The following is a 121,896-nucleotide window of genomic DNA, read 5'->3' on the forward strand; positions in this document are numbered from 1 at the left end:
ACCATAATCCATTAACCACTGGATTCCAGAAGCCCAGAGAAGCAGTGCATTTGCTTTATTGCTTAAGACCAAGACTTGAAAGTTTGCTGATGCTAGAGGGTTATTCAAGATACCAAGGATAACAGGAAACTGTGGGGAATAACACAAGACCGCTATGAGACTAACTGGTCAATAAAAACAGCAAATAAAATTAAATATGGGTAAACACAAAGCAATCTATCTCTTGGGGAAAAGCAACCCCGGCTTCATATATAAATGTGCTCTCAACTCACCAATATTGCTCAGCAAGACTTCAGTGTTTTGATTCACAGCTTCATTAAACTATGAGTGCCGTGTCTGGAATAAGGCAAAAAAAAAAAAAAAAAAAAAAAAAAAAAGCAAAGCAATTCCAGGAATTACTAAAGAAAGAAACAGAGAATAAACCATAAAACACAAATATTGCACTCAACAAATCCATTTTTTGCCCATCTATCCACACTTTAATTTGTATGTGCAGTTCTGGTGTCTCAACCTCAAAAAGATTTCTTACAGACCTCAAAAAGGTTCAGCAAGGGGCAAAAATAAGATCAAGGGTATACAATAGCTCCCATGAGACATCTCACAGGGAACACGATAAAAGCCTATCAAATCTTGAATGGCATCTAGAATGTAGACTGGGCCTGGCTGTTAATCATCTCTTCCAGTACTAAAACTAGGGATCAACAAATGAAATTAGAGCAAGGTGCAAAATAAGAAAAATAAGACGTATTTTTAATGCAGATTGAAAGAATGCTGTGGCTGGACGAACCACGAGTGAAAGGAGAAGCTGGACATGCACAAGGCAGAGAAATTCCGTAATGGATGCTAAATAGCTGAGCACAAAGGGCTCAGAAAACCCTTTGAGCCAAAAATAATTGCAAGGTGGGAAAGCAGTCAGGGTAGGAGGGAAGACTTTGGTTTTGGGTCTTTTTTTCCCTGGGGCATCTGCTCACAGCTGCAGCTGGACCCAGAGCACCAGGTGGGATGGATCCCTGCACCAGGCAGGGCGGTGTCTGCTACGTTCTTATGCCATGAGGAAAATATACAGATGTCAATGATTTATGGGTGCTGCAATTTTGGAACAACTGCTGCAGGTAGTTATTTAGAGAGGAAAGACTTTCCTATTACTTTCTATCTAAAAAATTCAAAAGGGCCTTTACAGTTTTCCATTACAAGTTGTGGAATTACAAAAAAAGGAATTCTACCTTTAAGTTGTCTTATCCATCCACTGTTTTCAAGCCACATTTGCTATTGCTACTTCTCTTTTAAACAGAAGGGAGGAAAGACCAGAGCTTTGGGCAAGAATTGGCTGTTATAACACCTAAATTTCTCTACTCCTTCTTTGGAGAAAACTTCAGAGCTGTAACTGCTGTGAGCAATGTGTAACCGTTGCAATACTTAACATTCCAGACAAGTGACAGGAACATTTACAGAACTCCTAAACTTACGAACTGTGCTCTAAAAGCCTTTTCATAACAAAATTAAATAATGTAGTCTTGTTTTCGAGCTCCTACTTTAAACAGCCACAATGTCAAAACACTGCTGAGGAAAGAAAAAGCAACTGTTCATCAACTAAATCCAACCGATTTTTCCTACCATGGGGAATCTGTTCAACAAGGAAGGGGAGCACTGTCCAAAATTCGGTCTCAGCAGCAGCAGCTTCTACGTTGACTGCACCTTCAGAAGCTTTTTTTTCTTTCTTTTTTTTTTTTTTTTTTTGAATTGCAGTTTTGGAAACCAGAACAAAAGACCAGGTAAACCTATACCTTACTGATACCCATCCTAGAGCTGATTAAAAAACATTCTCAGTGGGCTAAGTACCCCATAGACACCCATTAACTATGGCTGCTCATGTTAGAGATGAGAGCACCATCCACACTACTATTACAAAGGTTTTGTTTCATTGATTTTAAAAATACACATAATGAAAAACATCCTTATATCTGAAGGCAGTCTGTACTCCCCTCGCAGTGCAAGCTGAGAGAAACCTCAAGCAGCAGAACATGATAAAGGAAACAGAAGAGGGAATTTAATACATAGAATATTAGTAAGATAAACATGGAGGGACACTAAAATCTGGTTTTGGCTGTGGTGTCATTTTTCACTCCTTTTGGTAAGTTTCACACTTGCATCCAAATTTCAAGCCTAACATACAACGTAATATATACCTATTTCCAGGATGGTAATTACTCCTCTATGTCAGATTTTAAAGACTTCAACAAACTTAGCAGGAATATTAACCTTCTCTGTAAAACCCTTAGGTTTATATTCCAATAAAATACCACCAATTTTTATTTTGGCACTGTAGGTTTTCTGGGCAAAACCCATCTGAACACAATAAATTTCCCAGCCAAAGGACTGGCCAGCTTCAACTATAAAAGCAGCTAGTCTAAAAAGTGATACTTGGTCAGTTAACCAGGTTAACTGAAAGCGTTGTTATCTATCACCATTCCAAGCATGTTCTGAAGTGTTATTTCAAAAATCAATAACCCTCCAGTTACAAAGGTCTCTTTAGTGTCCATAACCCTAAGTATATACTGTATTCCTTAACCAACAATCAGATTCCCCTGCATGCATGGAAATTTTACTTGCACTGCCAGGGAAGTACTTTAAAAACCAGCAACGTACAATTTTTTTTACAATTTGGCCTAATAGCACATCAAAAGGTGCACAACTAACACAATGGCTTCCTTCTGTTTCAGACTGACTAACTAGCTCAGTAGATAACATTTCATTGCAATGTACTCTGTCTCTAGCACCGCTGTTCCTGAAAGTGCCAGCTGGAGTAGGTGACCGGTGGTGACCTTTTTCCTTTTCTCCATTCATAACGTTATCAGATGAACTCTTATGTCACCATCTGCAGCAAAGGCTTCTGCAGCATGAAGTTCACAGGGAAAAGAAAGGCAGGCAGGAGCCTGGCTGCCATCAGAGAAAGGGGGACAGAGAAGGATGTGCAACATGGTGTTTTTCAGGAGCTAGACCAGTGGTTCCCAGCATGTTACAGGTAAAACCCGTAAGATAAGTGAGTAACTTCGACCAGGTCCCATGTTCATCCAAAACACTCCATCAGACCTTCAATTCCTACAAAATCCTGAAACCCCAAATCCTGTTTCCAGCATGGTTATGATGACAAATCTGTTTTTACCAGCTGTTGACTAATGTACTCTCAACTTGAGGACTTTCTGTTGCCTGGATTTCTGAAACTGGGAGGTGACTGGGTGCTCACTATGTCCACTTCACCACCAGCCTGGTCTGGCAACATTCCTGAAGGCATTGCACCAAAAAAAATTAGAGAACAGGAGAAGCATACAGAGATATATCCCCCAAGGACCTTCCCAGCCCCCAGGTGCTTACAGCTCTGGGACGCCCAGCCCCAGAAGGACTCTCCTGGTCTCAGCTGGACCAAGGGAATGGCCCATCCACAAGCCAGACTTGCTAAGCCTAGGGCAGGGAAGTGCCTGCTGGGGATTGCTTAAGCTAGTCATGAAAATCATTTAATTGTACCCTGCCACCAAAAGAGGCAGTCCCACCCCTTCCTCAGTCCTCTCCCTTCTTTCAGTTCTAGAGATCATAGCTCATTTTTTGATGAGTTGGTTTTTCAGTCAGATCAGGACTGATCTGACTCACCTTGTAATTGCTAGATACTATGCAAAGGAAGCAGCGGGACTGGGAACTGGGAACAAGAAGAAAGGCTCACTCTTTCCGAGACGGTGCTGCCCCAAGTTTGTTTTAATTCAGTCTCAGGCTATTGGACACTCAGCAACAGCCCTGATTTAAATGAACCTCTTATTGCTGCCCAACCACTTTCCAAGCCACCCTGTTCTGTGGAGCCACATGGTAAGACAGATAAGGCAACAGATGAACTGTGTTATTTTTAAGCAATCAACACAAGACAATAAAGGGCACTGATCATCACAGGGGGTCTGAAGATTGGCTATCTATGGGTTTGAATTCTGCGCTCCGATCCACTTCTTCCTTCACCTCCAAGACCTGTCAGCAGCACAGTCATTGTTTAGTTTAAAATCCTTCAGGCTTGGCAGACAGTGAAGAGACAGGACTGCATGCAAATCCTTCCTAAATATCCTGGTATCACTAGGGAAGGAGCATTTACCTACCCCAGTGTGGAAGCCCAAGGACATACATTTGAGTTACATAGGAGAAAAAGTCTTTGGGACAGGATGGAGCGGCTCTCATCTGTTGCCGCTATTTTTTTTTTTCCTCCCCCAGGAAAAAGGACAAGACACTGTTTCACTTCCACATTTTTATTCTAAGCCTTCCAGAAAAGAGTGAATCACTAACCAGTTTATGGAGTCCCTGCTTTCTTGGACAGGCTGGTTGTTGCAGCAATGCAGGACTCTACGTGGGGACAGAGCCTGGGAAAGCACTAAAAGCCAAGGACGAGTGTGAGATCCCTAACTGATGTGACTGCTGATGTGCTGATACCACCACGGAATGCCAAGTGCCTAACACTTCGGCACTTTCCATTGTGAAACACTTTTACGGAATTTCTTTGAGAAGCTCCTATACCTCCAGGTTTCTTGACAAGCCTTTGATGTTCAGCTTAAGGCCTCGGAATAGTTTTCCCATTCCCTCCAGAAAAATGTAGTCTTTCTACTAAAAAAGGCTGTACTGAAGTATTTATAGTTATTCTTTTCCTCCAGGTATCCTTTACTTGCAAGACTAATGTCCATAAGTTACAGACTTAATGGAATTTTCTTCTGTAGATAGATACTATTTCTTTTTTACAGGTATATATCAGAAACATTTTCAGAAAACTGCCAAGAAGTTCTTATAAAGTATATTTGTATAATTTTATGCTTTTAATATAGAAAATTTACTTCTGAACTTGAAATGCAAGTACACTGAAATCTCAAGTGCACACTTGGAACTATCATCTTTAAGATGTTTTTAATATTTTTCCTGAGTGAGCTTTCCTAAACAGAATTTATACGGTTTACTATGAATTTGAAAGTGTTGGGTATCTTTCAATCAGACACAGACAGTTAAAATGCCAAAAGAAACAGGTACAAAGCCTAGAATATCAACATAAAGAAGAACAAACCTCGAAAGCAAAATGCAGACTTTAGAAGCACATGGTATAAACAGCAGTTTTGGTTTCTTTGTGACAAGTGATGCATAAATACAACAAATCAATTCCTGCCATTAACGACAAGCTTTTAGGGCTGAAAACACACATAACTTCATAAGCAGGAGACAAAAGGAAGTTCGGAGAGTCACCCAAGATATATGATAAGCTAGTGGTCCAGAGACACGGGACCAGCTGCCCCGTATTTTGAGTCGACAGGAACGAAGGGCTGGCAGCACCATGGAACTGCACAAGCCACGGGAACCTCTGGCAACTTCACTCTCCATTAGATTCAGTGTCTTACCTACACTACTAACTGCATCCGGAAGAAGAAGATGACCAATGATAACAGCACTGAAGAAAGAGGGATAAGGCCATCCTTGAAAATCCATAATGCTCACTTAATAATTAAGCAGATTTCAATAGGTAAAGGATGATAACTATGAAACAAGGACACTTCGCTATTAAATCAGGATTCTGGGTTCTATTCCTACATCTGCCCATTTTCCCTATGGCTTTGAGACAATCAGCTCCCTGTGCCTGAGCTTGGTTGTAAGTCACAGTAATATCTATCACAGCAAGCTATCAAAACCTTTAGAGATTGGCATGACAGCACCCTTAAACTTTGACAAAGTCATAGGGATGCCAATACTTACAGGTTGAGGAAACCCTCTCCTGTAGTTTCATGTAAAGTTAGAATGAATAGCAATAGTTTGGGGCAAAAAAAAAAGATATATATTTATGTTAGAAAGTGTTCATTCTAACATCTTAATTTTTGATGAGAAATTCTCAGTTACAGTCAAACCTGGTGATATTGCCATATTCAAGGATGTAACTCGCATTTACAAGTTATAAATCAAGAAAAATCTGATGACAAGAACTTCAAACAACTGTGCCTATTTAAGAACATCATTTCCAGAAGACATGTAATTGTCCATTTGATATAAGTGAGTGCAGATAAAAAGCCGCCTTACATGATTCTGTCATTGCAAGGAAAGAAACTTTATTTTTTTATCACAGAAAAAAAAAATAAAAGCAAAACTAGAACTTCAAGTGAACAGAGTAATTCAATCAGATTTGTGGTAGCAATCATGTCTATAAAGAATAGTTCTAATTTTTTTTCTTTTCCTCCAGGAAAGACCTTCAGGGACTTGAAGGAAATATTCACCATTAACTATTTATAATGCTGATTACCTCTTAAGGAAAAGCAAATTGAAACAGTGAAGACCATTTTTTGCAAAGAAAGATAGATTTTTAACTGCATTAAAAAAAAAAAAAATAAAAAAAATTTAAAAATTTTAAAATTCTATGGCTAAACAGGGAAAGTCAAGCTCTAATAGATCACTTTTGATCACTTGTCTGCGTCAGTTAAGACTTGTCAATATGAAGACTGCCAACATTTTAGCAATGAACAGTGAAATATGTCGAAGGCGCCTCTCCAGCATCAACCCTCACAGAGCAATGGAATTCTGTAGCCGAAGTTTCAAGAAGGCTCCATCTGCCAAAACCACTGTGTGCTCTTAATTAAGAACATATATAGAAATGTAAGAAGAACACAGAAAGTTTCAAGGAGCGTCAAGAATGCCAGCCTCTTGGTCAAGCTTTCCACCCACCCCCTCAAATGTATATCCCATCGGAAATCATCATTCACCGCATGTACCTGTGCAGAACATGTATCCTACTCTGGCTAAATGACCAAAGTCAAGGAAATATTTTTAGCATCAGAAAAACACTAATACCTTCAGGCTGATGTCATCAAATACATCACTCAAGTACTTCAATACTACCTTTATTCTTTTTAAATGCTATTTAAATACTAGATATTAGAAGCTCTGTTTACTTTCCTGACTAAAACTGCATATATACCAGTTAGTTGCTGGCAATCATTAGCTTGGCTTCATTCTGGCAAACAGTACTGGAAAATAAAATTAACTGAAGTCTTATCTTTTGCAAATGTCAAACCAAGTCCTGAAGTAAGTAAAAATGAGTTATTTTCCCTCTTGACATTTTGCCTAAGTGCCTTTACAACCTTTAATATGTAACAAATGGCTAGTTCTAAATTATGATTTTTTTTTTTTTTTTTGGTACTGAAACCTTGCAGATTGATCCCTTTTAAAAAGTCTCCTTTTACCTAACTTCACAATTCATTCTTGTATTACTCTTCTTTTCTGTAATTTGGGAAGCTACTAGTTCTGCCACTTATTTGGAACACAGTGTCAGTTCTTTGCAAAATTAAGGTATCCTGAGACATTTACTTACAAAGACGAAGATCAAAAGTTGTAGTACCTTTACAGTAAACAAAATGTCCTCTTTCCCAAAGAAAATCATGCATGTGTGAAAACTCTAATGATGAATTATTTATATGTTAAAAGATAGCATCCTATGATTACTTGCAGGGTGCATTAAACTGTTAAGTGCTCCAAATGGTGGCTTCTCTGATCATTTCAGTTGGAATAAGCTCAAAAGAAACAAGTAATGTGTTCCTTGTGACTAGTCATTTAAGGTCACGATTAAGTATATAACTCAATTTCTAATGGCCATTTTTTTCTCCCTTTTTCAGTATAAAGACTAAAAGTAAGATCAAATAGGGTGATTTTTGAAGCCAGAAAGTACAAGCATAACATTTCTTATCCTGCTTTTCCCACTGCACAGTAGAGAATCAGTCACATTAATAGCTTTATACACTTCTAGAACTGGATCCTAGTTGGCAAGACAGGCTCCAACGTCGCAAGATCAAGGCAAGAAAAAAAGAACTTCTGAAGTATGTTAGTGAAAGATCTCTTAAGGAGTTTCCATCACATGCCTCTACCTTCTGAGAATGTGAATTCCATCACATGCCTCTACCTTTCCTTTTTCATACTAACAGTAAAGCAAAAATAGCACAAACTTATTTCCATTCACCATGTTACTTGTAAGTATTATATTATCCATACCGAAAATGTTAACTGCACATCACCTCATCTATTCTGTAAAACAGCATCTTTGCAGCATAAAAATAACTACTCCAACATGCACTTTAAAAGAAACTTCTAAAACTCACTGGCTACACCTTACACAAGTAACTAACACAAGCCAGAGATCATTCTCTAGTCGGGAGGCAAACGTGCGCTGTTTGGTTTGTGACTACACAGCCAAAACAGCTTTCCCCTCTCCCCAGTCCAGAAAAGGGGGGCCATGTCCCATGTCTGTTTAGAGAAGTCCTGGCATTTGCCACCCCTGAATGTTGCCCAGGTATGGCAAAGGAAAATGCTAGGTGGCCTAGCTAAGCCATGCTAGTGACCATGCTGACAATTGACTAGCGTGAATGATCACATGCCAGACCTCACCCTAACATCCAAGTTTTCTTTTATTTGCTACTACGGACACACTCTCCATTAAGGGAAACCTTCGCTCAAGCCTGATGCAGAAGATACCTCTGGTAGCATGCCTGGAAGGCCACAGAGATCACACTGCCTTAGAACATGGAAGGAAAGGGAAAATACCACAGAGCTGGTAAGCTGCAAAACAAAATAAAAAGTACAGTCCATGAGAACTGGAAATCCCTGCACAGAGGTTTGCCCACTGTGACATTCCAACATCATCAAATTTTAATAAAGCGGTCCTTTATACTACTAAAGAGAGAGCACAGATCTTTATTAATGATCACACCAAAATTCATGTCAACAAACAGCTCTTCAACTTGAGCAGATAAAAGAACTGAAGCACTGACTGCAGTGTTTATCTAGATGGCATTGTATTTGACAGAAATGGTACAATAATTTAAAAAGATTTAAGGTGTTTCGCTCCCCACAATTCTGTATTGTATTCAATAAAGAAAGAAAAATAGACATTGGTTTCAGACATACAAAAACATCTGAAAAATCAAGTCGTCTTTTCTCTTATTCCACCAGCCTAGAATCTGATTTTTCCATTAACCGAAAATTAAGTGGCAGTGTTACAAGAAACAAAAGACTACTCGCGTCTCTGTTTCTCAATTTTAATCTCAGACCGTTTACAATGACCCGCTCTTTTCATTTTTGCTAGCTACTACCTAACAACAATCAACTAGCTGGAGGGGGGAGGAGAAATTGTACTTCTGAGCTACTGCAGAACTAGATTATGATCCACAAAGTGTTAAAAGCAGTCAGTGGCTTTAGTTTGCCTCCATTTCAGCAGTCAAAGTCCATACCATTAATTAAGCAGGAAGCAGCAACAGAAGGTATATGTTTGCTTTTGGGGCGAGCAGAGCCTGCACAGACTACGTCCTTTGACAGAACCTAAGCCTCTTCGGAACAATTTTCACCCATTGGAACCATTTAAAAGACAAATTTTCTGCTACAAGAGAGCTATGTTTTTCAGATCCTAGTGCAGACAGACACTTCATGCAACCCCAGACGGTGAGATGCTGTTGTGGAGAGCTGTGTGCAGTTTGCTGAGCATCAGCACCACATTGTTTTTCTCTCTGAGGACAGAGAGCATAGAAGATGCTTAGAACAGACTGGTGTCTCTGATTCTGGCCCAGCGACAGGAACCTGCATTCCTCCATCCCTGGCACTACCAGGTCACGTAAGGCTTGCAAGAAGGAATACCGCGAAGCACAGGAAAGCCAATAGCAAGCACGAAAGTGGAACCTGGGGGATCTTTCAGCTATAAATATGCAGAAAAACCAGTACTCTAGACATGGGTGAGACCACAATCCGGACAAAGGTCCTCCCTGCCACGCCAAAACCCAGTTACAGAGGTGCCACAGTGCGGGCACTCTACCTTTCTCCTCAGAAAGCTCCCACCCGCCACACGCACCGCCACCGTCCCTCTCTGCAGAAACAAATGAATTCGCCGTGGGATGCAAACCCGAGGTCGCCCCGCTAGCCGGGGACCGCGGAGCCCTCCGTTACCTCACCGCAGCGGGCCTCCCCCGGGGCGGCTCCCGCCGGCAGCGCCGCGAAGGGACAGTCACAAAATGGGTGACAGGGACGACGCGGGGCGCTGGGTCAGCGAGGGGAGGGGTGGAGGACGCCGCCGCCGGGCGGGAGGGCGGCCCCTGAGGCTGCTGTCACCGCCACGGCTGGCTGAGAGGGGCGAGCGCCGCGGCGGGGGTGACAGCGCGGCCGGCGGCCCCTCGGGGCACTGAGTGAGGGCGCCGGCGAGGAGGAGACCGAGCCCGGGGGCGGGAAGGGGTTCCCCACGGCGGTGAGGCGCTGTGGCCGGCGGCAGCCAGGCGAGCGGCGGGAACCCGGGATATAGGCCCTGCCGGGGCCTGCGCGGCGGCGGACGACCCCCCGGCGGGCGGGAGGGTGGGGGTCGGGGCTGGGCTGGGCTGTTCTCGCCGGCGCTCGGCGCTTACCGGGCAGCCGCCTCCTTCCCGCTTCTTCGCGGCGCGGCCCAACTCTGAGGGGACGGGACCGGGCCGGGCCGGGCCGCGCGCGCCGCCGGCGGGAGGGGGAGGGGGGCGCGGAGGGGCGCGCGGGGACGACAGGGACCCCTCCAGCTCCGCCCCGCCCCTCGCGGGCGGCGCCGCCGCACTGCGCAGGCGCCAACAGCTCCCCTTCCCCGCCCAGAGGAGGGTGCGCGGCCGCCGGGCGGCGCGTGCGCCGTCGCCCCCATCCCGCCGCCGCGGGGGGCGCCTCGCGCAGCGCCTCACCTGAGGGCGAGAGGGCGGTGGCGGGTCCCGGTGTGGGTCCGGAGCCCCGCGGGGACGGGACGGTAACCGGCTGGGGCTCTCCCGGCGCTGCCTGCGGGGGTGACGGCCGGGAAGCCGGAGGCGCGGGAGCTCTGCCCTCCCTAGTGGCGGCGGCTGAGGGGGCCGCGCTGCCCCTCGGCTGAGGCGGGTCTACGGGGTTGACACCGGCCCCTGCCCAAGGCCTGGGTCTTGCTCTGGTAAAAAAGCATTTAATTTTATTATTTTTTCTGGGATAAACCCGTAGATTTCAAGCTTCAGAGAAGCGTGCAGCAAAGCGGTGGCGGCCTCACCTCGCCGCTACAGCCCAAACTGGAACCGCTTTCTCCAGAGCTCGCACAGAGCAGCCCAGCTGAGGGTTTCCTAAACCTGTGCCTTACAGTACAGTATTAGGTTAATTACAGCATCTCATTCAAATAAAGACGGTTTAAATGTGGAGAATAGGTTTGTCTTAGGTTACAAGAACTGCCTGTGAACACAAGATTTCAGACTTTTTGCTCCTTTTAATAGACTATGCAAAGCTAAGTTTTGTTATGCAGGATGTATGACTGTTGTCATGAATAACAAGCAACTGCAGTTAATAAACCCAAATTACAGTGTTGGTGCTTTAGTGGGAGGTATAGCAGAGCCTGTATTTACAGGCATTGGCTGGAAAGTGCTATGAACACGGTAACTAAGAAAATGTGCTGATTTGACATATCCCTGTGAAAGTTTCCCCATCAGGGTTTCTGTTTAGCTCAGGACATGGATTAAAGCCTCCCACCCAACAGCAATTCCGCTCTTTTATCAGAAGAAATGCTTCCGTGTAAGATTGTATTGCAGCTTCTCCCTTGAGGTACATGCCTTCCTAGAATTAATAGGGCTGCAGATTGGTGAAGGCAAGTATGATTTACAGTCCCCTTGTTATCTTGGGTACAATTTAATTTTTAATATTGTAAATCAAAGTAAATTACATCTATATTTCATCAGAGTTCCCTTTAAAACTGAGAGGATGTATGCTTCCAGATGTTACAACATAGTTTGATTTACATTGTGGGAAAAATTTGCTACTTACATGTCTTACTAAGTCAGTAATTTTATTTAGATGTCCTTTCCAATCGGTTTCTCTTTCAGTCTGGCTGTTCTTTTAGCTGGTGGGGATTCCCCTGGAAGGCTGCTGCAGAGACACAGTGTGCTTGTTTGGCACTGAAAGGCTCCTTTATACTTAAGGAATATTTCTGATGTTTGTTACCTAACAATATGACCAATGTCACTCCACTAGGTTTTCTGATCCATGGTTTGTTCAACAAAAGGTTGTTCAGTGTTTCTACCTTTGGATTGATTTTTAAGTTATTTATCAGTTAAAAATTAGCATTTCAGTGACAATCAGCAGCATTCCTTTTGTATTAGGGATGTGAAATATGTCTGCATTTGATTTGTACAATGTGTTTCTCGCAGTAGCCCACAAAGGGGCTCTGCTTTCTGTTTTCTAGCAGGAAACAGAACGTGGTTCATTCAGCTCAGCAAATTAATGAACAAGCCGACAGTGCATGCAGCTGGTATCCTAGTTCAGGAACTTGAAAGGTCACTGAAAAAAACTGCATAATATTGCAGCGTTATATCCTGTAATGTGTGCAAGAATGGTTCAGCTGTCTCCTAGGAAAACTTTCTCATTGTGGTTATATTCTAGATGAGATTGCCCAAGAGGATTACAGAATCTCCATAATTGGAGGCTTCTAACAAAGAGCAGACAAATGTCTTGGGAGAGGGGCAGGTACAGCCGTTCCTGTCTCAGACTGATAGCTGTACCCTGCAGGGCAGCTGCCTCGCGGCAGCCTGTCCCAGCCTCAGGAAGCAGCTCGAGGGCTGCCTGGAAAATGAAAAGACACCTGTTCAGGAGGGGACTGTGTAGCAATTTGCACAGAACATCCATGGTTATTATGCACTCCTGTTCTTTCTCATCCTGCTCCAGCCCTAAGTTCTGTTTGTTCTTTCTCGTTACAGGGAAGTAGTGTAAGTGTGCAGTTGCTGAATTTGCACAAGCTTGTGCTCTGCGATTCATCTCAAGCCAGTGGCAGCATTCAGTGTTGCTCGCCCAGGGTCTTCAAGTGGGGGAAAGCAGCTCGGAGAAGCAGCTGAGAAGCCCCAGCCTAGTAGTTGGTGAAGAGCTTGACATGGTAGGAGCTTGGCTGTGTGAGCAGAGCTCCTGGCAGGAGCCAGCACCGGGGGTAGGACATGACACCTTCCAGGCTCACTCAGGGGCAGCCTAATACCGTTCGGTGTGGTTGCACTACAAAGGTTTGCTTTCTAATTGAGTGAGAGCCATTTTTGCAGAAAAATTCCATGTTGAAGCTATCTGAAAACTATTTTGAAACTATTTTATATTGTCCAGATACTTCCTACCAGTGGTGTATTAACAGTAGTTAGGAGCTTCCTATTCTTTTCCCTCTTCAGAGGTAAGCATGACATTTTTTCTTGACCTGCATCTCATTTCAGTGTAGTTTTGAACACTTGTACAGTCAGCTACGTTTTCCTCTACTTTGGATATTGCCATTGAGATGTGTCATGTTTGTGATCCACACTGAACGAAAATCAGTTAGACAGCTTTCAAGAAGGTATCTTTTTATTATAGAGGTTTATATTCTATGTTAAATTTTGACTATAGTAAGACAAATGTACTTTAATGACATTATTAATTTAAATATTTGATTTAAATAAAACGCCAAGAGAACTTGATTCAAATACCTGATTTAGTTTCCACATCGATTCCTACAAAACCCACTGATTTCATGCAGCGTTTGAAGGACTAGAGGTCAGAGCTGATTTCTTAGCTAATATATAACTACAGCTAAAGTGCTCTGTACACAAATGTAAAGGTTGTGATGTCTTGAGACTGGCTGCATTCTGAAGCAAAAGGCATAATACTGATCTGAAAAATGGACTGTTTTGCCCAGCTACTTCTCTACCTTACACGTAAACTATTTCCACACATTAGTTTAATTCAGCAATAACCCTCTACTAACCTCTAGATTTTAGGTGATACAGCTTCTATCTTGTAAAAAATGAAATGCTGGTGCTAAATTCCATACCTCTAGCAAACTCAATTGAACGCAATTCGCACATTCAGTTTAATGTAGACCCAGTTTTTAGTTAAATAAGACCAAGCGAACCTGACAAACATAGATACAGGAGATTTTATTTAACATTGTGTACAAAGAAAGGCTACAAATGCCTTTTTTTTTTTTCCCAAATACAGTTTTTGGATCCCTTTTTCATACCACTTTTCTCAGAAAATTAAAAAAAAAAATAATTCAGAATTACATTCCCCCCTTTTTTTCCCTTTCCTTTTCTCTTCTCTTTGGGCCTAAACTGAGAGATGTTTAGCAGTACAGTTTCAACCCCTTTCAGTATTAAACTATTAGGATTAGGTTTTCTTTTCCAAAACCAGAGCGCAATGAGATACCGAAGCACTAAGCAACAGCAGTATAAAATGTCAAAAACTGACTCCCTAACATGGTAGCGTTAAAACAATGCCAACAACGTTAACTCTGATGAAACCCCAAATTAGCCAGACAATAACAAGTTGTCTTCTACACCTGATAATTTAGCACTGATTATATAATTTAATTGTATTTATATTTAAATAAATAGTCTTAAATCCTTTTCTTGGAATTCTTCATGGATTATAGATACTTGCAATACTAGAGATAAGAACAAACTACATAACTTACATACACAAGAGAAGGCTTAGTTTTATTATTTATTTTTTTTGCTGGACAGACACAGGAAGGACAACATTTCACAGTATCCTGCTGGAAGATCATCTTTAAATTCAGTTTCACTGTGGTGCTTCTCAGCCATCCAAGACAACAATTCCTTATTCTCTTTTTGCTGCCTTGTACTTTCAGTACTGATAACCTGACTCTTGAAACATCTGTCCCTGTGTAGCTAAATTTTACCCAGGATTCCACAATTTTCGTATGTAAGTGTGAAGCCCAAACCAAGATTTCTCTTAGGCTGTGAGAAGCAGTGCAGGAGGGATTAGAAGAGGGTGTTGTGAAGAAGGGTCCTTTTGCTATGGCAGCTTTTACATTATCACCTACTATATTTGAAATATTTTTTAGATATGGATCAGTTTTCAGCTCACTATTTGTGTAATCCCTAGAGTTAGTGTAGTCCCTATTTCTCCCAAAATGGGACTCAAATGGAGCTGCTTTATGGAGATTGGCATTTGATCATTCAGTTGGGCACAAAAAGAAAGAACTGGAATCTCTTCCCATAACTGCCTTCTGGACCTCACTCAAGCAGTCCCAGGGGAGATGCGAGCATCTAAGGACCGAGGCCATCTGCGCACTGGTGGGCTCTCCTCGTTGTGATCCTTGTTTGGGGTCATCTGCAGAACGCGGCTGCATTCTCCTCCCAGGCAGGAAGCTGTTTTGTACACAAGCCTGCCCTTCCATACATCCACAGGGATATAACATGACCTTGTCATATAAATCATTCTGCTGATTAGAGAAATGGTTCATCTGTAGAATGTCGTGGGTTCTCAGAACATCTTACCACGGGGGAAAAAGACCGATCGTCTTTTTCATGAAGCTTTTCAAAAAGCATGATCCTCCTCGTCTTCTGTTATTAAAAGTCCCCATCTTCTTGAATTAAAGTAAAAAGAGTAGGGTTTTTTCTTGAAACATTTGTTACTAAAATTTCCATAATGAGAATGCCACATAGTTACACAAAGAAAAACTCTAGTGGAAAATTAAAAAAAAAAAAGTTTTCTCCACTCTGATGAACCATTTTTGATGAGAGGATTTGAACATGACTGCAATTAAGACAAAGCAGTAGAGCAAACGCTCCCGCTAGGCCTGGGGACTCTGTAATCATATTGATTCCCAAAGATGCTGGAACAGGTGTAAAAAAAAGAATCTTAACTCACAAACCAGGCCTACACAAGCCCAGAGCTTTAGCAGACCCTGGTCCGTTCTGCACCAGAAAGACTGGAAATATAATAGTTATGTCCACGGAGAGCTCTGCTACAAACTGAACCTCCCCGTGGGGTAGTTCCTACAGTGCAGAATGACGTGAAGGGGTTTCTGCTGGAAAAGGAGAGGTCTTTCTTACTGCAAGGTGAAACACGACTGTAGGGAATAAATGACTTGGAAAAGACTCGCGTGGTTCACCTACATGTATTTACAATGGTCTCCAGCAATTACCCTATATGATGGTAACACAATCGACAGTGGAGGCAAACTAGGTCATTTAATAATTTTCTAATTCCTGGCAATAGCATTTATGTATTTGCTTGACCTGAAAGGCCTAAATCTAGTGATAGGGTTATGGAAGGAGGAGAATCAAGACAACACGTACACTCAGGTTTGCTTCGGTCCTACTGTTTCAGCCACTTCATCGTTACAGCACGTTGTGGCGTTTTATCCTTGCAGCTGAGAAACAGACTTTTAGCTTAAACAATAGTGTAACTTCTTCCTTCTTTGCGGTGGTGTTTCACCTACAGTAATACACAGACTGTATTATTGCTCCTCCCTATCTGTTGCCCCAGTGGGAATCAAAAGGTAGAGAGCAAGCGATGAGCTTTGCTTCCTTAGCACTGAACTGTGAATTTTCAGTGACAAGAAAGAGGGGTTGCAGCACATCAGCACTGGGAGGCTGCAGTAGCTAAATTCCTGGCGTTCCTATATTCATGTTTATTTACTGGCAAGACAGTCTTTGCTCACAGTTATCTAGGGCATAAGCCTTCCACTGTAACTTGTAATGAGAACTTCTTCCTGGTTCCAGACGATGTGATCTCAGTGACTCCTAATTATGCTTCTCTCTTCCATTTGTGTTACTTTTATTCTCTAGAACCTTGTAAAGCAATAATCATTAACTGTAAACACTTTCTTTAGAGCTTCTGTTGATTTTAAGGGCAATCACATATTTAATTCTATTAAATGAGAAAATTCATAGAATAGATAAGAACATTCATTTCATTGCTAATACTAATCTAAGGCTCCAGTATCTCAGCTGCACGTACCCTGTGTTACAGGAAGTGAATGGTATCAGATTTATTTTTCTGATAACAATACTATGACAGTGTGAGCAAAGTTTAAAAAGAAAAACATACCTGGACTACAAATTTAATATGGCATAAGCAAGTGACTTGCTAACTACACCAAGAATTTGATCCTATCTACTTAGGAATTGCCCTTTCAGACTTTTCTTCTTCAGGGAACAGAAACAAATCCCTTTAGTCTAGCACGATCGTCCTTGTCTTCTATTATTAAAAGTTCCCATCTTCTTGAATTAAAGTAAAAAAGAGAGAGAGTAGGGTTTTTTCTTGAAACCTTTCTTACTAAAATTTCCATAATAAGAATGCCACATCTGATGTTATCCCAGTAGATGACCAAGCACCGAAACAAAAAGATTAACCAGCGAGCAAGCAAAGAGGGTCGGGTTTTTGCCATCAGATTTTAAACATTTTTAAAAGCCATATTGGTCAATTTACATTTCATACATACTTGAAAGAATGGCATGTTAAGATAAATGAACACATTGTGATGCCTTCCAGTGTTACAAGGGCAACAAACAAATTTTGAGATCCACATATGCTTTAAAGAACAGTACATTTGTTTAAATAAATTCATAGAAAACTAACATAAACAACCATAAAACAGATTTTTAAACAGGTAAAATGAATAAACTGTAAAAATACTGCATCTCCCATAAACACACTCTGTGGTTCCACCACCTTGTGGCCAACAAAAAAAGCTGCAGTTTTGCTTCCTAGGGTGCAGGCTGATTGCCTTGTGTTAGCGGCTGAAGGTCAGACCCGAGGCGGGCAGCGGGCACCAGCAAAGAGAGTCACCACACTGCTGTCTTTTGCCCTTAGCTGATACATTGAAAAAATAGCAGCATTAAAATACAGCCTGAAATAGCTTAGCTACTACCTCAACTTGTTAAAATTGTGCAAGAATAAAGAACACCAGCAGCATTTTAATGAATGTGTTTCAATTTGGTTTCAGACGCTCCCCTCCTATACAAAGCACACACAAACACAAAGCTGAAACTGATCTCCTAACTCTTATTACTTGTCCGTCCTTGAAAACTTTTCCCATAGTTTGCTTTACTTAACTCTTTAAAGTTTCACTTAAAAACCTATTCTGTGTTTAAAAAAAAAACAAAAAACAAAACAACCATGAGAATTTTAAAACAGTTTCTAATTGCCAGGAAACTGGTGCTTATTCCTCTCCTTAAACTGGCGACACACAGACTGTCCTAATCACCTGAATTTCCTTAGTTTTAATATTTCAGATTCCTGTTACTGAAACCTACATTTTTAGAAAGGTCTCTCCAATACACAAGAAACTGAAAGAGCATAAACTCCCAGTGCACATGTAAAGGGTAATTTTTTGCTAGTTTGCTCTTTTTTTGTTTATATTGTACCTTTTAATATAGAAAATGAAAGAGTTAGGTTTTCTGACCCAACTCGCAAGGAAATATATGAGTAGAAATCAGAAGGCCTTCTCTAAAGCCAAGTTTTGCAAGTCCCTTTTTGCTTAAGTATGATAAGGCTTATTAAAAAAATAACAAAGTAAAAAAAAAAAAAACAAACCAAAAAAACCACCAAAACAAACCCAACCAACATCCCTGGGAAAAGAACATAAAAGCCTTTTAGAAATACTTAATTTCTGAAAACGTAAGACTATTTGAAAAAACTTAATTGCAAAATTAAAGGAAATTCAAGAAATCAATTCTCGTATTTCAAATCAGTCCATGATTTCATCATCAGCAATAAGATGCGCTATCTTTTCCAGCCCAAAATTACCAGCTTTGGGGAAAAACATATTCATACTTAACAGAAATAATTAACGGGTTAAGTTAAATTAACTTTTTTTTTTTCCCTGATCCACATGCCTGCATGTTAGACAACCTCACATTAAAACTGAGCATTGTAATGAAAGACTAAAAGCAACAACCTGTAACAGTAACCGAAGCAAAAGCAATTTTCTCATGGTTACATACTATAGATCAGTAACTTAATATTAAAATTAACTTCCTGTATAAATAAAAATAAAAAACTTGGGCAAAAGTAAATTGGCACAGTCATTATGGTATTGCTTTCCAGTTTCAACACTGCAAAGAGCAGCCACAGATTCCAAACACCGAAAGGAAAAGGCCATCACCCAACTGGCGTAGTTTGGTTGGGTTTTTTCCTTTCCCATGAAGCTGTGAGCAGGTGCTGCTGCCTGCGACGCACCACACACCGGCCTGGAACGGGCGGGTGCGCAGTCAAAGGATTGCTATAGAACTGCCAAGTAAAAATGAGAACAAATACAGAAAAACAAAACCATAGAGTGTGGTTTACTGGTCTATGTGACTTTTCTTAAGTCAATGTTTTTCAGGATTGTGACACATTTTTGCCTTCAAAAAGGCAAAAAAATACAATAAAATAAAAAAAAATGAAAATCGTAAGCCTTCAAGTTTCCTTGCCTTCATTCCCTCCCTCCCCCCAAAAAGCACCTCCTACTATAAACACTTTTTCTGTTTTACGGGTTCAGAAGTTGGAATGTAGTGGAAATACATACAAGAAAGAAGGAATTTCTAGTTGTACATTACATTACAAAGAGGTTTGCTCCCAGACCTAAGGAGGGAGGGATACTAAGCAATATTAAATTCCTATAAGAATCCTTACAAAGCATGCAAAATATTGATATACTCACAAAATTGAAATTTATATTGGTTCCTTTTTGAATTTGCAACTTCACAGTACAATAATTTCTAGTATTATGCAGCAGTCAGAATTACAGTGACTACAAAGTAATTTCCCTTTAATTTTTTCATTCCATTTGTTTGAAGGACTCCTTCGTTATTTTTATGTTTTAATTGAGAGGTTGCAGATCACTCATCAGAAAATGTGCAATTCAGCATAACAGGGGTTGCTTTCTTTGTCATATTTCCCCTCAAATGATGTTGACAACCCAACTCCACCAATGTTTCTGAATCTGTCCCTCCCTCCCCTTCCCAGGCCGGTTCCTTCCCTTCTCTTCAAGCGGTACTTCTCTTCTTGCTGGGATGATGATGGACGGATGCCACTCGGATGCTGCAGCACTGGGCAGGAAGCGAAGGGGGCTGGGGTGGTTTGTGAAAGTGGAATCACCCCTGTCCCCCCCCCAACGTTTGGCACAACTGCTTCACAGCCAGAACGCTTGGCTCTGGATACCAGCAACGGGATCCTGCGGTCAGATCCCCAGGCAAACACTGCTGCCCTTTACGCCCAAGTCACCCCTGGGGCTTGAGCTGATGCAGGCAGGGAAACACAAAGGCAGAATTTGGCTGGACTGTTTGCACTGCTGTATGTAGTTCCACAGAAGTTCCGTCACTGCTCTTATTTAAAAGAGGGTTGGAATTTCTGGGGAGCACACAATGCATGCTACTCCTAGATTGTCCATAAAGCACATTCTGACACATTTTATGAAAGTATTTCTATCAATCAGAAAAAGACTCGTGTAGAAGCAATGTACAAAGCCTCCAAAAATTCAAGTATCAAAAAAAAAATGTTCTGATAAAAGTTTGGAGTAAGCAGAGAGCCAAACTGATAGCCACTCGTTATTTTTTTGTGTGTCCACAAATGCTTCAATTAGATGGTAACAAAAGATGATTAAGGTCTTTTCTTTGGAGTGTTGGGAATTAACAGCCTTCCCAATTAATTTTCATTAAGTTTGGTGGGGTCTAAGCAATTTAGCAGTCCTGCCTGGATAATATTGTCCTGCTTTTATATGCAAACAAACAACAGAGTCACTGACTCCAATCCTCCCTGCCTCTCTTTAACTTGCTATATTTATTAAAAGCAGAACATCACTGGGTCTGGCTCCCTTAACCCAAAGAAAACCATCAGAAGTGCAACAGGCAAGAGCAGGGCATCTCCTTCCCCGGAGCTGTATAAACATTTGCAAGGGAAGGGGTGGGTGAGACAAAAAAAAACCCAAACAAAACAACCCCCAACAAACCAACAGTTGTAGTTGTATGCAAAACTGTTTCATTTCTTCAGAACCCTGTTCAAATCAAGACTTGAATTTCTGAGGAGGGAATCTCAGATCCCAGACCCTTCCCCTTCTCCTCTCGCAAAGCAACGCTATTTTTGTGGCCTAGAACAGTACTTTAAAAACAGCAGTTATTAAAGACACAGTTGTGATAATATCTTTTAATTCCCCCTCACCCAAAAGGGGGTATCCTATCAAGTGGTCCAGTAGAAATCTTGAAGTTTCTTTATGATAAATTAAATCCATAAAACGAGGAATACCTTCTGTCACATTCCCACCAAGAATAAACGCCACACTCTGTGGTGCATTTGTCCAAGTGTCTATTGCTCCTTCTAGTGGAGATTCCGCACAGCTCCATCTCCAGCTCAGTTCTGCTCCTACCAATCAAAAGCAGAAATTCTTCTCCTTTCCCTTCAGCCTGTGCCTGGTTCACAAACAGCAGAAGCGCTGAGGGCCGTAGTTCCCCAGGACAGGAACAGGCCGGCAATGTCTGAAGAAACACCAGTCGTCTTTTTCTCAGGTGTGGCAGGTTTAGGCCAAGAGCAGTTTTTTGCATCCTGTTGGTACCACAGGCACCTACACCTCTGTGGAAAAGAGAATGCTTTGCCTCTTGCTGTCCGGGGTAGGGATAGTCTCTAGCTGCAGGAAGTACAGAAGAACTTGAACCTGGAAAGAGAAAGAAAGAGGTGATGACAAAGCTCGTTAACTCATTCTCATCCTGGCTATTCGAGCATTGGCAGACACGCCTACAGCTCTCTCCACAGGGACATCTTGCAGTTATGTATTGGTTTTAATACAGTGTATAACAGCAGGGATATTAAAACTTGCAGTGCTTCAGAGACGCCTCTTTTCAGCTTCCAGGGTATAAAAATGGTGCTGGTGTTCACCTGCCCTCACTCAACCAAGAGAGTACAAACCAGCCTGACCAGCTGACACAGCCTCTACGCTCAAATTCTCTGCATCACCTTCAAAAGGCAGCAGCGGCCAAAGAAATCCAAATTTAGGAAAAAATTTTGTTGTGCATCAGTGAAGGTGGTTTAAGTGTCGAGGAGCATAATGGGAAAACACTGATGGTCCTTTCACCCCAGGCCAGCAATACGGCGCTCTGAGATGGCCCTCAAAAACCTTACTATGCACAAACACAAAACACACAGGATCGCGTGCACAGTGACAGGTTTTCATGACAAGCTGTATTAGTACAGCTGTATTAGCAAACAGAACTGCCCAAAGAAACTTGGTTCTACAAACAGTCTAAAGTGTCTGTGTGAGGGTGAAAGTTGTTTATGTTTCTCAAAAAAACCTGCCATGAAAGCACAGCAGGATGGCTGAGCCAGGCCTGCTGGAGGACTGCAGTTTCAGCCCTCACAAGATTCAACGGCACCCTTAGGATTTACCTGGGACATGACTTCTAGTGACCAACTGTCCGTCATTGTGATCGGCTGGGTTGGGTTCGCAGGGATTTTACTGTCCTTCTCTGAAGGCCTGAGCAGCGTTGGTCCAAAGACAGTTGCAAGATTATGCAGGGACATCTTGTTAACGCTCTCTCGCTCAGCAACCCTGGGAGAAGAAACAACGAACAAGGCAGGTCTTCATAAACATCTGAGTTTGGAAGTGTCCGGAAGTAAGAAACCATATTTATTGCTTTTGTAAAAAGTTATAGATACATTCAATGAACCACTCTCTCCATATGTGCCTCAATGAACTTTAGATATAAGCAATACTTTAATCTGACACAACCACTGTCTCCAGGCACTCAACAGACACGGCTCAAACCCAGGAAAGGGACTGCTGCTGACTGTCCAGACAGCAATAAAGGAAAGTTTTCATCCCAGTTTCATAAACAACAAACTGAGACACATGGGTTAAAAATTTTACCCAAGGGCAGAAAAGTCTGCAGCAGAAACAAGTAAAACCCAGATTTCCTGGATTTTAATCCAGAACCTCAGTCACAAGATTACCTTTCATCTCTCCAGTGACAGTCTCTGGTGTGTACAAAATACATATGTAAATTAACACATTGTGCATGTATTAAGCTTATTGCATTAATATCAAACACATGGAAATACTTTTTCATGGTTACAACCGTGTTTACAAAGCCATAGACGAGATCAGAAAGACTAGTTTAGGCATGGAACTGACAACTCCAGTTAGCAGAAGTGCAAAGCTGAAATTTTTAAAAATATTAGATTGCAGACGCCTTTTGAGATAGGGCTCACAAGTCCTTAAACACAGCCAAAGCGTCACAATTTATACTAAAACCTTTCTTGATCTTTGTATCCAGATGCAGGTGCAGTTTTGCAGCGATATCGCAGCAGGAATTTGCATTTGCATTAGATAAGCCCCAAAACTTTTGTTACCCCTTTCCTTCAGTTCTAATCCTTTCAGTACGAGTGAGAATGGAATTCAGGATTTAGTGCCTCACTAAGTGAGTCTGAGACAATAGTTATCCGATGAGCATTCACAACAAATCAGCAAATGCTTCTTCATTTGTGTGATTCAGCACGAATTCAAGGAAAAGGCTCCTCTTTTCAAAGCAATGATGCTTTACACAGTAAATACGTGTCTAGAGGACTCCCATATTACCTTTTTAAATGGTCCAAAAGGAAAAGGAATGTCACAAGGTTGGGTTCTGGAAGCGATAACAACAGATTCAACATACAGCTTTCCTTTGCAACAGGGTCTGAAAGTGCTACAAGACAGAAAATAACAAAACATCACCACAGGCAGTGATAGCAATTTGACTGCCTGCCTCATTTCCCACACCACCAAGTATGGCTGGTCCCAAATGGACTGTAATTACATTGAAGGTGGGAAGGTCGGAGTCGCACATCAATGCCCCACAGGATCTCTTTCGTTTATTTCATAGATATGTAAAGATTCCTTTACTCTCAAGCAGTTCAAGTCCTTTCAGACTTTAAACCGTTATGATTCTCTTCCCCTGCATGAAGATAAGACAGTGTATATCCCCCTGCTCCCCAAAGAGTTCCCTGGGAGACTGAATGGGGCAAACAGCAAGCAGTGGGCTATCATTCTATCCTTAACCTATCCTTCAGAACCTGGGCATTTTCCACTTCCAAAAAGACATGGCAACTGCCCATATTCAAGCTCATCGGAAGAATATGTCATTCTAATGCTCATATCTGAGCTCCATTTCACTTCTCTCACAGCTTGTTCCAGGCTTCTGTCCAACACTATAAATATGGGTCTGTATTGCTTGAGGAGCAGCCTCCTACAGAACAGTGTCTTTAGCACAGACCCCGTTACCAAGGGTTATTTCTGCCACTACCTACCAATGCCCTCAGCAAAGTTGGGGTACAGCTCATCCGTAAAGAGGGGTTCAGGCAGCTCCCGGAAGTAGAGTTTCAGGGTGCCCGCAATGGCATTGACATCCATCTCGCTCATCATCACCGACACGTCTTTGTTATCTGAAAGAAGGAGGAGGGGACACAGGGTAAAGAAGCTGCTGGCCTTGCATTCAGCCTTTTTCTTGCTTTGAGTCTCTTTGTTTATCCTTTGTCTTTGCCCAAAGAGCTGAAAGTTTTCCTGTTTATGTTTCCCCAGATTAAATGAGCTGTTTTCTGACAAGTAAAAAGTGCTGCACAAATAACTGCAAACAGTTTATAGCTTTAAATCAAGTAGACGGAACCTCACACTACCCAGGGTTAGTTACGCTGTGCCAGCGACCTCAGCCTGATCTGGAACAAGCCCTGCTTGACTGTATTTATATGCATTTCAACTTTTGTTAGTGACAACAATTGCTATTCCAATCCCCTGCCTCTAACAGCTTCAAATAAGGGGCTCTGAGGCTGTCTAACTCCCCACCCAGCGTAGCTAAAGCGCACAGGCAATTCAGGGCTCACATTTCAGTTTTATTACTATTAAGAACAACAAAACCACCCTCTTTCCCTAAAACAAACAGGCCAACCAGCAGAGCCAGTGCTGGTTTCACGAAGCGCAGTGTAAAATAGCATTTAATATAAATGAAAAATGTTGGTTTTCAAAATGTGAAACACCTTTACTTGTACTAGTGAAGACTGATAAACCAATGTGTGTGGTAGCTTAGGGGGACTGAAAAGAAAATATAAGGAGGAAGAAATTTCACAAAATAAGTGAAGAAAAAGTGCAGGGAGGGTGAATTTGGGCACCTGGCAGCAGCCTCATGACTCCTTGCATCAAAAGAGAGCTCGAGTGTGGCTCGGACCATCACGTGGCAGCTGGAAGTAGGGCAGAATTTCACTTTTTGTACCTCAGAAACTTGGAGGTGTTTCATCTGCCTGATCTTGGATGCCTTTTGGGACACACAAGCCATGCTTTTAAACACTTTACAAAGGGTGGTCAAAATTATCTAATTTTACAATGTGCGCACATCAATCTGGACACAATGTTAAGAGGAGAACTCGGGAGCCCTGCCCACCCAACTTCAGTTTCATGAACACCCTTCCTAGTCAACTTTAGAAATTTTTTTTTTCTCACTGGCTTCCTTTCACAAAACATTCTCAATTTCAAGGACTTCCATTAATTTGGAGACCTCACAATAGTGAGGAAATTACGGCTTCTGATCGCTGCCACTTCCCCTGAGGAAGGCGTCTGCCATTTACAAAGATTTGGCAAGGCAGGCAAGCCCCCATTTCACCTCTGCTGGGAAGAATAACAAACGGATTATTTGGTACAAGGATCCATCCCGTTGTATGTCTTAGGTTATATCTGTAGCTGAAGAATATTAATAAAACATGCAGCCAGGGTTAAAATGGTTCTCCTTGTGCAAGAATCTCTACCTCTTAATGCTTCTCAGGGAACATAAGATTAAAAATAGCACAGCCACCTGACAGGGGGCTCACGCAGGTTCTCAGAGCGCAAAGGCAAACATCAGGCACAATTTACTTACTGACATCAAAGGCAGCTTTCAGAGCTTGGATATCGGTTGCAACCCCAGAGACACGGTAGATGCCCACCTCCTCCATCCCACGTCGCTCGATCTCCTCCACACACTGGCGCACTATGTAAGGCACCTTCGACCTCTCTCTCCTTAAGCAAAGCCAGAGAGGAGGGTCAGTACAGCCCGGACCCCCAGTGCCTGTTACCCCCAGCCAGGCTGCCTACAATCACCACATCGCTTCCCTGTGCAAACCTCTTCTGGAAAATGGGGTGGGAGAAAGTCTGAGCAGGAAAACAAGACTGAGCTGAAAAACTCCTTTTAGGACCAGAGAGGGTTTTCCGAGGGTCTCAGCCTGGCTTTGGCTGTTCTGCAGCTGCCCCGAGCACTGGGGCTTCTGGCCAGGTCCCAGTGCCCCCAGAGTCTGCGACTTGCGCAGGTGATCGGAGGATTCCCAAACAGACCTTGGGTACATAGCAACACTCTTGCTTTCCAATTAATGCAATTCCATAGGGAGGAAATACCACACTTCCCAAACTATATAACAGAACAAACAGGTTTCTTCTGGCAAATGATTCACGACAAAAGATCAGGGGTTAAAATAATACAACAGGATCCAAAGAACTTGAACATTTCCGATTATGGAAAGGAAACATCACTGTTCAGTGGCTCTGGAAATTTGTGACCTAGTCAGCCAACTACAGCGGAAAGGGGCAAGGGGTACTTCTGGAACTGAGAAGAGCGATATGCTGTAAGTAAACACCCTGGGTTTCAAAGCCTGTATGAATGCTGGCTTTTCCCTTGCAAAAAATGAAGCCCAGAGGATGTATAGCATCTCCTTTCTGCAGCCACAGCCACCTACACCGTTACCCACGTGGAGAGACTGGACTGACAGACCCCTCAGTGGGGTAGAGACAGACACAACCCACTGGCCAGTTGGCTCTTTGAAAAACAATGGGGAGAAACGTGACCCATCAGCTCACTTGGTGACAATAGCGATCTTGACCCCAAACACCCCAGTCTGTTTTCGGGACGGCATCCTTTTCAGGCTAAACTCCCGACTGGTAAACTTCACCGACAGCTTCACTTCCACCTGAATAAAAGAGAACTGCTGTTACTTTTCAAACAATTTATTTTATTTTTTTCTCCAATGAAAAGCAGAGAAATAAAGCACATAAGAGGTACAGAAGCAGTGCTAACTTCTGTTTTCCGTACTTACTCCATTCATTGAGATGACTGTGCGTTGCCAGTCTTTGTCCTGCAGTGCCTGTGGGTCCAGCTGAAAAACATGGAAGTTACCCATGAGCTAGGAACAGAGTTCAGAGAAATCAGCCAACCTGAAAGGCTTCTGTAAGCGAGCAGAGCACTACCACTCTCAGTATGTTAATTCTTTTCCATAGGAAAACAAACATTCCAAGGTTTCCCCGGTTGCAGGTAACGGGACACTTGGATATTGTGCAGTTCTCTAAGCAGGGCTGATGAGGACTCACACACACAGAAAATCCAGCAACAGGCATGCAATGTCTGCTCAACAACAGAGACAAGCTCTGCGGGCAAAATCAATGTTTGAAAACCAATAACCTCAGCTTTCATAGAGAGAGAGACTGCACTCATTGCTGTAGCACAACAGGCACATTAACAGACAAATCTGTCCCATCCCACACAGGGCTAGGAGTCAGAAAATGGGAGGAGGGATTTCTGAAATAACTCTGATCTGAAAGAGAGGAAACTGTCTCCCTCTGCAGTTTTCTAGGGACAGGTGAGGTTGGATGAGTGCGAAATTACTGCACTGAAATAAAAAGCCAGGCCGAAGAACTTCAGAGCTCTTGGCTGTGAGGCTGATAGCTTCCAAGAAGGACTCTGTTCCACTGAATTCAAAAGACATAATGACCCTAACAGTAAGATCAAGGAAGAGAAATATGAAGTAATCTGTACATAAACAAGTAACAAACTAAACCTCTGTCAGAATCTGACAGGAGAAATGGAGAAAATTGGCCCAGAAATCATGGAAAGCTGTCCTCCTTCAACCTGTCTGTTCCTTTTCATTTCTATTCGAGCACAGAGGCAGGAAGAACTCCTGGACCTGCTATTGCAAGAATTCATTAAACAGAAACCAGTTCAGACACAAAGCCCCGATCACCCATTTTCAGCTTTGCTTGATCTCTTTGGAGTGGACAGTTGTGAGGGTGGGGAGTAGCTGACTCAAAAACTCGATCATCACCCAGCCATTCCAGTACTGCCTGGGAGAGTCCAAACACATCTGAACACCTGAAGAGCAGCACTCAGCTCAAGCTAGGCTGGCAAAAGAGAGAACAGACCTGTCTGCAAGGGGACTTCTATCAGCAATCAATCAGAACCAGCCAAAGCTCCTCCTGAGATGGCTTTGTAACACTTGGCTTTTGAACAATAAGACACAGGAAAATCGGGAGGCAACTGCAGTTGACCATGTTTTGAATTTACTGTCATCAGCAAACAAAAAGACACTCAGTAAAACTAGAGCTACTTCTGCAGCACAGCTCCTCCCTCTCACAGAGCCCTGTGCAAAAACAGAGCTCCCCGATAGGCAGAGGTAAGTGTTGAAGCAATGGCAGCTGCGGTATATTCTGGGAGATCTTAGATGCCATCATGCTCATTCAGATCATCAACAAACCAGCACGATGCTTCTGACAGCTACAGAGACAAGTCCCCCCATGCCCTTCCCCACTCCCCAAAAAAGACAACCAGCAGAGAGGAGTTTCTCCCTCCTTGCTCATACTGCAGAGACCCCAAGAAGCAACAGACAAGCAAGTCAGGCCAACCTTATCCCTGCGCACTTTGTTACGGACGTGGGCCCACAGAGGGATGCTGCCAGCACACACATGCTTTCCTGTCGAATTGGACCGGTTCCTGTAGGTGCAACTCTGGCAGAAATTCCTGAAGACTCCTTGTAAGGAATAGTCAGTAACCAGTAGCTCCCACATTTTGGGACTGCACAAAGGTCTGGGAGGCCTAATGGGCAGCAATGCTTAGCTCCAGCGCTTCAGCAAACCCAAATAACAGACTGCTTGCCAAGAGGGTTTGCTTATAACTCTGGCGGAACGGATCCGCCCCCGCCTGCACGGCTCGCCAAGGTCCCTACAAGTTGGCCAGAATCTGGGCTGTTCTTCCCTCAATTTCCGTGCTGGAAGTTTGGTGTCTTTCAACAACTGTGCTCTTTCCCAGAATCAAGAGGAAACCATTTCTGAAGTGTCTGGTTTCCTATGAGGAGCAACCATGCTCGTTATTCCTGAAAGCTTGATCTCCAGCTGCCTAAACAGTCATCTCGTTAAGCTGCCACAATGGCCCTGGTGATAGACACACTCACAGCCAATCCTCCAGCTCGGAAGCAGTTTTCCATATGCTTTTAGAATGGAGCCACCGAGAGTGTATTATTTATAGCAGGGACAGACTGCTTAAGACTGAAGGAGAAAGAGGGTTTTGAGTATTTGCCAAAAACGTTAAAGGAAGAGTCCAGCAGGGCCCAGTTAGAGTTTGTTTAAGCAAACAGGTATTACTGGTTATGTCTCAGTGATGACCAGGGAACTCCTAGCACTGTGCAAAACGAAAGCACGTAAAGAGCTCTTAAAAAGTACAAGCCAAAGGAAGTTCTACACTATCTCAAGAGTGAATACCATATGGCTGCAAAGGACTAGCAAAAGCAGTTGCTGGAGCTGAGAGCTCACACAGGCTTTTCCTTGCAGGATAACTACTGGAGCTGAGCAAGGACCGAGAGCGTACCTGCTGCTACCTCCTGCTCCCTTGTCCCTGAACTCCGTGTCAGGGCTGGCAGGACCCCCACTCCCCACCTGCTGGAGAACAGCTTGTATGGAATGGAGACAGCTCAGGAGAACAACCACCAGGGAGCGAGTCTGGCTGACCTGAGCCAACCCTGCATAAATCACTGGCCATAACAACAGCAATTAAAAACAAAAAAATCCCTCCCAAGGAGCTTTTTAAATAACAAAGTGAAATAATGAAAGCTAATAAAAGAGCAAAGCCTCAATAAGCTCTCAGCAACACTGAGCGAGACAGGAAGATCAGGTCTAGCAGTCTGATAAAGTCACAGTAGGATATAACAGAGTCAATAGGAAACCAGGAACGTCATTTAGACTTTGCGAAAGTTTTCAGTCCTGGACCCTACAGACGACTGACCTTCTAAGGCCAGCGAGAGCGACACAGGGAAGAGGCAGCTGGAGCAGACAGGTTACAAAGCAGACTGAGGACAAAGCGAGTCAGTAAGCGTGATGCTCTAGCACAGAGAGGGCCTGTGACAAATGGGGTCATGCTGTCTTCTGGCCTGATTTGGAGATCAATGACCTGGAAGAAGGAACACCAAGTAGAAGAATGCAACCGACAGTGTGCCAAAAGCTGGCTGCTCCAAGCGAGCAAGCACACAGCCCTCGCTTCGCCAGCGCAAGCAGGGGAAGGCACTGTGAAATGGCTGCTTCTGCATTAATTTGACAGCAAAATTTACTGCACCTCTAAACGTTTCCTTCAAACAGTTGCTTGGTTTGAGTGACAAAAGGACCTGTCCCATCTCCACCGAAGCTGTGAAAAACTGTGTTGTTTCCATGACCAATGCAAATAGGACAGACCTGCTAAAACTGTCAGAGGCTGTATCTCACAGGCTTGTTTGTACAGTTCCCACCAGAAGTGCACGCTGCACAGGAAAAATACAAACAAACCAGTTTGTCTTTACTCCTCCAGCACCTCCAGTCCCCTTGTGACCTGTTCTTTGGCATTTGCAGCGGCAAGCCCCAAATTCACTAATGAATCAAGGAAACGCTTCTCTGTATCCTGCACAAAACACAGTAGAAACAAAGCAGCTCAGCACCACAGGGATTTCTGAGTGCAAGTCTCTGGCCCTCGTAGCAGCTTAGCTCTGAATTAAGACAATTAGCGCACAGAAGTCAGTAGAGGCTGAGTGTGCAGAACACAGAGTGCTGAGGACCTGGGAAAAAGGCAAACTGAGGATGCTGGTCAATGGCAAATGCAAGGCAGACACTAAGAGGAAGGGTGTCTGTGTGCTCTGCCTTAGGAAACCACCACAGAGAGTTTGATGATTTTTATGCCCGATCCCAGAAGAGAAAAGAAAACATACAGAAACAGGAAAAAATGAAGAAGCATCAGTGGAAATGAAATGCCTGGGAGCAAGGACTGAGGCAACCTTAAGGTTAGTGTGGTTTATGCTATTTATTCACATTACTTCCTCCTTTTATTAAATCTCCCTGGCAACTTTACACTCCATCAATTTTTAATCGTAACTAATGTCACATACATGTTGTCAGAGTCTCACTGCTGCTGGAAACTCCCAGTCCAGCCATAACCCCATTCTTCTCAAAGCTCCCCACTGACATGTTAATCTTTCCCGCCATCACCCTTTAGACATGACCCATTGCCTTCTTCATTTCCACCCTATTTTCACTGCTGGGATACTCTTCTGCATGAGCAAACTGTTTAAATGAACTCGAGTGTGTAAGAGGTTTTCTCAGTTGACACTTGGGAGGTGCAGCATGTGACAATCTATTTTACATGAAAAACAACGTAGATGTCTGTAATAGCCATGTGCACTGTTATGAGACATCCCAGATAATTAAGTAGATAAGAGTGATTGTTTTGCGTGGCAACAGAGGAACGGTGTTGTGCTGCTACCACAGAATGACTGATCTGAGGTCATATCCTCTCTCATTTTCCAGCACTCCTCTGAGGGAGAAGGAAATGGTTTGCCTGAGCTGATCACGCAGAAAAAAAAAAACAACCAAAGGAAACAGCATTTCTAGGAGGCACCAACTGGAGGAGACGGATCACAGGATGAAGTGTCACTTTACTCATACAAGCTGTTCCCAAGGCAGAGGCCAGTTTTGCTGACTTATGTGCCCGCTTAGATGCAGAGTCTCAGGATCAAACTAAAGGCTGCTACACTCATAACACATAGACCTGCCTGCCACGTGAAGTGCAAAATTCAAAGAGCGAAAGGGGCAGCTTCCCAAGTACCGAGGATGGATTGCAAGGTGACAACAGAGAGAAAAAGAAAATAAAATAGAGAGTTCAAAATGAGAGGAGCTGATGATTACAACTGAGCTAAGCCTCACGTTTCCGCCTGTAAGATGATGCCCATTTCTTCCTCACCCAAGTTCCCCAATAATTTCAGTTTCGCAGAGTACCCAGGAATGGCACCTTCTCCCTGTATTTCTCATGCCTGAGATGTAACAGAAGCCGCCAACCACGCGTGCCAGCTAGTTAAATGCTGCACATCCAGTGCTGCCGTTCCCAGAAGGTCCAATGAGGACTTCACTTTGACATTTACACGAGGTTCTCCCATATTAAACCTTGTGGTTTTGTTTTTCAGGGATAAAACTTGCAGGTTGGCAAGCAATGAAGCTCTTGCATGTGGCTATAAAAACAGATAAATAAAATATTCCTTACGAAAAGAAAATATGAGCAATGGGAGCTATTAGAATTGCCCATTCCTGGAAGCTTCTGACCACATGGACCAATTTCTAGTCTTCCTTCCTCCAGTGCCATTATGTAATGGAGAGATTTAATAAACATTTCACAGCAAAAACAGTCCTCGTCCCCTTGATGCATTGTCCTCATCACTGCAGCTCAGAGAATTTGGTGAGTCAGAAATCCCAGTAATGGGAAGTTACAGATTTACAATAATACACGGCTTAACAATACATTGCGATTTAGCCAACACAGAAATTTCCCTGTTTTTATCAGCAGGAGGATGCAGACACGACTCTTGATGTTTATAGAGTTTTTAATTAAAGGGAATTCAGGGAGAAAAAAAAACCTCATCCAACTTCACAGACCTTTACACAAGACACAGTTTGGCTCAATAGTGACAACACAACAACAACAACAACAAACCAGAAAGCCCTAGATACACTAGCAACTCTAAAGTAAACAAAATCTAATGTAAAAGCACTGGGGAAAATCCTGAAAGAAAATGACTATAAAACCAGTGATTGGAAAAGATGCCGACAGCATTAATACAGCTAACCTTCAGCCACGGGTTGTAATTTGATTTTGTTGTTGCATTATTATGATTTCTTAATAGAGAAATTGTATTTGCTTTAGAAACAAAACTAAAGCTAAATAGAAGCCTTTAATAATTCTTATCAACCCAACATCTTACCAGACTCCCTTATGACTTCTCTTTGCAATTATTCAATAGTGTCGAGAAGTTGTGTGATGGGAGAGAAATCGGAGAACTAAGACAATGTTCTGAGAGTTCACTAAATTTCTTTATAAATTGCAAGGGGGATTTACTGAAAGCCAGGGAACTTTTGCATTTGCCTTTTACAATACAACAGAACGCAACTTTTGCACATTAATCAAAAACTGTTTTTATTGATTTTTTCTTTGGGTTTTTTTACTTTCAGATGTTCAGGTTTCTCTAAAAGAATCAAGATGCAATAAATATTCAAGTGCCACAAAAGAGTATTTTTACCTATTAACTTAAGTATGAAATGTTTTTACAGAATATAGAAGTGCTGTGCATAAAAATGTGCAGTCCTGTGAAAAAAAACTTAAAAATTTAAAAGATTTTATTCATTTTTTAATCATTCTATGTAAAATATATGAAGAATTTAGAGGGTCAGTGATTTCAGGGTTCTCCATTATGAGCACACAAATCTCCAGGGCATTTCTGGGCTGAAAACTTGCTCCTTTGTAGTTGTTCAGCTCCATGCAAAATAAGCTTTTGTTAGCAGAAGGCACATACAGATTTCTCTTTTGCTTGAGACACGTACATAGGAGGCACCCACCCTTTAACCAGCATTTATTGATTTGTACGCGAGGTTTCTTTCAATCACCCACCACGTTTGGCAACAAAAGCTGTCCCTGAAAAGGGCACGGCAGCCTCAGGGCTGCAAGGAGGGAGAGAAAGGAACAGGCCTAATGAAACTCATTCAGACAACGAACCCTTCTGGAGTAAAGGTGAGATACGATCCTTCAGGCTGCCCTCAATCAGAGCTGCTTCTGAAATCCCGCAAATGGCCTTGGCCTGCGTGACCATCACTCAAATGTTGGAGAGAGCTGTCATCCATGGAGTGATGAAGAGTCAAAGGTAAATGGAGGAGAACTGGTGCTATTTTTCAGCGTGCCAGAGAGAAAAATATATCTGGGCAGGGTCTCTGCTCTGTACAGCTGCCAGTCCCACACAAAGAATGGGTCCACAGAGCAAGTATTTTAACACCCTCCTAGAGCTGTGGCCAGACAGTGCAACAAACTGGAAGAAGAGAGGGAACACATGTTCTCCATGTCATCCTCCACCGATGGCCTGATTTCTCCTGCATGGAGCTTTAGTAGTTTATCACACAGCAGCTCCCCGAGAGCAGAATCCATTTACAATCATCTCATCACCTCCCCTATTGTATTACAAATTTGCCATGAACACAAGGTGTTTCTCAGTGGTGGAAATCTCTCTCGGATGCAGCCCGCTGTCATGGACACTATCCCCTGGACATGGCAGCTATCAGGACAATAAGCCTGTCCTCCAAGGTCTTGCTATCACATCAATCAACTTCCAGCACATACAGAACATAGCATTTCTTCCATGAGATTTACAGAGGGGATAGTATAGTCATTTCTTCCTCTTTTGTCACAAATGGAGCACCCTGAACAGCGACCAGGGCTCAGTGACAGTGCAGTTCCTATATATTGTGCTGGAAGTTTTGAAGTTAACAGGAAAATCAGAGATCAAAAGTGTAAATTTTAATGAAAAAGCATCTATTCCATAAGGGTACTGAGGTAGGCATAGGGGACAAGGCATGTGGGAAAAAGCTGCTGACTTCCCACCTCTGAATCACACCATATACTTCACCATCTGGAGAAAAATCTCCGATGCTGAGACAATCAGGCAGAAAAAACCTCCCGGGTGCACTCCAGAATTCAAAGGTTCCATTACGTTTTGCAGTAAGGGTAGCAGGAATGAGTTAAGCTCAGTCTTACCTGAATCTGTCCTTTCCCCATTATGCGATCCGTGCTCTCTCCGTCCTCTTTGGTGAGCTTGGTTTTGTTGTAGCACTTTTCATAGCACAGAATCCGCAGAGTTTGTGAACCTTCCAGTTCAATCTCAAACTCCTGCAGGGCACCAAGAAAGGAAAGAGCAATGAATACCCCACAGCAGGACACTGGTCTCTTAGCGATCAATCTAGTCTCCTTAAATTCATCAGGAGGAAGCACTTAAGGACTGACCAAAACCTCCTCCCTAATTGAGTTGGTCTAGAAATAAACTGAATTTGTATTTTGTATATATAAGGTGGTCAAATCAGAGGCCAAGGGGTCAACCATCCTAGTCAGGTTTCACTGAGTTTCAGCAAAGCATCATTCAAAGAAACAAACTCCTTGTATTTAATTTTGCTCCCCAGCAGGTTTGAGTTGGCTGTAAACAGGCAAAGTGTCTATAGCTAATTCTTCCCCCTCACAACAAATAAACAAAACCACCTCCTCCTTCAACATATTCTCGCTTATGTCTTTCAAAAATATAATCAAACATGCATCTGTTTAAATGATGAAATGCTGGACAAGACTCCTTTGTACTGAAATGTTTGTTTAACTGCAGCTAATCCAAGAGAAAATCTTCTGCGAGCCCTGACAGCCAAATGAGCCTGGCATCGAAGTGTTTTCTGAACGGCAGCATATGCAGCACAAGTGCTAAGCATGCAGCACGTTCTTCCATTTGTGGGTTTTCTGCAGACGTGCGTTGATGTTTGGCACACGGAACAAGTCACATTAAGAAAAATCCAACCTACCTCATTCCAGTTGGGCTCCGTGGTGTCTCTGTAAACTCTAGTTTTAGCCTTGTTCACGAAATACCCAAAAGAATCCACCTCTAACGTGCAGTACAAATCTGAGGAGGGGAGACAGCGACAGAAACCTTTTTAAAATTTCTAGAATCTCCGAACTTGTGTTTATCACTTTCAGGGTGTGTCTTCATTTGCGTGTTCTTTGTATTAGTATCGGTAACACTATCCAGCACAAATCTCATCACCTGGACTGGCAGAGTTGCCTTTATGAAGCTGAAGTACCAGCACAGCCATATAAATGACCTCAGCACAGACATATAAATGACCTCAGCACAGCCATATAAATGACCTCAGCACAGACAAGCCCTTCACCTCTATCAAGAATCAGGTGTTTGCTGTTATCCAGTATTTCCCAAATCAATCCACAATGAGCAAAAGGTGTAGAGCAATGAGAAATGAAACTTCCTCAGGTAGATATTGGACCCCATCAACACATCAGAACCAATTTCCCTAAGAACATCAGTGTAACATCTCTCAGAGAGCAGGTGAGGGACCAACCCTCAAAAACTCATTATCTTTGTAAAGCGGTTAATTATGTGGTACCTGGTGTTTTTGAAGAACTACTAATGAGCTGTAGACATCATTGCCCCTGTTTGTAAGTTGTGTTGTAAGGGATGTTAGCCAGCATCAGGGAAGCCAGTGGTTCAGCAGGAGGTTGGCTAGCAGAAAGCAGGTACATCCAGTACATTTCCTCCTGAGACTGCACAGGCAGCTTAGATAAAAGCAGGATCCCCAGCCACACGGTCAGCGAAGCTTTGCAGCTTTGCCTGGATTACCCTCATCAGTGGCTGAGAAGTACGTTTATTTCTACAGGTGTCCTCTTCACACTATTTTTTCACCTGTTTTGATCCTTCTGTCAAATCACTCGCCTGAATTTTAACAACCCTTTCTTTACACCAAAAATTCTGGATGTCAGAGAATGCTTTCCATTCTTTCATCACACAACAAAACACAACTGAAACAATTCAGGATAAGGGCTGACTTGTATCTAAAACTGCTGGGTAATTAGCAAACACCGCTTAAAAAAAAAAAAACAACCAACAGTCTAGGCCTAAAAAATAATGCTGCATGCTTGATCCTGATCTTTCTGAGAGTTAAAAAATTGCATTCCCCTACATTTACACCCATGCCCCAATTTCCCTTCCAGTTCCCCAGATCACTTCTCCTCATCTCTCATCATCTCCTCTCCATTAGGATGCTGCAATCCTAACCCAGGCAACGCCCAGCTGTCACAGCACCCGAATTACTAACCCCTATCAGTACCTCTGTGTATTACAGACTGCAACTCACTTGAACTTTGCTTGAATCCTGTGGCAGAGTGGACAATGACATTCAGGAATCCATAGAGACCTGGGGATTCATCATCTGTATAAAAGACCCAAGGAATTTTGTTATGTTCACAGAGGAGCCAAGAGCGAAAGACAGAGTGATGAGACTGGTATTACACAAGTTAATGAGCAGAGGGTAAACTGTCCCTAAAACTGGTGGCAGGAGCATGTAATCTAACCATTTCAGCAAGAGGAGACTGTTCCAGGTTCAGTGTTGGTTTCACCTGTAACGCCTTCTGGCAATGTGTGGCTTTTACAATGACATTTTTAGGGTCAGCATGACAGCATGGAAGAAATTCAAATGAGAAAAAATAAAATATAGAGGCTAAGTCTATGCTAGCAGATTAAACAGTAATTTAGGATGGTCTCTGACACAATTGTGGCCAACTAGTGTTCTTCCAAAGGATTCCCAGGCATAGTTCAAAGTTGTCCCAGACTAGGACTTCCAACAGGCACTCTTAATTCCTGGTGTGATGGCTGCATGTAAAGACCATTTAATAGTCAATGAATACATATTGGAGGATGTCCAGGAATATTTTACTAATTTATATGTAGCCATATCATTTGGAGCTTGTATTTTTATTGTTGCAGCAAGTAACATTGGGATGACAGATTGTTCTTGTTCCTGCTGCTCTCTTTTTGTACGCTATCATCTCCTTCAACTAAACTACACAAGTTGGGTACATATGGTCTCAGCTTTTTTTTTTTTTTTTTTTTACAGGAACTCTCAGTTTGTAACTCATCACCAGGTTGAAGCCTGTAGCAAAATGAAACAATAAGAGCAGTTCTAGGGAGAATGCACAAAGACAGGCAGAGGTAGATTTTCACTGCAGCTGTACCATGTAAAAGCGTAAACCAAAGGTCTCACCTTCCTTATTGATAGTGAGGGGAATGTTGTGGACTGTCTGAAGTTTCACGCAGGAGTTTGTCAGCATCTGGAGCTCTACGGATGTGAGTGAGAAGCTTTTAAAGCCTGCCAAAGAGATTCAAAGAGGGAGGAATTAAAATTCAAAGCAAAGGCTGGATGCATGCTCCCTCATTCTGGGCATACATGGGAGAGCTGCTCCCTGGGCAATACTGGGCTCAGCAGCAGTACTGTGGTGCTCAGGACCATACTGCTGCTGCAGCCCAGCTCTACTCAGGACGTATTTAGAAACTCTTTGGAGTAAAAACTCTCTGGAACCAAGGGGGGCTCTTATTTTCTTGCAAAGCCAAGAAACACCCCTGCCAAAAATTTCTTTGGACTGGAGGCAGGGAAAAGGGGGCCGCTGTTCCCTCTACCTGGAACTTAACAGAGCTCTGGGTTAAATGGGACAATCTCTCCACATGCTTACTAAGGGCTCTCCCTACACATTCTGTACATGTTGCTGCAAGCAAAAGTCCCCCAGACAGGCTCAGATGTGCAGAGACAGAAGACATCGTTTCCACATGCTGTGGATTTCAATGCACATCTCTCTTTACAGGGAACCCTGCCCCCCTTCATCCTCTGGACTCCTGCTCTCTAATAAGATCACATTGTACCAATGACCAGTTGAGAGACACTCACATTTCTTCTGCTGCTCCCGGATGTTCTCCCTCCACTCTGCCCTTTCATAGTCTGATGAAATGAGGAATGTGTAACTCTATCCAGAAAAACAGAAGAAAACAGGGTATGCATTAGTCTGAGCGACCACTGAGAGCAGGTCTGCCTGCCTCCCCCGCTCTTCCAGTGGAAGTTGTTGGATATACTGTCCTTCTAGTGCTCCTGCCAGTTGCCCAACGTCACAGCTTTGTCAGTGACAAGCAGGACTCTGGCAATGTGCCTTCTCAGCAGTGTGCCAGCAGCACCAACGCGGACTCCTGCAGTTAGAGCTTTCACAGCGTTCCACCCTGCTAACAGCAGCTGCGTTCCTGGCAGCATGAGGTCCCACGGCAGCTCTCTGCTCATCCTCACGACAGTTGCACCAGGAAACCCAAAAGCCTCAGGCACAGGCCTAGACACTGATGCAAACTGAGGAAGCAGTGACCAGCTTGTGGATTTCCACTGAGTAGCAACAGGGCCTTGTGAGAATCCTTTGCTACGTGCATGGGAAGGCCACAGTGACAGGTTACAGCACTGCCAGGGCAGGGGATACCTCTGGCACGCCGAGCACCGCACAGTGCTAAAGAAGGCTGTTCACAACCTTTCAGCACCCCTGGTGCCAAGCACAGCCTGCAGTCCTGAGAAGACAGCCCTGAACGCGCCAAGCCTTGAACATGAAGGGGAGTCTAGAAGGCAGCTGCTTTACCTGCTGCAGGGCTTTGTCTTGGGTGAAGAGAGCTGTTCCTACCGCTCTGATCAGGCAGGTGCTGAGGTAGAGGATTCATTTCTAACACTATTTTTTAAATGCCGATGTTGCATACAAATTAGTGATAGCCATACAAGATGTCATCATAGCCTCTGGTGTAGCAAGCGTTAGGTGTCTGCTGTCGGAAAGTGCTTTCAGTACACAGAAGAGGGCACAAAGACCTCCCTGTACAACAGCGTGTACAAACATGCAAACACCCCATTTGACCTCTGTCTTGTACACTGAGGGAGACCAGAAGAGCCACTCACCTTGCCATTGCGATTGTGTACCCGGAAGGCCATGTTGGGAGACATCAGCAGTAGGAGAGATTCCTGCTCTGAGAGTTTCTTTTTCAACCTCTCAATGACCTTGCTGCCTTTATTGGCCCTCTGAAAAGTGGGGGAGAGAGGGAGACAGAGGACACACGTCATTCTCCAATGTTTGCCCCCATTTGCGCTGAGACATTTTTAGATCCACAGTCCCTTCCCTCTGTGAGAAGCCAAATGGCCCCAGGCAGGAGAAATGACTTCAACAGGATCCACGAGGCTCCCAGCCGCTCAGGAAGATGTTACCTGCAGTATCTCTACACTCAGACTTGGCTCTGTTCCCCATTCCATCTGGCCCAGATGAAGGTGCAGAGGCATGTGGCCACTGTCCCAGCTATACCCTGTACTTTGTTCCAGAGACTGCAGCATCATGTCACTGCCATAGCACTGCCAGGTCCTCCACAAGCATCCTTAACTAAGGACACTGTAAGGAACTTCTCTAGAAACTGCCCAGAATTCTGTTGCTGAAATTCTCTCCCACCCACCTATCCATTTTCAACAGAGGTCAGCTAAAAACAAGGGTTTTTTTGGATAAAACCCAGTTCTAAACCCAACCTTGTGTACTGTTTGGCACTGATGCACTGAAGTGTGTATCTTAGACACCTGCACCTTGTGAGTAAGAGGCTTCCACATGGTGTTCCTCCTAATATCTCACTTTTTCCAGGAAGCCCTTTCTGAAAACCAGCCAGGGCAGAGAGGCAGAATCATGTTCTTTGGAAGAGCAGGGAACACTTTTCTCACGGTACAAGCAGTGTTATTTATATCCTGTTCTACACACCAGCAGGCTTCCAGTTTTCAAACTTTTATTTCTCTTTTGGGTTCCAGGAGGGTTTGGAGTCCAACACCTCTGAGAAAACATGTCTTGCAAGCAAAGAGAAGCCTGGGCCAGAGACACTGTATCTGTGCCAGACTGTCCAGTCAGTATAATTGGTGTTCTCTATATATTTGCTGATGCTCTGACACTGGTGAAGTCAGAAAAAGCATCAAAATCGTAACTGAGCCTACAAAAATTCAGGAGTACATGGCTTCTGACCAAAATCACTCGCAAGATCTTACTTTAACAGCCAGAAACTGGCATGTGACACTCCCAGTCGTTGTGTCCACAGCATAAGAGCCCTGCCCTCCACATGGATGCTCAGGGACAGCAGTCACAGGCAGTTCCATGCAAGTGGAGGAGCTACTGGGAACAGCTACAGGGTCTTTTTGTTTCTCACAGGACACCATCATTCAAACCACGCACTAGAACAAGCAACGATGGGCTGCAGAGCATCTGCAAGCCCCACAAGCCTCTGTTGAACAGTCTGTTTCAGCATGACTCCCCACGCTGCGCAGCTCTGGGAATGCTGCTTCTATCAGCACCTCATCTCAGGAGAGACACTGAGTCTGTGCTTGGCATGGAGTACTCGACCCCTTTTACCTTTTCACGCTGGATGTCATTCTTGATCTGGGATATCTTGATCTTCATGGCATCCAGTTCCTCATCAGGTACCAGTGGGATATTGGGCACCGCTTCAGACTCATCCACCATTTGGAAACTCAGGTCAGTGAGTGGGATGTACCATTTGCAGTCATATTGCTGGCTTTTTCTGAAAGACAGAAGCTCCAAACGTTTTACTATTACTGGTGTTTGGCAACACCCACTCCCCCTTCCCACAAGTCCTTCCCCACTATAGTGCATAAGATACAAAAACAGGCACAACTTCACTGTGACTCCCATGTGGAAAATGTCTGGTAAAGGCCTGCTTTCCAGCAAGAAAGCCTGGAAGGGCCGATAGCCAGTACAAGACATAAGGAGGCAACTTGTTTTGTTATCTAGTTCTTTCATCCTAAGGAACCACAATGACTTTTTGCAAACCCTTTCAGTCCCGCATGCTCTCCCTTTGAAGCCCCCATAGAGGCAAAGTTCAAAAGCCACACCACGCCTCTGACCTGGCTGCTACCTGAGATCTAAACCCAGGTCTCTCCTGCCTGAGCCAGGAGGGCCAAGAGGGGCAGGTCAGCCAATATGGATAAGCCTCTTTGTAATCCAACCAGAAGAGAGAAACAACAGCTCGTAACTGCCATTCTCCAGTGATTTCACCAGGATAACCAGTTCACTTTTTCTATGTTTCAACCCTCTCCACCTCTGCTGTCCAGAACATCCGATTCTTGGGAATGTCCCACTCTTGAAGGTTCGTTCCTCACAAGAATGTGCTTCAAAATGGGCAGCGACAACTTTTTGCTTGAGGAGGGCAAGAAGATGAGAGGGGTCTTCCCCAAGCAGGGGAATGAAGAGAAGCCCTGTTTGAGGCAATGTGTTAGTAAGGGTTCCTCCACCCTCATTTGCGAAAAATGGCAACAAAACTGTTTGTATAGCTGCACTTCAGGGTTGACACATAGTCTGTTTATTGTACCTTTTCCATTTTTCTATAAAACTATTAACTGGCTGTAGCTGCAAGGCCAAAATTAATAACCTTAGTAGCAAAAGAAATTGAAGAATGTCACCTATTAAAGGAAAGGAGAAGCAGAAAAATTAATGGCATTTTTCCAGAATACCAGCAGCTACAGAAGATCCTATTTTCCTAGCAAGGCTTGGAGTAGGAAAGGAAGGAATTAACCTTTCCTGAGGAATCAGGACTTGGCCAAGATCTCATAAAATAGACACTACTACCTTGTTGATCATTTCTTGTCAAACTACATCTCATTATATAGGATTACGGTTACCCAGGTCTGATACTCATATTCAACTAAAATTGCTGGCTAAACCCAGGATTCTCCTGAAGCAGAGGTGCAAAGGACATAGTCCAGAAGGAAAACCTCACCCTCCAATCTGCTTCTTCAACTTGGCACACAGGAACAGGTCCGTAAAAAGAAAAACATGACGCAGCTTGCGAGCCCCCTCAACCAGCTCCACCATGAAACTGTCCTTCAGCAGCTGCCGGTGCTGGTGAAAAAAACAGAAAAAATGTTTTAGTGCAGTATAAGCCCCGGATATAGCACTGGGGCAACACATTCCTTAGACATGACTCCTACTAGAGCCAATTCAGTAAATCGGTCTAATTCAGAAAAAAGAAAAAGGCTATTAAATGTTCCTTCCTGTAAGCTCTGCTCCCTGCTGCTGCCCTCTCTTCCTATGGGCAGAAATGGCCATGCAACTCCTTTATTATCTGGTTCTGGGTCAGACTTCAGGCTTCTCTTCATCACCTGTTCCTGTACCCAAGTGTAATTTATTGTGAGTCATCGCCCAGCTTCTGTGTACCCAAGGGCCAGAATCACTGACAGCACATCATTCCCTCACAAACCAGCAGAGAGCAGCAAACACCACTTTTCTCAGAAGTCACCCAGCCACTGAATTCCACTTAAACTACCCCACCAGAGAGAAAGGGGAGCAACACCTCCACCAACACCTACGCTCCCCATTCACAACAGTGTTGATGTTAACAGCTGAATGCCATTGCTGCTTCTTTATTACAAGTGCTGTTAGGGGATAATTCCTGAACAAAATGTGCATCTAGCAAACTTCCCAGTAGTCCCTTCTCAGCCTGTGTTTAAATAGGACCATCTGGATATGCCCCAACCTCATGCCTATTTAAATCTCTTTTATATATCATACAAATATTCTCCAAACCTAGAAGATGCAAAGAAGCTGCACAACCCTGATGCCTTTATTCCAGTTTCTAATTCCAGGGAGCTTCACGATCTCCTAAATAAGGGGCCCACCTAGGTAGGCAGAAGCATCACTTTCCTAATTCCCTTATGGGGACTCCATAGTTGAAAGACAAACAGGCTGGAGCACTGGCACGGAGATAGATGGCTGTTGTGCTGTTAAAAGTTGCAAGCCCTGCTCTAGGTTCAGGCCTTTTGTTCTGATGTCAAGATAAACAGAACTTTGAGTGCACATCTGGAATAGGTATCTCCCACTGTTTTTCAAACTTCCGTTTCAAACTACCCGTTGGGGGTATTCAACTTTGGGCACATTTTATTTCTACCAATATGTGTAATTGTCAGTGTTGCCTTGCTTCACAGCCAGTATGAGCAGGAACCACCAGCTTCTCTGCACAGGTATGCTAAGGTAGCTTTCCTGACCCGTACTATTTCCTTGCTATTCCAGCTGAGAGGATGCTTCCCTGACACAAACGAGCGACATGTTACACATATGATATATGCCTAGATGGCACAGTGGCTGGGGATAGGAGAGATCTGCTAACACTGTCCAGCACTAACCAACACCCCCCCTGCTGTCTTGCTGTCAGCCTTCTCCAGACCCACGTTCGGGACTCGGTACAACTCACTCCCGACCTGCTGTATCTCTGCGATCCCCACGCTGGGACACACACCTCAAAACTGTCCATTTCCCAGAGGCAGCTGTGCTCAGCTATGCGGGGGCATGCAACAGGGAAGCAGTTAACCTGAGCAAGGTCAGGACATCCAAACCAGAACTGATGCTTCAGTTTCTCAGGTTATGCCCCATGGGTTTTGTTTGCTGCGTGACTTAACAAGCCCTGCACACATTTGCTGCAGAGGCTGTGGGAGTGCAAACCCCTACGCTGCCTCTCCTTCCGCCTACTGTTCTTCCCATCTTGGCTCTCCAAAATGAATGCAAACCACATCAGTCCTGGGCCCAGCAGGCATCATGGCAAGGAACGCAAGGCAGAGAAATGCCCTTGCAGACATAATTCTTGTTTCCACACTCAGTCTATGTCAGGAAGTTTAGGGTGCTGTAGGACAAACAGGCTGCATTTTCCTGTCCGCAGCTGCACCAGCACCACAGCTAGCTGTTAAAGCACACACAGCAGTGTCAGCATCTCATCTTGGTGCTTCCATTACACAAAGGTCCTGGAAATCTGTGAGCAGCAGCTAAACCTGTACCTTTCCCATAGCACCAGGAAGCAAGGTTGCTAGCTAGCATCTCTGGGCAGGGGTCTGTGGAGATCTGGTATCCAGCAGTGATTCAGGCTCAGAAAGGCCCGTACATATGTTAATGTTTATTTTTAGGTGGGCGTGATCCTCCTGGCTTCTCTTCAGTGGTTTTGAAGAGAACGCCTGCCTGCATTAATGTCTCTGCTGCTGATGCGCACTTGTGCACGCCTCCCCCTCCTGCCTGGCAAACAAACCCCAGGTAGGAAACTAGAAATATTGAGCTTTAAAAATAAATAAATAAAAAGGAGGAGGTATGTTGTCAGTAGCAAAAACACTCTCCAGCTTCAAAGAATTTCATTTGGGAGCAATAATGAAACAGGGAAAGATATTTTCTGAGCAAACCAAAACCCTGATTTCAGGTTTCTTTATCTGATGCATATTAATTACGCTGCAAATCTGCTCAGCTCCTCCGGGGCCATGAGAATAGCTGCTTGTTGCCAGCTCAACCTCTGCTCATTGTTTGTAGGTGTAAAGATGTTCTCACAGCTCACTCATCCCTGCTACCCACCAGGATATGGCACTGTCCCTTCCCTACTGACAGAGACATGGCCAGCAATGTGTTTCTTCACAGGCAGTGGAGGGCACAGGCCCATGAGAGGTGTTGGAGGACTGTGCAGGACTACTGCTCAGCCCTAGATCAGCCCCCTGGTTGTGGCAATATTCCAGTACCATCAGCTAGGCCAGAGCATTTTTAAGACAAGCGTGTCCTCATGTGAAGGGGAAGCTCATACAGAGGCACCAGTGACCGGAAACCTTTGTGTCAGGCCTCCACAAAGTAAGAAAAGAACAGCCCATCAGTATTCCCTGCAGCAAGGCTACAGACCTCCCCGGTCCAACCAGGCCACCCCTTCTCCTGCCTTCTGAAGTTGCACCTAACCTGTCGCTACACAGTCCTTGGCTGTCACCATCCAAGCAGCCATGCTCTCTGTCCCACATCTCCCCAAAACCCAAGCAGAAAGCTCAGCCATATGATGCCAAAACAGGGGTGTCATTCAACAGCCTTCATACTTCCCATCTGGGACTGATGTACCACTCATTCGCACGGAGTTTATTTTGACTAGCGCTCCTGGGTACAAAACACCCTGCCTGACATGAGACACAGTGCTACCGGGAGGCAGCAAAAAGTCTTTGGCAGCAGGATATCCCAGAAAGAGAGCTGGGTGGGAAGACGAGAAGGCTGTATTTCCTAAGCTTGACTGGAACAGAAGTAAAGAGGTGAAAGGGAGGTACTCCAGTCAGCCACTCAGAGGAAAACACTGAGCTTCCCAGACCTTTCATTCTTCGTATCTTCTCACTCATGGGCTAGTTGGGAAGGTCTCCCTTCAGCAAGCAGCAGGGGTAAACTGTCACAAAAGGAACCAAGTATCTGGGGAGGAGAGGACAGGAGAAAACATTTGTGGATCAAATCAGGAAATCTCCCCTCACAGGGGTGTGGAGCTTGATATTAGTTATAACTACCAGTTTCTCTTGGAAAACAGGACTTTCGTTAGGGTTGGGCAAAACAGGCATGCCCCAGGCTGCTCAGCATCAGTGGAGCAGAGGAGGAGCGTTTCCAGCAAAGGGTCACATCCTTTGTTCCAAGTGATTCATCTTGCTGGGAGGGTTCAGCAGGTCAGAGGGAAACAATAAAAGGATTTCCCAACTGGCTTACCAGATCCCTGCCAAACCCCACAGTGAGGGAGCGTGGGGCACCTTCCCGGACCTCCTGACATGAGTCAGCCCCTCCTACCCCACCCTGGGGGAACCAGCAGTCCCCCTCAGACAAGACTTGTGCCAGTCAGATGCCCCTGCCACCTCAGCTCCACAGGCCTTCTCTAGCAGTTTGGGAGCTAAAGCCCACTTTGGTCAACTCCTCCCACTCAGGGCCAGCAACAATTATTCCTTTGGTGGCTTCCTGTTAAACATGAGGTCTTCTGGCTGGGTGATCCTACTGTTCCTGACATACAACAGCTTGCGTGGGGGAAACCATCTCTCTACTTTGTTTCCAAAGTTACCCTGTTTGCTAAGGCTACCAACGGTGCTAAAGGTTTCCTAAAATACCCTGAAATGACACACAGACTACAGAAATGCCAAATAAACATCCAAGAAAACATAAGCTTAGGATCAGAGTGACTGCACAGCGGCAGAGTGACCCCCTCTCCTCCACAGACACCCCTAAGACTGTCAGGTGTCCAGCACAGGAGCTCAGCTCAGCTATAGAAAGATGTTCCATGAGGCCTGGGGGAAAATCTCATATCATAATAGAATGAATTAGGATCATCTTTAATCGCTCAAACAGGGCCTGGGCTGACCGTTACCTTCAGTGACTCTTGCAAAGCTCCTGTATTGGTGCAATGTAAGTCCAAGGCTCCTTTCTAGGCCCTGTTTCCTTTATATTTTTTCACCTGCTGCTTCTCCCACCCACCTCAGTGCTCTGGACAAAAGAGCTCTCCCTGCACACCTTTCCATACTTGGATATCCTCCTTGGATTGCCTGTTGCTGTCCTCCTCCTCCTCTTACCTCTGTCAGTGAGCATCTCCCCCTCCTCCGCTACCAAACTCACGACTACCCGTGTGCTCATCTATTCATCCTACAGTGTTTTAGTGCCGTTTGCATATGATAAATCCTGCTGCTGTCACGCACTGTTTAACTCCAGGAAGCGCGGCAGTTTGTCTGAGACACGTTACAAAAAGTGGAATTTAAAAATCTCATCCAGAACCACAGCTGTACAAAAGGCCGTCTCCTCACTTGTGCGCCGAGGAAAGAGCTCATCCGATGTGGTGACAGCAGAGACCCGCAGCGTGTGTGGGTGGGAGCACCGGGAAGGACTGGAACATGTGTGATGCAGGAGGAGGAAGGTAAAAGCAGGAGATGGGTATTGGCATATGTCAGTGAGGATGAGGTGGTTTGGCTTTCTGCAGAGCGTAGGAAGAAAATGATTCCTCGTGTGTGAGTGTGCGTGTTGCAAGACCAGCATTGCAGAATAAAGGGATGCTCTGCCTAGGGAGCTAAACTGGCTGCTCTTTGAGCATTTTAATAGCCTTTCTTTTTTCTTTCCAAAGCTTCTGTCACCAGGAGCTCTCTGACTGCAGCTGTAAGACAGAGTGTGAAACATCCAAGATCATTTTTGATTGCTCTATTGCCAACATCTGCCCAAGGCCGCCAGAAGCAGTAGGCACCAGGCCTCAAGCTGTGCATGACTGCCTGTGTCTAAGCTTAGCTCCCAGCTTCTCAAAGGCTTTAGTCTGCACTTCTGCTCCCTTGCAAACATCCTTTGTCCTTTCCCTTCCCCAGCACACTTGGTCTCTACCAAGTTAAACGGGAGCCTAAGGCAATGATACCCAGGGTCCCCTGACTGCAGTTTAAAACCACATTTAGAAACGTGGTAGATCAGCTTGCCAAGCAGCCTCTTCTCTCCAGGGTGAGGGAAAAGGTGCACAGCAGCATAAGCTGATCCAACATGTGACCTAGTGGGCTTGATCCCAGAAGAAACTGTCTGTCAGCCCTCTTTTGTCTGGACTGGTGCTGATGAGACCAGATACTAAGCCACTCAGCCAGCAGAGTGACTCAACAAGGCTGCATTTTTAGGCAGCTCCATTCCTCCATGCCAGTGTGGGATCACACAAATACCAGTGTGAACACTTCAGGGAAGGTGGGACTGCATGGCCAGGGGAAGGCAGAATGGCAGCCACCACTGCTCAGGTTGGTCTGAACTGCCCTGAAACAACATCCTGTGAAGAGCATTAGATTAGCAGCAGTCAAGAAGGGAACTGCCATCTCCCAAATGGACTCTGCAGTTTTTTGCAGTTTCGTTAATTCCTGTTTTATAAGAATGGGCTGAATTAGCTGGAAACACAAGCCTTTACTTCCAGCAGGGAAAGATGACACAAGCTCCACAGTCATTTGCATCCAGGCTTAGCTGAGAAAAAAAACATGCAGTCCATATAACTGCTCTGTTAATAAGACTAGAAAGGTTATTACTCCCGTCCTTCTGGCACGTAACAGTGGCACATCCTTCACCTCAAAGCACTCATTTTCCTACTTTCCCAAGGGACCATCCCCCATAGAACCTTAAACAGGTTCCCTACTTAAGCCAAGAGGATAGTGGTGAAGAAGGGTCAGCAGTGATCAACTAAGATGCCCTGCTCCATGGTCCTAAGGGGTGGAAGATTCTCCACCACTCGCATTCTGAGTCAGAAGGGACAGTGCTACTCAGACCCCCTTTCCCTCTATGCATTTGTTCGGCTATTTAGAGGGTTGGCAAAGTGGACACCTGCAGATAATCCACCAAAAAAGTAAAAAAATAAAGCCACAGAAATAGAAAGATGGGAAAAGGAGGGAGCAAGAGAATGTAGCAGATCAGGTTGAATGGAAACAGACCCAAGAGCCCAGATAAGCCCTCCTGGCTCCCTCGTGTTGCCAGGCTGGGGCTGGGGCTCTCTGGCTCATCTGTACCGCAGTCCAGAAAAAAACCAGAAGAAACCAGAAAGCAGAGAAGAGTAGCTACAGTCAGCCCGGCAGCAGCAAGGACAAAACTATGTGTTCATAGGCTTAACCCACCAATACTGCCTTACCTGTTGTAGCCCTTTCTGTCCCTCTGATGAATGGTTTTACTCCCTCCCATCTCCTTGCACTACCCGAAATACTCACTGAGCCCAGCAAAATAAACCAGGTCCGCATGTCACAGAAAACTTTCAGTTTATATGCATAAGTCTAGAATTAGAAAAAAGCCTACTGGGCCAAGCAGAACCAGGGGGCTGGTGTGCAGGAAGGACACCTGACATCAGGAAGAAAGACAGCAGGCAGGTCAGACTGAGTCAATGCTCCTGGAGCAGGGAATCACCTTTTGCAAAAGGGAGGAATACTGTGCTGATGAGCCTGTACTCTCTCCTGACCTGCACTCCTCTCCTCAGCAGCCTGTCACTAGGGAGATTAACAACTGGCTGCTTTCCTCAGTTCAAAGCAATCCTGAAAAAAAGAGCTGGAGCAAGAGGCTGGCAAAGGAGATTTAACTCCTCCCCACGATGCACTCAAAGGGGAAAAATATTCCACATAAAAGGCAAGGACTGGGAAAAAAGATAACTGAGATCAGCACCTTAGCAATACATGAGGGGAAAGGGCTGTTTTCCCTCCTTCCTTTCCACCAAGGAAATTTCAATGGGAGGAAGACAAATAATGAAAAAAGCCATCAAAGCAAGCTGGTGATTCATTAAAATAAAAAAATGCATTATGCATTGAGAGCAGTCAATTAGGAGATGCAAACTGCACACTGTCCTGTCACCCTAGGGGAAGCACAAGCAAGGCTAGTGGGAGGAAAGGATAAGTAGAAAAGGAAAGATTTACAGGCATAAACAAAACCCAGCTATGACCCCAAGCTGAGTAGCTTATAGGAAGGAGCAGCCATCACTAACCCACATGGAATAGCTGGGAGTAGACTTGTGTCTCTGGATTACTATGCAGACAGTGAACATACCTTCTCTCCAGACACAGAGTGGTGTCAACTGGGGCGTTACCACTTGGAAAATAGTGGGATATTGGTGCCCAATGACTAAAGGAAGGATCAACCATCAGATTCCCAGAGTGGAAGTCAAACCATGGGAAGCATCAGAAGCAAGTCCTTTTCTTGCCTGGGCTCAGTGCAAGCTATGTGCAGTGAGGGAGAGCAAAAATGGCTCCCAGTCCCCTCTAGCACACACACAACCCTCTCCTTGGGTATGTCCCCGTCTTTCTCTCCCCACATCATACATGGAGTCATTGCAGGACCAGTGAGAGTGTGAACAAGCCTGCCGAGCTCAATCCTGACAAGCCTGCCCTTTCTGCTTTCTAAGATCTGACAAATACACCACTGCAAAAAGAGATCATCAGGACCATCCTCCTGAGCCTGCCCCTCTGCCTGGGCTCTGGCACCTCATTAGGATTCCACATGACACTTTTCAAAGCCTGCATCCCTCATTGAGATGCTGACAGACAACCGGAGAACACAAAATGCTCCCTCCCCTGTGAGGGGGCATTCTAGCCTGCGATTTCTGCTACGACTCAATCAGCATCCACTTTAACGAGGCCATCTACTATTGCTGAGGCCCTGGTGACTGATGTCTGAGCTTCTACCTCAGCCTCCAATTGCTCAGCCCCTCCTTTTCTCAGCTGCAGACTTCCTCAGTTGACAACATGAGACAATAAGCAAGACTTGCAGGATAAAGTGCACCAAATTCCCAGTACTGCAGCTTCCAGCAAATCCTTGTCAGCTGAAAAACAGTTTAACAGATAAAAGTAAGCACGTTTAGCTGACAGGATTTGGGAATACATCATGAAGGTTCATGGTATCTTAAAAATCTCCTGGGCTTTGTAAGAGATGTTTTTGTACAGGGTAATTTGGGTCACTTTTGATCAGCCAGTGTTTCTGGCACACTGCCACAATTCCCCTTACACATATACTATCTGAACTGCACCTCTCCTTTGTCCAATCTCCTACATCCTTCTCTCTCTTAATACTTGTGTCAGTCCTGGCCTTTCCTCATCAAGAAGAACTAAATTGCTTTCTACCGAAATTCCGAGGCAGATGAATCAAGCCCATTGAGGAATGCAGGACTTTACCGTTGTGTAGCTCTATGCCCTCCTTGCACAACGTTGCATGCAGGTAAAGAAACCGCACACCTTAGAACTTCCTGGGTGTAGTCCAGCTCCTAGCAGAGCTCAGAACACCTTTAGGAGTCAGTCACCTCCCTTAGCTTTCCCAACCCTTTCCACTTGTTTTGCTTCCTAGTCCCATTTACAACATTCTTCTTTAGAAATGAGGACACAAAAAATGAGTTTTATGGCAAGAATGAAGATTCTGGAAAAGAGCTTTTTCTGTCTTTTATGATTTCTGATGCTTCCTCACCTTTTTCTCCTTCCAGGCTTCCTGTTTGGTTTCAGTTTGCAGGAAAATACAAATCCATTTAGTGCATAGCAATATGCATCATACAAATTATGTATGACAAATGATTTTAACAGTGCTAAGGACAAAACTGTAATCATACTTTTCCTCTGGGTTTCCAAACTGTTTTCTGAGAAGAAAACAGAGGAGCTGTACCACATCCTTTAGAGAACAAGGACACTGTATAAACTGTATCTTAGCAACAACCGAATTAATAGCGTAACTTCCTAGTCCGCTCGACAGAAAAGGCACAACCAGTATTTAGGAACTGAGAAAATAACGAAAGCAGGAAGACTCACCTCTCCCTTCTTTACAGTCATGGACTGCCGACGAGGAGTGATCTCTTCATTGATGCTGGAGAGGAAGTTCTGCGAGATCCGCAGAGCATCCTGAAGGAGTGGATGATCAGGGTGGCTCACTGGAGTGTGCTTGAGCAAATCCTGACACCAGGAACACAAAGAACATAACCATGAGCAGCACTGGAAAGCAGAAGGGTCTGAGGACCCCTAACTAGAGCTTTAAGACAAGATGCTCCAGCTTCCTCTTGCAGATTAGAGCAAGGCTTTATCTCTAGAGGAAGAGGATAATACTCTGCACTTCTTGGAAACCCCACTGAGGAGACAGCAGGGTCCTACCTAGGGACTCCCTCCCTTTAGTGTGAAGGGAAGAGGCTCTTATGCAGCATGACAGGTTTATTTCTGCAGTCCTGCAGCTCCATGGAAAATTTGAAGGGCAAAGAAAATAATAAAGGGGCCTAAAGTTTGAAAACTACCTTTCAGATACTTACATGCAGGACAAGTGTGCTGCGAGTCACTCGATCCACTGGCTTGTATAATAGAGCTGTGAAAAAAAAGCAGCAGGAACATAAGGGAGAAGTACCTAAATACAGCCCCTACAAAGCAACTTGTCCAATGCAACTGAACGCAGAGGCACAGGTTTATTAACCAATGAGCTACCGGAAAATTCCCTTCTCTAAAGTCAATGTGCTGAACCGCCAATAAGCCACACATGAACACACAGAGGAAATAAACATGCTCCACAGCATGCCCACTTGTGAGCACGCCCTGCAGACACCGGATGAGGAGCACATGAGATAGTACAGAACAAGTGCACGCAGCACAGCACACTTTGGACAATTCCCTGGCAACCTGCCTGGTCCCACAGGTCAGAATTGGGCCTTGCACTCTTAAAGTTGCCAAGGAGGTCCCTGAAAGGCTGGCAGTGCATCCCTCCTTCTAGAGTTCAGCATGATATGTTGAGTGCTTCCAAATCCTAGTAATAGGCCAAAACAGGAAAGGGATTGGCTTTTATGTTAGTGAGTATGGAAGCTTGTTGTAACATGGGTTGTCTTCTACTTATGTGCACAGAGACAAGCACTATAGAACTTGATCTTGATCAAGCTCTCTAGATGCTACCATAGGCCAAAAATCACATAACAATAACTGCTAGGATGGCGTTGATGCTATCACTGGATAGCAGATGTTCTCTTAAAATCACAGCAGTCCTTTGGTTCGCCTGGTGTTGCCCAAAGGGACGGACGATGTTTTAAGCTGGGCAGGGGCTTCCCCATGCATGCATGCAGCTTACTAGGCATGAGTTCTGCTACTTAGCAAAAGGGAACTGATTTCCCAGGTAGAGCCAGCAGAGATTCCATAACCCTCCAGCATTTAAAAAGAAAAAGGGAGAGCAGAGGTATGGCAACAGCATCCACGCAGTCCTGACAAACCACAGTCTCCTCTGCACGGATCACTCACTTTCCAAGGAATTTTTCGTCGTCTGATCTTTAGATTCCTTTGTGCTTCTAGCTTTTAGATTCTAAAAGAAAAAGAAAACCCATGTAGCAGACAGTCAATCACCTTGAAATATCACATGGGAACATAAGAGACTATCTGCTCCTCCAAGGATGGCCTAACTGTGAGTGGAGGACAGCCCTATCACAGTTCAAGTCCGGAAAAATATGCTTTCCTTCTTAGTAAATCCACCATTGCCATGAAACAGGTGCCCACACATCTCAAATATTAAGCAATTTTCTTAGGAGTGCATGTCAATAGAGCTGCAGCAAAGCAGGGAACCACCAATAGCGACAGGGATGGTGGAGTTTTTAAATCACCTGCAGGAGAAAGACATGTCCATAAGGATGCAGCCATTATCACAGCATGCGTACACCACCAATAAATAAAAGTACAGGATTGGGATTCAGTGTCCCCAGGTTATACTTCCTTATACCTGTACTCAGAGCAGGGTGACCTGGGACAAATCAGCTCTCTTTTGTGGCAGAAAAGGAACAGTGCCCAGGACTATTCTCTCTGCACATGGACTGTGAAGCTACACACATTAATGTGCTGAGCTCTGAAATCCTTACCAGGGCACAAATGCAAAAGTATCATCACCACCATTCCAAATACATTAGATACTAGGATGACTTCAGAATCATCTTTCAGAAAACAGCAAAACTGAAGGATCACATTTGCACAGAGCCCAGGACCCTGGGGTCTTAATGTCTGTTCTGTGTTCTAGGGACTGCCATAAAACTATCTATACATATTACTATAAATAAATGGGAAAGTCCATGAAATGAATTTTAGTACTGAAAGAAAAGTATGTATGGGGGAAGATACTTTACTAATGAGTTGGCACCACTAAAGCACAGAAGTGGTCAGGCAAAGGACCAGAACCTGATGGAAATCATCGGGAAAGGAGAGAACAGAAGGCATTTGCACTCTGGTGAGTAGTACAGCAGGTCCCAAAAGGCAAACCTTGCTTCCCTCACTTCACAGAAGGAACATGTTTTATTTTACCTCTTTATCATAAAAATCAAAAGGGACATGCAATACTGAATGTACTCAGGAGTTTTTTTCAGAGCAACAAACACCCCCAGTATTATTCACCTCTGATTGTTTCTAAGGACACATATATGAAGTTCGTGTTTTCTTGGCAACTGAGTTCTTCAAGATATAATCACCGCAATACAAAGAGTCAATGAGACCATGCACTGCAGGCAAAGCTGGTGCCTGGGAAGCCTGAAAAAGTACTCAAAATGCTTTGACACAAGGTACTCCTCTTAAAGAGGGGAAATCAAAGTAGCCCAATGAATAATATTGTAGATTATGGCTGACACACTTGCCTTTTTAAGCAGAGAGCAACCTTCTCCTTCTCTCCATGCCAGCGAAGCCTGCAATTCCACTGGCAGCTGTAATTCAAGCCATTAAAGATGGCTTTTTACACCACAGTCAGCATCACCATTAGCAAGAGAAATATTTGAGAAACTCAAATACAGCTTTCCCTTCTAGAAATGCAGGAAGGTGGCACAGAGCTGAGAAGTTCAAAGCAATGTCAGTTTTTGCAAGATTCCCTGGGTGGGGACAGCACATAAAGGCTGTCTATGCAATCACCTCCATTAGCCCAAAGTATAAATCGCTGTAAGAACAAGAACTGAAGCAGTGAAGCCTACGGGAGCTCTCAACTCCTCCAGAAGTCAGGGCTGCAAAGATACTTGGAGGACAGACAGGAGTGACATCGCAGGGTATTAGTCAGATCCAGACGGCTCGTGTGTCTGAATACCGTGACATTACCTCAGAGATTTCAGCAAACTGAGCATTGGCTTGGCAGCATTTCTCTGCTGTCTCCATAGCAACTTCATAGTTATCCACAAAGGCCCGGTACACTCCCAGCTGGCTGGCCTGCAGGAAGCAAAACAAAATAAAATAAATGCTGGGGAAAAAGACAGTTTGGGATGGCCAGCCTCAGTATCTGATGATCAGGTCATGTTCCTTCATGCCTGGGAATGCTGAGTGGGCCCTGAAAGACACCTCTGACCTGTCTAGCTTTGCTTAACCAGCACAGATACTCCCATGCACCCAGTTCCATCTACGCTGAATAAGTTCACAAGTGAAGGATGTTGAAGCCTGTGAGGATGACACATCCTTATTACTGCCATCTATTTTTCCCTTCTGAACTGCCAGATTAGTATCTATTAATATTTTAGCTCATTGATGTAACTGGAGCTGCTGGCTACTTGCCTCAAAATATGAATCAAACTGGAATGATTCAGCCCAACAGCACAAATGTGACCCCAGTAAGCTACTTGTTGGCTTTTGCATGATGGAAACACTAACTCAAACGCAGATATTAGCCCATATCTGCATTAGTGAACACCGTTATAAGGGCAGAAGAGTGCTGAAAATTCAGAAGAGAGCTCCAGAGCACAATCTGTTTGGAAGGCAGGGACTGGAGCACTAGGTGACCGAAAATGGCAGTTTTTCCAGTAGGACGAATATTCAATTGGTCCAAAAAGAAGATGGAGCAGGCCTCAGAGTGCAGCAATAAGCCATTATTATCCCCAAGTCTTAGCACTGATCCCGTTTGCTGACTTAGGAATTGCAGCCATATCCATGCCAGAGAACATAAGATCCAGGTCGGGAAATCCCTGGGAAGCTTCCAAGCTTGTCTGGATTGCAGAGCTGGTTTTGTGTCGCAGAGCTGCACAGGCTGTGCTCTAAACACCTCAGCAGCTTGAAGATGCTTTCAAGTGCATGGTCAGTAGTAAGCCAACAGGTGGAGTGCTGTAAAAGGCTCCATTAAAGAGAATTTTGTTACCACAGGAGCTTCCACTTACCTTATTATTTCTGCAACTTCCCTGGCACTTCTGCCCAAGACATGCAACAGGCAGAGCAGTTAACGTTCTCACAGATAGTGCTCTTTTCTCTCCTGTTCTGTCATAATCATTGTGTTCCTCAATCTCTACGGAGCTTGAAGAGAAAAAGCCACTCTCGGGAGAACATTCCCTACACAAATTTCTTTAGCTAACAGAGGCTGAGAAACAGCAAGCTATTTCCTAGGGCACATTTTACTGGAAGATTAGGAACCAATCTCAACCCTCATACAAAATAACTTCGTTACAGCTGAAGCTGAAGGAAACTGTGCTCACTTATGCCAGGGATGACCTGGCCCCAACAGCGTGGAGAAAATAAAATCTGTATTTGCCACTGGGGCACAATTTTGTGAAGAAGCTGCTGCCAGAATTACTGAGCATTTGCAGGGCTTATGACATTCAGGTTTGGATGATGCCAGCTAACACAGCAGAGTTTTAAAGTTCCTCCATTCCTGTGTGGCTCTTTCATTTCCTGCTAACTCCTGAACAGCCTTTTCTAAGCTTTTGTTTTCCTCTTCTAAACATGCCGTCATGAAAACATCTTTTTCATTAAAAACTGAGCTTCCAATCAAAGCAATAACGCTCACACACAATTTTCATGGTGGTTTAAATTTTCTCTTTTTCAATTGAAAAGAACACACTGAAAATTAAACAAGCTTTGGTAGAAATAATTGGCTTCTGGTTAAAATTTTTTCCATTCCTGAAAACCACCAGTGATAATATTTGCTAAATATTTCTTTATTTCTAAAAACAGTTTTAAAGTGTTTCCTTTCTAGTTATAAAAAAAAACTGTACAAAATATTCCCCAAAAGTGAGAAGCATATATCACTCCCACATGCCTAGCGTCTTTTTTTTTTTCTTTTCCCTAGTTTCCATAGGAAAAAGGTGGAATAACAGTCACTGATGTTGCAAATGGATCATACTTTGTGCCAGACTACACAAAACTCTAGAACTCCTTGCATGCACTATCTATAACTTCCATCTACGGTGCTTTGTTTTGCATGATATTATAGAAAATTAATGTCCCCAGGGATGTCAGGATAATAACAAGGATTCCAGTGTTTATCATCAGATTGCATGACACGACCGCAAGTAAACAGTCTGCTCCAAAAGATTTGATGTACATCCTGTGTAGATGTCTTGTAACGCCTGGTGTTCTTGCTGTCTCTCTCATCTATCTGCTTCCCACTGCCTGCCAAGAATTATTAGCTTTATCTCATTGAGCAAAGAGTTCACAATTCCCACTGATACCATACCAAACCACCAGAAACTAAAACTGCTAAGCTAGCTCAAAGCTTGCTGCACTAGGGCAATTTGCTCTTTTGCTTTCCAATACTAACCCAATAAAATCAACAATTCTGTTACAAACGTATGAAAATCAGGGGAACGTGAAAACAGAGTGCCAGAAGGACTTAACACCTGAATCTGCGATCACCATCAGCAAGAAACAAAGGTCTTAAACAAAGGCCTAAGTAGCTGTATGGCGAGTCAAAGCTTGCTTGACAGCCAGCAGTGGTAAGGAATATACTCAAGTCTTCTTCAATTAGTGCTATCCTCATCGCTGCACTACACTTTCAAGGCAGTTTGTGAGGCTTCCACTTTCAGCAGCCTTCTGTATCTTTGCTTCAGCGAGCAGCAGGTGGTGATTCTGTCTTCTTAAACCAGTTGCTCAAATTGCATACCAAGAACTACTCACCAAGGCACCAACTTGACCCATCCTGGCTAAAACATGCTGGCAGTGAAAAGCAAATTCCCGTATTTTGATCTTGAGCTACTGGTGTGGATGGAAAGCAGCATCTTCCAGGCCCATCTCCCGCTGCTCCATAGGGTATAGGGCTCGTGCTGGGCTACACAGCTGCTAACAATTGCGTGGCCCTGGTAAAGCACACTCCCCATCCAATAAACCCCTCACTGGAATGTCATTCCTACCCTGAGAAGCAGAGGCACCTCAGGAATGCAAAGATTCTTTTCTTTTCTAAAAAGGAAAAACCAGCTCCTTTAATCCTTTGCTATCTGCACATGCTAGGGGAGAGGCTCAAGGGGCCAAAGGAATCTCATAGAATGCAAACAATTTGTCATCTGGCTCAGAAACTCAGCAATTTTAATTCAGCCTCAGGAATATGCTGTATATATCTTTGTCCTGTTATGCATCCAGAAAATTTTGTGGTGGTTGCTTGGAGGATTCTCAGCAGCAGGTTGACTGCATCAGCATAGCAGCAAGGGGAATATCAAGGCCAGGATGGTGGTAGAAAAGCAAAGCCAAAGGTGATGACCATAAAACAGAGAAAATCAGCACAAAATAGAGGAAAGCACCACAGAGAGAAGGAAGCATGTGTGAGGGAGTTCAGCAATAATGAGAAACGCTTAGCTGCAGGGTTAAAAAGTATGCTTTTTAACACTGCCATTCTCCCATCTTCCTCTAAAGCAAATGGTGTGATGACACTGTAGACGCCCTGGAGATTCAGCATTTCTGTGAAATTGTATTTGTATTAGTGGCACAGCTTCCTGGAATCTTTGAACAGACACTTTTGCTGTAGGCCCTTCGCTGCAGTGGCAAAGCTAGAAGCCTCTCATCTAACCCAGCTGTAGGCTTTCATCCCTTCGGTCTGTGCACAGTCACCAAAGGGAATGGTACCAGCACCTGTGAGACGAGTGAGAAGTAACAGGCTTTGGTGATGGCAGCTGACTCACCAGCTTTTGGAAGAGGTCCCCCACACGTTGCTGGTGACTCCACTGCTGCACTCGGGGAAAGAGCCCATCATAGAATTCTTTGTGGATCTCATAGAGCTCAGGCACTTTGAAGAATATTGTCTCAATCTGCTGACTAGTCAGCACAGGCTGGGAGGTGGTGGCAGCTGCTTTCAAAGGCTTCATAGGCTGAAATGAGGAAAGAAGGAAATTGTTATCATGCAAACCAAGTACTTTCACCCTTGCCACATTACAACACATTCCTCCAGAGAGTTGTTTTTCATCCTATTAATAAGTGATATTTGCATTCACACAACTCCTGAAAGCTAGACATTAACAAGTTCCCTCATGGGGATCAGCCACCCCTGGTAGGTAGATTTTCCCAGGATATTAATGGTGCAATATAAATCCCTTTGCACTCCATTTCCTTAATCTCTGTCCAACTGTACAGCATAGTGTCAAATAATTAGCGTAGGATACTGAAAGACAGGACCACACTAATAACTCCCCGGTTGTGCCATATCCAGCCCTCTCTTTAAGCCTCTCTTTCTCTCATGGAGAAAAGGAGTGACAGGTACCTTTTGGACGCAGCAACTTGTAACCCAAGGTATGTGAAGTCCTGCGAAACTTTGGATGGAAGCAGCAGTGAAAATTCAAGAACCGGTGTTTGAAATGGTATCTGCCACCAGCACTTACCAGCAGCAGAGCTTCCAGGTGGCTCAGGTAGGTTTCCTCACTGGCTAGGATTCCTGAAAGGACCCATTTTCTCATCTCCAGGCCTTTCTCCAGGTCTGGCTCACTCTACAAATAAGTTGTTAAGGTTAAAAAAATAAAAAGAAAAAAGGGGGGGGGAAAAAGGGGAGAAGAGGGATAAAAAAAACCAAGACTGAGGATGGAGAGTAAAAGGTATCATTCAGCTGACCACAGCATACTTGGGATTTTGGTTTACTTTCAGACTTAAAAAACCAAACAAACAAAACCCCCACCTGTGCTCAGTGTCCCAATTCTAGAAACACACAAACATAAATCATTAAAGGAAATTTTATTTATCAGCAACTTATTTCACTTAGATTATTTACAGGTGTTTGCTTTAGTCATCCAGCTTCGGTGCCTCAATGAGGTGCCCAGACTTCTTCACAGAACACAGAACTTAAAAAAATCACAATTTATCCTCCTAAACAAATCTTAGGGACTCTTGGTTATGTGCAATTCTCTCCCTCCTCCCACAAGAGTTCTCTGTGATCTTACTCCAAAGCCATGTTTCTCTATGCAGACAGGATCATTTCCCCTGCATCTACACAGATGCACATGAATATACAGCAGTTACAGCCTGGCATCGCTGTTAAGATGGCTGATCTTTCTCCCACTCTCTACTATTCACTAAATTATTTTTCAGTGCCAGCTTGCACAATGTCTATTTTTAGCTGGAGGATGGAATAATCAGCACTGCTTGGAACGCACATGCTGATTTTCTTATTGGGATTCCATGAAGGAGTTCTTAACCAAAACAACTGAAGGAAGAGAAAAAAGAAAATAAATACATTCATGGGCAAATGTACACATCAAGACAAGACTAACATCACATATTAAGAGAAGCAGTAACCCACTCTGTTGAATTTCAATTATCTTTCCTCTCAAAACTGTTACCTGAAAAATGTTTAACCTGATAAAGCGAAATTGAGTATTTCCATAAACTCTGAAAAAAATGTGGCCAAACAATGAAGGTTATAAGTAATGAGAAACACCCTTTACAGAATCTTATTTCCAGTTCTTTTTATTTCTGTCATTCACAGAAATGGCTTTTTACAGTTCTTGCAACCTTTTATGTTGTTAAATGTCACTAAGAATAGCGTCAGTAGTTGGATCTGAAAAGGTAGATACTTTTCAAGGGCTTTAGGTAGGTTGTTTCGGGCTCCATCCTACTCCTGTTAATATCCAAAGGAATATTCAGCTATTGATTTCAGCAGCAGGAGAATCAGGAAACGTAGCAGTATGCTCCACTCTATTCACTGAACATAAAGCCCTATAGCTGACAAAAAAGAGCTCCATTTAGGTTAGGGTGCTATGCTTTGAACACTGGAGATGTATACATGAGGTTCATTATGGAGAGAAAGTATCTTGGCTGTAGGTAACTTACAATAACTATCACATTCTGAGTGTGACTTTGAGCCTACGCACCACATGAAGAAAGAAATGGATCCTCCCGCTCCCAGATATTTCTGGATTCAGTCTCATCAATAACCATCCTGATTTTTGAATGCTTTCATTAAATTTCACAAGCTATTTTCTAGGCTAAAAGACCTTGCAGCAACTACTTTATAAAAGTTTTGTGAGGTGTCAAATACCACCATCACCTCTTAAATAAAAGTGGCAGACAGAAGCTGTTCTAAGGAAACGAGTAAAATTTACACGCACGTCAGGTACTACGTGGAAAGAAGAACTTGGCTTTGTATTCCACCTTCAGTGAGGTTCAGTAAGAAACCACAGAGCCTTTTAAAATCTTGAAAGGGCATCTCGAAGAAGCCAGGAATTTGTAATTCAGCAGTCGCGTCAGGAAGATTTCAGAAAAACACCAGTGACAAACTACATGGTAAAACGAATGCTGCAACAGATTCTGTGCATCTACAGAGCACCCGTGGGACTGTCTGATACAGCTCAGACAGAAATGTGCAACAGCACTATGAGCATTCCTCATGATTTCTGTATCAGTACTGCCTGGATGTCCACCTCACGGACCATTTTGTAAGGCACAGTACTACACGGAATCAAGACAGGCAGCCCCAGGAAGTTTAACAAAGATTGTCTTCACCCAAAGAGGCAGGGATGTAGCTGCCCTGGTGCAAGAAAAACACAATACCTCTTGGTTTCCAAAGATTTCTTACAACACTTACAAAAGAAAAAAGCAGCTTCACAAAGAAGCATTGAGAAAAACTAACAGTGCTCCGAAGTCCCCGCTGCTGAGGATGAGGTAACTGGTCAATATTGACACAGTACTATTATTATCTTTAGTAGGTTCTCTTGGAGGAGGTGAGGATTTAAAAAACAGCTGGGTATGTTTGTAACATCTGTAAAGAGCAGCACACAGCGACAAGTTCTTTAAATGATTCAAACTTCCACATCACGACAGTGGCACAACAGTTTTCCTTGTAGCACTGAGAACAGTTTTCCTCTTCACAAATAAAAGCTTTAATTTACAAGCCAGTTCTTGCTGGGCACCGTCAGCTGACGGAGACAGCATTTTCTGCCTGAATGTTAATTTCCTCTCTTTAAGAGAGATGTGCTTTCAGAGAGACAAACATCTCCCAGGACACACTAGAGGCCTTCCTTCCTGGCCATTACCACAAGGTCACTTTGCAAAGTCCACGGTATTGTCCTAACCCTTTTCAATAGGAGCGTTTTCCAAGTGTGATGCTTGCAAAACTCTAGCCTCAGATGCAGCCAGACAGGGCAGGGCCTGGCTGCTTCAAGCTACAGTGCAGCAGTTGCTGAAGAAACCCCCGGGGGAGTTTATGCAACAATCGCACAGCACATTACAAGGTTTCCAATGCAGTACCTCAAATTTACATACAGATTCCTTATACGTGAAAAGATGATCTCCTGCTGCTCCTGCTGTGTCAGGGATCAATACGACACCAGGGCGCTGCTGTCTGCGTTGTGCTGCCACTCCGTCTTTCCTCCCCAGAGCCAGTGCCCTGACAAGAGCTTCCTGCTGAGGGAAGCCGATTCTGACAATGTCATCTGGGGCTGCACTGAGCGGCATCTCTGGCTGGTAGATGAACATCTGGAAAACAGCCCCTGTGCTTCTTCAGCCTCAGGGTGCTTTTTAAGTCACGCTTGTTATGAAGCGTACTCCAGGACTGAGAAATTCGCTGGGAGCTGGTGCCAACATCAGGAAGAAGAGGAGCAGGTTTATTATTTGGTAGTACAACATTCCTCACTTACAGACTTGGGAACAGGCTCACCTGCTCACCCAAAACAAGACAGAGCAATTAGCAGGCAGAGATACTGTGAGACTGTCCTTCCACTCTCCCCTTACAGCGCACCAAGCTGTGAGGCACCCAGAGCCAAGGGCATTTTCTGCTTTGCCAATATCTGACAAAAAAGGGAAACAAAGAGCAACGCTGTGACCACAACAGCCTCACTGACTGCTCTGCTGCTGCACCCCAGGCAGAAGGTCAGTGAAGAGAGGGAACATCCTGGGCGTAGGTATAAGCTCCCCACCAGCTCAGGGAGACCTGCCAAGGCTGAGGACTCTTTTCCCCTACCCTGGCAAGAAGCAAGCAGTCAGAAATCTTTGAGCTGCTTGTGGCAAGAGGAGGAGCTGGTACCACATCTACCAGACCACATTAGCTAGGGGAAAATACACCTATTAACCAAAGTGCAGATGGGGTGTTCCCAGCAGGATGTGGGGAGCAGCCTGTATTGGCAAACTCAAGCCACTCAGCAGGGAGTGCCAGGTGGTCAACAGTCCAGCTTGGTTAGCCCGTTTTTTACTTGTACAAGACTGACTAGTATTTCACGTTCTGACTGTCCCTACCTCTTTGATGCCAGCATCCATTTCTAGCCTTTCTCCATTGCCCTTCCATCTTCTGGCTACCTTCCTAACCACACGGTTCAGAGTAAATCTATCTTACAAGACTATCACGGGGCAGCAGCCAGAGCATTCCTGTCTGCCATGGGAGTTGTGAGGACCCAACACCCAGCCAGTTCTGAAAAAGCAAGCAAGAAACCGGTGTTCTGCTCCCAGTCCTTGCGAACTACAAAAAAAAAAAAGAACACAGAAAGGAAGGTGGAAAGCTGTATAAAGGAAGTTTCACAGGTTTCTCATGCTAATAAGATTCTGGTGTTTTCTTCTCAACTGGGTGGTGCTTCTTGCTATTCTGAAGACTTAAAAACTAAAAGATTTGAGTCACAGTCATAAGTGCAATCTTGCGACCTGAATGAAGGCCAGAGTGGTTAGAAGCACTGAGGACATTAGAAGAGCGTGCATACACTGGCTCCGAGCCATGGCTGTTTCGAATGTGTTTACAGCTTGTCAGCCTAAGTACTTTAGTTTACTAACCAGGTTGGCATTGCATGTTGTATTCAATTACTGCAAGCCTGAGATTCACCAGCTCCAAGGAATAGACAGATTCAGCTCTTCCTGACTTTGTTTAAAGAACTCGGGGCTTCTGGTTGTTGTTTAAATTAGTGGCAATAACTGTTTTCTTGCAAATGTTAGAAGAACGTAGATTAAGAATCTAGAAACCACAGCACATAAGATTTTGCAAAGTGGTTGCTGCTGGCACAGTTCTGTAATGAGAATCAGTGATTCAAAGTGGGCGTATAAAAGGCACTTTAACTCTCAGACCTTCCTTTGGTACAGTGTGTTCATATGCTGTGCAATGAATGTGTTCAAAGGAGAGGTTTCCCGTAAGGACAGCTCAGAATCTCATAGAGAAGCTGACAGCCTACAAAAGAGAAAAACTATTTAATTCAATTTTTAAAGTGTAAATATCTTTGAAAGCTTCTGCTAAACAGGCTGGAGGTGTCTCATTGTCTTGGTGATATTAAACAGGGCAAATTCCGTAATCAAGCGGATCATGCTCCATGCAGGGAGGGGAAGGAGCAGGGAGAGGAGCCAACATTATTTATAACATCAGTACTGGTGTGCCAGCTCTCCTCAGGAAGGGCTGTACAGCCAGGCAGAGCCCTTAAGGAGCAAAGAGTTGGAGAATAAAAAGGAAAAGTTGCATCTTTTGGGGGTGGCGAGGGGAAAGTGACAGTAAAACAACACAAACAAAACCAAATACTGAGAGGAAGAAAGGAAGAGCATTTGGAAATGCTGGAGGGAAGGACAAGGTAGCAGCAGTACTAAGCAGAGCAGTAATCTCATTTATTGATGTAGCTTCAGAGGTCAACTTTTCTGGACCCCCTTGGGATCAAGCTAGGAGAAAAGTCCGCAACCTGCTCTGCCACAGCCCTGCTTTCCACAGAGCTGGCAGAAAGCGAGAACAAAAGAATCTGGACTGAGGACCTGCAATGGCTGGCAATGCTGCACCATTCATGGGCTGCACAGCAGAAAAGGGAAGAGATGTTCTACCTGGAGATCTCTAAGTACCAGCCAAGTTCCCCTCCAAGCAGAACAGAAAGTAGGAGTTAGTTGCTCAGCTTTAGCACTCCTGCCTCCCTGGGCACGATAAACATAAGAGTTGGAGAATCTGTTCTGGCAAAAACCTTGTCTTCTAAACTCTAGAAAAGTGACTCCCCTCATTTCCTGGGGGGTGGAACCAGCCCTGCCTTTCCGCTGGCCGCTCTGCTCCCACCTCCACAGAGCCCCACACCCTCAGCTCCACATGTCTTTGAGCCTGGCTTTGTTGGCAAGAAGATCTTTAAAGGCCTTTCTTATTTCTACTCTTCCCATTGCTGTACTCTCTCCCCACATGAGTAGCAGCAATAGGATCACAATGGCTAAAGCTTCCCATCCCCTCAGTCTCTTTAGCCTCCAGGCTGCAAGCTACCACTCCAAAACTCACGGCAATACCTGGTCTCTAGTGAAGGGTGTCAGTCACCAACTTCCCAGCTGTCCCAACACCTTCCTAAGCCCCAAGAATACTGTGGCAAGCTCTCCCTCTGTCCTTTTCTAACTCTATCCACATATCTTCTCCACTTTTCACACCAGCTGTGTGGGGAAGACAGACACATTCTCTCTCTTTCTGGGAGTGAATTATCACTACCAATTACAAACACTGTCTGACACCTTCTGAAGCTACCAGCAGTGTCTTATTCGGCAAACATTTGGGCTGACATTTTCCAAGACAGGTTTCCAGAATTTTTGGAAAGTTCAGTCACAACAGTTCAACTGTTACAGAAAGCGAAGTTCAGGAAAATTAAATCACGTCTCAAGTTAAATAAACAAACAACTTAAGCATTAGTGGAACCTTTTTCTCCTTTCTCCTCTTTCCCCTGCAGGCTTGCTTCAAGAGCAACAGTCAAAGTTTGGCAAAAGCATTGGCTTTATGCCAGGACACGCATCAGCAGCTCCGCACGAGATTCTGGAAGAGCCAGAAGAGGGGGTACGACCCAGCTTGCTCAATGCAAACATTTGTTAAGGCCTCCTTACCACAAAAATGATGAGTCAGGGGATGCTGATATCCACACTACAAACACCCATGTTGATTATGTCCTCTCTAGGTCACACACAAAGCTAATGCTGGTACCCCTCTCATCACCCTCCCTGGACAGCAACAGATGTTTGTGCAATGGACACACAGCAGGTGGGATATGGACACATAAGACGTGGCTGTAGTGGTGCAGTTTGGAGGCAGACCAGCCAGCATCTTTTAGTCTGCTTATATGATGCAGGTCGTAGAGGGGATTGGAAAACAGATCCCAAACGACAAAATGTAGACCACCACAAACCTTCTGGAACACATAACATGAGGTGCTGGGAGTTGGTCACCCTAAACACTGAGGGAACAACACGAAGCCCCTCCACAAGTAATCCAGGAGGTATCTCTTCATTCTCTTTTAGAAAGAGACTCTGCTTTTGCCACTCTGCACTTCGTCTATGGTGGCTGGGTAGACCAGGTGGAACCCTGATGCACTCTCCAACCAAAGGCTATAGCTGTTATAAGGAGATGGAAGGATGTAGTCAAAAACTTGGCAGAAAAATACAAAGCCCAGAGCAAGTCCACAAAATAAGTCAAAGTAAAATGCCCTCAATATCCAGATAGCAACAACACAGTGTCCAAGAGGAAGGCTTGTCTCATGGATAAGGCAGATGAATATCACACCAGAATGCTGCTATGTCTGTGTCTAAGCAAATTACATAGAATTACATTTAAAAAAAAAATAATAAAAAAAATCATTTTTTGCAGTGTTTTCCATTTGCTGTGTGCCTGACTGGAATGTTGTTAACTCTTGGTTGCAAGTGAAATTAAAGGAATTTTACTTTAAATGTGAAGAAAATTGCATTAAAAGTCAGAGCCTGGTTTTGCAGAACACATCTCACATTAAGCACTCAAAATTAGCAGACGCTTTTCCTATAATCTGTCTGCCTTGATTACCTGCGGTTGGTGAACATACCATCCTCTTATCTCACAGGAACATTGCAAGGATAATTAAGACCTGTGCAGCATTCCAACTGCATTTGGAGTTAATGGTCATGCCAAAAGGAAATGAGTACTTTTGTACTCAGAGCAGGGTTTGCACAGTATCCTGTAAATAAGGTGTACACATAGTTCTAGAGGTAAAACATTGAATCCAGTGAGTATCATTCACTACATACACCGAACGATGCAGGAGCCACAGAAAAAAATAGGACACGATTGTGTAATTGAACATTCAAGACAAGGCTACAGGCACAAGGCAAGGCTGGATAACCACAGTAATTTCTTAACGTCTGAATTACTTCACAATCTTAATATTTTGTCAAGTGGTGGATATAGCGCATGCGTTATGTTGTTACATACAGTTAACTGTTGACTTCTAGACTCTGGTCGTAAAGGTCAGAATCTGGTAAAAAATCTAAAATTTTCAGAAATAATTGCAGGCACTGAGAAAGAAGTAAAAGGGCAAGGAGACAACTATAAAAGCAAACACACGGAAACAAAAAATTTTTTCTGCTAATCAAGTGTAGTGAAAGAGAAAATAGAAAAGACATAGGTCCCAGTATTTTTGGTCCAACACATTTTATGTGTTTAGCTCAGCACAGTGTGTCCGACACAATTTTGTTACTGATATCTTTTCCACTACAGCTGAAAACATAACTTCAGTAAAAGCCATCTAACAAGTCACAATGACAGAAAGTTTAACTTGTTTGGGAAATACTGCACCCATACATAAATTAGTCTCTTCCTCCTTGTCATGGACCGTCCTTCATGACTGGCATCATCATTTGTGGACTAATTACGGCCAGGATCAACTGAAGCAGTCAAGGTTGACAAATAAAAGTCTATTCTGTATCAGAACACCTCTTTCGTTTGGAAGCCATAAAACATCTTTTTATAGTCAGAGAGAATAAAGCAGCCTTTTATGTTAAAAAAATTATTTTTAAAAAGGCAGCCTTCTAGCAATATTAAGGCCACTTTGAGATGAACTATTGTTAAATGCTTATGAGGCAATATTCAAACAAATAAAGAACAAGATTAAATCTTAGGCAGTGTCTCTTCCAGGCCTCCAGTTACAGGCACTATGACAACTGGTTCTTTGAAGATAACTCTCAGCTCTATGTAGTCACATAGCATCTTCTTCATCCTAAGAAACATAACCTGGAAATCTGAAGCCAATATTAAAATGTTCTTGGAGCTTTTGAATTTACTAATGATCATTTCTTCATTCAAAAGCCTCTTACATATCACAAGAATTCTCATCTTGAGAGATAAAAAAGCATCTCAATTAATAAACTAAAGCACAAGCAGCAAACTAAATTCCATGCTTTATAGTCAAATAAAATTACGCAAACATCAACAATATATGTACTCAATAATGCTTTAAGAGATCTTGACAATGCATATTTAGAAATGAAAAAGAAGAACAAGAACACTGTCTCAAGTAGGCTTCTTAATCTAACATTCATCCTAGAAAAAAAGTAAGGAAGCATATGACGTGACACTAACCAATAAAGAGTAATGGTTACAAATAAGAGAAGGATGTATATAATGAATGCTAAGTAGCAATGGGTTGTGGAACTTGTCAGACTCTTGAAATCGTTTTGATGCAAGATAAATAAAACTGTCTGATAAAGCTGATGGTGTAGATTTACTAGTACACTGATATCTGTAAAATATCCATCATCTTCTCCCATGACATCTCAATTAAGAGGACAGAACAGTATAAAGCCAACACATAAGTTAAATCACTTAAATGACAGATTTCAAAGTGTCATTTACAATGTGGGAATTCAAGGTTGTTTGGCTACACTTTCGTAGAAATACAGTAGGAAGGAAGTGACAGTTGTCTTTGTTATATTGAGCATTTTTATGAACGACGGGGAAACCAGAAGTTTGCAGATGACAAAGATATTCAGGGAAAGAGCAACTTGGGATTGAAGTGCTCTACAACCTAGGAAGCAAAAGGATAAAGCGAAACAAAGGTTGAATGTGAAACAGATTAATTCAAGCTGAGACTAAGACATTTTTGACTGTGAAGACAGCAGTCAAGTTATTTACCAAGGCAAGCAGCAGACTCTCTACTAAAGACTACTGTAAAAACAAAAATAGAAATTTTCCTTAAGTTCCAAGCTATAGCCATGGTACTGAACTTGAAGCAAAAATAAAGCAAGATAGCCTGAAGGTCCACATCAAACCACAGGTCAGGCTGGGTGGTCTCTTCTGAACTTTTTATCTATCTACCATATTTGATTATACAGCTAGCTGTGTTGTGAATAGTCAAAATCATTTTAAGAAGTGGCCACTTCCCACCCAAAGTCACCACACTTCAGAGCTGGCAGTTTTAATTCCTCTTATTCCATTTTCACAGGGTGAATGAAACAGATCTTATATTCCAGATGCTTTATCAAAGCCTTTAACCTACATGAAAGTAACTCTTGCCATTGTAAAAGGCAATGACAACATACAGGCACATCATAATGCAAGATGTTTTGTTCCAGAGTCTCCTTTCCAAAATATCTGGTATCTAGAGACCCTCTCAAAAGCAATTAATCACCAATTCTCTCCGCTAAAATTCACAGAGTGAGAAACTGAGACTTAAAAAAAAATAAAAAATAAATCATACACACACCACTTATCCCTGAAGTTTAGGCTTGGCATCATCTAGAAGCCTCAATTTAGCTTTAAATATACAGTATCAATCAGGCACTGCTATATTATGTCAGGTAATCTGTCCTGCAGTGCTGGCAGTCCCTGTCTTTGCTCCCTGGTTAAAGCAGTTTATCCCTTGCAAACCTACAAGGCTTTGCCAATTCCAAAAAGCCAGGAAAGGACTCACTGATTTTGTAGATTCCAGAGACCCTGAAGACAGAGTATCTCGGCTGCCCCGACTCTTGGAACTGAGATGGGGTGAGGATGATGGCGAGTCATCAATATAGGGCATCATATCATGATGTCGCCTCTGCTCTTCAGCACGGTCTGCATCATACGCATAGCTAGGTGGTGTGCCACTGAACGAAGCATCTGTAAAACACAGGAGAAAAATCTGTTTGGTCAGTCAAGCTGGACAGGCGACAGGCTGGTCAACCAAGGCACTGCCAGCCTCCCAGCTATTATGATTACTTATCAGTAAACCCAGAGTCAGTGATAGTTAAATATAGATCAAGTGGAGGCGTAAATTTAATTAAACTCATGTTGTCACCAAGCATTCACTTCACTCATTCCAAGTCCTAAAAGGTAAAGTCCTTCCTAATATCTAACATTGGCGTTCATTTAATCACAGCTCCTTCCCTTAAGTTCTCCTTCAAAAACATTAGCATCAAAATAAATCCTTTTGCAGGGTCCATAAAAGTTATGCAGTCTGGGTTTAGGAATGCAGTGGGTATGGGTAACAGACCCCGTTTTTTCTGTAGAACAAGAACAGATGATGCCCCTGCCATTTTAGCAATCATAGATAATCATACGCTCAGGGGAGAAACATAACTCTTTCCAGACCTCTTAGGAGCAAGAGGACCAGGAAAGAAAGGTCTTACATGTCAAGTGAACCAGCCTACTGCTAAAAATAAAATCCTAAGCGGCTCTCTTCTGTTGGCTGCCCCTCCTCCTCAATTTTGAGACTAACTCCTTAAACAAATGAACAAACCATCACCCTGCTCCCTCCTACTACTCCCACCTCAACCCCCCCAATAAACCCAAACAAAAAAACAAACAAAAAAGGACGGTGGTATGAAGAGTCAAATTAACCATTACTGCATGAAATATCAACCAAGTCCTGCAGGAAAGATGGGTAATAAAATCGGTTCTGGTGTCTTTAGTAGCTGTGTACAGAGACTGGTTTCTGCAAAATCCCTGCTAAGGACACACACTGAGCAGCTCCTCTACAATAGGTTAAAAAGACTTTTACCTCTCTGCACAAAGAAACATACACAGAGGACCAAAATTTGCTTTCTGCACAGTGGCACGACTTTACATACATCTTGCCTGAGAGAAGCTGGAGACAACCTTACATATGAGTTACATGGGCCTGAGAAGCACTTTCACCTGTCAAAGCCCAGAAGTGTCCTGTGTGCAACAGTAAGAGCCACACATGGGCCACTGAACACAAAATGGTCAGGTTCCTTCTCCTCTTTCAGGCACAAGTCACAAAATGCTACTCTTCTCCCAAAACTGAAAAATAACCACAGGGAAATAAGCTAGATCCACTTTTACAGAAGCAGGCAAGCCTTGTGGAAGACAAAGACACACACAAAAAAAAAGAATAGCTTTTTTGTCTTATAAGTTTAAAATTATGTATTTAATTCACACTTGAACACAAGTAGAACCAATTTTTACTTGTTTTCACAAATATCCAGGTTCTGCGAAATAATAAGCAGCAGCTGCCAAGCATACTAATAATCCTGTTATACATCACTAAGGCAGGGTGGAGGAGTAACATTTTAAAGCCCACTTTCCTCCCTCACAGTAAACTCAGTTAAAGCATGACTCATTCCAGTAAAGGATGTGAACTTTGTGTGGAACAGAATAAAACTTGATCCACGAGGCTTATTCAGGAGGGAGAGCTGGTCGAGGGAATTTACGCAAACAATATACTGAAAATCCAACAATAAACTCACTGTAGAAGTGAGCCTCTGTCTCAGTTCGTACCAAATACCACCCAGCTAAATAACAGCTGTATATGAGGCCTTTAGGCTGCTGAAGGACCATGGCAATATTATTTTAACAAGGTCAATGAGTTTTATGTCACCCACCCGCTTGTGGTATTACCTTGTGCTCAAGCTCTGAGTTCCTCAAAAGACTCATTAGATTGTGCAAGACCACAGGAATGGAGAAGGAAAAAAAAAAAAAAAAAAAAAAGGTGTCAGGGGAGGGACAGGACGTTCTCTAGAAGGGACTCTTGTCTAGATGTTAGAGGTTTCCAGAGCTCCCCAACCATTTAGAAGACACCCTATTAAGTTAATTTGGTAAATGGAGGCTTGAAAGGGAGTTGCTGAAATAAGGATGCTCAGTCACAAACAAAAGAGGTCTTTAAATATCCCAAAGTTGGATGATGTCTACAACACCTACAAGCAAAACAAATCTCATGCTGGAATTTTCAAAAACTCTTTGGCTAAAAGAATGAGGAAGAGAAGACAGGACGGCCGCCACCTTGCACTACCCAAACAGCCAAGGAAACACTGACAAGAAAAAGCAAAAATACCCTCCTCACACATACAATGGATGGTCTTCTGTTTGGCTGGAAGGTTAAGGGACGATTTTGACTCCAGAAATGAGAATTATAAATAGGAAGGAGGATGAATGTCTCCTTGCCTCTCTGCACTATTTATGCTGTATTAAAAAACAAAACAGAATTTAAAAAAAAGCCCAAGCCCCTAAAACCGTATAACTTCAGTGGAGGAGTTTTCAGATATCTGTTTTCCATTCAGCTGTGCCTTGTGCAACTTTCTAACCCAAGAAGCCTGCAAGATATTACTGACAATTTAACACTGGCATTATCCAAGGAGGAACATCAGTACTGGGCACTTACATATGCTTCATTCCTTTGATCAAGCAAGAGTTCTTTTTCCTTCAGAAGTTCCTGCAAACTACTGTTATCCAAACCAGTTTCTCCTGCACACATCCAGTAACAAGACCATGTTGCTGTGCAGAAATTAAGGCAGAAATATTTCTTTTACTCCCAGTGCTCACTTTCAAAATTTATAGTTTGCTCCACTTCTGTTAATGGGGGAGTGAATGCAGACTAAAATATATTAGCAGAAAGGCTTGCAGTGAATCACAGTATTTTCAGTTTTCCTTACTTTCTCCTGCTAAAAAGCAGGCTTCACACTTCTACCTTCCGTAACATGTTCTGTCTCCCACTGCACAAGGAAACCTTTATCTGAAACTGAAGGAAAGGGCAGGTGGAGGACTTGGGTTCAGAAGAGGAGATTTATTCCTAGCTTTGCAACAAAATTCAGGCTACCTTTGAATCACTTAGTCTCCCTCTCCATAAAAATGAAAATAACACATCTCAACAAGGAATGCATCTATCAGTGTCACAGACAGCCATGAGATCTGTGCACAGAAAGCTCCACACAGCATTTAAAACTTTATTTCTGGATCCCCCAGGGATCCTTCCACACATTAAAAAGCTTAGAAGTAGTTATAATCCCTCTTCTTTCTATTATTGCCGCGTACATCACTGAAATCCACCTATGGAGATTTTAATTATCTCCAAAGCAGAAAGACCTTCTTGCTTTTTACTCTACCATTTTTTTCCAAAAGCAGCAAAGTATTTCCATAGCCAGATACACTACGCAAGTCTTAATACTAATAACAGAGGTAGACTCGTATCTCTGTGATTAAAGAGACCACTGTTGCTAAGGAAACTAGGTTATTCAGATCTCCTAAACCCAGCACAGTGCTGCACAGGCTGTTCAGGCTCCACCTGGGAGCAAAAAGACTGGAGCAAAGAGATTAGTGCCAGGAGCTCACCTGCTCAGACACTTTCAGCTGCTCTGGGTGCCGCTATTGTAGATGGCAAGTGAAGACAGCAGCTGGGCCCAAGCAAGAGCACTTGGTTTCTTAGCCAGTGTCTCAGGTGGGGTGAGCATTAAGAGGGTTCTTACTCTCCTCTTGGGGCCAGCCAGTAAGCCACTGGTAACCGAGCCATCAAAGCCAAAGATGAAACACAGGAACAACAGACAATTGCTGACAGAGGACAACTAAGGAAAAAGGGTAGGCATGCAGGAACGATGGGCTCAAACATATTGAATTGAGAGAGCATCAGAGAGAGATACAGAGGACAGTACTCCATGTGTGTCATGCTTCTCTCACCTCACCAGCAGGCCCCCTTTCTCCTCCTCTTTGGGTAAATCCATAGAGAAGAGCAGCAGCTGTGGCTTACAGAAATGAGCCCTCTCAGCCCCTAAGAGTAGCTATTTCTACCACTGACATTCCCTTCATTACCCCTCTTTTGCACCAGCACCATCCTCAGGTGCAATGAACTACCTGAGGCTACAAAGGCTCATCATCAATTCACACATTCTGCTTAAAAACCTCCAGCATTTACTTCTACCTTTGGTTCTGAAAGCAATGGCCTCCCTGACTTGGCTTTGCTTTGCTCCAGCTTTAAGTCTGCTCCACCATTCCCCTCCTTAGTTACTCCTTCCATCCTCTCACCTCCTTTCTCATCTCTGTCCCCTTTTCATTTTCTTTTGGTTTTCTCAAACTTCATATTTCTTTTCTTTATTTTCCTGTTCCTCCCCTCTTCCAAACTGCTCCTCTCCTTCACTGCCTCAGATTTCACCTGGCTGGGGGGTAAGGAAGAATGTAACAAATTTAGTTAGTCACAAATTCACTGGAACTTAAGAGGCAGCACAGCAACACTGTTCCCTTGTCCTGTTGTCTACACCCTTCCTGCTGGGTGCCACATTCATTCTTTGAAAATATGAAATCAAGTCGTAGATCTAACTTGAAAGCAGGAAGGGAAAAAGAAATTAACTTCTAAGTAAAAAGAAAGATTAGCTGCACCTAATCCAGGGCCACACAATGGTTCAAAAGCGTGTGTCATACTTTCGCAGCATCACAACATCCATAGCTGCTTGAGAGGCTTAACAGCAGCATGCAGAGAAGCTTCCAAGCTCACTGTGCTCCAGCTAATCCCGCTAAAAGAGCAGTGAAGCCACAGCAGCTCAGACCTGCCCGCCTAAGTAAACACCTAGAATCCTGGAAGGGGAGGGGAGCTGCACTTCATGCCAAAGCCCCACATCACTGTGGCTTCATTGTAAAGGGTACCACGGCTAACACAAGTTTGTAATGTCTGTACTCACTCCAAAAACATTCCTGCAGCTGCAGAGCAGAAGAGAGCTAAGGCAGTTTGCATCCACTGACTGTGTGTTTCTGTGCCAGGGAATGTGTGAGGCCATAGTTTGACAATGCATTGTCTTGGCAGCAAAAGAGGTTTAAGGTTTCCCCCACCAAGCCATAAACCACTGCATGGCCCTTTCCCCTCTTATCCCCTTAGTTCTGTAACTCCACAGATGTCAATGGTCCAGATAAAGAACTCAGCCAGCTCAAAGAAAAATATCTTTGACATTTCCCTTCTAAGCTGGATCAGCTCTCTGATCTAGTTCATGCACAGAAATCCAAACGGAAAGGATACGTGCATGGTAGTTCAGGGGTGCGTGTACTTAAAAGCTTGTACTGCAACTGAACACGTATTAGCAAAACACTGCTTGAGTTTCCTTTAGGCTGAAGCTTAATCAATTCCTGGGATTTACACATGGCTGGTTTGGGGATAAGTTACCAAAATGCAACACTTTTTTTCTTTTTTTTACTTTTTGGTTGGTTGGTTGGTTTTGTATCCTTTAAGTAAGTTACTAATATGCCATTTCAACCTTAGCTCCAGCTTTTACATAGTACTGTTTGCTTAGTGATAAACAATACAGAATCAGGTAATTTTCTCAGTGCCAGCCAGGCTACTTGGAGAAGGATCAGGGATTCAGGCCCAGTGCTGAGCACATGTAGAAGTACATCAGTGTGGATGGGCTGTGAATGCAGTTGCCTAGGGAATACAGCAGCACTTTCTAAAAAAAAAAAAATAGAAGAGTTAAACTGTGGAAAACTAAGCATCTTGCTTATTTCCTTGACACCTTCTGAATCATGATCTCCAAACCCAAGAAACTGTGCACTCAATACTTTGTACGCTTTTGCACAAAACTGAGATCCACAAACAGTAATTACACTGTCTACCTGTATCAGGAGCCTGTCTCAGAATGAAGATCAAGTATCAAAGGGAAAAAAAAGTAGATACATTTGCCATGTCAAATCCCTATTGCTTTATTCTTTTCAGACTGATGAACAAATGCTCTGTTAGGACGCTAAATAGATTCAAAACAAACTATCTCCTTCATATTCTGTATCTCTTCTCTATGTAAAGACAGTACATCTACAGGTAAAGATGTTCAGTGAAACCTGAAGTTCCCATTCAAATACAAAACCAACTCATTCAGCAACAAAAAGATCCCATTAGTTTGCAAATTCATTCTTTAGTATTAGATGAGCATGAAAACAGAAACGCAAAAAGTAACAGAAATTAACTCCAAGCCTGCCTATGGCCTCAAACCATATTTCTCCATTAAGCACACTAAGAGAATTCAGCCGTCGGTGCTAACTGATAGACTCCTACAAGGCACCCCATCGTTTGCCATAGAAGAAAAGTGTTCACAGAAGATGATCTTGCTTACCACTGCTGAACAAGCTGTTTGGGAGCATGGCTTGCAGAAATAGAACTGCAGTGAAATACATAACAGCCCATCCACGAGAGACACCCGTCACCACAAAAAACCAAGGCAGAGTTAAACAAGCCATTTCATACATTGCAGCCAAGCTGCAGTTTCCCTTCTGCGGGCAGACACAAAATTGTCTCTGAAAGCGTGCTGTATGTTGACAACTTGCAATGAAACACTCTTTAGGGAGTAGGACAAAAGTGGAACAGTATCCCTGGAAGGGAGGTTTCTAAATACGTAACTGGACACTGGAATGACGACTACAGCTTATACAGCAACCAAAAAAGGAGTTCTGTGAATCCAAAACTTCAGCAGATTTTCCTGAAATCACCAGATCCATTTCAGGTTTGCATCCTCCCCTTGCCCATTGCAATAGGTCATCTTTCTCCAGCGTGTTAAGTAGCTGCAGAACCAAGTATCTGTCACATGTAATTTTACCCAATGTTTCATTTTCTTTTAAGGTTAAGAATGTGTTTGTGTGTGCACATTGTGAGTGCACACGTACGAGTGCATGCAGAGACAGAGAACAGCATCTTATTTTTGAGATGGAAGAAGAAGAAAGCAATGTACCTTGCATATGGAAGTAGCAAGACAGCTAGTGGTTCTCTCACCCTCCCTCGTCTGGGGGATCTCAGACCACAGACATTAACCAGCCTCCAAGAAACTTGTGTCTCTACGACAGATGAGCTTTATCCTTGTAGTAGACAGCACCCTTAAGTCTTTAGGAGATGAATTAACTGTGGTCCACTTTTAATCTTTTAGGTGTGTCAAACCCAGACCATTGAACTTCTAAAAAAGAAGATCAGAGTTCTTTAATCTGCCCATATATTCCATGAAGAGTTGATGCAGAGATCACAGGACAGGTCTGATCTGTTTGTAGCAGTCTGTTACTGAGAGATGCTGTTGTGTTTTGCTCCGACTGGTGTTTTCCTGGGGACAGGTTTAACATTCACACAGATTCACCCATGCAGAGTGAGGTTCCATGATATGAAAGTTGGTACTACTGAGACCATTCTCCACCTCAGGGAAGCCTAAGGCATCCTCACACAGGACAGAGAGAACTGCTCACTAAGGCTACTGAGAGAGTCATTATCATGAAAGAAAAATTCAGGAAGCTAAGCTGATCATCCAGGAGTGTCCGCCTTTTACCAGCCAAGACCGCGCGGTAGCATGCAAATTCCAAACATTTCTCTTCTGCCAGCCAGCTCAACTTCCCCACTGCTTGTCTTTGCTTCAGACAACTCTGGCTTAGCAACCATGGAGTGCTACACGCTAAGGAGCGTAGACCAAGCTGTCATCCACACACTGCATTCAGCCAGGCTCTGACACAGTGCATGCCACAGAGGTCGGCAAGGAAAAAGTAGCAGAGGTGTAAATTCCCATCTCTCTAAGACATCTGACACTTGGATCAGTTTCAAACAAACTGAAATGCTGGGAGGGAAGCACAGCCATTGCACACCACAAACTAGATAGAGGAGTCCAACTGATGATAACTGTTGTGATCAGAAGCAAAACAGGTTACACATTTTTCCAATACAGGGTGCCTCCACAGCAATTTGTAAATTTTAGGAAATACTACAAGCAAGTTGTATGTAACTAACATCAGGAAAGAAAGTTACCCATAGTTACTGCAGACAAGACTTGAACATTCTCTGTGACCCCTGACAGTGTCTACGTCCTACTGGCTGCTACGTGCCCTCCAACACACTTAAAAGGTTTAATCGCCATCACTTAGAGCCCTAAACATCAGTGAGTAAACACGCGCATATATGAACGAGGTATGTTCCCAGCAAATGGGCTGCCAACAGGTAAAGACAGAGAAATTCTGGTCAGGCCTGAATTACATAGGTACCACCCATTCAAGGAAGAGTTTGAGAATACCTAACTCACAGGGCAGACCAGGGCCCAAAACAGTGAAACTCCTGTCACCTTTTTTATTTTTTTAGTGTTTCTCCTAAATGTTTACCACTAAGTCATATGGAACAACGTAACACCCCATAACATGGATGAATAACTCTCAGACTCCTGCCGTGGAGAGAGCAAAAAGTGAATCTGTTTCCACCCAGGGTCTGTCTTTAGATTCCTCTCCTGTTCTCTGTTTTCCCAGGCAGGCTGAAAGGTTTCCATGTTCAGTTCATGTTGGCAGTCAGGCCACTGGATGTTCTTGGCGAAGTAAATCCCAGAGAAAACTGGAACGCCTTTCCAGTTTTCTTTTCCATTCCTTACTCGGGATTGTGCACCAAGTTTAGCTGTTCTCATTCACTGCAAGTCTAACAGGCAGACAGTAAATTTTAGGACTGTTTCTTCAGAATTAAAGTTTTCAATATAAAAATAAGTGGACAGATAGATACATTCATAAGCACGTGTGGCTTTGCACCAAAGGCACCAGGAGCTTTAGCATTGACTAGATCAGAGGTGCCAGTTGACTGAAATAGATAAAAGGTTCCCATGAAAAATAAGGTTAAAAAACCCCAAACAAGTAAACAACGAACCTCCCATAGTTGTAAGCACATGAACCTAGAAGTCAGACTATCAACAAATGCAGGGGCTGCATTAGGAGAGCTAAAGTTTTAGGACTCAAGCAGACTCCATGCTTTTTGTAGGTTCCTATCCATGTCTCCCCCACTGTCCTGTAACAGATGTGTTTGCAGGGAGCACAGGAAAACACAGTAGGAGCTGGCTAAGCTAAAAATAACTAGCAAGAGTGTTATTTTATAAGCCCTATTCCATTTCACTGATCATCTCCACACAATGCATCAGCATAAGTGAGCACAGAGGTGGGATGGAGCAAATGTGACTGTTCAGGTCAGCATTACTGCTGTGCTCAGTACCAACTACATTGGGGGGGGGGGCTGTTTCTCTCATACCCAGTGTGACTCTATCATTTGTCAGGTGAATGGATGAAAATTCCAGCCATGATCAGCATACTATTTACTATTTTGTTCTTCACAGTTGTCTCAGAGTTTTACAGCCACTTCAAACAACGTTTGGCAACAGGAATCTCCAGAGAAGTAGAAGAGATCAGCAAATTAATAGAAACAAAATGGACCGATTGCCACAGCATGATTTGTTACTAAAAAAACCCACAATGTATATATTCCATTTTCTGTATTTAACTAGAGCAGACCAAAAGTCCTGCCATGCAGAGAGGAAAGCGCCTGTTAAAACAAGAGTTTAACTAAACTGACAGGGGGAAGGGAAGGGAAGGGAAGGGAAGGGAAGGGAAGGGAAGGGAAGGGAAGGGAAGGGAAGGGAAGGGAAGGGAAGGGAAGGGAAGGGAAGGGAAGGGAAGGGAAGGGAAGGGAAGGGAAGGGAAGGGAAGGGAAGGGAAGGGAAGGGAAGGGAAGGGAAGGGAAGGGAAGGGAAGGGAAGGGAAGGGAAGGGAAGGGAAGGGAAGGGAAGGGAAGGGAAGGGAAGGGAAGGGAAGGGAAGGGAAGGGAAGGGAAGGGAAGGGAAGGGAAGGGAAGGGAAGGGAAGGGAAGGGAAGGGAAGGGAAGGGAAGGGAAGGGAAGGGAAGGGAAGGGAAGGGAAGGGAAGGGAAGGGAAGGGAAGGGAAGGGAAGGGAAGGGAAGGGAAGGGAAGGGAAGGGAAGGGAAGGGAAGGGAAGGGAAGGGAAGGGAAGGGAAGGGAAGGGAAGGGAAGGGAAGGGAAGGGAAGGGAAGGGAAGGGAAGGGAAGGGAAGGGAAGGGAAGGGAAGGGAAGGGAAGGGAAGGGAAGGGAAGGGAAGGGAAGGGAAGGGAAGGGAAGGGAAGGGAAGGGAAGGGAAGGGAAGGGAAGGGAAGGGAAGGGAAGGGAAGGGAAGGGAAGGGAAGGGAAGGGAAGGGAAGGGAAGGGAAGGGAAGGGAAGGGAAGGGAAGGGAAGGGAAGGGAAGGGAAGGGAAGGGAAGGGAAGGGAAGGGAAGGGAAGGGAAGGGAAGGGAAGGGAAGGGAAGGGAAGGGAAGGGAAGGGAAGGGAAGGGAAGGGAAGGGAAGGGAAGGGAAGGGAAGGGAAGGGAAGGGAAGGGAAGGGAAGGGAAGGGAAGGGAAGGGAAGGGAAGGGAAGGGAAGGGAAGGGAAGGGAAGGGAAGGGAAGGGAAGGGAAGGGAAGGGAAGGGAAGGGAAGGGAAGGGAAGGGAAGGGAAGGGAAGGGAAGGGAAGGGAAGGGAAGGGAAGGGAAGGGAAGAAACAACCAGTAAACGTAACTGATGAATACTCTGTTTCTACATCTTCAACCTCTTTCAGGATTAGTTGCTTTGGCTTTTTTTTTTTTTCATATTGTTTTGTTTTCTCACTAGCACAGCTAGGACACTAAGAAGCCAATAAAGCTAGCCACCATTTTCCTGTTTACACTGTAAATCTAGCCATTGACATGTTACTTGTTACACTGTAAAAAAAAAAAAAAAAAAAAGCTATTGATTTGCCACCTTGGCCTAGAACAAGCAACCCAAGCTAAATGCCTTGCTAGGCAGATGGCTCTGCCTACACCACTAACAACCTTTTCTGAACACAGCTGCTGCCCAAGCTCAGCGTCTTCCTGTCATCTGGCTGGAGAAAGAAAAACAATTCTGTGTCCTTCATAACCATGGCAAGGTAGATATAGAAATTATTTAATTTTTTGTTTTTAATTAAAGAGGCTGAAGGTAGAACACAGCTCCTTACCAGCATTAATAAACACCACCTACTCCCCATCTCTTTTGCCTTGAAACTACTGGATTAGATTACAGTAGTTGGGGTCAAATGTCAAGGTTTGTCCTGGGCTGGTAAATTCTCACCTGACATACCATACCATCTTCCCTCCCAAACTGCGTGCTTCTTTTGCAGAATCTGCTTTTAGAAGTACAAGTCCTCCTCTAATTATTAAGATTGTGAAGAACACATTTAGAAAAGCGTGATTCAGGAACAAGCAGTACAGTGGTGCCAGTCACAGTTCTCCGAGAAGCTGAAGAGCAGATGAGAGGAAAGAGCTCTCAGCTTGAGCTCATGGTGTACTCCATCAGACACCAACGACACTGTTTTACATTTCAGCATCATTGACTGATTCATTGCTGTTCAGGTTTCATTAAAATATGAGAAGAGAGAGAGCTTGTTTTGGTAACACAGATGTGTTACACCACCATTTCATTAAGCCCTGTCATCCCACAGCATGAATGTGCCAACAAGTGATTTTGAAGCCATGCCAAGGGGAAGCACTAAAATGCCAATGAAATTCATCCAAAGGAAAACAGGACCACACCAGCCCCAAGTAAGACGCAACAGCCTCTGTAGATGATGGTGTTCCCCAACAGTACACAACAGCTGTTCTGTACACAGACAGCTATGACCACTACACACACACCCTTCAAGGGCACTCAGAAGCTGTAGTTCTGACCAGCTGGTGCAAAAGAAGAGAGCAAAGCAGGACTTACCTGTGAAAACAGCTCTCTCTGCTGCAGGCCCTAGAGAAGCCTTTGCACTAGTGCTGTACCGAAGATGACGTGGTTAAGGATTGTCAACAGCGAGGACTCATTCCCAGGCAAGTCACGAAATAAACAGATTTTTCCAGGGGGTGTCCCCACACCCACTTTCCTGCACAAAACCACCTCTTTCCCTAGTGGTGAAGGAAGCTCATTAGGGAAACACTGTGGACAAAGAGTGTCAATAAACACAAAATATGTACACCAAGCATGTATACATACACACACACCTATATATATACACACACAGAGTAGAAGACTGATCAGTTGTCCCAACTATCTGGGAACAGGATTTGGCTGTGCCGAAATACAGGCTGAACTCAAGGAATCCACACCAGACTCCGCCTGAGCAGTCTGCACAGCAGGATAAGATTTTAAAAGATTAACCAGTACAGCACGGGCACACACACACAGAGAGCAGACACAACCAATGCTGCTGCTAACACTTTCATTTCCAAATTCCATTGCTTAATAAAAACAGGTAAAGAGAGAGTCTGAGCAGCTAGTCCAGAGCATAACAGAAGCCAGAAGCAGACCTAGAGAATTAGTTTATCCCAGAGGAGCTACTTCAAAGCAAGAAAACTTTACAAAAAACACAGCAGCAAAAGAAACACTTTCTCCATGTGGTTTTAGAGTTAATTTCTGCTTTTATTTCCAGTGGCATCCCTCCCCCAAAAGAGCCAGACAACCATTCCCCAAGATGAAGCACTGAAATTCCAGAAAGAGTGATAATCAGAGTGGTCTGACACTGGCACTTAAGACCTGTTTCTGATTTCAAGCTTGAAAAAAAAATAAATCAATTATTTACCAGAATTACAACCTACTTAGCAGATAATAGCCTGGGATCTCCTCCCTCCCCCCTTTACAAGCAACATTTTTGCTAGAGAACAAAGCATTAAAAAGGAAAGTAAGTGGGAGTAGCTGGAACAGGGGTTGTCTTGCATGAGCTATCAACCACCAACAGAACCATCACATCAGCTGCTGGTGAAGAGCCCCGGGCAGTTCCCAGCAGGCAGGTGGTGATATCGGAACCAGCTCCCATTGTGTCAGGGACCACTGAGCCGCTCATCCCTTTGCTCTCTGCAGCCCTCAAACAAGGGGCTTAAAAGCATCTTGTGCTCAGCAAAAGCAATGAGCAGGCCTGAATGCCCATGACTGGCACAATAGTGGCTGTGGAAACCCTGGCTATTAGATGCTCTCGTGAACTGACATTGAAATCTGTATTTTGACAGGAAAAAGAATCTGCAAATCCGAGAACCTCTAAGGAGGTACACTTACAGCTATGAAGAGAAAAACATCAAGTTTTTGAGATAAAATCCAAAATCTTCAAGGCATAGACACAGAGCTTCCAAAAGCCCTTTGTGTGGGACAAGAGATCACAGAACTTTGTGCCCAAATGCATTACAAGTACACATATGGTCTCAGCATCTAGACCAGACACTTTATAAAGAATAGAGACCTAACTGATTCTTTGGCCTCATTCAATTAAAGTTAACAGAGGTGGGGAAATGCAAATTCACATCGATTTGTATGCACTGGAAGCTAGTTTCACCCCACCTAACCCCAAACGACTGATTTAGGAATGGTGTCAACCTAAACTCCTTATATGTCCGGAAGCAGACAAAAATCTTAGATGGGATAAACTTCTTACTGGAAGGGGATCAATAGCTTGACAACAGAAGAAATCCTTGCAGTTATGCTCCCTCCCTGAGAGGGAGAGGATACAAGCCATGGTTTCTGACTTGACTAGACCATTTCGGAAGGGAAAAAGATCAGCCACAGATACTTAATCTGAACTGAGTAAATGGTACGTATGGCTAATTTTTGTGCCAGTAACAGAGCACACACCCAGAAGGATGGCTGCGCTCCTCCGTGCAGCACAGCTGTGGCCTGCTGGCTGCTGGAAAGCTTAGCTGCCTCATATCTTCATTCCTTTTATAGGAAATGCATTTATTTATTTTAATCTCGTCTTTCATATCGTGTTTGTAGGCAGTCAAATATTTTGAGTGAAAACTTCAGAGAAAAACCTAACCCTCTTTAAATGGAATAAATGTACAACCAGAAGCAAGTAAAACACAACAGGGGAAAAATAAAGGAACACTTGTACATCAGCACTATATTTAGATACTGCTTTACTAGGACTTTTACAGAAACTTGGAAGACGTGTTGTGTTGATGCTTGGCCCAGCCCTAAAAAGCTTCAAGCAATTTGACACAGCCCTGAAATAGAAGTTCTGACGTTTTAGACTGCAAGCTGCACAGAGCAGATACTGTTCAACAGCACAGTAATGGTTTTCTACAAAACCTCTGCACGCCACTACGTTTCCTGAATTAATGCTTCACTGTAATTTTCAGCAGCATTTTTAAACAACTACACTGTCTGACAGACTCACACACTTTGATAGGTTTGAGATAACTGAAGAATTAGTGGGACAAGACAAAGAGTTCTGTCAGTATTACTACACCAGAAAGACAGAAATACTACTTGTAATTTGCTGTGTGGGACTAGCTACCTGATACGCCAAGCAAGGTATCCACTTGAGTAAAGTGGAAAGTCAGTTCCTGTCCCAACAGTAGTGTTTGGCCAGAACAGAAAACAGACTCAAAAAAACCTCCTTAACCTGGGGTTTGTTTTACTTCTTCAGCGTGGTGCATGCACAGTATAGATTTCATATAGTTCATAAAAATGCAGCCACCCAGCACTGCTGGCATGTATTTTATTACAAAAGCTGTATGTGGCGATGGAAATCCTCTTCAGAACATCACTACCACAAAACAACAGCCACCACCTTCAAGAGGCTCCTTTTCTGTCCCAAATACTCATTTCTCCTCCTAAAAACAAAAACATGAAAAACAGAAAAGAAGGAAGGTATCTCAGGAAGGTGAATTAAAAGGGCAATATTGGTACAGTACATGGTGTTGAATTTTTGGGACCACACTGGTACCTCATAAGCCCAAGTAATTCATGAAAATAAGACTTGGACCCAAGCTACATGAGAAAATTTTAGCCTAGATCCTTGGCCAAGAAGCTTTCAATCAAAAAAGCGTAGACTATAAAAACCAGCAGGTGTTAAAGATGCCACAGAGAATGACATCAAGTAGTAATGGAAGAAACAGTTCACACAAAAGAGATGACAAATACCCTCAGGCACTTTCTTCCTCTTAATAATCACAACCGTTTAAGTTGTTAGTTTCACATCAGTAACACAGGGCTTGTGGACCAGAAGTGGTCAGACACAGAAGGAGCTCCAGGAAGTGAAACATGCCTCTTCTGTCCTAAAATAAAAATGGGCTGGAGCTCAGTACTAACTGATCATTTTATAAAGGGCAAGCTGTCTTTTAACAGCAGCCTAGTAGAGATGAAAAAGGATGGAATAGCCTCATTTTTGTTTATGGGTTTGTTTTTAACAGATGGGAATGAGAGGAGAAGAAAAACAAAACATGCATAACTCATTCCTTTTGCATGTTACTCTTAAATGTAACAGCCAAGAAAAAACGTGAAGTTTCATAAGCACCTGCAATGATGATCCATGTGTATTAATGAATCTTAACACAAAGCTTTCATGAAGCTGAAGGCTGAATTCAGTGAGCAAGGTGAGAACTTCCTAGGTGAAGCCAGCATACCCTTGTGCCCACCAACCACTTCTCAAAGAATAAAGTACTCAATCCTCAGTTCCATGTCAAGCAGATGGTGTCTCTTGCCTTTGATTATTACACCCCTCTTCAACAGGAGCATGAGGATCCACACTCTATCGCAAGATTAGGTACAGTTTCTCCTCTGCCTATGATTAGCATCTGATGTTGACAAGAGCGAGGGGAATAAAGGAAAAAAAGCACAGCTGACCCTTGCCAAAGGGTGGCAGTATGATGGCCTGTTCATCACAGAAACTGGATGTTAACTAAAGGACTTGGTTGCTCAGCCTTAATCACTACCCCTATTCTCTACTAGTCACCACAGGACCTTACAACTGCCAGGTCCCTCTTCCAAAGCCTGGAAATTTAATCTTAAACTGAACCTGAAGTTAACTTGAAGTCACACACACCAGCTGTTCTGCCTCAGAGGCGCAAAGGGTCACAGGAGCAAAGGCAGTGAGTCTCAGGACCTGAAGTGCTCACACAAGGGACTAGTTTAATAGACTACCACAAAGTATTCCTGCTGCTGCTGTGTCTCGGTTATGAGGATTTGAGCCTAACATGTGAGTCTCCTTCCATGGCTGCCTCTCTCCCACAGGGAAGGATGAGCACTGACTGATAGGTCCCTAGCGAAGAGCAGCCCCTATTCCTTTTCTATAACTGCTTCTTGGAAACCAAGTTCCCCATGGGACCTGGCAAAAAGCCAAGGGTGAAATGCAAAATTTAGTAACAGCAGGATCTTCAGCCCAGCAGTCTCGCAGCGCACAGACTTTTCTAAAGGGATTACTGGCTATCAGCCACTCTCAGAGGGGGCTCTTTACATAAGGCTGGCACTTCTCCCAGCAGAAGGTGTCAGGGGAAGACACAGACACTAGGTAACGGAGGCATAACAACCCAGCATGCACTCACTATGGATGAACCCTCTTCAAGAACTGGGGAAAAGCAGTTACTGCAACAGGGGGTCTTGTCAGCTGACAGTATTAACTCTACAGCTACTAGCAGTGTACCAAGTGGTGCTTAACCCCAGAGCACCCCATAAACACAGGGGCTTAGTCCCCACTCCTCCACTCCAGGGCAGGCAAATGGCACAAGTGGAACCAGTGTTTACTAGAGACCATCTCACATCTTGGCATCCCATGAACTACTCTCACAAGGACATTATTGATTGATGCTATTTCTCACCAGGTGTACGTAAACAACCAGGAGATACTACTGGCACATGGGAGTGCAGGCAATCATCCTGTGCCTTATACTGGGGAATGCGGAGAGATGTGTACTAGCAGGCATTAAGAAAGCTTGTGTATTCAAAAGACAGGTGTTCAAAACGCACCTCTCAGCAAAAACTTGGAATGACCATATTGCAAAATGAGCTTCCCTCTGGATATACAATTTCTTCATCAAACCCAGACTTGCCTTTCAGGCTTAAGAACAGTCGAGAATTAACATGTCCTTCTCTCCCAGTAAAGGCATTTTGTTTCCAATCTGCTCTCTAGATAGGACAGGCTTGCCTCCCCCCATTGCTTCTCTCTGACCAGAATGTAAAGCTGCTTCTTGCCTTGTATCCTCCAAGGACCTAAGACTTCTCTTGCTTAGCCCACAAGGTCTGCCAAGAAGTCAAGGCTGGAAAAGTTTTTGTATGTGAATATTCCTATTTCACTGTCCCAAGCATTTTCAAATGCTACACCCTACAGCTGTACAGATGCCAGGTTACCTGGCCTGCAACACAGCCAGCTGCACCATGCAGCTTGGTAAGGAACTCTGAAGAGGACACACCCAGTAAAAGATTCTCACCTCCTTCGAATCCTGTTAATAATCCACTTTCCTACTGAATGCTGTCTGTACATTACTGAGATCGTAAGAATGCAACAGCGTAGGTCGCGTAGACAGCCCTCCACATCTGGAGCCCAGCAAACAATGGGAGGCCAAGGCTGCATCATGCGCCAGGAAGCTTTAGGCACCATGCAATCAGCTCAGCTAGTTTTGTGGTTTCGTGCCTAGCCTCAAAACACCATGTTCCCATTTTGAACCTACCAAAAACAGCTCAACTAATAGGCTCAAATGCTGTGTATAAAATATATATTTAAGGGAAGCAAGTGGGGGAAGGAGAAGCCATGAATAGAAGCCTTCATGTCAGGAGTTATTCCTCATCCAGTTGATGGGTATTTTAAATCTGTCCCTCTCCAGTGCCCGTGGTTATTGAGTTTGATATAAGGGAAGGAGGGAACCACCTTGGACAAGCCCCTCCTGCTTAGTTTCTTTAAATAGTAACAGATTCTCATTTAGTTTCACCATGTGTAACGGAAAACTAGCATAAAGCACTATTACCGCTACTTATTTTATATATTTAATTACTCACAACACAACAACAGGTCTACTCAAATCTATCTCCCTGTTCCTAGTGCCAGTCTTTCTCTCTGTTCTCATGCCTTATATGAGAAGTATTGTACACAATGGCATCCAATGCCAAAAACTCTTCCATTCTTTAAATAGCAGAGCCCATGGGAGTGATCCTACAAAGCAAGGCTCTCAATCAGGGATGAAAAGAGCTTCCACATGGAAAAAGAAGAGGTATTTCTTGCGATGTCATTACTTGCAAGAAACGGAGCACAGACGTCCTGCAGTACCGTCCAGAAGAAATGGAAGAAAAGACTGAAGAAAAGGCTTGAAATAGAAGTTATAGAGAAGCAGTTGCTTTAAACAGAAACCCATCAATTTTTTTCTGCACAAAACAAAAAATCCCAATGATCTCTGAATGTTCCTTCAATATTCCATCCAAAGGGTCAGGAATTCCTAGCTACAGAGATTTTTACTGCATTAGAGGAATTGAAACCTTCTTCCTCCTTACATGGAGAACACATCTGATGTCAGCTGTGTAATAGATTATACGCACATGTGAGTTAATGTCTCTCCTGGCAGTAGTTAATGGATGATCCTGGTAACATAAGACTTACATCAAAATTCTGCCACAAAGGATAAAACTAACTTACAGGAATATAGCTTTGCAGCAAGTGAGCTAGAGCCGCAAATTAGAAGGACTAAAGCTTAACTTCGGGAAGCTTCTCTCTGCAAGGGCAGGAACAAATATTTAAACTGAGGAGACAAAGAAGAGTAGAAGAGCTGGTGGCAAACAGAGAATTCAGTCCAAAGAGACAGGATGGCAAAGAGGAGGTGGCTTCCCTGAGAATGACAGCTGAAGAAAAAAAGTCCTGGCATGCAGGAAATCCAAAGCACAAAGCACTTTCCACGCCTCCAGGACTGCTGGAAATTAGGAGTATTCCAGTAATTTAAATTCAATTGCTTATAACATTACAGCTCTCTGAATGCAATCAGACTGCTCTGGAAACTGGCAAAACCTATCACTACTTTCAGTATCACTTGGGCAGTTCATTATTCATGAGAAGTGGCACAATGAGCTTGTACTTCTCTGTATCTTGCACATGTACAGAGCCCGACTTAAAAAAAAAAACCAAAAAAAACCAACCCAGTGATTCACTGCGATCACTGGAAAAGTGTCTAGGAAACTCTTTTGCAAGGTTTGACAGCGTGGCACCATGGTTACTAAGACAATACAAGGCACAAAATCCTGCTGTGTATCTAATCCCTTTGTGTTTAACCATCTGGGACAGCAATTCCTTTCATGTAACAGGGATGAGCCCCAGTGTTTTAGAAATGTGACTGTCCAACATCCAAACTTTCCATTACTTTTTATCTTTCTAAAATGCACAGATGTGCTAAATTTATTACTTTATTCATTACTATCAGGACATATGACAAAAAGACAACAGCTAAGGAGATCAGGGTGTGTTGTTCAGCAGGTGAACAGTTAGACCTTAGGAAGAACTAGATTAGTATCCAGCAATGCCTTGACTTCTTCTATTTTTAAACTGAGATAACATCTACTTATACTCGGAACTTTAAAGTAAAAGTTTAAAAAAAAAGTAATTTGAATATCTTTGGGCAAAAGTCAGTTATTACAGGTAACATTAACTCAACTTTTCTTAGGCTAGCCACTTACCAGAAAGTACACACACAACAAATAAATTTTCATAGCAGGGAGGGTTTGGGAAGAGAATTGGAATAGTCTACACAGCGAAGGACTGAATTATTCAACTGCAAAGAGGGGAAATTCCAAAACATCATTCACGAACAGCTTTCTGAGACAAGGAAAATTATACACCTTTATGTTACTATAGAAACAAACAGAACACACCACTACAACACAACAGCAAAATTTCAGAATTACATAAATCCAAGACCCCCAAATCTTACATATATCCCCATCATCACCAAGCTGCAATCCAGTATTTTGCAATCAAGCTCATATGGATGCCATGCTTTACTCCTCTTTTACCTTCCTACTACCAATCCTTTAATCAAAGCTTCTCCAACAGCATGGAGAAAAAACTGCATCGGTCACAAATTCATAATAATTATAGTTTTTACCCCCATGCACTACCTTCAGCTGTGATTCCGTGGATGCTAGGCATAGCAGCCAAGTCTTTGGACAAGCTTATACAATAATTGACTTGGCATCTTCTTGAACACTTAAGCATTTTTATTTTGAGAGCTTACAGGTAGGAAAGTCATTGTATGAGGGCAACCCTCTCTCACACACCCTCCACTTCTCTTAAAATCATGCTCTGGAATACAACATCTCATCCACTCTCAAGGTACTGCAACATGAGGAAGCTTAACAAAGACAAAGATTAAGCCAGCTGCTGTATATATTCCACCACCATCCCTCTGCTCACACACACAGCCTGTATATGAAGACAATTTGGAGTCTCACTTTCTACACTGAGCTGCAATCTGCTATGCATGCTTCTACAGAATGACTTTCAATAATTAAATAAAAATAAATATGCAGGATGATGCTCTTTGACCTCCGGCACGTATGACCAGACTGCTGGTTCAGCCTGAGTAGTTTCCACAGCTCCAGGAGCTCTGCATTTGCCGTGGGAGGTCAGCTGGGTCACTGCCATACCTCAGCAGAGCACAAATATAGCTTCAGCCACTTGACACCAATCTCAATTTATTATTTTTTTTGTTTGTTTTCTCCAATCAATTATCCCCTTTAAGTCAAATTCTGGGTTTTCCTGTTGTTAAGAGCTGGGATTCACTGCTTCAGCCTGGCTTCCTCTAGGACACATGGGGAGGAGAGATAAGCCCTCCCTTTCAGTCAGTGCTGACCACAGATAAGCACAGGGGCTTTATTATTTTCCACCTGGTCTCTACCAGCAGAACACAAGCAAGGATAAACTGAAAACTTGACAGGTTAAGGATTGGAAGAAGCGAATGCTTCTTCAGCAAGTCTCGGCTTACTAACAAAGTTTAAGTAACAGGGCACGTTATTTTAGGCTCAGGAAGTAAACAAATTTTATAATTCCACAGGAAAGCAAAGTAGTTCTACTCCCTAGCAAAACTGAGGGCAAATAGCTGATGTGCATAACCACTCTGTGGAGATCAACATGCACTGGCAAAGCTTTTTAAACCAGCCTTTAGCCACATTAATTCCTTTTAACACAAAGGAATTTGAAGACCACAGTCTAACAGATGAGGAAGCTCTGGCATCTCATCCTTTGCAGGGAGGCATAGGTAGCAACACTTGAAAGAGTCAAAGAAGGGACTGAGCAAAAAAGAAGAGGGGGAGGATTTAAAAATATACTGTAGCTTTAGTGCTTCAACAAATGCCAGGAAATTCCAAAGTCCTGCCTCTTATTTTGTCCAAAAATACAATGGTATGATTTAAAGAGGGGTGTGTGAAAAGTTTTTTGGTGAACCTTAACTGCGTGTGCTGCTGCCCACAGAGAAACTGTACTCCAAACAGCATGGCGGTCTCCATTTCTTATCACCTTAAGCTATATCGGAATAGATGCACTTTTAAAATTTGGGTTTTTCAGTATCTTGTACCCATGTTACCCTGCAGATCTTGCTAGAGAAAAGCTTGTCCCCTGGAATAAAAAAAGACAGTATTTTGAGAAATACACGAGCTGATTAATGGAATTCCTAAACCCATTTCAACAACTGTGCCTCTCATTTATGCTCATGCGCTGCATTCTCCAATGCTTTTAAGTTTGTTGCCACATTCCTAAAGACAGCTATCAGCATGGCAATTGCCATTATAAAACTGGAGTTCCATCTTTAGATTTAAGATGAAATAAAGTCTCAGAAATGAGATACAAGAAAACAAGTCTGTACTATCAAACATTTGGAAATTCTTAGTCAAACAGCTGAGACAATGTTTCCGCACTGGAAGAACGTGCTCTCTTCATCAAAATGCTGCCTAGTACTTGATGTTGATTTTCTCTGTGCTGCCACTTCCAAGCTGGTTTCTGCTGTTAAATTGAATCCTATGTGGATGCTTGTCAGCACTGATCTTCCACAGATAGACTACATTTCAGAGACGCTTCTAATCTGAACTCCAGAGGTGGTCCCTACACATAATGCACTGAAATATTTACCACGGGCTTAAAAACTTACAGATCTGGTCTCTTCCTCAGAAACTGTTTTGGTTTTTTTTTTCCCCCAGTGAAAAGTTTGAGATATTTGTGGGCCAGGACAAGGAAATATGGAAGAATGGAAGAGATCATTACTATAAAAAAAAAAATAAAAATCTTGTAATTCATTTGAGCAAATTCTTTCTACTGAAGTCAGTGGGACTATATGGTTAGAAGAAACTAACTATGGGACTATATGGTTAGAAGAAACACTAAAAAGTCAAATACTCCAGTGCTTTGGAGCATGTGCTCCTTAAGAGACAAGAAAGTAATTTGCAAAATAATCCAATTTAAAACACAACAAAACCACTCCTCCAGAAACACAAACACACAAAACAAGATGCTCCCAGTAAGTACAAGCAGGCACAGCCAGCATCTGCAGATCATTTGACCTATTTTGATTCTTTATTATGTTCCTGTAAAATAAAGCACTTAGATAAGAAATCCAAATATTTTGTTTAATCAATGCCCTTCAACAGTGGGCTACAAGACTGCCTGTTAATTTAGAAAAAAAATAAAAGATACAGTATTTTATTTAAAATAGAATGAAGAAACACTTATAATTAAAATAAGCAGGAAAGTACCCTTCGGTGAGGAAAAGGAGTAACCCTGGGGCAAGTCATTGAAAACTGATTTAGATTTGACAAGTTACACAGTATGTTCAGGGGCTACACAAGCAGTACACTCTGTGCAGCATACACAGATAAGGAAGACCACACTGCACACGCATTAATGGGTAATCTACACCATGCAATTAAATATTTAGGGAAATTAGGGCCTGCATGAAGCTCTGCAAGAGCCCTCGCCTCCTTACACTGACTCCAGAAGAGAAGGTATACATTAGCCTTTGCACAGACTGCCCTGAGTAAGGATAACTTTCACTTTCATGACAACATTTGCCTGGGTAGCTGTGGCAGAGGAAGATGTGATGCTCCAGGTGACCAAACCACTCCAAACATGACTCGCACACTTAGCAAGCAGGAAGAAGTTATGCAGTCCCAAAGACTTATAGGGTCAGAGGTCTTATACTGACTGAACAAACAAATTTACATTATATGCATATGGATGACAGTGGATGCCAAAATACCAGTGTGTCAATGAATCAGACTTCAGATTTTCCTGAAACGAGTTTCAAAGGAACTCACACTTTAGGCACTGCACAGAAGTGAGGAGAAAAGATCTTACTGCTGAAACACCAAAAAAAAAATAAAAAAATCTGCACATTGTAATGCAAAAAAAGAAGAAAATTAACACACTCTGTAAGACATTTAAAACTTGATAGCATCTGCATGGCAAACCGTAACATCAGAACTACATCTTTTATAGCACATGTAAGGGAGTGCGTCTGTCTTGCTTTTAGAACATTATAAAACCAGATTTCCTAGAGAAGGAGCCTCTCAACATTGCTACAGTAGAGCAAGCAAGACCAGACTGCAACAGCTACCCAAAAGAACACAGATAAGGACATTATGCATGCACAAAAATAGTGTCAGCCACTAACTTGTACATGCATTTGCCTGCAATTATAGCTTATTATGGCTGCAGCCATAACAGTTATTCAACAAATTCTGAAGACATTAGCCTCCTGGAGAGTCTGAAGTAATTTTTCACCACCAGAAGAAGCAGCTGCCTGAGGATTACTGCAGTGATAAAAACCTCTTTCCCTCTACCTCACTTTACATTGAGAGCAGGGGCATCAAGCTGAAGGGACAATGGACTAGACATGAATCTGTTTAAGTAGAAGGTGGCAAAGAGACAGTTCTGAAAACAGTTATCCCAGAGGCAACACAGACCAGAATGGATGAATGCCAGTTCAAATGAAGAATCCTGCCTGATGATAGGTCCACACATATTCACAGATTACAAATCATTACAGGAAAAAAGTGGCAACATTATATGCTTTATATGCTGCTTCTCTGACACATGGAATTACGGAATCATGTAGGTATTTCTACACCCTTAGTTCTGAGCAGAGCAGATCTGCATTGACAGAGAGGAGAGGACACCGAAAGGCAAGAAGGAGCAGCTCCTGGCAGGAGAGGTCAGAGGGTGCCAGTCCAGTTGGACAGTGCTGTGGGAACATCACTCTACTGAACCAGCACGAGGAGTCTGGCCTCTTCCTCAGAGACAAATCACATTACTGAGGCGTTCCCGGAGTCAATTCATTTATTAAATCACCCTTGTCTCATACCGCTTTTCAGCTTCAGTATGAAGCCAAACCTTGATTAAACTGTAAGATTGGACTGGCAAAGAAACGCTACCGAAAAGTACACCAAAAGACGCAAATTTTCCACCAAGCCCCTCCATTAATTTTCATTTAGAAATCCAGCTTTGCAGCTAAAAGAGGACACAGGCTTCCATGAAAAGGGTATCCCTAATTAACGACCATCATAGGGGAACATACTGCTTCAGTTGCAACAATTCAGCTTTAAAACATTCTGTAATCAGAATTAAATAAATGGTGTTGTACTCTGCAGACCAACCTCTTTTGAGCAAAAAGGAGCTCATTTCTGTTATGTTCACATGCACAAATCAACACGAGACACGAACAGGATTTCAGAGCTGGTACTACAAGGCTTTTCTAAATGATTGACATGTTTGAAGCATTGTCCGTATGAAACTCAGAGCTTTGAAGAACCTTCTTTTTCAGGATTTCATAGGCGTACACGGCATATTTAGATTTCTAAGGTTACAGCACATTCTCAGATATTTCAACTCACACAGAAAAAAACATATTCCCCAAAACAAACTTACCGGCACTTTCTGGCCAGTATTTCAGCAGTTAAGGAATCAGGAATGTAAAGTGTGCTGGGGCTTGAACTCTGGGTGTGGTTACCACTACACTGAAGGAAAGAAACAAGCCAATGCAAGAACCACCTCATGTTTTGTCAGGGAGATAGAAACAAAACTAAATTAAAACCAGAGAACTGTAGTAACAAATACTGTCATCATGAATAGCACCGGCTTCAGACCTGACAAAGTTACCAAATTGACTGTGCACCTGAGGACAGCCAGCCATTACTCTGTTCCTGTTGATTAGTAATTTCTTGGCAGATGATGTATGAAGCTTATCAGAAAAACTAAACACAATAAAAAAAAATTTTAATTTTGTTTCATCTTCAGAGCTTTCAATGAACGTCTGACCAAGCAGTAATTTTTGGAAGTTTTATAAATCCAAACTATATGCACGTAATAAGTAACGGTTTTCTTTTTTCTTAAAACAAGCAGAAAATTCTCTATCACACTTTATGCTATCCTTACCACACTCCTCCGTAACTGGAGATAGCACAGCCTCTGCAGTACCTAAACACAGGGAATATAGACAGAAAATCTTTCTGTTGTCAAAGATGACTGCTCCTTTGCCCCAGCCTTTACACAAAGAACTTCTTTGCATCCCTATCACAATCAAAAATAGTATTCTGTCTTCCATACTTCTCTCTACTTCTTCTCACCAACTTCCAGCCATCCCTATCTGAACAAATAGGGAAGAACAAAGTTTGCCTGTACACTTTAATTTACAACAGATTCCAAACTGATCCAAGTGGCTGTTAATCAGAGCTGAACTTGCAGCCTTCAAGACATTTTCTGTCTAGGAAGAAATTGACTTTCTTGTGTAGAAGAATTCACAGTGTTGTTGTTCAGAATGTGTAATTAAAAATACATGTATTTCTAGGGTAGGTTTCTAATGAAAGGCTCAGAACTACCCTCACTAATCCCTTTGAAAGTGATGAATATTTACAAGTCACTGAGTACCAATGAGACAATGCACAGAACTTTTGAAAAGCAAACCAGACCCCAAAATCCTCTCCTTAAAAAAGAAATCTTGTTCCAGACATGCACAACAACCTTGACAAAGGCACTTGTACTCTAAAATCAATCTACAGTTCTTTCACAAACAGATCTGTGTAGCTGGCAGAGGAAATCGCATCTTGCTACATTGAGCAGAAAAGGACTGAAGACCCAAAAGCTCCATAGTGTGTATGTAGCAGGAGGAATCCTTCCTGTTGCTCCTCACTGCAGGAGATAAAAATTCAGGAATTTCCCCCGGACCCCAAGGAAACAGCACAAGAGTGTTCATTCCCCCCCAACTCCCCTCCCCAGCACCTGTAGCTGAGCATAAGTTTCTAAAGCACTGCTGAGCTGTCAGCTGTGCCCACGATGCAGGCGGACAGACATCTTTTGTGCCTCTTGTTTGGCAGCTGCAGGGGAGAGGTGTTGGGGGCTGGGAGGAGGGTGTTCTCCCCTAACACACTAAGGGGAGAGCATCAGCAAGCATGGAAAAAAAGGACTCAAGAAAACAGGGGGAGGCAACGGAAGAAGCACACAGATGCCCATGTATTGACGTCCTCTCCTTCCTTTCAGCTTGCAGTTATTTTTTCTGAGGGCTAATTTTTAATGTTGGGGAAATTCCAAGCCCAGCTAAGGCTGGAGAATTTAAAAAAGAAAAAGTGAAGTACATTACAACCTTGCCTGCCTGCGGTCTTTCTGGGATAAGGAGAGGAGAAAAGCCTGTCTGACAAAGCATCTTAGTCAAGCACAGAAACCCACACCTTCCATCAGCCAGCCTTTGGCAAGATCCAGGTGACTAACGACTGGAACAAACCAGAAGTGCCATGGAGCACTCTGTGAGCACTGGCGTGCTGCCGGGGGATCTCAGTCCTGCCCCACAGCATGCAGATACCATAGCGGGGCGTGCAACAAGCTCCCAAATCACAGGCAACAGGTGGATCAGAACAAGTGGCAAGTTACAATGTCACAGAAGGGGAGCAGCAGCTGAAGCGGTGAAAGCTCTCAGCAGACCCCAGCTGGAACCAAAGGCAGCAAGCGAGGAGAGTGGTTGCAGCATCCAGTGAATCTAAGGAGCCGGAAACGCTAGTTTTCCACAGAGCCAAGTCCTCCAAGTTCCATCCTTAAAATGTAAGGGAAAATGGTAAGCAAAAGTAGCATAGTAACCATGGGAGGGACAACAGGAGAACCAATATAACATGCTTAGATAACGTTTACCACATTTAGTGGCAATGCACTAAATGTGTGTTCCCTTTTTGAATTTTTTCTGCACCTTCCCCTAGTTCTCGGTGTTCCTCTAGCTAAACAATCACTATCCCTCTCATTGGCCCAGCCTGCAAATTTCAAGCTAAGTACAGAGTTACACTCTATGGCACAAGTCAGTTAATTAACACCAGCTCAGCTTTGACAGCACCTTCTGGTTTTTAATGCTGTCAGCTGGTCTGCCAGCTGTTTTCTGCATGTCCCCTTGCAAACTTAAGAGGCAGGCCAGGCAGCAGAGGTCTGAGCACTAAACTCTTGGATTAACAGGGGTTAGATGAGGCAAATATATAAGCAGCAGCGCTCTGAGGAAGTCAAGAATGGAAGCAGAGCTGCATAGAGGCCAGAGTGCAAGAGCCACCTAAATGGTATTTCCCAAACTGTTACAACATTTACAAACATACAAGTAGTGGCTGACATAGATCCAAACTCCCTAAAAATAGAGACAGGTAAATTTCTCTAACACCGACTTAATTACAGCTAAATAAACCTTGGTATAGATCCATATACCACCAAAAGAAGTCATAAGAAAACAGGAAATAACAGGCAAGTCATTCAATTTTTCACCTACCCTTCTTGTACCACTTGGCAGCATCCAAGTCGCTGCCACATTCCACACAACTATCAACCACCAAACTTCACCGAGCAGCTCATGCACACAGGCATGAGACCACTTCTTCACTTCAGAAAAAAAGGCTCAAAGTACTAATCCTTATAACTTATTTTCAACCTCTAGCTATTACAGAGGAGATATTATACAGCTGCTGGGGCTCTCTTATCCATACAAATTTAAAGGAAAGAAAAAAAAAAAAAAGCTCAATCACGCCCATCATGCTTCAGGAAAGGCATCCAAACCAAAGTTAACTGGAACAAGCCAACACAGCCAGGGCTCTGTAGTGCTCTTGGCCGTTCCTAATGAAGAGCTGCCACGGGGTGGAGTTCAGGCACACCCACAGGCACTTCTGGCATGGATTTGGTCTCCCTTTGCATTAAGTTCAAACCAATTCACAAAGGAAATCATCATCTTCCATGAGAAGATGTTAGAAGTGCAAAGAGGCAAAGCACATTCCCCCTCAACAGTCCCACTTTCTTCCACCATATCTGCCATAAAGGGATCTCGTTTAATTCAGGCTTTCTTGTATTACTGTGCAGCAGGACTCTGCAGTCAGAAGACAAATTGCCTCTTACTGTCCCCTGTAAGATGATCAGCAGACAGGAGTTGAGGAAGGCTGGATTGGAGCATGCTTTAGAAGAATCTTGTTTACCAGTTCCAGGTAAGCAGGCTTCACTGCTCCAACAGCTACTCATCAAGTTCTGTGGTAACCTTGAGCCTTCAACCTTGCCAACCAGCAATGCAATGCCTCCTAAAATGTTCCACAGAAAGGCTTTTGATGTGTCCATCAAAACTCTTTCTGTCCACTCCCCCACAAACAGTAACTCTGCTGGTGTGCAACAAAACTGTGAATCTCCCATCCTCTTTTACTTAGCAATCAACGAGTAGGACCCAGAGGTAGCAAAGTGAGGAAAGTAGACTGACAAAACGGCTTCTGCTGAGCAGCCCCCAACTGCTCTAAATGTCTCTCCCTATGCAGATACAGCTAATGCAGTCATCTCTCCTCCACCCCTTCTGCTCCCAAATGACTGAAAGACAATGCAGAAGCAATGCTCCCTTCTCACAGCCAGAGAAAACCGAGGGCCTCAGCAACCTATAAACAATACGCAAATATAAATGACATCCCACCCCAAACTCACACTGTAGTCAAGGCAAGACACATGGTTCCAAATCTTCTTTTCAAAAAGAAACAAAACAAAAACAAACAACAAAAACAACACACAACAGACCACAGCTCCCCTACTGGAACAGGTTGCCCAGAGAAGCTGTGGATACAGCATCCCTGGAGGTGTAAAAGGCCACACTGGAAGGGGCTTTAAGCAACCTGGTCTAGTGGGAGGTGTCCCTGCCCATGGCAGGGGGGTTGGAATTAGGTGATCTCTAAGGTCCCTTCCAAGCCAAATGGATTCTATGATTCTATGATACTTTCAGGCCTTCCTCTCCCTGCCAGGAATTCAAGATGATCCCCTGGTAACCTCAGAGAATAGCAGCTGCTTCTCCTTGACAAGCCACTAGCTGCTTTGTGGGGCTGCCCCGTCAAAGCAGGGGTTCCTTTATTTACAGTTTCTTCCCTCCCTTTCCCACCAGTTATTTTTGAGGGATTATGTTTCCTGTTTTCACTGCTCTGCCTCCATTAGTCATTCATCACAGCCATTAAAGTAAGAGGGAAGCAGGGGAGCAAACCAACACAAAGCAAACCTTTACGGTTCAGCAAGCAAGGGATTAAATGTCACCTCTTCCCACCCTCCTAACTTCACCTCTCTCTCACACACCCTCCAAGATGCTATGTGAATATGGTTTACCCTCCAGCATAGACCTAGATTCTGACAGCTTTGACAGATCAGACATTTCAGGATGGATCAGACAGGCAACCTATTCATCCAGGTTTCTGACATCTACTTACCCTCCCTCTGGCTGGTCCATTTTGGATCACTTGTTCTGGAAAACCTCTGCCTATTATCTTGTATCTAGAAATGGTGCCACAGCAGTTTCTAGAAATGAAAGCAGAGCTATACAACCCAGATACTCTTTCTTGTTACACTGTTAATTTGCAGACACTGTCTCCTCACCATCTTGGTACTGGATGCCCAATTTTCAAAAAAAAAAAAAAAACAGTCAGAAAAAAAAAGGGGGGAAAAGAAACATCCTAGCAACAATTTAGAAGGATGCAACCCACAGAACTACTGCCCTTTCCTTAAGCTTTCTTGATGAAAGTTGTACTTACTAACTCAAATGCAGTATAGTTGCTACAACTATACGGCTACTCCATAGAGCTGCGGCTTATAGGAGAAGTACAGTGACCCCTGGGGGCAATAAACACATGGGGTATCGATGAAGCACAGCTTCCCCAAGGCTGCTGCTACAGTTCCAACCTTCCCCCGTCCTCCCTCCCAGCCACATTGCAGGGCTGCCCCAAAGGTGACAATGCATTGTAGTAGCAGATGATGACAGCGAGGGGATGGAGGGAGAGGAAAGACTAAGAAGCAAAATGTTGAGACAGGGACACAAAGACTCAGAAATAAAATGCATTTGGTTTTTGAAGACTGCTGAGGGTATGGCTCAATTATATGGCTAAGCTAGTCTAATGAGCAAGCGTGGGTTCACGCAGCAACAAATCATACACAGGAAGGATTCTTACCCAGGCATCAGAAAGCAATTACAGTTTAATTAGGCTCAGGATAGACAGATCAACACCAAAGAGGAAACTAATCATATGTGAAACTGAGCCATGGATGGCATGTACAGACAGGAAACCAGGAAAGACTGGAATGGTAAAGGACACTGAGAAAGGAGAAAAACATCACAGTCAAAAACTCTGTCAACAAGGAGGGAAGTCAGCATCTGAAATAACCACAGCCACTTCTGAGGAAGATACATTTCTGCTCGCAGGTGCAGGGCAGAAGTAATCTCAGCAGTCAAGAAAAAAAGCAACTGAAATCATAGCAAAGGATCAGGAGATAGACTAGGCTCAATATCTGACAGCTCTGATTGCACAGCTGGGCAAAAGAAGAATAAACCCTGAAGAGAAAAGCAATTTCCCAATGCAGAAATCAAGTTCTCCCTTCCATTGCACTAGGAAGGGTGGGAATCCTACCAACACTAGCTCAAAATAGGAGTCTAGTCCTCTCTAACAAACTGTTGTCTGTCACACTGATGCCTGTGCATCAGAGCACACTCTGATGATTAAACTACGATGAGTAACAGGTGGTGCATACACAGGAAGGCTTAATACTTCACAAGAAAGTCAAGAGAGGTGCGTAGGTACTGTTCCACTCAGATGGGTTCCCTGAGGGCTGGGTATTTCTTTTTCCTTTGAACAGTGCCGCCTTATTTCTTGATGCTAGTGTAAATAGACTCACCACAAAGACTGGTTTAGGGAGCTGCTGATTCAGAGCATTAGCAACTTAAGATTTTAAAGTTCTCCTTAAGAGGCAGAACAAGCAGACGGCCCAGTTAAGGAGCTTTGGAAGCAATAATAACAGGGGAAAAAAACCAACCAAGTATAAGGAGTATAAAGAGACCACTGGACAGTGAAGACCTGAGCAAAGCTGCTGCCAGGAAGATAGCTGAAGTTTGTAGGCTTCACCCATATACCACAGTCACAATACAGTTGTATTCCTTTGCTGAGTAAGTACACGAGCTTTTCTCACTGATCTTACAAGAGAATGGTAATGAGACCTACCTGGAAGGCTCTAAAATTTAGGGGGAAATACTGTTCTGGCAGGAGCTTACTGATTAGTAAGTCAATCTGAAACACAAATGACCTTTACTGTAAATGCACCTTTCCAAGCAGTTAAAAAACAAACAACACACACACACAAAAAAAAAAAAAATCAAAAACCCAAATGAAATATCAACATACCCCCCCAAAAAACCCCAACATACAGATCTGCTTTGGAGAAATGTAAATAAGAAAAGCTGGTTAGTCTAGAAGTCAATCCTGTAGCACAGGATAACTAGAATTTTTTTAAATTCCTGTCTCCTTTATTGTTGCCAGCTAGAGGCTGGTCTGATTTCTTAAGCAAACTCAGGGGGGAGAATAGACGGGACTTCCCTGAAATATTCTCCTGCCACATAACTTCTGTATTGCACAGTATCATTCAATTAACAACAGCTATGGGCAAAAGAAGTGTCGCTTGCACTATAGTCAGTGAACAAAAGTCAAAACCCTGGGTTCTACTGTGCTAGGTGCTGTAGAAACATTTGGAGAGAAAGACAGAAGAGCTTCACAGTAAGGAGTCTAGTAATGAGACATGAACTATAGCTTCAGTCCATTTACATGCATTAGTAATTAAAAAATTGCTGCTTGGTTGCTTACATAAAAGAAGTTGTGGTCACCAGTATGGTTCCTCATCATTCAAGTAACCATGGAATAAGCCAACAAAAAGGCAGTAATAAAGGAAAGACAAGATGGTTATGTGGATTTAACTAGCTTTTCCCTTTAGGCCCTACCCACTGCAGGGCTCTAGCAGAACTGGTGAAAACAACAAAGGTTAAACCATACTTATCTAACCACTACAGACAGAGATGAGTCAGGATAAAGCTTATTTAGCATTGATGTTACTACGTCACTTCACAGATGAGATGTGGTAGAGACTGTCTTAGAGGTTAAGTTCTAGAACTAAGAACAAAAGTTCAGGGTCGAGATCCCAGAGCTATCATCTGTAGATGATCTTGGACACTTTATTTGGAATTATCAGAGCCTCAGTTTCCCTGGACGAACAGGCTGTTGATAGTCTTATTCATGTTTCTGAAACACCTGCAGATCCCAAGTATAGATAAGGCCATATCATCACAGTAGTGCAAGAGAAGATTTGGAAATTAAAATCCAGTTTTAACAGTGTGCATCCTTCCTCTTTTGTGCAGAAAATCCTAGACTGAGTTTTTTCCTCCTCACTCCCTAGACAGATATACAATCCTGATACGCATTTTTAAGCCAACTTCCAAAACAGTACTTAGTAATGTTAGAATGATAAGTTATCCCTTTAAAAGTAACGGACCCTACTCACAAGTATCACACAGACTTTAATACAATTAAAACTATATTTCAATATACTTAAAACCAAAGATTTTTTAAAGACAAGACTCCCAGCATCTTAAACACTATTCCTTTCTACAGGCTTGCTTCTCTGAAAAACATTCACCCACCCAATTTTTGCTTTATCAGGAACCTGCCACATTCCAAAGAGCTGTGCTCAAGGTTGCAACGTTCTTTTCCAGGCATTTTGCTGACTATTTCACTGCCAAATACAGCCCTTTGCAGGATGCACTTGTTTGCAGGAACTCAAAACCTGAGATCTTACAACAGGGCTGCACAGTATGCTGACGGGAAAAAGTAGACTGCTGTTTACTTCAATCAAAGGGAAAAAGTGTGTCACTTTGTGTATTTTTAAAACCAAGAATTAATAACTGACATTTGCCTTCACACAGTCCTTTGATCCCAAAGCAAAACAAGCTGAAGGGATACGTACAGTAGCACAGCTGCCCCTGGGGTGAGCCACTAGACAACTGCATACTCTGTGAGGTGGAGAACAGGCAGAAGAACATGAGTTTGCCCTTGTAACAGGGAAATAACTTCTTCTGAGCCTTGCCGAGCAACTAGACTTCCTGAGTATTATCTGAGAGACCAAGTTGTAGACAGCACAACGGTAAACAGTGTTAAGTGGCTTGCTACTTCTAGTTTTCCTCTATAAATAGCAACCCCTCCCCACTGCCTACAGCACTGCCTGACATCTCCCAGACACACTTGGTATGCATACAGAGATCTGACAGAATTTGACAGCAGCAGGTTTCATCTGGAACCACCTTCAAGGACATATTAAATGATGCAGTTAAATCCACGTAAATACCCAAGAGTATCAGAATAGACCTGTTAAAAGGATTATTCTACATACTAGTTGATTTCTACAACAGTTGTACTTGTTGCAAAAGCCTTTTAAATGAATACGAGATAAGGAAATCACCTTGGGCTGAGGCCTGGTAGAGCACATAGACAAGATTCATGGGCCTAAGAGAAGAAACCAGCTATTTTAAAGAGAGGTTTGACAGAAGACAACCAGACCCATCTCTGTTGAGTTGTTCAAACTGCCTCAGATATTAATCCTATTTCAGGAATATAGGGAGTGCTCTGGGCACAATGAGTCAGTAGGGTGGGGCATTTTTTCCATGTTTGTGGACTGAACAGGAACAGAAAGAGCAAAAGAAGCTGGAAGCCAGGAATCTAGCACCTGGCTGCTATACAGGCAGGAATTCAGCAGGGTTAAGTCAGAAGTGCTCACAAATCTGTGCAGAGCCAGCATTCACAGGTAAAAATAGAAGTCTTATCTAGGAGTCAAGTAAACATCCTAAATAAAATTGAAAAGAGAAACTGTAAAAGTGTTTCAGTTCTGTATGGTACCTGTATTTTCTCCTGATGACCCTTGCCCCCTCCTTGTTTTAGACTATGCTATTTGACACAAGTCTTAGTTGCACTACTAGGCCAGGACAATGATAATTTATATTTCAAAGCAAACGAGTGTAAGAAGGCCTAGCAACAACCTCTAAAACTCTCCTCCCCCAAAAACACTCACCAAGGGAAAATATTCACATACTGTGTAGTTATAAGATGTAACATTGCAGATGTCTCATTACAGTAATTACATCATAAAAAATAATATGAAATCTTAGCCCATGGACACTCACACATACAATCCTAAAACCAAATGCAAGTTACTTAAGGTGATCCACTCTTCTCTAAAAGCTGTGCTGACCTGACATCCATACAGTCCTTCTTCCAGATGATTTATGACCTAAACAATCTTTTAGCAGAAGCTAGAGATTTTTTTAAGACTTCATAAAAAGGAATAATTGTATCTTCTTTTCCACTTTCTCCTGGTCGTGAAGAGTCAGTGTATTTGCTGATGTAAGAATTAAAAACATGAAGAACTTACATAGGCAACTGAAAGGGGAGTCAGTCACACAGGCTAGGATGTCATCTCGTCTGTCTTGCAAACAATACTGTCTGTAAATATATCTTTTCCCTCATTTCCAGTCCTAGCATTCTACTTAGATTTATTCAACAAAACAGACTATTTCAAACATCAGCCCTTAGGCCGCCTTTTCTTCCCACCTCCCCTCAACAGCAGAAACAAAGCATCTGGCTAGGGAAGAGGTACTCTGCTCAAAGGATACCCCAAACCTCTTCCTGAACTCCCAAAGCAGCTGGCTAATCAGAAGCGAAATTGCTAAAGTTAAATATAACTTCTCAGCATTAATGTTCCCATTGTTATTTGAATTAACAATCTCAGAGTCCCAACAGACTGGAGTTTTAAACATACATTGTCTTTTGTGGCATTATACCATCTTCCCTCCAACACCAACCAATCAGTTGCTGCTCCAACACAAACATTTGTGGGGAGGATGGATGGGGTCCATGGTTAGAGGGGGTTTGTGTTTTGGTTTGGGGAGTTTTGTGATTTTTCTTTGGTTTTGGCTTGGAAAAAACAACAACAACAACACCACCACCACAAACAAAAAAACCCCACAGATAAAATTCTCTGATCCAGTTCTGAGCGTGAACCTACAAATGAACAGTTGTTGGCACAACTGACAGGACAGCACGCCACAGCATGAAGCTTTATCACCAAAGACAATTTAAGTCAAGACTTAGCCTCAAGGGACATAATGTGAAAATACTGGAAGACACATATAAACACATGTTGTAAGACAAGGCAGCCCTTCCTTCAAATCTTAAGCAAATAAATAAAAAGAGTAAAAAGTGGAAAAAAAAGATGATCAACACATAAAGCAGAACCAGTCACACCAATTACAGTCATAGGTAGGCAGATTTTGAACTTAATTATTTAGAGGGGAAACTGGATGACTTAACAGAAACAAAGAATTAAGAAAGAAGGCAAACAGTAGTGGAAGAAAGTATATGAATTGTAGGAATCGGTGAAAGGGCAAGCCTCCAGAAACAGAGTTGAGGTTTTTTGTCTTGTTTTGTTTAAACTCATTTCTAAACATTTACATATGGAGGAAGTTAAAAGAAGTGTGGTCCAGGAGAAATGCACCATATTGGATTCCAGGAAACTAGGGCTCACCAAAATCCAGCTAGAAGCATGAGCTTCAGCATCTCAAAAAATGGAGCTGCATACTTCCTTATTAAAACACCTGGAAATTTATTTATGCAGATCACTACATAAGATGAAAGCTTGTTATAAACCCAAAGCTGTTTTTCTTTCAAAGTTCACTTTTCATTCTTTATGTGCATTTGAAAAAAAACTTACAAATGACTTACTTCCTTACAAAGAAAAATAACACAACCACAAAACAACCAACTCTCAAATACTATTAAACAAGTCTTTGCAACATGCATCAGCCCTACATGGCAAGTGCCCATTAATGGGAAAAACAGTTTTAGCATCAGAATGTTTCCTCAACCAGCTGTTGATCTAATTACAAAAAAAGCTTGTTACAAAGTTTAGGTGGAACTTTATAAGGGCGCTTATATCTTTGCACCAGTGCATATTTGTACATACACTGAAACCAGTCTGAAACACCTACATACAGAATAGAAGATTTAAGTTCAAGAATTTTTCCTCTTCAGATTTTTCTTTGCACATATATATATTCAGAACACATTTACATAACACAATCAAGTAGTCTTCCTTGCTTCAAGTGGAGACACTGAGATTTCATACAAGTATTGAAATGGAGGACAGGCACTAACTGTGGAAAGATGTGTAACCCTTTATCAGGAGTATGAATTTTATTATGTTTACATATCGAACACAAAACAGAGCTGATCTTAGATCACATTAGTACTTATTTTAGTTTCACCAGACGGTGAGACCACAACAAAGTATGTATAGGTCAGTGCTCAAGCCTGAATAAATTTGGGATAGTCAAGGTCAGAGCTAGGGCATGTTTGCTGAACACAAACATGACAGGTCAGTCACAATCACACAGCTAAGATCACACCATGGTGCAACAGAACGTAAGTTTGTTGCAGACAACTGCCCAGCTGAAAGGAAGGCATCTTCTTCTGTTGCCTCAGAGACTCTAAAAACATAACTGACATATTTTTCTCTCCATGCATACTAAAAAAACCCTACCTAACCAAAATTCATTTTGGCAGAGTCCTACCTCAGAGGACTGGACAAACTGAAAAAAGCATATCTGATGTTTTGATGTAAACACTATTTTACCAATTTATCTTGCTTTTTTTGCCTCTTAAGATGGCAAAGGCAGAGTGGCGCTAAAAGAATTATTAAAGTAAAAATGCTTTTCCAAACTGCGTTAGTGTTTCCATAGGATCCATCTGGGAGATACGGCAAATGCATATGGACAGCTAACACAGTTATTCAAAAGGTAAGAGAAACCTTAAAACAGAATTATGTTTTCACTGCCTGCCCAGCATAGCTCACAGACAGCTCTCAACCACATCTGCAGTATTGCTGCTGAAGCTGGACAGCATAAGCTGCACACATGTAAGTTTTAAAACATTTATAACCTAGGCCTGTGAAAACCCTATCAGCTCTTTTGAAGTCAGAGATCAAGCCCACACTTCAAAATCAAGATAACTTGGGAAATTCTGGTTCAGGTAGTTATATAGAAACATACAGCTAGTGCTGTGTAGTTTGTCACAGTAAAACAGTCACTAGAAATTCCCTGGCATCAGGAAGTCCTGGATCAAGATCTTCCTGAGATACTGTTACAGCTCTCAAGCTGTAATGGACAGCCATTGGTCTGTCCAACAATTACGTAAAACAAAACCAATAATCCTAGTTTAAAAAAAAAAAAAAAAAAAATCAAAATTCGTTAAGGTCTCTCATTCCTTCCTTGCGAGTTATTCCAAACTCTACTTCTTTGCCATTAGCATAGTATTTTTTCCTGATGGGAACCCTGACCCTTTTAGCAATACACAAGAACTATGGTAACAGCAAGTTGGCTTCAGTTCTGTGTCTGCATGGTAAGAATTCATATTTTTACCACCTTACTGGGTGGTTTTTACTGGAGGTGTCCTTCAGCGCCCCACTCACCCGGAATGTACCCTTTGAAGCTGAGTTCAGTACACCAGTACCTGCCTGCCCTCCACAGCACAGCTGTAGGCACCACCTTCTTAAAAGAACATCCAGTTATTTACTTACCTTAGGGAGCGATAGATTTTCTCCTCAGCATTATCTCACCCATTCATCTCCCTGGTGGAACTTTTCAGTACAATGCAGAATTTTTCAGTGATGAGAGACATTGAACACAAAGAGGAGTATAAAGATAAGATCAACGTCAAATTGCAGACACCTTCATGGACATCTCAAGCTAACAGTGGGGGCTGCTAAAAGAAACATTGTGATACTATCAAACATCTATTAAAACTCTGCTGAGATGAGATTGGCTGAGATGCACCCTCACTCTGAGGTGGAGGCTGCAACAGGACCTTCTGTCTCCTACATCTTCCTGGGATACACATTCCCCCACCTTAATATTGTCTCCTCCTAAGACTTACAGACTCTACAGCTCTGTTCCAGGGTGCTGCCTCCTCCTACCCCTGGCAAGATGGACAAGTGCTGTTACTGGAGGAGAAGCAAGATCATCTTTTCTTCAGTAGGAAAAATTTCTTCATCGAAAGGGTTGTAAAGCATTTGAACAGGCTGTTCAGGGAAGTGGTGGAGTCACCATCCATGGAGGTATTTCGAAGACGTGTAGACATGGTGCTGAGGGACATGGTTTAGTGGTGGACGTGGCAGTGCTACCTAGTTGATAGTGCTGTCAGTTGGACTTGATCTTTAAAGGCCCTCTCCAACCTAAATGATCCTATGATTCTATTCTAATACTGAAGTAGAGAGGGATCAGTGTTAACCTGAAGTTTCTGATACAGTTTCATAGTAACTAGTACTCCAGTAGCTCCAAATCTTTAGTTTACTTTGACCATCAGTTTACTAATATAAAGTTATTTCCCTCAGTGCATACAGAAGTTGCAAAATCAATTTGGATTAGAAAGGGTCAAAGTGATGCATAAATCCTATGTATATATTTCTATACAGAGCAGTGTGGCTTCTCAACAACTGCAAAGGGAAAGGCTTATGGGTTTGTAACTGCTCAGTTGTGCTTAGGAGGACGTTCAAGAAATTCAGCAAATCAAATTGAGGAAGTGCCTCTCCAAAGACTAAACGGCTACAGTGACAGGTCTGCATTCTCTGGGCTATGTGATCAAACATCACTCAGGAACACGGGAAAGTGGAAAATAATTTTCTTCAATATGCCCTGATTTATAAGATATGAGAGCTCCTACACTCCCATGAAGCAGAACCCAGCTCTCATCTGAATGACAAGATCATCAGACCATGTAAACAATCTCAAAATTGCAATCAGCCTCTCATTATTGTGATTCAGTACAGATCAATTCAAGAAGGCAGCCAGGCCTGTAGCTCAATACTCCACCTGAAATACCAAAGGAAAACCAGGGAATGTTCTTGATCCCTATCATCAGAAGAGAGCATGGGGACCATCAGTCAAGTCTGCCAAAGGCCCTTAAGCTGGAAAAAACTGAACTGCTGCCTAAGCGGTTCGCAGGCTCCCTGTTCAGGGGAGCACACGCTGGCATTTCTGAAGGTCCTTGAGGACTAAACACATAGTCCCCTTTCTCCCACACAATATCCCTCCATCTGATCAGATACATGCTCATCATACAGTTCTGTTAGCAACATCTGCCTTCTGGCAGGGATCACACGTTTCCTAGGAAAGAGGGCAACAGTAGACCATGGAGCACCTAACTAGTCACTTGATTTGCAGCACATTTCATTCCTATAGGCAAGTTCCTTAGGAAAAAAGCTAGCAAAGAAAAAATCTGGAAAAAAGGTTCACCTGAACAATTATTCAGGCAACTGTTAGTCCCAACGTATTGCTTACAGTGTACTAGTTTTCTGTCACAGAAGCAGTTCTTGAAGGCCTTTGAGGAGCACGCTTATGTGAGATGAGAGATACTTGTTCCAGCAAGTTAGGAAGCCAAGGGCACCTTTGAGACAAGCCTCTGGACTTGGCTAAAGCATTCTCTTCCTAATATCCACCTACCCCGTATCAGGAGCTATGGATGATCAATATTAGACTAGAGAAGTAGTATATGTCCCAAGGCTGAAAAGTGTATTTTCATCAAGACTACAGCTTATCAGATTTTTTCCTTCTTTGCAATTCAGATTTCACTCACCATCAGCAAAACAAGGAACAGACTGTAAGATGTGATCTTCACTGCAATGTGATTGCAGGCTGCACATCACCTATACACGCACAGCACCTTTAACCTCAGCTGAGCACTGGGCTTGATATCCACCACAGTTAGGCTTAAATGGGAGAACTGCAATAGAAGTTTACAACAGGGTGTTCTCTGCTGGCTAATCTACAGGTTCAAGCAAGTAATTAGTACAATTAGCACAGACAAATATATCCATCCAAACACCATGATTTTCTCAAAGACTATGATAGAACATTGCCAGATTGAGGCATTACTATGTTGTCTTAGAGTGATGACAAGGATTTCACCCCTATCAGACTGAGAGGTCCAATGATCAGCTCAGGACAACGTAGAGCAAAAGTATACAAGACACCCAGGGAAGGGAAGGGAACTCTCACACTCAATCATTCAATGTAGAAGGATTCAAACGAAGAAGACAGTCTGCAGTAGAGGTGAAGGGCGAGGACAGGGGTAACAGAGACACAGAAATCTTCCAACAGCGATCAACTCGCTTTCTCGGCATATTATTTTCTGAAACTTCATGTGGCAATCTCAGTGTTGACTGTTACCAAAAACTCTCAGGAACAGAGATAGGTTAGCAGGAAGCAAAAATGAAGATTGCTATGAACTGAGGCAGTTGGATGCTAACAGTCACAGAAACATGCTTTTCTGTTCCTTGCCTCATACTAAGCACCATAATCTAATCTCTTTTGGGAAGCCCTGAGCCCAGCCAGGCTGACAGGCCATTACTGTCTTCCTGGACATAATCATACCATGCTATGTAATTGTAGACTGCAGCAGATACAGTCCTCTGTGTGTGTATGTTACACCTCCCTAGTGACAACAGACCAATCACATTTACTTTTTAGCAGCTCAGACACGTCTGAAGCCTGATGCTCCAGGGAATGAGGTATTTTTCTTCAGAACAGATTATTCTAGGGAGCTGCTGGTCCATTTTAAAAGAACACACAGATGTGACTATAGGTAACTGACAGTTTTTTTTACTATGCTAACAACTAGAGCCTGCTCCAGCCTCACCCATATTGTGGGTTCAAAAATGGGCACTCCTTACCTAGTTTTGCAGCCAAGGGAGTATATAATCTCTGATAACATAATAGCTGGCACATATCCCATCAGAGAAGTAGCTGCATTTCAGTGTTGAGCGTAGAATACTCTAAAGTTCTTCAGAAGAAGTAAACAGACATAGTGAGCCAAGGCTGCACAGTGCGCTTCATGTATCAAGAACGGGTCACAAACACAGAGGAGCTGCCGAGTACAAACACACGAGTTGCTCACAATTAAGTAACTACTGCAAAAGCTGGCTTCCTAGATTTCAGATAATACTGTGTGATCCACAGTATTATCTGCTACAGTTGTTACTACCCTGTTGTCACAGACCAATCTGCAAGTGATTTGGGGCTTTTGGATACTTCAGAGTGAGACCTAACCTGTGCAGAAGCTCCAAAGGAGGACGGGGTGATTTTTTATATATTGTTTTTAAAAGAGGGAAGGTTGTGATGGATTTATTCTCCCTAGAAAATAATTCCTTCCTCCACAAAATAAAAAAAACACAAAACAAAACCCACAGAAGGAACAAAGATTGCTGAACTGACTGCAAATAAAAAAATAACAGAAGATAATACCTAGGCAAAGGGCCTGCAATACCAACAGGCACAATTCAGTAGTATAAACCAACAGACTGAACTTTACTAATTCACTCTTCCTACAGGGCAATCATTGTGTATTCTCACACACATACTCCTCATGTATTCATGTAGCCATGAGCAACTAACTCAGCTCCAGCTGCCACATTTGGGCAGAGCTTTCTCTTAAACAGAGATTCCAATTACATTTGCAATAATCTGATTACTACATCAGCCATAACCTGGTTAAGAAAGGGTCTGAGCGATACCATTTTGGCAGCTGGGTAGAAGACAAAAGGGACACATGCTTTTGTTATTTTAGTAACAGGAAGATTTGCAAACTGCAACCAGACTGTGTGACAGAAATACACCACACTGGTCCTACGTGGGACAGTTTTACTGTTAAAAACACATACAGTAGAATTCAAAACAAGTTTAGAGAACTTACAGATTTGTAAAACTGCCTCACAGCAGCAAGACAGACCAACAAGATTTACTTACACTTTATGGTTGCTTTCTAATCACATGTAATTTAAAGATACGATCAGGAAAGCAATCCACTCTGTTATCAGTGAGCTGGCCAAAACCTGCTTTGTAACTTAAGACACTCAAATTGCTGTTTTGGAAGTACTTCATTCATATGTAGTATATGCAAACTAATTCATGCCAGCATTTCTGTTGTCACTTGCAGTCTACCCCTCTATCTGCACAGCAAAGTTGCCATTCAATCTGTACCAGAACACCATTTCTTTTCCTACGCGTGCCAGCACAAGATTACTAAAGTCAATGATATTTCACCAGGGAAAGAACAGGATCAGGTCCTTATTGTTCTTTCCATGCTTATCTGACTGGGCAGAACAAATCAAAGAGGAGACAGTCAAAAAAAACCTGCTAGGCTTGGTTTCTCTGGGGGAAAGCAAGCTCCAGATAAGCTCTGCCTCCAATCAACAGTCTGATTTTCATGAACAGCAATATGCTTCCCTTGGTAATTGAAATGGAGCAATTCTCCTCAAACAGCTTGCCAAGTCTCACCTCATTAACCTTTATGGACTGACCTCCAAAATTCCTTGAAGCTGAAATACAGGTCCCCCTTGCCTCTACACGGTAACTGTTTATCCCTGAGAGGTTGGGGAGAGAGGGAAGGCATTAGAGAGAGAACTGCTAAACATGCTAGAACTGGAAGATAGACACCTTCCCCTCCCCAATGCTTCTTTTAAGAGTCAGTATCATTAGCTATAGTGTGCTGCCCAGTACACAAATAAGCATTTCCTAACCCACACTTGAAGGTTTAGCAAATTTTCTAACTAAAGCTTATTTTGCACACACCCCCCCCCATCAAGTCTGTTACCCAGGATGCCTACTCCCCATTCCACCCAACTCATTTTACTACCTTTGCTTACTCCTCAGTGAAACTTTCCGGTAGCAGTGAAAAGCAAGCTGTCAATGAAGGAGCAGCTGAAGAACACAGTACTTAACATTTTATCCAAATATTCAAAACAAAGTTATTAGACAAATGGAAGCACTTCGGAAAGGCGGTAGAGCAATTAATTCCACAAATTAGTAGACTCTTAGATTTCTTTTTCTCAAGGTTAGCTTCAGAGAGCATAACTGCAAGAATCAAAAGCAAAATGTTCCTATTTTGCACCTCTCAAAGTCTGTACATAGGGTCATGTATGCTTATACTAAACAGAAAAGCTTCCAGGTTAAAACCACGGATTTGTGCAACTGCTTTAATAGAGATGAGAAAACAGGGGAGACCAAAGCATCTGATTCCCCAATGTATTTCACTGTCCATCACCTACATGCACAAGCAAATCACTTCATAAGCCATTGTCAGTGCTTATATCAAGCTAAAGACAGACCCTTCTCTCCACACCGCAATTAGCTTCACTCTACCAGCCCAGTCCCTTCATTAGTCCCAAACCCTAACCAATTCTACCATGCTCATCCCCATCCTCAGTTCTTCACTCCCTTGCTCACCTTTGGTTCTGCAAAGGAAAAACAGCTGAAAAGCTTTCACATCCAGAAAAGAAAGCCAGTGCAAAAAAGTACCAAGATATCAGTTTTTTCTACTCCTCCTTTCTCTTCTTTTTCCTTCAGCCACCTAGAAAGAAGCCTCCATCTCAGAGGAGGTAGTGCAGTGGGGCAGGCAGCTCATGGATGCTCCCTACTCTCCCTGCCACTTCTCAGGGCAGGACCATAATTTTGTACAAAACAGCAACTTCTCTGCGTTTTTTCCACTGAAACCATTTGGGCAGAGGCTGACAACTGTGAAGTGGAATGGATGCACAGCTCATACACACACATCAGTTCAACTGCTTTGACCATAACCAGTGGTTTTTCAGTACTTTGAACAGAGTCAGCAAGGACCATAGGAGCAGCTCACTGAGCCCCATGCTTAATATTGTGTCCACTTGCCTACACATTTCCTGCTCAAATAAAAGGCATTTTCATCTTGTTCTGTGGCATTCACTGCAATGCTTTAGGATCTAGCCCCGGTTCTCTGTAATCACACTGAAATCACCTAGGTCCCACTGTTTTGGTATACAGAACAGCATTGTAGACTGAGGTTGTCACAATATGGATGCTGCATGGATATCCATATGGCTCAGCTGCAGCTTGGTCCTAGCCTTGAGTTCCTATAACACTCCCAAACTTCAAGCGTGCACTGGTACTATATGTCACCTGCCCAGCCACAGGTCACTGCCTGCCTGGTAGGCCCTCATGCAGGGATGGCAGCTGCACAAAGACGGCTCATCTCTACCACCAGACAGACCACTTTTAAGCTGTTGGTAATCATGCAGGGATGACAAACAGCTTTCTACCTAACCCATTACTTGCAGAATTCATAGCTGTCTGTCTACTTACTCCACAGGAAAGCCAGTCCCATTTTGATATCTCTGTCATGGACCACGAAAATGAGTTTCACACAAACAGGTCAGGTGACATGAGCACTCTCCAGGGCTTCCCAGTATCAGGCAACTACTATCTGGATTGGTTTTCACTCTGATTTCAAGGGCAGGTGCTTTGTGATTGCAGAAGAACCTGAATGTTGGGGTGGAAGAACTCCATCATCGAGGGTGAACCTAGGAAAAGCAAAAATAAAATCTATCTGCATGGCATTACTTATGGTAGGCCTGAGGTAAAGGTTAGTAACTGTTTGTGGAAGAAGGAGCAAAACAAACAGGACTGCAGAGTCTGCTATAATCATTGGGGACATAAAGCAGAAGCTCCATAGATTCCACTGAACTCAGCTGAAGGGAAAGAGAAATCTGGCAGAGAAAGAGAGGGAGCTCTTCACTCCCCCAGACTAAGAAGAGGGGAGTGGTAGCACAAGCAGCTTGATAATCTCAAAAGCCACTAAATCTCTGGAAAGCGGGGGGAGTGGTGGTGGTTAAACAGCATCTTGTCATCAGCACTCCTAGGAAATCCACTGATCGTCACAGCTAAGGATTAAACTTGTTTAAAAAGTAATAGCAAAATGAACTAAACAAGTGTCAGAGTAAATTTAAACCTCACTCCTGACCCAATGTAAGTCACAGACTGACAGCAGGACCTGTGGCCAGCAGCCCTTAAAATTAAGAAGAGAGCTGCACATTATGAAAGTTCCTACATTTCAGACCCTCAGATGGAAGAATCACTACACAGTGGGCTGAAGTCTGCCTTAGTTGCTCAAAGGAAAGTTGCATTTATAAACAGCGGCAACAGAACTGGCATGTTCCCTCATGAGTCGTCTTTGTACTGCCAAAACACCGCAAAGCACTTTTCAAACTACATCTTGTAAAATCCACAGAATACAATAGTGGGTGGAAGAAGTGCAGAATTAAGAAACTTGTCCAAGATCTCAGAGTATGCAAGTAATTCAGGATTAGACCCTTGCAGAAACTGGTATAGAAAAATATCCTTCCATGACGACATATTGCATGATTTTGGGGACTTTAAAATTAAGTAGTGTCAAGGATTACCTTAAAAGAAGGAAATTCAGATGTTTGCCTATCTGGTCGGGCATTTACAGCATACAAAACCAGAAAAATACACAGCTCTAAGTAAGTATGCACTTTAAAATGGCATTCTGCTCAGCTGAGATAATGGGAATTTTGAGTCTTGCAGTTCACATACATAGATAAATTCCAGCACTCTTTCCTCTGTCTACATCAAACTTACTAAAAATATAGAGAATGCTCCATGCTCTTCAGAAAGGGCCATTCAGCACTCCCACACTTAACAGAGGCTAAAATAAGTAAAACTTTACTCCCAATAGAATTAGATTACACATATCCCCAAACTGATCTTATATTGAGCATTATGGCTGTTGGTAGCTTTCTATAGAGAGAGCCTGGCAGAACTCTCTGAAGAGCGCTATCAATTCCTCTCAAGTGAACAGAAATCACTACTGGAGAACCTTTAAGGAAGCAGCTTTACAGGTAAATATATATATGGACTCCAGATAGAGTTTCCATGTTGTTATGCACATAGATAAAATGATTTCACACACAGAGCTATGAAAGAGCATGCACTGATTTTTGAAGGAAACTATAAAGCCAAGCAACAATTCTAGTGTGCTCCTCAATTAACAAACGGTTACTAGTAAAAAAACTGACCCAACAGAGGCCATTGCAAGGCCTCGTCACTGCGTAACGGCACTATGCAACTCTCCCCTTGATTATACGCAGAAATGCACAATGGGTGGCTTCTCTTGTGTCTGTCTGCAACTAATGTTTAACCGTAGACAGAATTAAAAAAAAAAAAAAAAAAATTGTGTTCTTCCTCTGCAACCACAGTAAAAATACTCAAGCTTAATGCAAAGTTAAAACATGATTTTTTTTCTATTCCCACTACAGGAAATTAGTGATACATAATTCATCCTAACATAAATATCTTTGCTCAGGCTCCATTAATTACATTTAATAGAAAGTACACTTATTATCAAATCTCAACCCTGAAGTTCTCATTCTGCTTCTTGGGAAAAACTGAAATCCTACTACCTTGGTCTGATTTAAGGTTTTTGATAACCCAAGAACCTAGATTCAAATTTTGGCTTGGATCCCATTCACTTGAGAGTTAGGTGACCTCCTTCTAGTCCTTTTTTTTGTAATATAAAAGTAGGAAATTATCACTTGACTGTGAACTTAAGAAAGAATTTGGACAAAACAGCACATGTCTGCTGGTCAAGCTCAAGATGCACTGGGACAGCAGATCCAAACAGAAAGTTCACATTGCACCTGTCCACCCCACAGTCAGCACTACATTATGGCCAGAGTCATGCAAAAAGCAAAGCCAGCAAGCATACAAAAATCTGAATGCACAAAGAAGCCAAATACTATTGAACAAATCCCACTTGATGCTAATTAACATTAAGGCTGGCCAGAACCTGCTGTGATTCCAACTTGCACTCTCTGTTCAAGGAAAACTTCAGAAAAGCCTGGCAGAACCAGTGACTGAACCACAGGTGCAGAAAAAGCTGGCTGGATCGGTGAACTGCTTTCATACCACGTGGTGATGGAGAACAGTCCGCATCAGAGCATGAGAGTTGGGAATGGTAGCCAGCCAGCTAATCACACAGTGATCTCTCGTGCCTTTTGTTTGTTTTACAAAAAAGAGGTTCTGCCAATTGGTTTCAGATCAAAATTCTCCCTAATCAGGAAAGAAAGAAATCTTATATAAAATGATGCTCAGTAGGAATTAATCAGAAACGCAGTCCTTCTGAAAGCATAAGCCTTTTTGGTTAAGTAAAAAGTTGCCACCAGCTAATGTGCAAGACAGTAATGATTAGCCATCTGGTGAAGGTTCCTGCTAAGCTTGCCATGTTACCCCCTATGCTGAGGAAAGCAGAAGGTAGATCAGTTACATTCTGTCCTTGTCCTTGCCTGCAAATGTGTGGTCATCCTTAGGAACAAGATACAAAGCTCTCCAGCGCAACCAATAATTGTAACTGTTCTGATTTTCGGCAGACCTTTTTTTCTTTCTTTTTTTTTTTTTTTTAAATCCCTGCATCACAGCTAAATTATTTAAAATAAAAATTATCTATTGCCTTTCTGAAAGCTGAATGTATCCTCAAGCTTTATCAAGCTTTGTTATTTTTGCCCCTTTGTTTCCTTCTGCAAAAAATGCAACTGCCAGGAGGCTTCCCAGTCATCTAAAGAGCATCAGTAAACACGAGCAGAGACAGATGGCTGCAGCTCAGTTTAAACCAGCACAAGATCCAGCCTCTCCCCTGCATTGCAAGTACTACCCGTAAGATACAAACATATGCATAAAACCAAACAAGAATGCAGTAGTCCTAGATAGAAAACAAGTATGTATATACAATTTGAAAAGGAAGAAGTCACTGTGAGGACAGGGTGCTGAGGTTTCATGTACAGTGAACGTCCATTACAGCCGTACAGCCTTCCAATAATACAACGGGATGTAAGGATGGGGGAGGAAGGGCAGGGGAGAGTTCCCCCTCCATTGTTGCTATCAAAAGTATTGATGGCAAAAAACAATCAGCAAGGAAAGTAAAACCAGGCATCTCCTTCCAGCAAAGTTACTCTTCTGAGAACTAACACACCAAACTCACACGACCTGAGAAAGTGACAACCTCTCTGACAGGCCTCTCAATTCACCTACTACTTCAGGAATTCAGTCACATTGACGAGTAACATGTTAACTCCTTACTAAAAGGACAGATTCAAAGAGACAAAGAAAATCCATAATATAACTCACAGCTTTAGATTTATAGAAGTCTATCAAAACAGTCATACCGTTTTTTTTTTTCCCATTTCTGGATTTGATTGTTTTTCAATTACTGCCTAGAAGACTACTGGTGTTAGCACAAGATACTGTTTCTATTATGTGCCTTGCCTTGCTAAAGAGATTCAGATGTTCACATACAATCAATAAATCTATCTGAATCAACATAGTTCACTGTTTGCCTCTTCCACCAACTATAAATCCACTGCGATTCCACAGCCACACCTGCATGCCTGAACAGCTTACAGAAGAACGGGTTCAAACATTGCCCATTCTTCCCCAAACAAAAATTTTGACTGCTGAAACTAAACTAACAGCTCTCCCTCGGGGCTTCCTGATATCCCAAGTTCTTCCTTCACTTAGTGATAGCAGAAAGCTTCAAGAACAGGGTTGCACAATCATCACCTCCAATCAGCTCTAATTGAAGGATGACACGAGACAGAACGAGAAACTAGCACTCCAATTAATACAGACAGGAAAAAACAAGATTGTGGGAGCAGCATCATTATTGGTAAAGCTCCAGCAAAAGCCTCAGGTTGTAGCATGCTGGCACTCTACCACCTCTGAGGTAGTTTAACTACTCCTCAGTGCAAGAATACAAGGGAGGGAATGATTTGTTGGTGAATACTGAACGGTATTCACCCTTTTTACCTCAGTGTTCACACTGAAACTTTAAGAACTGATTAACATGGCACTCTGTTGATCCTCTCAAGAGAAGCCCGAATCAACCCTTCTGGGAATCAAATCTGTATTCCTAAAATGCAGTCTGACGTATATTTCTGCAGGACCTTCCTAAAACAGGACAACTACAAAATAACCACGGACTTCTCACATTAAACAGTTGCCCGCTTAGAGCAATTCACCCGAGGTCACCTAGAAAACTTCTCCCATTCATTTCCATGATGCTACTTCCCGCTCCATACATTTAAAAGACTAAACAAAAAGCTGGTACACACCTGTATCTCCGTGGAAGCAGCTGTCCTGGTGACATCTCCCAGAAGGCAAATCTCCATCACTTGGCCAGATCTGTCCTGTTTTTCGTACACCCACAATAGTAGCCTCAGACACAATGACCTGCTGCTGCCTGTGCCGTTTTTGAGACTGGGGGGTCGGTGGACTGCTACTGTCAAAGGACTGTTGAGAGTTCTGGGAGGGAGAACGGCTTTTATCCCGATACATGCGGTAAGTGGTGGGGCTAGGGGAGACATGGCTGGACTGCCCTGAAGAGAAGTCTTCCTCACTAGAGGTAAGGTTCTCATTAGAGCTACAATCAGGAGTATATCCTCCTCCAATATCTTCAAAACTCCTGGGGGAATAAGATCTCCTGGGCCACGTTAGATGTTTTTCCTGGTCAGTTGTGCCCTGATTTCGCAGAATAGGTCCTTTGCCTTCTCCTTCCCCCATCATTCCACCAACATAGATACTTTGATATGGTTGAAAGTCCATAGGCTGCCAAGGTGAGCGGTTGCTGCCATTGGCATTAATCAGGTTATCTTTGAGAAACCTGGGGTTCAGTTCAGCATCCTCATATTCTCCATCATAGCCAAAGCTGCTCTCCGAGGACCTTCCCCTGTAAGCAGGCCTCTGGAACTCGCTGAAGCTGGGTACCATGTTAGAAGGCAGGGAGTGCAAAGACTTTTTGCGTTCCATTTGCATGGCTTGGCTACCAAGGGAGCTTATTTTATCAGAAACATCTTTATCATTGACCTTTACTAGACCCTTCTCATGATGATACTCCATGTTCACATAAAAGGGCTTTTCAACAACGTCCTTGTTATCTCCAGAAGAATGTGAATTAACCTTTTTAATCCTCTCAAAATTTGACCTTAGGGCTGCCACGCTGGTGCTGTTCCCTCTCTCCTTGGAAATAGGTTCAAATGATCCCTCCTTCTCAGCAGATCCCGCCAGCCTGCGAGTGGAAGTCGATCTGTGTTTTGAAGGAGAGCCATCTGTATCACAGCGATTCTCCATATCTTCTACAACTCTCTTCAGTTTCTCTTCACCGTAGTACTTACACCTGTCCTGCTCTCCCTCTCCATGATGGGGGCTGTCCAAAGGCGACAGGTCTGACCCATCACTCTGGGTAGACAGCTTACGCAGAGAGGGTATCCTGGGTTTGAACTTTTCCTCCCCGTGGTGTGACTTGCTTTTTTCATATTCGTCTTGGTCAGCAGACTGGTGATGCAGGTCTTGGATCTGCTGCTCTGCACCCCCTTCAGGCAACTGAGAAGCACGTTTAAAACCCCATCTCTGTCTATCATAGCTTTTTTTCTCCTTTGCCAGAAGAGTCTGCAGGTAAATCATGCGGAACCTCTCCTTGTTGACCTCCATCTCCAGTCTCCGAATAGATGCTTTGCACATCTCCAGCTCCTGTTCAATGTCTCCCACAGATTTCAGCTCCATTTTAGGAGGCTCAGAGTCTGCAAATTGTGCTTTCCAAGCCTCCACAAACCCCACAGGGTCCACCATTTTGCATACAAGAGTAAGTGGAGAATAGGGAAAGGAGGCTGGAGAGAGATAGGTGGAGAGAATAAACCAACCGGATCTCACATGTAGAAGCAGAAACAGCTCCGGCAGGGTCAACTCAATGCGTCTCTTGCACGGTCCATGCAGGGAAACCGGGAGGCAAACAGCAATCCTCGGAGCAGTCTCTTCTCCCCGTCTCCTTCAGCTTTTGCCGGCCCCAGACCCCGTACACTCGCTACTCTCTCCCCGGCATGCCTGATCTTTTGCTAGCGAACAACAATGCTCCCACCCCGGCGGTCCCAGAGCACTTCAAAGTGGGTGGACAAAGGAGCAGGCTCGGGGCGGGGGAGGGAAGGTAAATATCGCCCCCCACCCACCCACCTCCTGCCGCTGCCCTCCTGGGCACGGTCCTCAGTGCAGCCACGCTCAGGAGTCCTCCGCTCCGTCCTCCCCTCGCCAGCCCCCGTGTTGTGCTTTCTCTTTCTCTCTCCTCCTTTCCCCCTGCCCCTTTCCCTGTCTCCTCCTCCCGGCTATTGTGCTGTCCTCCGGGCGCACACGCTCTCCGGAGCCTCGGCGCAAGAACGGCGAGGCGGCGGCGGGTCCCGCGGCGAGCTCTGCCGCTACCCCCGGCTGCCCGAGCGCCCCGCGGCCCCGCGGGAGCCCCCTCGGCGCGGCGGCGGCGGTTGCCCGCGGCCGCCCATCGCGGCCCGGCTCTGGCGGCGGCGGCGCCCCGAATCGCAGCGCTGCGGAAGGGGAGGAGAGGGAAGGAGCCAGGCGCGGCGATTGACACGGCGCTGGGGCCTCTTAAAGGGGCAGCCCGGGCCGGCTGAGGGAGGCCGTGCCCGCGGGACCCCGCCGGGCCTGGGGGGCCTGGCCCCGGCACCCTTCCCCACGGAGCCCTCGGAGGCGGCTGCCGGTGGGACAAAGGCGGAGATGTGCAGACTCGTGTACTTGCACGGCTGCTCACACTTGCAGCCGCAGGCCTGGACATCACCATGGATAGACACGAGCAGCAAGAACATATCCTACACATGTGCACAGGGAGGTATCCATTCTTGTCCACACATCCACGCCCTCATATATTATGTATAAACACCATCTCTGCACTCTCTCTTGTGTTCACAGCAACGCTCTCCCCCCTGGGCACTGACGCAGCTCCCCTTCAAAGGTCACGTTTTCCCCCACTAATGGTTAGTAGTAGGCTTGTCATTCACTCAGTCCTTCCTCCCTTGCTAACAAACGACAAGCTGGATTCTGAGATGGGCAACCAGTGCTCCAAAATCACTGTGTTAATAACAATAAAGGCTGCTTTGTTCAGGCATTAGTCTCACTTTTGTCCTGTATATTATCCTAGCCCAAATAACTCAAGAGTTCCACTCTTCAGCTCTGGGTGAAGGGTGGCAAATGATTTAAACAGAAGTCTGGCTGCTGAGTATTACTCCCGAAATCACAGTACATGATCTTGCTTAAGCCCTGCACCTTTCTAAGCCCTGCATCCTTTCCGTGTACTAATTCAACCTTTGAAAATGTGGTAACAAATACACCTCAAGTTCCATCCTAGGTGACATATATACGCCTCATAGCACCACAAACCTGCTGCTTTCATGTCTGCAGTGAGGTGTATGTTTTCTGGCACGTGTTACTAGAAAAGAGGATGGGTTATAGCCCCAACAAAAGTCTAATAAAATCTTGTAACAAC

General features: G+C 43.4%; 1 protein-coding gene across 2 annotated transcripts; it reads right to left on the reverse strand.

The window, feature by feature from the left end:
- Positions 1-20,549: 20,549 nt before the first annotated feature.
- On the reverse strand, positions 20,550-120,200 carry BCR (BCR activator of RhoGEF and GTPase). Of its 2 annotated transcripts, XM_074159267.1 has the most exons (24): positions 69,533-69,606; positions 64,655-64,662; positions 62,423-62,448; positions 59,269-59,373; positions 58,576-58,761; positions 54,806-54,913; positions 52,988-53,048; positions 52,021-52,073; positions 51,533-51,673; positions 42,241-42,362; positions 40,857-41,025; positions 39,383-39,502; positions 38,354-38,429; positions 37,676-37,780; positions 36,770-36,844; positions 35,426-35,523; positions 34,623-34,754; positions 26,866-26,925; positions 26,630-26,739; positions 25,659-25,798; positions 24,064-24,198; positions 23,357-23,462; positions 22,168-22,330; positions 20,553-21,439 (listed from the first exon to the last, which is right to left on the reverse strand). In XM_074159267.1, the coding sequence occupies exons 1-24, from the start codon at positions 69,604-69,606 to the stop codon at positions 21,350-21,352; spliced, it is 2,463 nt and encodes an 820-aa protein (XP_074015368.1). In that variant the 3' UTR covers positions 20,553-21,349. The 2 variants fall into 2 exon arrangements, with proteins under 2 accessions (XP_074015367.1, XP_074015368.1); XM_074159266.1 differs by lacking the exons at positions 62,423-62,448; positions 64,655-64,662 and adding an exon at positions 118,688-120,200 and having other exon boundaries at positions 20,550-21,439; positions 69,502-69,686.
- Positions 120,201-121,896: the final 1,696 nt, after the last annotated feature.

Source organism: Numenius arquata, chromosome 16, assembly GCF_964106895.1.
Source record: "Numenius arquata chromosome 16, bNumArq3.hap1.1, whole genome shotgun sequence".
Classification (NCBI taxonomy): Eukaryota; Metazoa; Chordata; class Aves; order Charadriiformes; family Scolopacidae; genus Numenius; species Numenius arquata.

Excerpts from the sequence above, each read along its gene's own strand:
- BCR (XM_074159266.1), bottom strand. The coding sequence starts at position 120,200 with ATGGTGGACCCTGTGGGGTTTGTGGAGGCTTGGAAAGCACAATTTGCA. Across the intron at positions 53,049-54,805 it reads AGTTTGCTGAAATCTCTGAG|AATCTAAAAGCTAGAAGCAC; the intron begins GTAATGTCACGG and ends TTTTTCTTTTAG. Across the intron at positions 35,524-36,769 it reads AGGATTCAAGCAAAGTTCAA|ATTTGTACTGCACGTTAGAG; the intron begins GTGAGTTGCAGT and ends TCCCCTCCTCAG.